The 144179-nt window shown below is 40.6% G+C and overlaps 1 long non-coding RNA gene across 1 annotated transcript; it reads right to left on the bottom strand.

Moving 5' to 3' along the window:
• Positions 1 to 15347: 15347 nt before the first annotated feature.
• LOC128693188 (uncharacterized) lies at positions 15348 to 114027 on the bottom strand. The gene is made up of 3 exons (XR_008407679.2): positions 113914 to 114027; positions 79371 to 79429; positions 15348 to 17996 (listed from the first exon to the last, which is right to left on the bottom strand). It is a non-coding gene; the product is annotated as an uncharacterized lncRNA (long non-coding RNA).
• Positions 114028 to 144179: the final 30152 nt, after the last annotated feature.

Raw genomic sequence — 144179 nt, forward strand, 5'->3', positions numbered from 1 at the left:
TATCGAGAACTCAGTTTGGGTTGCCAGGGAGGTCTATGGTGGAAGGACATGGGTTCCTAAGGGATTTCGTGGAAGCAAAAGGGGGGGAGGGGGGTTTGGTGGCTTTAGACTGGCAGGGCTCATATGACATTATTATTATAATCAAGGGGAAGCGCTAAACCCGTAGGATTATACAGTGCCTAGGGGGAAGTGGAAGGCATTCAGGCTTAATTCTGGGAACTGGAGCACAGATCCAATTCCCTAAATCAAGAGCCCCTCACCAACATCAAGGAACCTTCCCTGAGGGGGCTCATATGAGAGTGGAACGAGAGGCATTGAGAGCCATCCTCAGGGGACAGGGGTTTGGAGAAGAAATAGTGGGATGGGTAGATGCTTTGTATCGCGGTGCAATGGCGAGGGTACAGATTAATGGGAGAGTGGGTGGGAAGATTGTAATGGAAAGGGGACTTCAACAGGGGTGCCCTATGTCACAACTTTTATTTGCATGCATACATGACCCCTTAATAAAGATACCCAAGAGTTGCACATGTGTCTAATTTATCAACTTGTCGGTTCTGTGAACCATTCATCTACAATGCATTTGTAGGTCTCGTGTAATTTGTTGCGAGTTGTATTATGGGTGATTGTCATTAAGCTTGGTACATTATTTTTGTGTTGAGGTTGTAATTTAGGAGTTTTATTTATAGCCATTTTGTGGCCTTAATTATTATACCTTTATTCCTTCTTGAATTGTGATATGTTTTAAAAACTTGTATATAGTATAGTGTCAGGTGTTGCCTGGATTGTTATGTGTTTATATATTGTGTTATTGATGTTGTCCTTGTTCAAGTCATTTTTTAATTTTAAGTAGCAGGGGAATGTAGAATGTATTCATTGGTGAGGGAAGGGGGGAGTGTAAGCAATACTGAGTAAATTCCACTTTATGAACCTTGTGTACTTGTGTAACAACGTACGTAGAAGCAGTCTGTAGGTTGTGTTAAGTTTATTTTAATGTCTTTATGTATGTGCTTATTCAGTAGATTGTGTAGTGAATGTTTATTGCTCATCACCAGTGTCAATGTTAGATATTGATATATATACCTATAAATATTTGTACATGACGTTTTAAATAAAATATAAAAAAAAAATCCAGAGCGTACTGACCAGGCCAGTGTGTAGTGACCATGCCAGAGAGTAGTGACAAGGCTAGTGTGCAGTGATAAGGCCATATTGTAGTGACCAGGCCAAAATGAAATGACCAGGCCAGTATGAACTGACCAGGCAAGAGAGTAATAATCAGGCCAGAGTGTAATAACCAAGAAAGAGTGTAATTACCAAGGAAGAGTCTAGTGACCAGGCCAGTGTGTAGTTACCAGGCCAAAGTGTAGTAACAAGGCCAGAGTGTAGTGACCAGGCGAGAGTGGAGTGACCATGCCAAAGTGGAGTGACCAGGCCAGAGTGTAGTGACCAGGCCAGAGTGTAGTGACAAGTCCAAAGTGCAATGACCAGGCCAGAGTGTAGTGACCTGGCCAGAGTGTAGTGACCAGGCCAGAGTGTAGTGACAAGGCCAAAGTGTAGTAACCAGGCCAGAGTGTAGAGACCAGGCCAGAATGTAGTGACCAGGCCAGAGTGTAGTGGCTAGGCCAGAGTGTAGTGACCAGGCCAGAGTGTAGTGTTCAGGCCAAAGTGTAGTGACCAGGCCAGAGTGTAGTGATCACTATCAAAATGATAATCGAGGTATGAAAACTTAAATATATTTTTTACAATGCTCACACAACAGTGACAGCACTGGTGCTGAGAGAGGCAACAGTGACAACATTGTGCAAGAGAGACAGCAGTGACAGCGTTCTGAGAAAGACACATCAGTGACAGCACCCTGAGTCAGCTCTTCTTGCTTTGCACCACTCTCTCATTTACCCTTACCTCACCTATGGTATTTGTGCATGGGGCTCAGTCACAGCAAATCACCTTAATCCTTTAATAACCCAGCAAAAAGCTGCAGTGCGGTTCATTACTAACTCCTGCATTAGACAACACACACTACCTCTTTTCAAGAGTTTTATCTTGCTAAATATACAAAACACCCACACTTATTATTGTGCCTACTACATACACAGAACACTATACAGTGGACCCTCGTTTTTCGTAATTAATCCGTTCCAGAGAATGTGATTATTATCGAAATTGATGATTTGCAAATCCATTTTCCCTATAAGAAATAATTTAAATCCAATTAATTCCTTCCAGACACCCAAAAGTGTCAAAAATTTTTTTTTTTTACCTGAACGATAGATTTAAATGTACAAAAGAATGAACATTCAACATGACAATTACCTTGATTGAAAGCTGTTGTTGATGAATGGAAGACAGAGGAGAGAGCAAAGAGAGGTTATTGTTTGGAAGGGGAATCCCCCTCCATAAGGACTCTGTCACTTCAGGGGTCACTTTGCTAGCCACTTCCCTACTTTTTAGTTAGTTTAATATGTTTATTATGCACCCCATACCCATCCTGTGGGCAGTAGTCAAAAGATTACAGAGGTACATAATTGGTCCAGGGACTGGACTCCAAAGTTTTGATAGCTGAGCAAGTTACAAAGGTAATGAACTAGATCTGGTCATAATCATGACCAAGTTACAAAGGTAATGAGCTCCAGGTTGAGCTGGTCACACTCATGAATAATTGCAAAGGTAATGAATCATAAACACATTAATCATGAGAATTTACAAAGGCAATGAGCTCCAGGTAGAGCTGGTCACAATCATGACAAATTTCAAAGGTAATGAATGATAAACACGTTATGACATGATTACAATCATAGACAAATTACAGAGTAATGAGCAGTTAACAAACATAGTAGGGAATTCATCCATTGCCCCAACAACAGATGTTGCTAGGTGCCTGTCTCTCCTCGGCAGACAGCCATTGCAAACAGCAGCAAGTTGCCCAGGGATCTGCTGCTTGCACGAGCACCATCAACCCTCCCCAAGAGGTCCAAGAAGCCAGTGACTCCATTAGCAGCCCGATGGAGAGCTGTCCTAGGGACTTGTCAGCATCCTGGTGGACGCCAAGTTGACTGAAGATCCCAGGCCCTCCTGTGCACGGATGTTGAAGCTTGAGGAACTGAGTACACATTGCCTGTGGCACACCTGGCAGCTGCCTCGCGGTCCAACTCCACGATGCTGTCCCTGTAGTGGAAGTTCCTGTGGGCCCGGCACTCCCTGCAGTGCCATCGCTGACATCGTGGGTTAGGGGAGAAGTACCCTCTACAGATGGGGTGGCGCTGGGAGTTGGGTGGGTGAGGCGGGGGAGACGCGCAGGGGTGAGGCATTATGAGAGGGTCACTGTTTACTACACACGCCCTCCCCCTCCCCCCCAGCAGAGAGGGGGGAGGCGCTGACTGGTCCTGATTCAACAACACCAAACCCTCTAAAACTGCACAACACTTCAACTATTTACGCTGAAACGATGCACTGGGATGCCCGTTCGCTGCTCTGGTATCTTCTCAAAGCATTCACACTGAGTTTTGTTAAGTAGGGACCTGGTCATCCTCTTTGACCAGGAGCTATCCTTGAAAATCCCGCAGCTAGCCCGCTACACTACTTTAAATATAGATTTACATGCAGAAGTGAATGCCAAATAAATGTAAAGTGCTAATAAAATGTATAAATGAACATTTAACATCACACTTACCTTTTCTGAAGACTCTTGTTGGTGTATGGCAGATGGGGCAGAGGGAGGAGAGGCGAGTTTATTGTTGGAGAATATGACACTAATATCAACTCTACAGCTTATTTATCTATCATAATAAGCAATATTAATAACATAATAAGCAATATTAATAACATAATAAGCAATATTAATAACATAGAAACATGGAATATACTCTAGAATGAATAAAATAAGTCATTATGTATGTCACAAGAGGTGTTCTGTTGTTGTTGTTGGGTGTATAAGGGCCAGTGAGAGCATAAGCTGTCCATAATGGTGGTGAAGTAGCAGCTGAGGCACCAATGTTTTCTGTAGCCCTATATAACTCCAACAACATTGGAGGAGTAGTAGAATCACTGAAGAATGTACCCTCTACCACCATCACAACCACTACCACCCTCTACCACCATCACTACCACCCTCTACCACTGTCACAACAGCTACCACCATCATAACCACTACCACCCTCTACCACCATCACTACCACCCTCTACCACTATCACAACTGCTACCACCATCTACCACCATCACTACCACCCTCTGTCACTATCACAACTGCTACCACCCTCTACCACTAACACAACTGCAACCACTCTACCACCACCACTTTCATATTTTTCGACAAACTTTTTCTTAAATTATGTTTCTCACATTCTTTACCAAAGGGCTGGCACTTGAAGCTTTCTTTGGAGCTATGGTGACTTATTTAGCAGTTGCAAGCACTAAAACGAATGGAATATTATGAAATGTATGGTATGAACTCGTGGGATCATCCTCACTCACTCATAAACAATGGCACACTGGTTGGGAATGGAGTGTGAGGAGGTTCGGGGCTGTGCGTGCGCGTCCCAGACAAATGACTATTTGGGCGTCAACTGACAATTCGCGAGTCAATGTTTTGATGAAAAAAGTTACGATTTCCGAAAATTCCGACTTTCGAGCCTTATGAAAAACGAGGGTCCACTGTACTCTCCTGTCAAATTCCTCCTTGATAACCATAACAGAACACACAACCATAATATGAAACACAGAGTACTCTTCAACTGCCTCCCAGGATACATAAGGGGCATTACCAAGAGACCCAATACAGTATAGTTTGATGTATGAGACACTGAAACTATAAATAATCAATGAAAATATATGTATGTACAGTGGACCATCCCTTTTCGTCATTAATCCATTCCAGAAAGATCGGCAAAAACTGAAATTGGCAAAAACTGAAACCATTTTCCCCATAAGAAATAATGTAAATCCAATTAATCCATTTCAGACACCCAGAAGTATTAACAAAAAATATTTTTTTGCTTAAATATAGATTTACATGCAAAAAAGAATGAGAAATAAATATAAAGCACTAATAAAATGTATAAATGAACATTTAACATCACACTTACCTTTATTGAAGACTCTTGTTGGTGTATGGCAGATGGGGCAGAGGGGAGAGGGAAGTGAATTTATTGTTGGAGACAGGATGTGACACTAATATCTATCATAATTCATCTAATATGACATAATAAACAACATTAATAACAGAAAAACATGACATATACTCTAGAATGAATAAAATATGTCATTATGTATGTCACAAGTGGTGTTGTGTTGTTATTGTTGGGTGTATAAGGGCCACTGAGAACATAAGCCATACATAGTGGTGGTGAAGGCAGCAGCAGAAGCGGCGGTGTTGACAGAAGCCCTATAAACTCCAACAACATTGAAGGAGTTAGGTTCGTGCTGTCCTTTTTCAATCGATTAATCTCTTAACTTACTTGCTACACTGTTAATGCTACACTATCACTGGCTGGCACTATAGCCTTTATCGACTCGTGCTCATTTAGCATCATACATATTGTAGAATCACTGAAGGCACATTCTCCCCTCTCTCTTCCTCCTCCACTTTGGTACTTTGCTACGATTTCTTTCTTTAATTCTATCTTGGTCCTTACTTTCTTTACCAAATGACTGACACTGGGAGCTTTCCTTGAGTCCATGGTGGTTTACTTAGCAGTCACACGCAATAAACAAGTGCCGAAAACAATGGATTATTATGAAATGTTTCGTATGACCTCACAGGATATGTTCACTCACTGAGAAACAATGCGACACTACCTCAGAATACACATGGGAGGCAGTTTTGTGTGTGCGCTGGGCACTGGACAGGTTCTGTACCATCAATGAAAATGGGACCAATATTTTGATGAAAAAACTCGGCGAAAATGGAAATCGGCAATGACGGAGATTGATGAAAAGGAAGGGTTTACTGTACATCAAACACTGAAAATATATATAAACTACAGAATATATATACAACACTACAAAAAAATACCATCACGAAAATTTGTGCAACCTGCAAACACAGTAACAAGCGAGATCTTGCTTGCAGACCTTTTGCAATCATCCACAGAGGATATTAAATTAGGAAAATGTTTTTGAATCTGCCCGAGCAATAGCCATATGTGGGAAAAAATTACATCTATACTAAAAGGCACAAAAAACAAAATATCCTTCTTAAAAAACTAGAAAGTCTTCTATAACAGTTGGGAAAATAAAAGGAGTGGGTCAGATGGAGCTGTCACTCCTGGTACTGGTGCTGTCCTGGAAGACAACACCAGATGTACTGACTTTCATTTCTGTAAGAATACAGAAATGAAAGTCAGTACACCAGATGAAGACAGGGGTCCTGGTGCTGGGGAAACAGGTATAGACAAAGATATGTGAATTCGAGAGTTACAAAATAGCAATACTACTGGAAATGTCAAAAAGAAGGGTGATGCTTCGGGGAATACTGTTCATACATTACCAGTAAAAACTGGTTTTGACACTGTTAGTACAGATGCTGCAGATAGTGGGGAGTCAGGAAAAAATGCACCAGTAGGGAACATAGCCATGAGAAATCCTGGCAAACAGAATTCAAAACCATGCAAATTCTATGCCTTGGGGATCTGCAGGCATAGAATATCTGGAAACACAGGTGGAACGTGCAATTTGGCCATCCCATAAAATGCCACACCCACATGACAACAGGAGAATGCAGCCCTTCTTCTTGTAAACTATTTCACCCTAAAATGTGTCAGTCATTTGCCCAGGAAAGACAATGCTACAACACATACTGTCAGGCACACATTTTGTCTATTGGATCCAGTGTTTGCCCAGCCAATTTTTTTTTTTGTCAATAGCTTTCAATATCTTGTAACTCAGGTCCATTAAATTAAGTATTTACTGAATCTATTAATACCAGCCTATTCAGATTCCAATCAATATTCATATTCGTGGACTTCTCATCACTGATTTCTACCTTCTAAAATTTTATAGTTCTAATTATTAGGTCACTTGCCCTTCACAATGACAATGATGTTTCAATAAACAGTTTTATACACAAATAACCCACACATAAAAGGGAGAAGCTTACGACGACGTTTCGGTCCGACTTGGACCACTGTCAATGGTCCAAGTCAGACCGAAACGTCGTCGTAAGCTTCTCTCTTTTATGTGCGGGTTATTTGTGTATCGTTCCAGTCACGGTATTGTGCCTTTTTGTTATTTATAAACAGTTTTATTTCTAAGATCACTGCATGTGACAATCTTATCTTCAGATAACTTAGTTATAATAAACTTAGTATTCAAATAATCTAACCTCAGCTATTCAATGTCAAGATTATTATTCTTCTTTTTCTTTCAACACACCGGCTGTATCCCACCGAGGCAGGGTGGCCCAAAAGGAAAAACGAAAGTTTCTCCTTTTACATTCAGTAACATATACAGGAGAAGGGGTTACTAGCCCCTTGCTCCCGGCATTTTAGTCGCCTCTTACAACACCCATGGCTTACGGAGGAAGAATTCTGTTCCACTTCCCCATGGAGACAAGAGGAAATAAACAAGAATAAGAACTAGAGAGAAAATAGAAGAAAACCCAGAGGGGTGTGTATATATATGCTTGTACATGTATGTGTAGTGTTACCTAAGTGTAAGTAGAAGTAGCAAGACATACCTGAAATCTTGCATGTTCTTAACCCCTTGACTGTTGCAACCCTCAATCCTGAGGTGTCTCCGGGTGTCGCAAAATTTAAAAAAAAAAAATTATTTTTTCTTATGAAATGATAGAGAATCTTTTCCCGATTGTAATGACACCAAAAAAAACGAAATTTGATGGAAAACTGACGGAATTACGGTCTCGCAAAGTTAGCGACCTCGGCGATATTTACAAATCGGCGATTTCGCCCACTTTGAGCCCTATTTTCGGCTAATTCCGTTGTTCCAGTCGACCAAACTCATAGCTATTTCTTTAGAACTCCATTTTTTCTATCGATTGAGTACAAGAAACTGCCCATTTACCGATTTCAACTACCCAATAATGTGGTCAGAAATTTGCAATTTGGCCAATTTCACGAAAATTAAAAAATATGACAATTTCAAAATAAGGTCCAGAATGAACAATGCAGACATTCCTGGCTATAAAATAACATTTTCTTTGTTCATCAGTCATGTCTCCAGGCCCCTCTGATATTACTCTTGCTTTCTATTTTGAATTTTTATTCAAACAAAAAATAGAAGACTTACTGTTATGCAGACTACTGCAATACTGTAATAATTATATAAATAACATCAACCCATTCATGCCTGCATATTAGAATGGCTAGTTGGACATTTATCGGACAATGACATCATTTGTTCACTTTTGAACATTGGCAAAAATCAAACATTTCCCCTATTTTGAGCTCCATTTCCAGGTTCTTTTTTATAGTAAAATCAATTAAAATCTCCTCTATTTCTATAATATCTTTTCCATTCTATCAAATGAGACCAAGAAAACGAGAATACAACCATAAATACTATACGAAAATAGACCACAAAGTCGGCATTTTAATTAAAAAAATGGTCAGAGTTTTTTTTTCTCATTATGCACTGCGTGCTCCATGATTTTTTTTATATGGTGCACACTGACCACACAGACCCATTCTCTCACATGTGGGCCTACCAGCTTTCTCCTGCTTGATTTGAAGCCGCTAGAATTTATGAGTATATATACGTCAAACACGGTACCACGTCACTTGTTCTATCTAGGCTGGAATATTGCTGCACACTAACAGCACCTTTCAAGGCAGGTGAAATTGCCGACCTAGAAAATGTACAGAGAACTTTCACGGCGCGCATAACGGAGATAAAACACCTCAATTATTGGGAGCGCTTGAGGTTCCTAAACCTGTATTCCCTGGAACGCAGGAGGGAGAGATACATGATTATATACACCTGGAAAATCCTAGAGGGACTAGTACCGAACTTGCACATGAAAATCACTCACTACGAAAGCAAAAGACTTGGCAGACGATGCACCATCCCCCCAATGAAAAGCAGGGGTGTCACTAGCACGTTAAGAGACCATACAATAAGTGTCAGGGGCCCGAGACTGTTCAACTGCCTCCCAGCACACGTAAGGGGGATTACCAACAGACCCCTGGCAGTCTTCAAGCTGGCACTGGACAAGCACCTAAAGTCAGTTCCGGATCAGCCGGGCTGTGGCTCGTACGTTGGTTTGCGTGCAGCCAGCAGCAACAGCCTGGTTGATCAGGCTCTGATCCACCAGGAGGCCTGGTCACAGACCGGGCCGCGGGGGCATTGACCCCCGGAACTCTCTCCAGGTAAACTCCAGGTATATACGGCCGCGACAGTCAAAGGGTTAAGACAGAAAAAAGACACCAGCAATCCTACCATCATGTAAAACAATTACAGGCTTTCATTTTACACTCACTTGGCAGGACGGTAGTACCTCCCTGGGCGGTTGCTGTCTACCAACCTACTACCTAGGAAGATTATTATAATAAAAGAAAAAAAGCACTAAACCTACTAGGGTCATACAGCTATTCAATGTCGAGGAATTTACATTTTAGTTTTAATCTGACTGAAAGTATTTCCATATATATAATCTAATGTAAACCAATCATTGTAATGCAACTTTATCTTCATAGAAAATAAAGTTCATTTTTTTAAGGGCACCAGGATTGTTAATGATCTGCATTAGTGACCAACAAGACCTTTTTAATCATACAACAATTGAGCATCTGGTCATTTCTCTTCATCACACCACACTCTCAATCACTTACCTCAAGGAGGGACACTAAGAGCTACATGTATGAACTGTCAAGATGATGGTCCAACTTCTTTTGACTGACTATTCCATTTATCAGTGAGTGAGCAACACCTTCATTTTAACATCTAGTATTAATACCCTGACGTAGTTACTCCAACTGCCTTCCTCTCTGAAGGTCCAACATTTTGAGAAGATTCTCTATTTGCTTTATAGATTGACATTGATCTGTAGAGACTGACTCATTATGTCACTGCATACCTCTTATCATTTGATTAATTTCCTCTTAAGTTCTTGTTTCACTCACCCTTGCCATGCAGTGCTCCATGACTTGCATAACCTTACTTCTTCCCATGAACATACTGTGGTCCCTGGAGTTATGATTTACCCTCATACAATGTACAATGGTATGACTGTTGTGGGTAGTATCTTGGGGAACAAGATTAACCAAGGTTGCCAGAAATACTCTGCATAACCAGTGGCTTTCCATATACAGTAGTATGCCAATGATGACAGCTAGGTCTGTAATAGTGTATCATGTACAGTAGGGCCCCGCTTTATGGCGTTTCACCTTATGGTATTCCGCTAATACAGCGATGTCAAATTATGACCAAAATTTGCTATACGGCAAGCGGTCTTTCAAATATGGCGTGCCCCACCCGGTTTGTTTACATTCTCATTGACCACATCTATTATGTCAGGAAACTTTCCAAAATTTCAAGTGTTTTAACCCTTTGACTGTCGCGGCCGTATATATACGTTTGCGAGGTACCGTGTTTGACGTATATATACTCATAAATTCTAGCGGCTTCAAATCAGGCAGGAGAAAGCTAGTAGGCCCACATGTGAGAGAATGGGTCTGTGTGGTCAGTGTGCACCACATAAAAAAAATCCTGGAGCACGCAGTGCATAATGAGAAAAAAAAAACTCCGACCGTTTTTTTTAATTAAAATGCCGACTTTGTGGTCTATTTTCGTATAGTATTTGTGGTTGTATTCTCGTTTTCTTGGTCGCATTTGATAGAATGGAAACTATATTATAGAAATGGAGGTGATTTTGATTAATTTTACTATAAAAAGAACCTGGAAATGGAGCACAAAGTACAGGAAATGTTTGATTTTTGCCGATGTTCAAAAGTGAACAAATGATGTCATTGTCCAATAAATGTCCAAATAGCCATTCTAATACGCAGTCATGAATGGGTTGATGTAATTTTTACAATTATTACAGTATTGCAGTAGTCTGCATAACAGTAAATCTTCTATTTTTTGTTTGAATAAAATTTCAAAATAAAAAGCAAGAGTAATATCACAGGGACCTGGAGACATGACTGATGAACAAAGAAAATGTTATTTTAGAGCCAGGAATGTCTGCATTGTTCATTCTGGACCTTATTTTGAAATTGTCGTATTTTTTAATTTTCGTGAAATTGGCCAAATTGCAAATTTCTGACCATGTTATTGGGTAGTTGGAATCGGTAAATGGGCAGTTTCCTGTACTCAATCGATAGAAAAAATAGAGTTCTGAAGAAATAGTTATGAGTTTGGTTGACTGGAATAACGGAATTAGCCGAAAAAAGGGCTCAAAGTGGGCGAAATTGCCGATTTTTAAATATCGCCGAAGTCGCTAACTTCGCGAGAGCGTAATTCCGTCAGTTTTCCATCAAATTTCGTTTTTTTGGTGTCTTTACAATCGGGAAAAGATTCTCTATCATTTCATAAGAAAAAATAATTTTTTTTTTTTTCGAATATTTTGCGACACCAGAAGCAACTTCAGGATTTGGCCCTTCGACAGTCAAAGGGTTAAAGTTACTGCATATTTTATATGTACTCTGATAATTATATTTATGTGTACCTGTACTTAAATATACTTACACACTGTGCTGGTGTGCAGGTACACATTAAAATCGCTAAGTCTCTCTACTCATGGCGCCAATACTATGTAATAATAATCACTCTTGGGCACATTGTCTTATTTTACATTAATACAGTGGACCCCCGCCTTACGAACGCATCGCGTTACGTTAAATCCGCCATACGAAGCATTTGAACGCAAAATTTTTGCCTCGTCTCACGATAAAAAACTCGCCTTACGTGATTCGTCCAGGATACGTCCCACGTGTGGCCTCAGCCGCCCCGTGGGTGCCAGCGTTTACAAGCCAGCCAGTGCGGTCGCATCCACACATACATTCGGTACATTTCACCTTATCCCAGTGTTTTTTTGTGCTTGTAACTGCAAAATAAGTCACAATGGGCCCCAAGAAAGCTTCTAGTGCCAACCCTGTGGTAAAAAGGGTGAGGATTAGCATGGAAATTAAGAAAGATTTTGAAGGGTTTGGGGCTAACCCTGAGAAGCCTATGCCAGTTGTGGAATCCATTGTGCCTACTTCAAAGATTAAGGAAATGTGTGCAAAGTGGATTGAACTGCAAACCTTTATGGATGAAAATCACCCTAACACAGCTATTGCAAGCCGTGCTGGTGACTATTACAATGACAATGTTGTGGCCCATTTTAGGCAAATCTTAAAGGAATGGGAGGTACAGACCTCTATGGACAGATTCATTGTGTGACGGTGCAGAGGTTTTTTTTCTCATTATGCACTGCGTGCTCCAGGATTTTTTATATGGTGCACACTGACCACAGACCCATTCTCTCACATGTGGGAGTACCAGCTTTCTCCTGCTTGATCTGAAGCTGCTAGAATTTATGAGTATATATACGTCAAACACGGTGGCTCATAAGACGTATATATACGACCGAAACAGTCAAAGGGTTAAGTATGAGATGGGGAGCCAGGGCTACCTACACCTGAGTTCCTACAAATAAGTAATACTCACCTCTCGCCCTACATTAAGATTACAAATACTTTAAGATAAGTAATGATGTACTGTGTATGTACTTTACTTTTTGTGTTTTTAATGCCTAGTTCTATTACTAACTTAATATAATTTAGTGTAAACTTGTTGTCTGGCATTTATATGCATTTATAAATGGAAAAAATGTCGTTCTGCTTTCCGGCGATGTCTGCTTTCCGGCGATAGCCTGGAACCTAACCCGCCGTATAAGTGGGGCCCTACTGTACTTATAGAAATAAAGATTATCAATATTATTATTATTATTATTATTATTATGACCAGCAAAACTGCCAGGTGCATACATTCACATCTCCCTTGTTGGAATTCACAGGTTCGAACCTAAAACATTAACACATACACATTATAATTATTATTATTATTATTGCATTATCACTATTATTATGGTCAGCATGGATGAGTGGCCCTCAGCCAACCAGCAAAGTGGTAGTTACCTCTTGAGCAGCATTTGAGAAAAATAGAATAATAAATTCTTGGGTGGGTGTGCCTTAGCCAAGCAGTGATCAAGTAGCTCACCTCTTCAAAAGTGTCTGAGCCAATAGGAGTGGGGGATCTGTGAAGGTGGCTTAGCATTCAATCAGCAACAGGGTTGACTGTCTCTATGGTAGCATCTCAGCCAAGAGCAGAATTTGTACTACAGTTTATTCGTTATTCTTCAGTTTGAAGCTATTACAATTATCCTTGCACTAATTCTGAATTATTTACCCTTCACACTGCATTTGTGTTATAATTACACCATATTTTATAATCATATTTTATAATTATACCATATATAATAATCAAAACCAAGAGCCAAACCCACCAGGGTCATACAGCACTACAGGGTAGGAAGTATAACGGAGGTAAAGTTTGTGAGGGTGGTGAGGAGTGCTAAAAGAATTACAATCAAAGGTCGTGCGGTAAATCTGTTGCTGTCAAAAAGGGAAAGAAGGCGTCTGTGTCAAAGGTGGGGCCATAAGCAAGGAGAGAAGATAAATTTAGAGTATTAGAGCAGTGACTACGTCAGAGGTAAATTCTGCATGCTCGCTGAAAGACAGGACAGTCCAACAGAATATGGCAAACTGCAATTGGAACTTGACAATTCACACAGAGTAGAATTGGATGCCTCTCCATGAGATACCCATGAGTGAGATATGAATGCCCGATGCGAAGGCAAGCGTAATTTCACAACCACAACACTGATGATAAGAAGGCCAGGACCTTAACCTTGGCTTGATAGAATGTAATTTGTTATGAATCAATTAAGACCAATGATGTTGCCAACAGTTGTGAAGGTGACTAAAAATTACAGCAAAATAGTCTGAGAATGAAATACCTCTATAGGAAACTGGAAAGTCATGTACCACTGACTGCACAGCAGAGTGCACCTACTCGTTGCCCTAAACATCAACATGACCAGGGACCCAGATGAAAACAATTTCTTAGTTCTCTCTTTTTTTTTTTTTTGCTAGAAAAGCGGTACAACCAAAGATGTATACGAAGAACTAGGGGATGAGGCGACTCAAATTTTTTTGATAGCCTGCAAAGCACTAAAGGAGTCTGAGACTAGTACAGATGGATGCAATATGGATAACTGCAATGAGAATTGCATACAGTTCAACTGTAAAAATGCTAGTCAAGTATAATAAATGACCTTGCACAATACTGTCTGATAACACTGCTGCAAACATGACACAGTCAGAGGATTTAGACCAATCTGTGTAAATTGTAAAGGCATGAGAATGAGACCGGAAGTGGTTAAGAAAAAGGGAGCAAGAAGCAACTGCAGGTATTTTGGCTTTTGTGCACAGTAGTGGGGAAGAGCAGACACAGTCATGAGGGTGGACAAAATAATGGAGGCATCACTGAGGTCGTTCAAGGATGGAACATTTGCCTCTGCATATAGGCTCTCAACAGGTGAGGAGCGAAAAATGCCCAAACATAAACATAATCTCTGATGATGGATGTGATCAAGTTTAGAAAAAGATGCAGGAGAGGCCGCAGAATATATCTGGTTGCCATGGTCTAAGTTTCGATAAAATTAGGGCTGAATGCAGTCGAAGGAGAGTTTGACGATCAGCCCCCCATGAAACATAAGCAGCTGTGGCAAATTGCTTTCAGGGATCTTTTATGTTAACAAGTTATCATGGCCCCTAAAGTGCACTGTAAACAGGCCATTTCTCTTAAGATCAAGCAAAAAATTGGTGCACCGGTGCACGAGTACGGCTTTCCGCAAACCATCTCTATTATTATCAAGCAAGTAAGAGATAATAAAGTATGTTAAAGTCCCTGACAAATCTAAGCTAGTGAAAAAAGGCAGAGAAATTATTATAGTGATGGAAAGACTGTTTGTAATTGTTAATGTGGATAAGAGAGAAGCAGATGAAGGGGGATAGTGCCTGCAAGTTACATCTGACAGTGTGCTAGATACAGTAAATGTTGCATTTCTGAGGTCTTGCAACAAACTGCCATAAAACCAGGTATTTTAGGGTTTGAGTTACAATAGATTAGAAGTATAATGTGTCTTCTGGAATGAATAAATATCATAACTCAGGGGACCACTATATTATTAATAGTAAATATACAGCCTGGTGATCAGCGAAGAAAAATAATTTATATTATTTATGCCTCTAAAATATCACACACACTAGGTAGATTTCTGTATAATGAAAAAATATTTACAAAAAAAAAAAAAAAAAGGTAAAGGTATGGTAAATAATAAAAAGTGAAAATTCAAATGTGCAATTATTAGTGTGTAAGCATATAGCACCAAGAACACCTTCCCTCCACATGAGCTACCATCACCACTCTCTCTAATAACATATTTTATAATTTTCTGTAAACTGAGCTGTGAAACAAATATTAACTGGTGGCAATAATCAACAGCTTGATTGATCAGATCAGCCAAGATGTGTGTGTGAGAGAGAGAGAGATTAGGTTACATTAGAGACCAAGCAACTGGGTAGACAAAATAGACACTCAACAGTGATAGGTTTTCTCCACCGTGTGAATCTGCAAGTGTTGTATTAGAGTTAACTTTCGTGAAAAGTATTTTAGACACTTTGAACACTGATATTTCTTTTTTTCTGAATGAGCTTTCAAGTGTTCTGCCAGACGTGTTTTATATATAAATTCCTTCAGACACACAGAACACTGATGTGATTTTTCTTGTGAGTGAGTTTTCTTGTGGTTCATAAGAGTTGCTTTCTGTGAGAACACTTTTAAACACTCTGAACACTGGTATGGTTTCTCTCCTGAGTGAATTCTTGTATGTTGTATTAGTGTGGATTTGTGTGAGAATGATTTTAAACATTCCGAACAACGGTATGGTTTTTCTCCTGAATGAACTCTCATGTGTTGCATTAGAGCTGATTTTTGCGTGAAGTCTTTTAGACATTCTGAACAATTATATGGTTTAACTCCCGAATGAACTCTCATGTGCAACGTCAGAAGGTAGTTTCTCGAGAACTTTTTTGTACAATTTGAACACTTGAAAGGTTTATCCCCTGAATGACCTTTCATGTGTTGTTTCAGACTTCCTTTCTGTGAAAAGTCTTTTGAACACACTGAACAGTGATATGGTTTTTCACCTGTATGAATTCTACTGTGCTGTACTAGTGTAGATCGAAGTTTAAAGTCCCTCAGACACACTGAACACCGATATGGTTTTTCTTGTGAGTGAACTCTAAAATGATTCATTAGAGCAGATTTACTTGAGAATGTTTTTGGACATTCTGAACAGCAATGCAGTTTTTCCTTTTTATGAACTCTCATGTGTTGTAATAAAGTAGAATTATGTTCAAAGTCTTGCAGACACACTGAACACTTACGACTATTTTCACCGGAATCATCACTCATCTTTTACAAAAGACACGATTTTAGAACAAATATTTTTTCTACACTCTGATGAGTGATTACAATATGCCGTCTAAATCAAAATCACCTAACAGGTCTATCAGATACTCAACAGTGATATGGATTTTCACTCGAGTAAGTCCCTCTCCTGCTGTCCATACTTGGAAATTATTACTAAAGATTAGTTTTGAAATGAAATATTTTGACAGACAACAGAAATATTTTCTTTACAACAGGATCAATCAACAATTGTACAACCTTGTCGATTATAATTATTATTCTTATTAAACTTTTGTAGGTTACACAAATTATCTCTTGTGTTACATTACATCAGTTTAGATGAGTTATAACAACACAAGTGAGTTATAACAATACAGAAAATGAATTATAATAACATAGATGAGTTATAACAGTACAGATAAGTCACAACAGCACAGAGTTATGACAGCACAGTTAAGGAGTTATAACAGCACAGATGAGTTATAACAGCATAGATGAGTTATAACAGCACAGATGAGTTATAGCAGCATAGATGAGTTATAACAACATAGATGAGTTACAACAACACAGATGAGTTATAACAGCATAGATGAGTTATAACAACATAGATGAGTTACAACAACACAGATGAGTTATAACAGCATAGATGAGTTATAACAACATAGATGAGTTACAACAACACAGATGAGTTATAACAACATAGATGAGTTATAACAGCACAGATGAGTTATAACAACATAGATGAGTTACAACAACACAGATGAGTTATAACAGCATAGATGAGTTATAACAACATAGATGAGTTACAACAACACAGATGAGTTATAACAGCATAGATGAGTTACAACAACACAGATGAGTTATAACAGCATAGATTAGTTATGACAATATTGATGAGCTATAACAACATAGATGAGTTATAACAACACAGATGAATTATAATAATACAGAAGAGTTATAACAACACAGATGAGTTATAACGGCATAGATTAGTTATGATAACACAGAAGAAGCATTTTAAACTGAGTACTGTACACAGTTTACATGAGTGCAAATTATAATTAAGTCCACCAAGGATACAAGTCTTTAAATTATTCATTACAATAATTGGTTACAAACATTCATTTTCATCAACATTTACATGAATATACTGTTAGTAGTCAAGTCATCAATGTTTTATTTTTTGAATAATATTGGTTCTACTATTATTACATAGGAATGAATGAATACTCTTACATGTAACGGTACATAATTTGTCAAACATGAAGGTGATACTGAAACATATTTAAGTATTACAGATATTGTAATGAGGGAAATTACAGCCAGAGGCAGCTGAAGACTTGGATGTAATAGCTAGAGTATTGAGAACATCTATGACACCATATTGACCTTCACAACACTGACTGCTGACACAACATCTCCAGCATAACTGCAGCTGACACACGGGTTGAAACTTGTAGATGAATGGTAGATGATGAATGGTTGAAACTTGATGTTAAAATTCTTCTGGAGAAAGATTGAACTGGAAAAAAGTAAAATAATATGAGATTAGCAAGACATGAAAATAACAGTAAATATCTTCATTTTATTTTATTTGTGAAGAATGAGAATCAATCAATTATTCAGCACAATAGAATATAAAAAAGTTGAGCATCATCATATAACATGGGTAATGCTCCAGATATAAGAGTTAGACATGATAATATGACAGGATGCACCCATGATAACTCAGGTATGATTATTCCTGACAATATCAGAGACTACATCGTCGCTCTAGAAAGCAAAATCGAAGATATTAAAGCAACACTTGCACGACAAGAATCCAAGATAACCAACCTCGAGAACAAGATCCAAAATCTTGAAGAGAAGATTACATCGGGAAGTGCTGACACAGAAAATACTCTGAAAACAGCTATAGCCAGTCACACTGAGCAAATAACAACCCTAAATATGAAGGATGAAGAAGCAATCAAGGACTGGAATCAGAACATGCAAACTCGACTGAATGAATACCTTGATTTCCAAGACGACAAAACCAAACAAGATAAGTTGTCTGATGCAGTTATAATAAACAGCCCTCACATTCCTAGTGAAATAACTCAAGAACAGTGCAAAGAAACTGCTATCAGGATAATACAGGACCACGTAAAAGTTATCGTGCAAAACAATGAAATCAAAGAAACACGTTTGCTAGGAAAACAAGGTAGTAAACACAGTACAGTATTATGATCAGACTTCATTCATATGATAAAAGAAAGGACTTAATTAAATCAGCAATTACAATGAAAAATGGAGTGTACATCAATGAGTGTCTAACGAGAAAACATAAAAACCTTCTGTTCAGGTTGAGAAAACTTAAACAGGAAAACAAAATATATCAGTGTTTCACTCGAGATGGGAAAATACTAGTTAGGAAAACATCAACAGGACAACAATACACCATCTCAAATGAACATGATTTCTCTACCTTCCTTAGAAAAGCTGACATTTCTGAAACAGATTAGATAAGTGCCCTTAATACATATATACGTGTGGTGCATATAGTGTACGTTACTAATAGTTTTTTTTTATTATCACACTGGCCGATTCCCACCAAGGCAGGGTGGCCCGAAAAAGAAAAACTTTCACCATCATTCACTCCATTACTGTCTTGCCAGAAGGGTGCTTTACACTACAGTTTTTAAACTGCAACATTAAAAACTGTAGTGTAAAGCACCCTTATATTATAATATTATAATATTGTGCATTATTATTTTTTTATTTTATTTTTTTCTTCACTAGCTAATACCAACTACCTCAAATACCTCATACTTCTTTTTAATTGCTATTAATTGCTCATAATTTTGTGTTGCAAGTCAAATCTTACTCCAAATTAATGTTATTCATGGTTCTTACCTGCCCATTTAATTTTGTTTACCACTTCTTGTTTTAGTCTCTTTTACATTGTGTGTGCAATTAGTGTACATTCCAATTACATTATTGTGTGAGTCCCAAAACTATCTTTTGCTAGCTAGTACCAACTACCTCATATTTTTTTACTTTTTATTGTGCAATAAATTGCTCAACTTATTATATATTACAAATCAGATCTTACTTCTAAATCAGAATTATATCATAGTGACTATCTGTCCATTTAACTTTGTTTACCATTACTTAATTAGTCCTTTATATATTTTCTCCTTTATTTTAGCTTTATATAACTACCTTAGTTCATATATTCACAATTGTTAAAATAATAAAGGTGGTATTCTCAGGTGCTAAAGTGTAATAAGTTCACTATTTTGCCATTATATTCCAAAGCTCATTTATTTGATTACCACTTTATTTGTTCACCACAACTTATACAGTGGACCCCCGGTTAACGATATTTTTTCACTCCATAAGTATGTTCAGGTGCCAGTACTGACCGAATTTATTCCCATAAGGAATATTGTGAAGTAGATTAGTCCATTTCAGACCCCCAAACATACACGTACAAACGCACTTACATAAATACACTTACATAATTGGTCGCATTCGGAGGTAATCGTTATGCGGGGGTCCACTGTATTAGTCCCTTTTATATTGTCTCCCTTATTTTAACTTTATAGAACTACCTACTATTATATTCCCAAGCTCCATTATTTGATCATCACTTTATTTGTTCACCATAAATTACTTTAGTCCCTTTTATATTGTCTCCTTTATTTTAGCTTTAAAGAACTATTTTAGCTCATATTTTTTATATTTGTTAAAATAATTCAGGTGCTATTTTTTAGCTTTAGAATATTTACTTTGTCTTATACTTAATTCTTACTATAGATTCACTCTAAATCTTATGATAACAAGCATTGATCCTGATACCAACCTCTTATTGAATGACTTAAATGAATCAAACAGTAACTGTAATTACTACACAGCAGAACAATCAAAGGCACTCCCCAGAGCCAACAACAACATAACTGTCTTTAACTACAATATCAGATCTTTAAGCAAGCATTACGATGACCTCATAGCATTACTAAATTCCCTGCATGCCAGTATGTCCATCATTACTCTCACCGAAACCAGGTTAAAGCCTGATACTACAGATGTATATGCCATTCCTGGTTACACAGCCATACACAACTGTAGGCCAGATCAACAAGGGGGTGGCACACCTATGTACTACTCAGACCAACTAGAATGTATCACTAACACTTGCACAAGGGATGAACATGGGGAATATATAATAGCTAAATCCAAATCCAAATACCTACAAAAACCTCTCACAGTGATAAACATCTACAGAGTACCACAGTCAAACATTAGCCGTTTTAGTGAAAATCTAGGAAGTATGATTACTGACGCACGCATGAATAAAAATCACTTACTACTCTCAGGTGACTTCAGTATAAATCTCCTGCAAGACCAGGACCCACATGTTACTGAATTCACAAACACTATGAGTAACTGCATGTTGCTACCAACAGTAACAAAACCTACAAGAGTTACACAGACTAGTGTTTCCCTATTAGACCACATCTGGACGAACTCCATATCCCCTTTAAAATTAGGCATAATCACAGATAATACCACAGACCACTACCCTACCTTCCTCATAACCAATGTAGGAAAATTACCCCAAGACACTACTAAAGTCACTTTCAGACTTCACAATGAGGCAGCCATTAATAACTTCACAGCAGCAGTGACAAACATTGACTGGCACACTGAGCTAGAAATCTATACAGATACTGATGAATGTTTTAATAATTTTCTAAAAAAGACCCAATACCTCTATAACAAGCACTGCCCTAAAAAAAACTAAACAGATGACAGCTAAGAGACTGAACAGTTCCTGGCTAACACCCAACATCCTCACATAACCAGAGACCAAACAAAACGTTACTCGTCAATCCTAACCAGCCTGATAAGAAGGGCTAAAAAATTGTATTATGAGAACAGATTATCCAACTTAAGAGGTGATATAAAAAAGACCTGGAAAACCCTATCAGAAATTCTAGGAACAAAAAAGATATCACGAAATAGCGAAATTGAATTAACAAAACCAGATGAACCCCAACTCCCACCAACTGAAACAACAAACAAACTCAATGATTTCTTCTCCACTATAGAAAAAAACCTTGCCAATAAAATCCCAAGCTCAGATACCCCACCCAATGACTACCTCGCTGGCAACTACCCGAACACACTGTTCCTAGCTCCGACTAACCCAACTGAAGTCTCCCTTATTATCAACACACTAAAAAACAAGACAGGAGATTTAAATACCTTACCACCCTTCATATACAAAAAAGCGCCACAAGTGCTATCACCAATCATTGCAACACTCTTTAACAAATCCATCGAATCCTCTATCTTCCCTGCAGTTCTCAAAATAGCAAGGGTCACCCAGATCCATAAAGGAGGAGACCAAACAGACTTGAATAACTATATGCCAATATCCAACTTACAACCTCTTTCTACAATCTTCGAAAAATTAATTCATAAGCGAATCTATTCCTACCTCATCTCCCACAACCTACTCAACCCCTGTCAATTTGGGCTCAGGCCTAATAAAAATACTAATGATGCTATTATATACATGCTCGAACATATATACACTGCAATAGAGAAAAAAGAAGTCCCACTGGGGATCTTCATTGACTTACGTAAAGCTTTTGATACAGCTGACCATGACCTGTTCCACATAAAATTGTCGCACTATGGTATAAGAGGGCACTCCCTCAACTACCTAAAGTCATACCTCAGCAACAGAAGCCAATATGTGTACACAAATGGAGCAAACTCTTCTGCACAGCCAATTACAGTTGGTGTCCCACAGGGAAGTGTCCTTGGCCCTCTTCTCTTTCTCATATACATAAATGACCTACCAAATGCATCGCAACTACTCAAACCAACACTATTTGCAGATAACACTACATACATCTTCTCTCACCCGAGCCCAGTCATGCTAGCCAATACTGTGAATACTGAATTACAGAAAATATCTACCTGGATGAGGACTAACAAACTTACGCTAAACATTGACAAAACCTACTTCAGTCAGTTTGGTAACAGAGCTACAGATGTCCCTCTTAACATAATGATAAACGGATCACCTATCACAAAATTCACAGAGGGAAAATTCTTAGGAATCCACCTTGATAATAGACTCAAATTTCAAAGACATATACAACAAATTTCCAAGAAAATTTCCAAGATCGTAGGCATACTATCGAAGATACAGTACAGTGGACCCCCGCATAGCGATATTAATCCATGCAAGAGAGCTCATTGTTATGCAAAATTATCGTTATGCAAATGAATTTTCCCCATAAGAAATAATGGAAATCAAATTAATCCGTGCAAGACACCCCAAAGTATGAAAAAAAAAAATTTTACCACAAGAAATATTAATTTTAATACACACAAACTGAAAAAGGCATGCACAATTACATGACACTTACTTTTATTGAAGATCTGGTGATGATTGATGGGATGGGAGGAGGAGAGAGTCTTAGTGTTTAGAAGGGGAATCCCCTTCCATTAAGACTTGAGGTGTCAAGTCCTTTTCTGGGGTTACTTCCCTTCTTCTTTTAATGCCACTAGGACCAGCTTCAGAGTCACTGGACTTCTGTCGCACAACATATCTGTCCATAGTGGCCTGTACCTCTTGTTCCTTTATGACTTCCCTAAAGTGTTTCACAACATTGTCAGTGTAATAGTCACCAGCACGGCTTGCAATAGCTGTGTGAGGGTGATTTTCATCCATGAAGGTTTGCACTTCAAGCCACTTTGCACAGATTTCCTTAATCTTTGTAGTAGGCAATTTCTTCAATTTCTCTCTCCCCTCCTTCGAACCAATTTCCTCAGGTCTGGCCTCTTGCTGTTGAAGTTGATCTATCAGCTCATCAGTGGTTAGTTCTTCATTGTCCTCCTCCACCAACTCTTCCACATCATCCCCACTAACCTCCAACCCCAAGGACTTTCCCAGTGCCATAATGGATTCCTCAACTGGCATAGGATTCTCAGGGTTAGCCTCAAACCCTTCAAAATCCCTTTGGTCTACACATTCTGGCCACAGTTTCTTCCAAGCAGAGTTCAAGGTCCTCTTAGTCACTCCCTCCCAAGCCTTACCTATAAGGTTTACACAATTGAGGATATTAAAGTGATCTCTCCAAAAGTCTCTTAGAGTCAGTTGAGTTTCTGAGGTCACTACAAAGCACCTTTCAAACAGAGCTTTTGTGTACAGTTTTTTGAAGTTTGCAATAACCTGCTGGTCCATGGGCTGCAGGAGAGGAGTGGTATTAGGAGGCAAAAACTTCACCTTAGTGAATTTCATGTCCCCATAAAGTCGCTCTGCCACGTCTGTAGGATGACCAGGGGCATTGTCTAACACCAGGAGGCACTTAAGTTCTAATTTCTTTTCAGTTAGGTAATCTTTCACATTGGGGGCAAATGCATGGTGTAACCAGTCATAGAAAAAGTCCCTAGTGACCCATGCCTTACTGTTTGCCCTCGACAGCACACACAAATTTTCCTTGAGGGCATTCTTTTGCCTGAACGGTCTGGAAGTTTCAGAGTGATACACTAATAAAGGCTTCACTTTGCAATCACCAGTAACATTGGAACACATCAACAGAGTAAGCCTGTCTTTCATAGGCTTATGTCCTGGGAGTGCCTTTTCCTCCTGAGTAATGTAGGTCCTGCTTGGCATTTTCTTCCAAAACAGGCCTGTTTCATCACAATTAAACACTTGTTCAGGTTTCAGTCCTTCAGTTTCTATGTGCTCCTTGAATTCCTGCACATATTTTTCAGCTGCTTTGTTGTCCGAACTGGCAGCCTCACCATGCCTTATCACACTATGTATGCCACTACGCTTCTTAAATCTCTCAAACCAACCTTTGCTGGCCTTAAATTCACTCACATGATCACTAGTTGCAGGCATTTTTTTAATTAAATCCTCATGCAACTTCCTAGCCTTTTCACTTATGATCACTTGAGAGATGCTATCTCCTGCTATCTGTTTCTCATTTATCCACACCAATAACAGTCTCTCAACATCTTCCATCACTTGCGATCTCTGTTTCGAAAACACAGTTAAACCTTTGGCAAGAACAGCTTCCTTGATTGCCTTTTTGTTGCCCACAATAGTAGCGATGGTTGACTGGGGTTTACTATACAACCTGGCCAGCTCGGAGACACGCACTCCACTTTCATACTTATCAATGATCTCTTTCTTCATCTCTATAGTAATTCTCACCCTTATTGCTGTAGGGTTGGCACTAGAAGCTTTCTTGGGGCCCATGGTCACTTATTTTGCAGATAAAATCACCAAAAACACTGTAATAATACGAAATGTTCCGATTGTATGCTTGGATGTTACCGCGGAGGCTGGCTGGTAAACAATGCCACCGGCGGAACATGTGAGGCTGGCTAAGGGCGCACATTAGACGCGTCTCGGACGAACAGCGTTGAGCGGGTTTTTTAGCGGTATGCGAGGCAAAATCTTAGCGATAAAATGTAGCGGTATGCGGATTTAACGTTATGTGATGCCAACGGTATGCGGGGGTCCACTGTACTATGTTCCACAGTCAGCCCTCCTGGCCCTATATCACTCACTTATTTACCCCTATCTCACCTATGGAATTTGTGCATGGGGCTCAACAACAATAAATCATCTCAGACCACTAATTACCCAACAAAAGGCTGCAGTCAGAATGATAACAAATTCCCACTACAGGCAGCACACTCCACCAATATTCAAAACTCTAAACCTACTCACAATACAAAACATCCATACTTATTACTGCACCTACTACATACATAGAACACTTAACTCGGATATAAACCCTCCCCTCAAACGTCTCCTTACCAACCTCAACAGAACACATGACCATAACACAAGGCACAGATCACTCTTTGATGTTCTTTGTGTCCATCTCACGCTATGCAAAAACTCAATACACCTAAAAGGCCCTAAAATCTGGAATTCATTACCTGTGAATATAAAAGAAACACTGTCTGCATATAAATTCAAGTATCTTCTCAAAAATCACCTACTCGCCCACAACTAAATAAATACTGAATACAATTGTATCTCATAAATTGTATCTCATAAATGTTTCACATAATTGTATCTCATAAATGTTTAACCTGTGACCCAATCAAACTTTGTTATTTTTTTAATTATATTACCTAACAGAATACTCCATTCTACTGAATGCACAGCAACACAATAAATGATCATATGACCTGTCTTTGTAATACTCATTTGTGCTAAATTGTTATCTGTTTACAATAATATTTTACTACTGAATATATCATTGCTTAGTTAATCTTAAGTTAATTTTAAGCCTGCCCATAATGCTCTGCATACAAGGGGCTTTGGCATGTTGCACTTTAACTAATGTATTCCTTTGCACTTCTCTGTATCATGTTCAAATTAATAAATGAATAAATAAATAAATAAATAAAAAGAATATATGGGAAAACTTGGGTTACATTCTTTATACCTCCAAAAAAAAAAAAAATCCTCATTCAAAAAAGTAATTAATTATACAATAGTCATGAAGGCAAGAATGTACACTTGTGCACACACATACACACATGCACACACATGCACAAGCACACACACACACACACACACACACGACATGATGGAAGGAATAGACTCCGAAGTGTCCCTGTTTGCGGATGTGAAATTGATGAAAATTCAATCGGACAAGGACCGGGCAGAACTACAGGGAGATCTAGACAGGCTGCAGGCCTGGTCCAGCAAATGGCTCCTGGAGTTCAATCTCAACAAGTGCAAAGTCATGAAAATTGGAGAAGGGCAAAGTGTAGACAGCCTGTACTGTCTGCATAGACAGCCTAATTATTTATTTATTTACATATTTTATGTCTTTGCAAACAGTACATTGAGTGAGCCTATGCTGTCTGCCAGCTGAGTTCATATTTCATACCATGCTCGTGCTGCCACCTATAGGCCTATGGCACTTCAGTATGCCCAGACCTGCCTCTCTCTCACTCTGGCAGCTTACTTCACTCAGTCAACAAGGCCTACTCCTCTCTCCCTTGCAGGCATGGCCCTCCCAGGCCATGGGCACTTAACACACTGCCTGTGTACCCAGATACCGCAAATAATGTAAGAAGCCTTCCGAAGCCTTATCATTGCTCCCCGCTTTCCAATAACGTTATACAACCAACACATTTTACAAGAAGCATCCGTCTCTCAATAAGTTATCCTAATAATGTGTCTGCATGTTTCAGCATCCAGACACAGGTACATGCAGAATCTAGCTGTAATTTGTCAAATTTCTTCACATGACTTGAGAAACAGCATGGGGCCACAGAGCTCCATGCTGTTTCTCAAGTCATGTGTTCAGCGTCACTTGTATGTTGCAGCTCTTGTTTTTCAGCTCAGTCCAGCTATTTCAGCAAGTCGGAGGTGAGTTTGTCGTGATTTCTGCATCCAGTGTGAGTGTTTCTCCCCAAGTTTGTGGGTGGGAGAGGAGGAAGTGGCCATTCCTCGCTTCACTCACACCTCGCCCTACTGTATACCACCACACTCCACCACTATGTACTCACTCTCTATGCTGTGTTTCTGGGAATTCTCTGTGAATTCATTGCCAGAGCTGTGTATCCGAGTGCCTGAGGCCACTCGAAGCCACGTGGATCACCAAGCCACATGGATCACGAAGCCACATGGGGTGTGGACAATGTCATATGGATCAACAAGCCATGTGGGCTACCTAGCCAGACGTCCCAAGCCACATGCTGCGGTCTGCTGCATCACTCCACTGACGTCACCTCATGACGTTATCCACAATGCTGCCCGACTTCACGATGTCTGCCTCGCAATGTCACCCCATGACATCCCTCATAACGTCACTCCAGGAAGTCACCTCGAGACATCTGTTAATGTAACCTCGCGATGTCTGCTGACATAACCTTGCGATGTCACCCCATGACATCACTTCACGACGTCATGTTGTGTTGTCGAGAAGATTGAGAGAAGATATATGTCCATATGTTAATTAATTCCTCTCAGTCAGTGTTCTCACATGTTCGTGTATAGCTTAGTGTTGATTTTTGCACAGAAAAGCGTCATTTGCTAGTAAGTCATGTAGTACCAGATGGGCAGTGTGGGTGTGTGCAGGTGTCTGTGTGTCCTGTGTGGTCTTGAGCACAGCTGTATGTGGACCACAGGTCTGTGCCCAGATCACTGTGTAGCACCTCGTGTTACTTGTCACCCAGTGTGACCTACACATTTGACAGCTGATATTAGTCAGCCCCGAGCCTCTTGTACAGAAAGCTTTTTATATTCGCCGCTCGTGATGCCCTGCAGAATTGTACCCGCTACGATTCCCATTGAGATTTGTTTCACTTCACCTCCTGACCTTCAGTGCAGTTATATGTAGACAAGTCTGGGGATGCTTAGACTAACCTCTGCTGTAACTCCAACTGTTGAGAGAATGACACTAGTCAAGCCGCAGTTAGCCCTGTCGGCAGGTGATTGTTAGCCTCGTGTCACAAGCTTCAGTGAGCAGCCTGCACAGAGATGATGTCACTTTGACTGCTAGCTCACTCACTCCATTATGGTGTATGCTGTTATGACTCCCAGATGTTTCGCCAAGTTGTCTCTGCCACAACTCACTCCACATTCACCGGCAGTGACAGCCCCAGCGACAGTACCAGTCGAGAAATGTCCAACCGAGTCGCTTGCCAGAAGTCCTGCCCAGTTGCCGAGTACTGATGATGCCTCACTCGAGGGCACCAGCAGGTTGTGCCCCAGGTTGAGTGAACCCTGCAGTGACTCCTACGATGACTGCTTCACCGCTCAAGAGAAGACCGCACCCTGTTACATCACAGCTCAGCTGCAGAGATGTCTCCTGTGTTGCAGTATCTGTCCAGATGCAGGAAGGCGTGCAGAGATGCCCATCAACGCTCACTGCCTATGACCACGATGTTTAGCACACCCCAACTGTTTTTTTCTTCCCACCCTGCAGGAAGTTTTTTTTTTTCATGTTCATGCATGTATATATATATATGTTTTTATTTTGTGTTCTGTGCCCTGATCTGGCAAGAGAGAGACCAATTTTTTTTTTTTTTTTTTTTTTACAGCCAGTCATGGTTATGGTAAGTAAGTAAGTAAGTAAGTTTATTCAGGTATACACAAATACAGTTACATAGATTATCATACACAGCAGCATATGTGTAGAGAACCTAGGATAACCCAAAAAAGTCAGACAGAGTGACTTATTTCCATTGGGGTCCTTTTACCTTATTATTATTATAATATAAAGGTTATAATATTTTCTTATTATTCTAAAATGAAGATAACATCTTATTATTATACTAAAAAAACTACTACACGAGGGTCATTAAGACTATCTACAATATGAGGGTCAAAGGGACGACCATGGTGGTGCGTGGCCAAGTGAATGTAGACAGCCTGTACTCTCTGCATAGACAGCTTATGCTGTCTGCCAGCTGAGTTCATATTTCGCACCATGCTCGTGCGTCCACCTATAGGCCTATGCCACTTCAGTATGCCCAGACCTGCCTCTCTCTCACTCTGGCAGCTCACTTTACTCAGTCAACAAGGCCTACTCCTCTCTCCCTTGCAAAAGAAAGCCACAGACGGAGTACAATCTAGGGGACGAAAGCCTACAAACCTCACTCAAGGAAAAGGATCTTGGGGTGAGGATAACACCAGGCACATCTCCTGAGATGCAGATCAACCAAATAACTGCTGCAGCATATGGGCGCCTAACAAACCTAAGAACTGCATTCCGACATCTAAACAAGGAGTCATACAGGACCCTGTACACTGTGTACGTTAGGCCAATATTGGAGTATGCAGCGCCAGTTTGGAACCCTCACCTACCCAAGCATGTGAGGAAACTATAGTAAGTGAACAAGACTAGTCCCGGAGCTAAAGGGTATGTCCTATGAGGAGAGGCTAAGGGAAATCAATTTGACAATGCTGGAAGGCAGGAGAGATAGAGGGGATATGATAACAACATATAAAATACTGAGAGGAATCTACAAGGTGGACAGAGACAGGATGTTCCAGAGATGGGACACAGCAACAAGGGGTCACAGTTGGAAGTTGAAGACTCAGATGAATCACAGGGACATTAGGAAGCATTTCTTCAGTCACAGAGTTGTCAGGAAGTGGTGATGTGGCGCAGAGGCGTCGTAAGGGGGGGGCGGCGCCGCCCCGGGTGACACCATAGAGCCTCTAAAGAAGATGACACTAATGCACAAAACAGTGCTGCGCCAATATAAGAGAAGAATCCTTCGTTTCTATATAGCCTATTATATATTAACAAAGTACAAATAAGCCTATATAGGAAAAATCATTGATTTTGATAATGTAAGATCAGATTCACTGAGATGTTAACTGTACTCAAGGTCAAATCAGAACTAGTGTTTCTCTGATATTGCAATGTTTCTCTTTATTTTTCAAGTTTTTTTTTTTTCATTGTTGACAATGAATAAATGTAGGATCTGTTGGCTGTACTCAAAGTGGTATTTGAGTTTATGTTTCCTCAATATTACTACGATTATTTTATCATTAATAAAATTGAGAAATATTCTCCTGTTCGGTTTATGGCCCTTAAACATTCTCATTGTTAAACATTAGTCACTGGTCATGCAGTAGTAACGTAAGTGGAGTTTACTCCCCTATCCCCCAGCCCTTGAATTTCATGGGGGTGACACCAAAGATGCTGCCCCGGGTGACACCAGAGATTCCGCCCCGGGTGACACCAATTCTAGCGACGCCTCTGATGTGGTGGAGGCAGGATCCATAAATAACTTTAAGAAGAGGTATGATACAGTGCATAGAGCAGAAAGAGTGACCCAGTAACGACCAGTGAAGAGGCGAGGCTAGGAGCTATGACTCGACCCTTGCAACCACAACTAGGTGAGTACATACACACACACACACACACACACACACACACACACACACACACACACACACACACACACACACACACACACACACACTGCACAAGGTCTAGTGGGAAGAGAACTGGTGGGAAAAATCAGTAAATGAATTGATGGAATACATGACAACAAAATGCAAAGAGGCAAAGGAGAGGTTCATACCCAAGGGCAACAGGAATAATGGGAAGACCAGAACGAGCCCTTGGTTCACCCAAAGATGTAGAAAGTCCAAAACTAATTGCGCTAGAGAATGGAAGAAGTTTAGAAGACAAAGGGCCCAGAAAAATAAGGAGATTAATCAAAGAACTAGAAATGAATATCCACAGATACGGAGGGAGGCCCAGGGGTAATACGAAAATGACACAGCATCGAAAGCCAAGTATGACCATGTGCTGTTGTACAGCCACATCAGTCAAGGCCCAGGTAATCAGGCTGAGAAAAAAAAAGAGGGGAGATCACAAGGAACGAAAGAGAACTATGCCAAGCCTCAACATGAGATTTAACCCTTAAACTGTCCAAATGTAGATCTGCGTTTGCATGAGTAGCGCTCCAAACGTTGATCAACATTTTTTCTTTCCTTCAAATTTGGCACAACACGCTTGAGTTGCCTAGACATGAAAGAATGGGTCTGTGCACTCAGTGTGTGCAGTATTAAAAAAATCTGGGAGCCCTTAGTACAGTGGACCCCCGCATAACGATGGCATCGCATAGCGATTTTTCCGCATAACGATTACTTTTATCGCAAAATTTTTGCCCCGCATACCGATTAAAAACCCGCATACCGATTTTCGTCCGAGACGCGTCCAATGTGCCCTCACATGTGCCGGCCGTCCCATTGTTTACCAGCCAGCCTCCGCGGTAACATCCAAGCATACACTCGGAATATTTCGTATTATTACAGTGTTTTCGGTGGTGTTTCTGGAAAATAAGTGACCATGGGCCCCAAGAAAGCTTCTAGTGCCAACCCTGTGGTAAAAAGTGTGAGAATTAGTATGGAAATTAAGAAAGATTTTGAAGGGTTTGGGGCTAACCCTGAGAAGCCTATGCCAGTTGTGGAATCCATTGTGCCTACTTCAAAGATTAAGGAAATGTGTGCAGAGTGGTTTGAACTGCAAACCTTTATAGATGAAAATCACCCTGACACAGCTGTTGCAAGCCGTGCTTGTGACTATTTCAATGACAATGTTATGGCCCATTTTAGGAAAGTCTTGAAGAAACGGGAGGTACAGAGCTCTATGGACAGATTTGTTGTGCGACAGAGGTCCAGTGACTCTGAAGCTGGTCCTAGTGGCATTAAAAGAAGAAGGGAAGTAACCCCAGAAAAGGACTTGCTACCTCAAGTCCTAATGGAAGGGGATTCCCCTTCTAAACAGTAAGAAGATAATGCTCTCCCCTCCTCCCATCCCATCAATCATCACCAGATCTTCAATAAAAGTAAGTGTCATGTAATTGTGCATGCCTTTTTCAGTTTGTGTGTATTAAAATTAACATTTCATGTGGTAAAAAAAAATTTTTTTCATACTTTTGGGCGTCTTGCACGGATTAATTTTATTTCCATTATTTCTTATGGGGAAAATTAATTCGCATAACGATTATTTCGCATAACGATGAGCCCTCTTGCACGGATTAAAATCGTTAACCGGGGGTCCACTGTACCTTGTGGGAGCACCAGTTCAATTGAGCGCCAGCTAGAGCAAATAACAGAGCAAACACCAGGGATTCATTAATGCCATGTCGCATTAACACTCACAGTTTAAGAGGAAAGTAAAAATAGGTTAGATAAATATATGAGTGAGTGTGGGTGGGTGTGAGTTGGACCTGACTAGCTTGTGCTACTAGGTCTGATGTCATGCTCCTTCCTTCAATGAATGTGACCTGACTAGGTGGATCATTGGTCTAAGCTGGTGGGGGGGGGAGGGTGACATGGACCAGCCTTGCATGGCTGTAGGCCTGCTGCAGTGTTCCTTCTTTATTATGTTCTTATGTATTCAGCAAGCTGGCTGGCTGGCTGGCTGGCTGGCTAGCTGGCTGGCTGGCTAGCTGGCTGGATGGCTGGCTGGCTAGCTTGCTTTGGCTGTCTTTGACTGTCTCTATATCTCTGTCCATCTATATCTCCATCTATCTATATCTCTGTCTATCTATATCTCTATCTACATCTTCATCTATCTATGTCTCCATCTATCTATATCTCTGTTTACCTATATCTCTGCTTGTCTATATCTCTATCTATATCTCTGTCTCATATGCACACATAAGTACAGTTATTATACATAGTGTAAATTACCTAGAATAACTCAAAAATTCCAGGCAAAGACAGACAGATAGATAGATAGATAGACAGACAGACAAATAGAGAGACAAAAAGATAGACAGTTGTCATAACACCATTCTTCAAGGAGTTTGATATTCTATACTCCAGGCAGACAGAAAGACAGATAAGCAGAGACAGACAGGCAGACAGAAAGACAGATAAGCAGAGGCAGACAGATAGACAGACAGACAGACATGTTTGTGTGTAGCAGTGATAACAAATACAGCAAGGGTTAGCTGGAGCAGTGAGCATTTGTCAAATGTCACTGGGCTGTCAACAGTATAGGGATGTCTTTCATAACAACATGCTTCAAGGTACAGTGGAAGCTCAAAAATCGAACTGCTCCCAACACAACCAATTATGTAAGTGTATTTTTGTAAGTGCTTTTATAAGTGTATTTTTGAGGGTCTGAAATGGACTAGTCTAATTTACATTATTCCTGATGGGAATAAATTCATTCGGTAAAGGAACACGAACAGCCTTCTGGACTGAAGAAAGTTCGATATTTGAGGTTCCACTGTATATGCCAGGGTATCTAAAACATTGCTGGGACCTATAAATACTTTGTATATATTTCTAGACAATAGTAAATAACCCTATCAGGTGTAAATGCTCACCTGTCAATGTGATTGTGACTATTTGAGCACTATTTCTGTACCTAATATTAGTGTCAGAACAAAGATTGGCTATGAAATCACAAGAACTAATATAAATTGTAATTATCAAAACATAAAAAATATATAAATTAAAATAAAAATGAGAAAAATGGTATATCGACAACACTTCTGCAAGCAGCAGGAGTCGATGTTGCCGTTAGGTGAGCATCCAGAGCCAACTTCACGATCTTACATCTCAGTAAGTATTGACTCTAAATTTTTTTTTCATCTCATAACATTTAGAAAAATGTGCTCTTCATTTAAAAAAAAAAAAATTATTTTTCAAAATACAGTGGACCCCCAGTTCGCGATGCTATCGGTATCCGATAAATCCGGTAACCGATGCATTATATTGCAGAAAATTTGCCTCGCTTCCCGATACAAAACCCGGTATGCGATGTGGTTCATACAAGACGTGTCCATGTGTGTCCTGAACTGCCCCATGTGTGCCAGTGTTTACAAGCCAGCCAGTGTGCGCGCATTTAAGGATACATTCAGTACATTCCATATTATCCATATTATCACTGTTTTTGGTGCCTGTTTTTGCAAAATAAGTCACCATGGGCCCCAAGAAAGCTCCCAGTGCCAACCCTTCGAGACCAAGGGTGCTAATGACTGTTGAAATGAAGAAAGAGATAATTGCAAAGTACGAAAGTGGAGTGCGTGTGTCGGAGCTGGTCAGGTTGTATAGTAAACCCCAATCAACTATCTCTACTATAGTGAGCAAGAAAACGGCAATCAAGGAAGCTGTTCTTGCAAAAGGTGCAACTGTGATTACGAAACAGCAACCGCAAGTGTTAGAAAATGTTGACAGATAGCAGGAGATAGCATCTGTCAAGCAATCATTTGTGAAAAGGCTAGGCAGTTGCATGACGATTTGGTAAAAAAATTGCCTGCAACTAGTGGTGATGTGAGTGAATTTAAGGCCAGCAAAGGTTGGTTTGAAAGATTTAAGAATCGTAGTGGCATACATAGTGTGATTAGGCATGGTGAGGCTGCCAGTTATGTTGTGTGACAGAGGTCCAGTGGCTCTTAACCTGGTTCTAGTGGCATTAATTAAAAGAAGAAGGGAAGTAACCCCGGAAAAGGACTTGCTACCTCAAGTCCTAATGGAGGGGAATTTCCCTTCTAAATGCTAACACCATCCACACTCTCCCCTCCTCCCATCCCATCAATCATCACCAGATCTTCATTAACCCTTTCAGGGTCCAAGGCCCAAATCTGGAGTCACGCACCAGTGTCCAAGAATTTTCAAAAAAAAAATTTGTTATTTTTTCTTATGAAATCGTAGAGAATCTTTTTGTGAAGGTAATAAAACAAAAAGTACGAAATTTGGTGGAAAATTGACGAAATTATGCTCTCGCGAATTTTGATGTGTCAGCGATATTTACGAATCGGCGATTTTGCCGACTTTGACTCCCATTTTAGGCCAATTACATTATTCCAATCAACCAAATTCTTAGCTATTTCACTAGTATTACTTCTATTCTATCGATTGAGCACAAGAAATCGCCAAGTCAACTGTTTCAACTACAAAATAAAGTGATCGGAAATTGTTAATTTGGCCAATTTAACACAAAGTTCAAAATATTCCAATTTCAAAATAGGGTCCAGAATAAACAATGTAGGCATTCCTGGCACTAAACTAACATTTCCTCTGTTCATTAGTCATGTTTTGAGGCTTTACAAATAAATTCCATTTTGATTTTTTATTCACATAATGAATTTTTATTCACACCAAAAAATAGAAGATTTACTGCTATGCAATACTGTAATAATTGTATAAATATCATCACCATATTTGTGAATGTATATTAGATCCACCAGCTGACGTGTATTAGACGTGTGAGGTCGTTTGTTTACTCTTGAATATCGGCAAAAATTTAACATTTCCGCTACTTTGAGCTCAGTTTCAAGCCATTTCCAGTGCTAAAACCAATCAAAATCATCTCTATTTCTGTAATATGTCTTCCATTCTATCAAATGAGACCAAGAAATCGCAAATACAACTATAAAAAACATACGAAAAAACACTGCAAAGTTGCTGTTTTAATCGAAAAATCATGATTTCAGTATTTTTCTCTCATTATACACAGTGTGCTGCAGGATCTGTTTTATGTGGTGCACACATACCACATAGATGTATTCTCTCATATCTAGGCCCAAATGTACCACTCACAGTTTATCAGAGTGAGCTGAGCTCATGGCGTAGATCTACGGTTTGGACACTCACCATAAAGCCGTAGATCTACGGGACGGACCCTGAAAGGGTTAAAGGTAAGTGTCAATTATTCTTTTGTTATTTATTGTTATTTATTGTTATTGTTGTTATTGTAATTACTATTCTATTGCATTAAACTTAATATTTCATGTGGTAAAAGTTTTTTTTTCACACTTTTGGGTGTCTTGCATGGATTAATTTGATTTCCATTATTTCTTATGGGGAAAATTGATTCGCTTTCCGATATTTTTGGTTTACGATGAGCTCTCAGGAACGGATTAGTATCGCGAACCGGGGGTCCACTGTACAGTGGACCCCTGACATTCGATAAATCCAACATTCAGTGCATTTTAAAGCAAAAAATTTCGCCTCGACATTCGATCGAAAACCCGCTATTCGATGCAATTCGTACGAGACGTGTCCACGTGTGGCCTGAACCGCCCCCTGTGTGCCAGCGTTTACAAGCCAGGCAGTGTGCGCGCATCTAAGGATACATTCGGTACATTCCATATTATCACTGTTTTTGGTGCTTGCTTCTGCAAAATAAGTCACCATGGGCCCCAAGAAAGCTTTTAGTGCCAACCCTTCGAGAAAAAAGGTGCTAATGACTATTGAAATGAAGAAAGAGATAATTGCAAAGATCTGGCCAGGTTGTATAGTAAACCCCAATCAACCATCTCTACTATAGTGAGCAGGAAAACGGCAATCAAGGAAGCTGTTGTTGCAAAAGGTGCAACTTTGTTTTTGAAACAGAGATCGCTAGTGTTAGAAGATGTTGAGAGATTGTTATTGGTGTGGATAAATGAAAAACAGATAGCAGGAGATAGCATCTCTCAAGTGATCATTTGTGAAAAGGGTAGGCAGTTGCATGATGATTTGGTAAAGAAATTGCCTGGAAACCTTTTTTGATGAAAATCACCCTGACACAGCTACTGCAAGCCGTGCTAGTGACTATTACACTGACAATGTTGTGAACCACTTTAGGAAAGTCATAAAGGAACGAGAGGTACAGGCCTCTATGGACAGATATGTTGTGCGACAGAAGTCCAGTGACTCTCAAGCTGGTCCTAGTGGCATTAAAAGAAGAAGGGAAGTAACCCAGGAAAAAGACTTGATACCTCAAGTCCTAATGGAAGGGGATTCCCCTTCTAAACACTAACACCATCCACAGTCTCCCCTCCTCCCATCCCATCAATCATCACTAGATCTTCATTAAAGGTAAGTGTCAATTATTCTATTGTTATTAATCTATTGTTATTGTTGTTATTGTAATTATTCTATTGCATTAAACTTAATATTTCATATGGTAAAAAAATTTTTTTCATACTTTTGGGTGTCTTGCACGGATTAATTTGATTTCCATTATTTCTTATGGGGAAAATTAATTCACCTTTCGATATTTTCGACATTTGATGAGCTCTCAGGAACGGATTAATATCGAATGTCGGGGGTTCACTATATTTAGAGCACCACGCGAGTGAATGTAGATCTACGTTTGGACAGTTTAAGGGTTAAAGATGTATTTTTCAGTGGAGACAGAAACGACTCCAGAAAGTCAGAGTGGTGGGGTACACCATCAAGTGCTGGACACAATACAGTGGACCCTCGGGTAACACCTTTAATCCGTTCCAGAGAGCTAGCCTTTAACTGATTTAGCCTTTAGCCGAATTAATTTTCCCCATAAGGAATAATGGAAATCCAATTAATCCGTTTCAGACAGCCCAAAGTATTAACAAAAAATACTTCTTTAAAGATTAAATATAAATAAACACACAGAAAACAATGCCAAATAAATATAAAGCACTAATAAAATGGATAAATGAACATTTAACATCACACTTACCTTTATTGACTTACCTTTATTGACTTGTTGGTGTATGGTAGACACGTAGGAGGCAAGAGGAAGGCAAATTTATTATGCTTCAATATGATGCTAATATCATCTCTACGGCTTATTTATCTATCATACTTCATCTAATATGACATTATAAACAATATTAATAACACACAAACATGATATATACTCCAGAATGAATAAAATATGCAATAATGTATGAGAGAAGTAAAGTGATGGAAGTGTTGTTGTTGGGATTAAAAGGGTCACTGAGAGAAGCTGTACATGGTGGAGGCACCAGCAGAACCCACCACCACTGTCACACTTAATGTATGTAATTTAAGAATAAGAAATATTTATATTTTAATTTATAAATAAGTAAATTTATTCAAGAATACACAAATACAGTTACATACATAGATTATCATACATGGCAGAATATGTGTAAAATACCTAGTTTATTCAGGTATACACAAATACAGTTACGTACATAGATTATCATACATAGCAGCATATGTGTAAAGTACCTAGGATAACCCAAAAAAGTCAGAGTGACTTATGTATTGCCATTGGGGTCCTTTTATATTTACACTAATATTTGTTAGGTAAGACACACATGCAACAGTTAGACAACTTTATTCCGAAACGTTTCGCCTACACAGTAGGCTTCTTCAGTCGAATACAGAAAGTAGGCAGGAACAGTACAGATGTGAAGACAGTATTTAAGTCTCCACACTGTCGCTTGATCTTCAGATAGTTCCTGACTATGGAACTGAACTGCTCCAGGCTGAGGGATTGACAACCTCAAATTCTACGACTTCAAGGGTGATGGACTGATTACATCGTCTTCACATCTCTACTGTTCCTGCCTACTTTCTGTATTCGACTGAAGAAGCCTACTGTGTAGGCGAAACGTTTCGGAATAAAGTTGTCTAACTGTTGCATGTGTGTCTTACCTAACAACCTGTCGGTATTGTATACCATTTTGATGTTCACACTAATATTTACTTTTATATTTACACTTACCTTGGAGATGTTAGTTTAATTAGTTAGTTTGATGGAGGAGATGCTGGCAGAGGTTTAGGGTGGTGGAAGATAGCAGGCCAGCATATGTTCAGCGGATATATACACATCCAACAACATTGGAGAGTTACTTTCGTGTCGTTTTTCTATTGTTACTCGCTTAACTTACTTGCTACACTGTTAATTCTACACTTTATTGCTGGCTGGCACTATAGCCTTTATCAATATCTGCTGCTTAAGTATCATACATATCGTAGAATCACTGAATCACTGCAGAAGGCACATTCTCCCCTCTCTCTTCCTCCTCCACTTTGGTACTTTGCTACAAGTTTTTTCTTGAATTTTATTGTGTTTCTTTCCTTCTTTATCACAGGGCTGGCACTAGAAGTTTTCTTTGGGCCCATGGTGGCTTATTTATCAGTTACAAGCACTAAAAACAATGGAATAATATTAAATATATCACTTGTATGAGTGGAATTGTCCTCACTGGCTTGTAAACAATGGCACACTGGCTGTACATGGAGTAGCCGGGCCTGCTCAGGCCGCACTGACACGTTCGGGACAAAAGCCCTTAGCTGAGTTATTTGGCATTAGCTGAGCCAATATTTTTACGCCAAAGTGAGCCATTAGCCGATTTTGGCATTAGCCAATGCTGCCGTTACCCAAGGGTCCACTGTACATATAAATGAGTATGAGGTGAAGAGGTTGCTAAGTGAACTATATGTCTCAAAGGCGGTGCGACCAGACATCTCTCCATGAGCCCTGAGGGAGTAGAGGCACTGTGTGTTTCACTAACAACAATCTTCAACATACCTATCGTAACAGGGTGACTAAAGGTGTGGAAGACAACAAATGTAGTCCCAATTTTTAAGAAAGGAGACAGACATGCAGCATTAGACTACAGAGCATTGTCACTGGCATATACAGTATGCAAAGTCATGGAGAAGATTATCAGAAGAGTGGTGGAACACATAGAAAGGAACGAGGTTATACATAACCAGCACTGATTCAGGAAAGAAAACTCCTGTGTCACAAACCTACTGAATTTTCTTGAACTGTAAGAATGCTATCAACACAGTTCCACACAAGAGATCAGTTCAAAAACTACAGGCAGGTATAACAGGAAAGGTAGTGCAATGAATCAGAGAATACCTGACAGGAAGGCAGCAACAAGTTATGGTACGTGACAAGGTGTCAGAGTGGGCGTCTGTGATGAGCGAGGTTTCACAGAGCTCAAAGGACAGGTGCTATTTCTGGTACATGTAAACATGATGGAAAGGATAGATTCAGAAGTGTCCCTGTTTGCAGACGATATGAAGCTAATGAGGAGAATTCAATTAGATGAGGATCAGGCAAGACTACAAAGGGATCTGGATAGGCTGCAAGCTTGATCCAGTAACTGGCTCTTGGTGTTTAACTACACCAGGTGCAAAGTCATGAAGATTGGGGAAGGACATAAAAGACCACAGACAGAATACAGGCTAAGGGACCAAAGACTGCAAACCTTGCTCAAGGAAAAGGATCTTGGGGTGAGTATAACACTAAACACCTCTGCTGAAGGGCACATCAACCAAATACAGCAGGGCCCCGCTTTACGGCGGTTCGCTTTATGGCGTTCCGCTAATACGGACATTTCAAATTATGGCCAAAACTCGCTATACGGCTCCCCCCACCTGTCTTTCTAATACGGTCACAGCTGCCCACCGAGTTTGTTTACATTCTCCCTGAGCACATCTCCTTATTATGTCTGGAAACTTTCCAAAATTTCAAGTGTTTTAAAGTTATTGTATATTTTATATGTATTGTACTTGATAATTAAACTTGTGTACACCTGTACCTAAATAAACTTACACACTGTGCTGGCATGTAGGTACACATTAAAATCACTAAGTCTCTCTACTCTTGATGCAATAATAATAATAATAATAATAATAATAATAATAATAATAATAATAATAATAATAATAGGTAGTAGGTTGGTAGACAGCAACCGCCCAGGGAGGTACTACCGTCCTGCCAAGTGAGTGTAAAACGAAAGCCTGTAATTGTTTTACATGATGGTAGGATTGCTGGTGTCCTTTTTTCTGTCTCATGAACATGCAAGATTTCAGGTACGTCTTGCTACTTCTACTTACACTTAGGTCACACTACACATACATGTACAAGCACATATATACACACCCCTCTGGGTTTTCTTCTATTTTCTTTCTAGTTCTTATTCTTGTTTATTTCCTCTTATCTCCATGGGGAAGTGGAACAGAATTCTTCCTCCGTAAGCCATGCGTGTTGTAAGAGGCAACTAAAATGCCGGGAGCAAGGGGCTAGTAACCTCTTCTCCTGTATATATTACTAAATGTAAAAGGAGAAACTTTCGTTTTTCCTTTTGGGCCACCCCGCCTCGGTGGGATACGGCCGGTGTGTTGAAAGAAAGAATAATAATAATAATCTCTTGGGCGCATTAATGTCGCATATTACGTTAATATAGACATTTCCCTTAATCTATCTATGATATTTTTTTAAAAATTATATAAGAAACACATTATGTAACACACAAACATGATACATGCACCCACAGTATAAAAATTTATACAAATATATATGAGATGTTTACCAAACGGTTTGTAGAAGTGTCGGAAGAATTACGTTTTCTCTAGCCCGTCACCTGTTACTAGGGATAACTGTAGAAAAAATATTCCTTTCGTATGCCTTCACTTTATAGCTATAATTCTGTACTAACTTGTACACAGTGTAAGAGTATTTGTTTCATGATTTAATTATTATAATAATAATAAAAATATTATAAGGTAAAAGTTTCACAAACTCTTACAAATGTACATGAATGAACTAAAACTGGACACGTATTAATACCGTCTATTTCGCCTGACCGAGTGATCATCCACAACTTGTTCAGTTTGTTTGTTTACGCTGTCTGAGCTCGGTGTATCATTAAATGTTGTATATTACGTTAATATACACATTTTCATTAATCCATCCGTGATATTTTTTTCAAAATTATATAATAAACACGATACATAACATAAATACATAACAACATATGTGTAGAGAACCTAGGATAACCCAAAAAAGTCAGAGTGACTTACTTCCATTGCCTTCACTCAGAGCATCATTTCTTCTCAAAATGATGTTACATGAGAATGGGAGTGTTCTTCTTTATTTATTCTACCGTATCAATGTAGAGACAACCTGTACACAATGTAACTTGTACACAAACCAGACGTGTACACTGTATACAAAACTTACCTTCGCCTGGTTTGTTTACATAACTCTGCGCCTGTCCTCTCTCATGCACTCATTCTTTCTCTCTGGTATGGTAGCCTGGCTGACTACCATACATACCACACTTGATTTTTTACAATAAATACTACTCATCTCACCCTATATTTTAACCCTTTGAGGGTTTTCGTCGTACTAGTACGTCTTACGCGTAGGGGTTTTTGACGTACTAGTACTCATAAATTCTAGCGGCCTCAAATCTAGTGGGAGAAAGCTGGTAGGCCTTCATATGAAAGAATGGGTCTATGTGGTCAGTGTGCACAGTCTAAAAAAAATCCTGCAGCACACAGTGCATAATGAGAAAAAAAAAACTTTGACCATTTTTTTTTAATAAATCAGCGACTTTGCAGTGTATTTTCGTATGGTATTTATTGTTGTATTCTAGTTTTCTTGGTCTCATTTTATAGAATGGAAGACATATTACAGAAATTGAGATGATTTTGACTGGTTTTACAAAGAAAGGTGCCTTGAAATTGAGCTCAAAGTAGCAGAAATGTTCGATTTTTACCAAACTTCAAAAGTAAACAAATCGTGCCAAGCGTGCAATACACGTCAACTGGTGAGTCTAATATTCTTTCACAAGTGCACCAATAATATTTATACCATTTTTTACACTAATGCAGTAGTCTGCATAACAGTAAATCTTATATTTTTTGTGAAAATAAAAATTCAAAGTGGAAAGCAAAAGAATATAAGAGGGGCCTTGAGACATGACTAATGACTAGAGGAAATGTCATTTTAGTGCCAGGAATGTCTTTCTTGTATATTCTGGACCCTATTCGGAAATTGGCATCTTTTGAAATTTGTGTGAAATTGGCAAAATTGCTAAATTCTGACCACTGTACTGGATAGTTGAATTTCATAAATGAGTGGTTTCTTGCACTCATTCGATAGAAAAAATGTAGTTCTAGCGAAATATTCATGTTTTTTGTCGACTAGTACAGTGAAATTGGCCGAAAATGGGGCTCAAAGTGGACAAAATCGCCGATGCGTAAACATCGCCGAGACCGCTAACTTTGCGAGAGCATAATTCCGTAAGTTTTCTATCAAATTTCAAACTTTTGGTGTCTTTATGATCGGGAAAAGATTCTCTATCTTTTCATAAGAGAAAATAATTTTTTTTTTTTTTTAAATTTGGCCGACCCTGAGAACGAGTTTCGGAGAGGGCCTGTCGACCCTCAAAGGGTTAAGGTAAGTAATGAGTGAACTGTATATACATTTTATCGCTCTGGGATGCTTAAATATCATAAAATAGTATGTGTGGGTGGGGTGGCCTGGTATGGTAGCCTGGCTGACTACCATACATACCACACTTGATTTCTTACAATAAATACTACTTGTCTCACCCTAGATTAAGACTATAAATATTTTAAGGTAAGTAATGAGTGCACTATGTGTGTATTGTACTTTTTTATTGTTTTTTTGATGCCTGGTTCTATTGCTAACATAATATATGTTAGTGTAAACTTGTTATCTAGTGTTTGTATGCATTTGTAAGTGGAAAAAAAGGGTGTTCCACTTTACGGCGGTTTCCGCTTTACGGCGGTAGCCTGGAACCTAACCCGCCGTATAAGTGGGGCCCTCCTGTAACTACTGCATATATGGGTACCTGGCAAACCTAAGAAAAATGTTTCAGCACCTCAGTAGGGAATCCTTCAAGACTCTGTACACCGTGCATGTCAGGCCCATATTGGAATATGCAACACCAGTATGGAACTCACGCCTGGTCAAACATGTCATGAAATTAGAGAAAGTGCAAAGATATGCAACAAGCTAGTCCCAGAGATAAGGGGTATGTCCTATGAAGAGAGGTTAAGGGAAATCGATCTGACAACATAGGAGGACAGGAGGGATTGGGGGACATGATAATCACATAAAATACCTAGAGAAATTGTCAAGGTGGACAGCAACAGGATGTTTTAGAGATGGGACACAGCACCTTGGGGTCACAACTGGAAGTTGAAGACTCAGATTATTCAGAGGGATGTAAGGAAGTACTTATTCAGTCATAGAGATGTCAGGAAATGGAGCAGTATGAAGAGTGGTGTAGTGGAAGGAAGATTCATACATAGCTTTAAGAAGTATGATAAAGTTGATGGAGCAGTGAGAGTGGACCTAGCAGCGACAAGTAAAGAGGTGGGGCCAGGAGCTATGACTTGACCTTTGGAACTACAATTTGGTGAGCACACACATGTGAATGACATGATGGAAGGGACAGATTCAAGAGGTATCCCTGTTTGCAGACGATGAGAAGCTAATGCGGAGAATTCAAATGGATGAGGATCAGGTGAGACTACAAACGGCCGGCAATGGTGGAGTGTGGATGTGTCTTCTGAAGGTTCCTCAGTTGTTACTTGGTGGTGTAGGCCATGTTTAGGCTCTGCTTCACCGTCTTTCTTTTCTTGTGTGCTTGTGTTGTCATTGTCTTCTCCTTCAGGCAGTGTTGTGTGGCCCATTTATGGGGGGTTCGACTGATATGTCGTTCGACTGATATGTCAGTTGACAACTGTTTCACTACCGTTGGACCAAGATATGGCTAGTGTGCCCCCTACTGGGATAAACAAACGGGCCCTTGAGGTTGACGACGGTGCCAGGCCCCTGTCTAGCCCAAAATGCCAACCCACCACTTGTCCAGACTATGCTCCTACTCCTCATATTACTCCAGATGTGATGGTGGTTCTTGTGCATCCTAGGATGGTGGTACGCCCTTCACCAACCCACGAGACATCACCAATGCCATCAGTGGATCTCCTTTCGGCAAGGCTTGCATAGATGGGGGCGCCCAACAACTCGGTAGGGGTGCAGCCCTAAGGCTCCGGCTCCATTGTAAGTCTTTTCTGGCTAGAAATTTGCCAATAAATGCCATTCATGTTCTGGGTAGGTGGAATGTTGTTTGCTGGGAGGTCCGCTGCTCAATCCTCATCGCTGGCTGTTGTTATGGCAGAATTGGACCAATTTCTACATCCCTCTCAGATGAGGAGATCCACTCTGAATTGGTTCACAGTGGGGGTGACGACTTAGGTTTGCGGGAGGTTTGGAACCTCTTGAATTGTCTTACCCCATCTCGTATGGTTCGTGTATGTTTCTCGGGTGCTCTCCCGAAATTTGTGACTTTTGGCAATCTAAGATTTCCTGTTCTTTCTTATACTTTTCCTTTACTCCGGTGTCGGAAATGTTTCCTTTTTGGGCATGGAGAGTTGTCTTGCCATGGTAAGGTAAGATGTGTGAACTGCAGCGGGTTTCACCCAGTAGTTAAAGACGGCATTACCTGTACCCACCCGGCTTCATGCTACTTCTGTAAAGGGAACCACAAGGTTACTTCCCGGTCTTGCCCGGCATATCGCCAGGCTCTTGATCTGGCAAACTCAGCCAGGGCCCGGTCTTGTACGCTCGATGAATGTAACTCCTGCTTGCGGTCCGTAAAGCCAGTCACAGTCCGTCAGCCCCTGCCTCCTTCGCCTCCAGTGCCCCCCACTAAGGGAGTCTCCCTAACACCAACATGGCCAGGGCATCTGTACTCCACAGCTGTGAGGGCTAATATCCCTGTTACAAATTGGTTTGGGGCTCTTGTGGACCTCTCGTTACCTTTAGAGGATTCCCCACCCCCGGGGCAACATCAACTTAGGGTGTCTTTGGACCCGGCTTCCATTGCGGAAATTATTGCACATGCCCCCCCTCGTCCACAACACACGTCCTCCCGTCGAGGTGGTACAGTTCCCAAATCGACTCGTTGTTCAGAACCCCACCCAGTTCAGATGAACATCATACCCAACCCGGAGTCTCCCATCTCGCAGCCGACTCTCCCCCCAATTCTCCTCAACCCCAGCCTCGGCCTGTTTCCACTCCAGGACCCTTCATGTCTGAAGGTCCCGCTTTCTCACTCTCGCCTGCCTGGGCTTTATTCCTTCATCCTATCCTCCTCCTGGTGGAGGTGCTACATTCTTACCTCCAGGGCACCTCTTTTGTGACTGCATGTCTCTCGGTTCTCCCTCGCCTTATTGGGCTGCTTAGTTCACACACGTGAACCTTTCTTACTCCTCTGTTTTTCTTCTTTGGAATGCACATTCTGTACTGGGGAAGCTTCCTGACCTTCAGAGGTATCTGGCTGAGGTGCAGCCACTGGTGGTGGGTCTCTCTGAGACATGGTTACACCCTTGACATTCTTTTCGGATGCCTGGTTTCACTGTTTACCGTAGGGATCGCCTTGAAGGGAGCGGAGGTGGCCTAGCTCTTCTTGTATGCAACCGGCTCCAGAGTACAACCCTCTCTCTCCAAGCCTATGAGAGTGGAGTGTTGGAAACTCTGGCTGTGAGAGTTGCCTTGGGCACTCAGTGGTGCAACATACTCCTGATCTATAATCCGGGCAGGTCGGTTACACAAAGTGAATTTACCTATTACTTTGGACAACTCTGTGGTTCTACGCTTGTGATGGGAGACTTTAATGCAAGGCACCAGTTCTGGGAGCCATCCATTTCTTTGGGATCGGTGAATCCCACAGGTAGGGCCCTGTTCCAAACCCTCCTCGCATCTCACCTTTCGTTGCTCACACCACCAGGTTTGGAGACTAGAGTGGATCCTTATACCAGGCGAGTTTCTACCCTAGACCTCGTTCTTGGGTGTGGATATTTTACTACAGCTACTGTTACTGTAGGTCCCTTCATGGGGAGTGACCATCTTCCAGTACTTACTTCTACAAATGAAGCCTCAGCAGTGTCGGTGACGGCAGTTCGTTCATGGTGGAAAATCACCCAGGATGGTTGGACAACCTATAATCAGGCACTTGCTGATTACAGCCTGCCTCAGGACTCCTTGCTGAATGAGACTGTCGTGTCTCTGCAAAGGGCCATGTTTGAGGTGGGCTCGCATTCATTCTGTCTCTCCGGGAGCTTCACCCATTCACGGCTCCGGGTTCCATGGTGGAATGATGAATGCCTCCGAGCAGCGAAGATGCGTTGGACAGCATGGGCATGGTGGTGGCGCCAACCCTCTCGGATTCAGCAGTTGGCTTACCGAAGGGCAGACGCTCTTTGTCGGCGAACCCTCCTCCAGGCGAAACGTGCATCCTGGGCTTCATTCTGTTCTTCTCTTTCTTTTCGTACCTCTGCCAGTCAGGCATGGGGTTTCTTCCACTCCATGTTGGGATCACGCTCTGTAAGTACTTTTCCCCTGCTGGGGGAAGAAGCGACTCCACTCTTACCCCAGGACAAGGCTGAGACATTTGCAAATTTCTTCGATCCTATGTTTTCTCCTCCTTCTCCTCTACCCTCTAAGATGATCAAATGGGGCCCTTTGCCACCTGCCATACCCGAGGTTCACTGCCAGGTGCTGGCATCTCCCTTTAGCTCCCATGAACTGCAGCAGGCACTTTCCCAACTTTCTTCCCGCTCTTCTCCGGGGGAGGACAACTTACCCTATTCATTTATACTACATCTACCTCCCTCCTGTACAGAAGCTATGCTGGAGGTTTTCAATACCAGCTGGTATACAGGTGTCTTCCCTGATATGTGGAAACACTCTCTTCTGGTTCCAATTCTAAAGCCGGGCAAGGATGATACCCAACCGAGCTCTTACCAGCCCATTGCTCTACTGCCCTGCTTGGGTAAGGTGCTGGAACGACTGGTGGCTACTCGTCTCTCTTGGTGGATTGAGGAACATGGCCTCCTGCCTGAAAACCAGAGTGGCTTCTGAGAAGGTCGATCCACCCTCGACCCTTTGCTTCAATTTACACAGCTTGTGCACACTTCATATGAATGTCAGGAGTTCCTTTTAGCTGCATTTATGGACCTACGCAGAGCATCTGACTCTGCATCACACAGCGATTGTTTTCAAGTTGGCCCGCATGGGGCTGACAGGAGCTCCTCTCTGCTGGATGCGCAACTTTTTGCAAGGGAGGACCTTTTGTGTAGCAGTGGGTGGCACTTTGTCCTCACCCTGTCCTGCATACTGGGGAGTGCCCCAGGGATCTGTTCTTAGCCCACTCCTTTTCTCTGTCTTATTGTCGGATCTCCCTTCCATCCAGGGAGTGCATACCCTGGTATATGTGGATGATGTGGCCCTTATGTGCAGTGCCCCAGCTTTACTGACAGCACAGGAAACACTTCAGGGTGCCCTGCAATGCATAACATCATGGGCCACCACCTGGGGTTTGGAGGTTAGTGACACTAAATCCAAGCTCTTATGCTTTACTAGACGCCAACTCCCCACTCTTCCTTCAGTCTCACTGAATCAGACGCCAATCCCTTTGGTCTCTTCTCATCGTTGGTTGGGAGTCACCTTAGATGCACCATTCTTGACATGGAAGAAACACATAGCAGCCCTCCACCTCTTGTGTGCACGTCGCATTGCACTTATGCGCCGGATCTCTGGCACCAAGTGGGGGGTGGATCAAGACCTTCTCCATAAGTTCTATATAGCTATGGTTCGCAGCAAGCTCACTTATGCGAGTGAGATGTATGGCTTGGTTTCTTCCTCCTCTCTTAATCTCTTAGACATTCTCCAGAATTCAGCCATCCGTAATATGCTGGGGGCATTCCCCTCCACCCGTATCGCAGCCTTGGAGGCAGAGTCAGGGATAGTCCCTCTCTCGTCGGTGAGGACAGCGAGGAACTGTTTACGATTCCATCATATGGCCTCTCTGCCTTGTACTCACCCTTGTCGCCTCTTTTCACAGATGTGGGAGACAGCCTCTGTCCCCCCACGTTTGGTTCAGCCTTCCTTTGTAGCCAGGGCCCAGCGTTCCCTGACCTGACTTACTCTTCCTGCACTTGTGATGACTCCCTCCCCTCTCCACTCTCCAGCACCCCCCTGGCTGGACCTGACAAGATACATCCACCTGGATTGGCACTACAGGAACAGGGAACCCCCTTAGTTAGTTGCATTTCTGTTTGAAGAGTTTCGCTCTGTTACATATGGCTCTTCATTCTCCGTCTACACGGATGGCTCGGCACAGTCCTTCCCCCCTTCTACAACATCTGCGGCCTTCTTCGCTAATCTCTCCCTGTGTCAAACGTGGCGGCTGGACCGTGCTCATTCTGTTCTGGCAGGGGAGCTCTTCGCCATTCACCAGGCTCTGGCTTTTGTCCTAGATTACATTCCCCAACCACTGGTCCTCTTCTCTGATTCCCAATCTTCCCTGGCACTTTTGTGCTCTGCCCGTCCATGATCACTACGTGTCCTCGTTCGTCAGACACAATCTCTCCTCCTGCTCTTCTTGTGGAGCCCAGGTTGGAGCATCTCCCTTCAGTGCGTTCCCCCCCATGTTGGAATCTGGGGCAATGAAGTGGCAGATCGGGTGCCCTCCCTCACACACACACTTCCTACTGCTGTTACCCCTCTTGCCCTGGGCCACAGTGATTTCACAAGGGCTGTCTGGAAGGGAATCCATTATCAGTGGCAAGAGGGCCTTGCACACTCCCTCTCTTCTTTGGCGTTGGGCTCTGTCCAAACTTTTAATGGCCCCTGCCCTTGGGCTCGCCATCCCAACCGCTCAGTGGATGTTCTACTGACTCGCCTTCGAGTTGGGCACTCGCGACTGGAGGCTCATCTATATCGCCTTCGGATGACGGACTCTCCGTACTGCCAGTGGTGTCCCTCACAGCCTGAGACGGTGGAACACTTCCTGCTGTGGTGCCCACGTTATCACTGCACGGACTACTCTTGCACACCTTCACTCTACCTGTCCTCCTCAACAGGGAGGGGTTTCGCCCTCTTGACCATCAGGAGATATTGGCTTGTACCTGCTCCTTCCTGCTGGCTTCAGGACGCATCAGAGACATATGATATTAGTCAAGACATTCTTCCACTTTGGTCGATATTCCCTCTCCTAGCACTGGACGGCCGGGCTCAATACGGCGTATGCTGTCAGTGGCCCTGAAACCCCAACAGAAGAAGAAGAAGAAGAAGAAGAAGAAGAAGAAGAAGAAGAAGAAGAAGAAGAAGAAGAAGAAGAAGAAGAAGAAGAAGAAGAAGAAGAAGAAGAAGAAGAAGAAGAAGAAGAAGAAGAAGAAGAAGAAGAAGAAGAAGAAGGTGAGACTACAAAAGGATCTGGAGAGGCTGCAAGCCTGGTCCAACAACTGGCTCCTGGAGTTTAACATTTAAAAGTGCAATGTCATGAAGACTGGGGACAGGTCAAAGAAAACTACAGATGAAGTACAGGCTAGGGGGGCCAAAGGCTGCAAACCCCACTAAAGGAAAAAGATCTTGGGGTGAGTATAATACCAAGCACATCTCCTGCTGAAGCATATGGGAGCCTGGCAAACCTAAGAATAGCATTTCGACACCTGAATAAGGAGTCATTCAAGGCACTGTAAACCATGTATGTTAGGCCCATATTGGAGTATGCAGCACCAATATGGTACCCACACCTGGTCAAGCAAGTCAAGAAATTGGAGAAAGTGTAAAGGTTTGCAACACGTCTAGTCCTGGAGCTAAGAGGTATGTCCTATGAGGAGAGGTTAAGGAAAATCAGCCTGACGACACTGGAGGACAGGAGAGAGAGGGACATGATTACTACATATAAAATACTGAGAGGAATTGACAAGGTGGATAGTGACAGAATGTTTCAAAGATGGGACACAGTAACAAGGGGTCACAACTGGAAGTTAAAAACTCACATGAGTCACAGAGATGTAAGGAAGTATTTCTTCAGTCATAGGTTTGTCAGGAAGTTGAAAAATCTGGAGAATGATGTAGAGGCAGGATCTATACACAGCTTTAGGAAGAGATATGATAAAGCTCATGGAGCAGGAAGAGCATGGATCTAGTAGCAACCAGTGAAGAGGCAGGGCCAGGAGCTGTGAATCGACCCATGCAACCACAAATTGGTGAGTACACACACATACACACACAAGGGACACGACGTGCTCGAGTCACAACTTTTAGTACTCCGTGAATATGAGTGTTTTCGAGGGTTACCCAAGGGTATTGCAGAGGTCATTAAGTGTGTCAGGGTAGTGAATAATCCTTGAAGCAATTTACAAGTTGCCCTGAGCCACATAAGTGTGAGGAGAGCCACAATTTTATAAGTGAACCAGAAAGCGATATTTGGTAGCAAGTAGAGTGGGCAGGCCTAGTGTACTCCTGGCAACATTGTCACGTGTCACCCAAGAAAGATAATAAAATAAAACAAATGTGTGACCAGTGAAAGAAATACAGTGAATAGGTTATATTATATATCAACAAGAAACATAAGTGGATATATGCCACATTCTAGCAGCATCAAATTTAGCGCGAGAAGGCTGGTAGACCTACATCTGAGAGGACGAGTCTGCGTGGTGTGTGTGCGCTATAAACAAAAATCTAGGCACCCACATGGTATTGTGGGAATGCTGCCTCAGTAACCTTTGTTCACCATGCCTCGCTGCAAGGCAGCTCTCACTCCGAAGCAAACTGGGACTCTCCTCTTCATAACTGATAGTTCTGAGTCTGATGGAAGTGGAAAAGAAGAAAAATTCTATGGCTTTGATCAATTATTGACCGAAAGCAATGACCAGGTTATCAAAAATAGTGCAGAAAATCCTGACGATTCTCAACCTAGACAGTCTTACCTGGCTAGACAGTCTTACCTGGCTAGAGAGTATTACCTGGCTAGACAGTCTTACCTGGCTAGACAGTCTTACCTGGCTAGACAGTCTTACCTGGCTAGACAGTCTTACCTGGCTAGACAGTCTTACCTGGCTAGACAGTCTTACCTGGCTAGACAGTCTTACCTGGCTAGACAGTCTTACCTGGCTAGATTCTGCCTCTGGTATGGGCACATCTCAGTCATGTTCAGTTGTACCTCGTCGCAAGAGATAACTAATATTTTTGCATGGCAAGGCCTCAGATTTCAGTAATGATGATAGTGATGTGGACTGTGATTTTATTGCTCATGATGATCATTTGAGTAGTGATAGTGATGAATCATATTCACCAGTGAAGCGTCGGTATATACGCATGAGCTTGGGTAGTGTTCCCTATGCAGTGCCCAGGGGACGGAGTACATCCCGTGGCCCTACACCAGGAATAGACAGCAAAAGTGAGGATGATGTGGCTACACTCGACATGGATAGACCACAGGCATCGGAAGGTGGTGGTATTGGTGGTATTGGTGGTGATGGTGGTGGTGGTGGTGGTAGTGCCACGGCCAAGTATGACTCACCAGCTCAGGCTGGGACCCACGCCGCTGACTCCTCAGCTCAAGGTCAAAGCGGAGTATCATCAACCACCACACCACACCTACAACTACAACCACAACCAGCTTATGATGTCTAGTATCCACCAGCAAACCACATCTGGAATTGGCAGCAAAATCCCAATTTTGTTCCCAATCCCCCATCAATTTGATGACTCTCAAAGTGGAACACTACCAGCTTGTTCCCTTGGAAACACTGCAAATGAGCTGCAATTCTTTGAACTATTCTTTGACCAGCCCTTGATGGAAATTATTGTCAGCAAAAGTAATAAGTATTTTGAGTACACCATGGCAAATACAATCATATCACCACAATCAAGACTACACCAGTGGAAAGAGACAACTGTGGCTGAAATGTATTTGCTTTTTGCAACAATAATGCTTATGCCTCATGTCTATAACCTACAAATCGAAAATAATAGAGATCAAAGGAAGACTGCCCACAAACCGAAAGCAACACCCCGCTGCCAGCCGAACAACGTAACCCTAAGCTTTGTATAACTACAACTTCTTCTTAACTACAACAATTCCTGTAGTATTATGAGGCGCAATCTAAGAGGAAACAGCACCAAGGCCAGCAAGAAAACAGCGAAAAATCAATTATTCAACAAGTGTAGCCAGGAGGACGCCGGCTCAGCTACCACCCCACTCACCACCACTCAACACCACACCACAACAATAACAACAAACATGGCTGCCACCAGCCCATCCTCCCCTCTCTTCCCCGGATTCAACCTACCAAGTAGTCTCTCAGGTATGACCAACGATCCAGATACCCTAAAGACATGCATCTCCAACTTAGTCATTGAAAATATGAATCTTCGAGAGACACTAACAAAACAAGACACCAGGATGACACAACTCGAGAACAAAATCCTCAGTCTTGAACAAAAGTTATCAACACCAGGAATGACTAACTGTGACAAGACCATCCAAACAGTCATAGATAGCCATACCCAACAAATAATATCTCTTAATACAAAGGTTGAAGAAGCAGTAAAAGAATGGAAGAACAACTTAGATAACCAGTTCAGTGACTACTTTGCTCTCCAAGAAGATAAAACTGAACAAGATAAACTATCGGACGCAGTAATAGTTAACAGTCCACTTTTTCCCAGTGATATGAACCAAACAAACAGTAAAGAAATTACTCTGCAGATCATAAAGGACCAAACAAGTGTTATTGTACCAGAGTCAGAAATAAAAGAAGCCAGGTTACTAGGATCCCATGGTAGAAAAAGTGTTATGCTTAAATTCCACTCACATGACAGGAAAAAAGACTTAATTATTGCATCTATTAAAGTAAAGAAAGAGGCATACATAAACGAGTGTCTTACCAAAAAACGTCAGAACCTCCTGTATAGAGTCAGAAAACTTAAGCGGGAGAATAACGACACAATACACCAATGCTTCACACGGGATGGGAAAATTCTTGTTAGGAAAACAAATGTAGGTCAACTGTACACAATCACGAACGAGAATGATCTATCACGATTTCTCAGGGATACTAATCTTACAGAGAATAACTAAACAATGTCCAACTTAAAAGCCTACGTAGTGTAGTGTATGTTTTGCTCCATTATTGTTCAAATTTCATTGTACAATCTCTTAGTAATTAAATAATCAACTACCTCATTTTGTGATTTTACTAGTAAGCATAAGTCACCTTATGTAATTTTGTTATTTACTATTGTTTGCTTAAACATTAGCTGAATTGATACTTTCTCTGTCCATATTACTACCTCATATTTTTTTAAATACTATCAATTGATATTACCACTAAAATTAATAATTATCATTTTTACTATAATTTCAATTTACTCTTAACATTTTTGACATTTAATAACCATTACTTGTCTAATTACCTTTACCTGTTTTAATACCACATTTACTATCTTAGAGTACTCTTAATTACCTTGTACTGCCACATAACCTCAAGTATAACTACCAGTGCAATATTGAATGAAATAAACATTACTTTTTCACTTTTTTTGTAATCATTATTACTTACTAAAATTTTATTAAACACCATATTTACTACCAGTCAATTTTACTTTTGTACATTAAACATTATTTTAAACTTCCCATAACATTTTGTTGCCAAATTTTCAAGTTTGTATATTCAACTCCAACCTTTATATTATCCCTTGTACCTGTGTACCTGTGTACTTGTGTGCCTCTGTACCTGTCTACCATCTTACTATCATATTATAACCAAGACATTACCATTGTTATTTTTTACTATTATTCTTTTGGTACTTTAATTGTGAATTTTATTTTGTCAATTTAAATCTAGTTATAATCTTGATCTTGTCAACAACCTATACCAGACTCTAGTGCAATTGCAAGTACCATTTCAATTTGTATTTTTATATTGTAAGTTTATATTATAATTCCTACTCTAAGATTGTTTTCATATCTTAGTGACTATATTGTGTGTGCAATTAGTGTATATTTCAATTATATTATTGTTCAAGGCCCTTAACTATCTTTTGCTAACTAGTACCAACTACCTCATATATCTTTTTTTTTTTTTCTACTTTTTTTATTCTTTTGCTACCTTAACTTGTATATTTTATCTTGTCAATTTAAATCTAGTTATACTCTAATTCTTGTAAACAACTTATATAACACCTTAGTGCAATTACAATTGAGAGTCTTGTGCCTTTTTTATATTATTTATATTATTGCCGCGCGCACTCACCCAAAAATCAAAAAAATTATGGAAATTGAGTTATATATACCAAAAAATAGCTTAACTCTCTGGCAACACAATGGTACCAGAATGAATGTTCTACGACGTTTCTACAAGAAATTATAGTCATTTATATCAGGTATGGTGACGGTGATGTTGGTAGCGAGTCTGCTCATGGCCCCTATATTTTTTGGAGTTGTTTCCTTGTTTTTTATCGCTTTTTCTTGCATTATTCTTTCTAATATAATAACAAACTATTTGGCATCATAAAACAGTAGGTGGGGCTTATCCGTAGACTTAGCGACAACCGGGAACCAGACGAGAATGCTCAGCAGTGTTCCCGCTCCCGAGGTGCCAGCAAGAATCGCCCATTATTACGCTTATATATCAACTCTACGGCTTATTTGTCTATCAGAATTGATCTAATATAATATAATAAACACTATAAATAACATACAAACATGTTATATACTCTAGACTGAATAAAATAGGCCATAATATGACGAGAGATTATCGGGAATATTTCGATAAATAATGAGTGAATCCTCTCCATGTCGTATTCTTTGGTCTTGGAGTAAGAGAAAACGGTGTTTTGAAGAGGATAACTGCACTAGAACATCAGTTTACTAAGAAATACACCCAAACAAATGCGATTTTCGCGATTTTTTTTTTTTTTTTTGAGACGGGGGCCGGCCGGCGTTCCTGGCCAATATCTCGGAAGTAACTTATTCACCTAAAGTACAAAATGCTTCCTTTATTACTTAATTAAATGGAATAATATTCACAGAAATTGTAGAATAATGATTTCTCTAATTTCCATCATTGAATTTTTGGAAATATTCCAAATACTTTGGGAGTTATGTGGGAGTAAAGGGCAGATTTTTTTGCAATATTCCAGGAACTAACAAACTTTATTTTTTTGTGAAATAAGGATAAGTTATTTAGAGGAAATCTCACGATCAAAATTAGTATTAGCATTGTTCTCTCGGCACCAAGTGTCCAAACAACCTTACATAGTCCCATATAAGAATGACTTCGGGCACAAGGGCATTTTCAGTAAATCAGTCTTTTCTCAGATGTTGAGGTATATTTTTGATAAACGTTTTCAAGAAAGAGTGAAAATACTTTGTCTTATGCACCAAAACTGGAGAAAATCGGACGGTAAACAAAAGAGTTATAAATTTTGCCCGACTGCCCCCTCATTTCCCCTACGGCACCCTTAAACTCAGTTGTACTATAGTCAATACCAAATTCATTATATTAGACCATATTGCAATTACTAGTGAGAGACTGGTGCTATTTTTAATTTGTATTTTTATATTATTAGATTAAATCTAGTTGTACTATAGCTCATTCTAGCTCAAAACATAGACTCCACAAAAGTCATTATATTAGACCTTAGTGCAATTACAAGTGAGAGTCTTGTTCTATTTTAAATTTGAATTTTTATATTACTAGTTTATACCTAGTTGTACTTTAGTTCATTCCAGCACAACACATAGACAACATCAACTTCATTATGTGTAGTAGTGACTATACTTTATATGACCAAAATACTCTAGCTATATACTTATCCAAGCTTCCCACCACTACAGATATCAGTACTAGAACTCAACACATAACTCAGGATATAAATAACCATAATTTAAACCTAGAAGATGATTGATCACGTTGACCCTGATCTAAACCTCCATAATCTGACACCCAATCAAAACCTATTGGAAAGCAACTGCCTTTATTACACAGCATCACAAGCCAGCACTATCCTAAACAATGCTAAAAGCCTATCAGTACTTAACTACAACATCAGGTCCTTAAGCAAACACTATGATGACCTCCTGGCACTCCTTGAATCACTAAAGACACCCTTCTCCTGCATTATTCTTACTGAGACCTGGCTTAAGCAGGACACAATAGATATCTACCCTCTACCAGGATACACAGCAGTTCACAACTGCAGACCAAACCAAGTTGGGGGTGGTATTGCAATCTATTACTCTAACCAATTATCTTGTATTAGCACCACTTGCTTTAGTGATGAATATGGGGAATACATTTTTGCTAATTTTACTGTAAAAAACCTTAAGACACCTATAACAATCGGTGCCATTTACCGGATACCTCACACAAACATCCCAAATTTCAGTGAAAAATTAAAGTCACTAATAACAAACAGACAAATGAATAAGCACCACCTTCTCTTAGCTGGAGACTTCAACATCAACCTTGGCTTACTAGATGATCAGCCTGTAACTGATTTCATCAACAATATGAACAACACACTTCTCATACCAACAATAACTAAACCAACCAGGCTCACTGAGACAAGTGCAACCATAATAGACCACATATGGACCAATATACTAGCCCCCCTTAAATCAGGGATAATCACAGATAGCACTACAGACCACTACCCTACCTTCCTCCTGACAAACATTAATAAACCACCACTTGAATACAACAAAGTCTCATTTAGACTCCATGACGAGGCCTCAATAAGGAAGTTCACAACTGACCTAGAGATTGTTGACTGGCCTACAGAATTCTCCAAGGCCAATGGTATTGATGACTGGACAGACATTTTTCTTAACAAATTACTTAGACTATACAACAAACATTGTCCTATAAGAACGAAACAGATCACAAACAAATGGCTTGGTTGCCCATGGCTAACCAGCACCATTCTGAAATCCATTGACAAGAAACACCAATATGAAAAGCAATATAGACAGGGCTTAATACACAAAGATATTCTTAAACACTATTCATCAGTTCTCACCAAAGTAATAAAGAAAGCCAAACAACTATACTACTCCAGTAGATTCACAGACACTAGAGGAGATATAAAAAAGACCTGGAAAACACTCTCTCAGATTCTAGGGACCCACAAACTGAAAAAAACCAAGAATATTGTCCTAACTAAACCTAATGAAACACCACTACATCCCACTGACACAGCTAACAAGATCAACGACTTCTTCTCAACCATAGGATCTAATCTCGCCAATAAAATCCCACATACTAATGCCCATGCCGGGGACTACCTAGATGGGAATTTCCCAAATTCCTTCTATCTTGCACCAACTGAGCCCTCGGAAGTCACCGAGATTATAAATTCACTTAAAAACAACTCGGGGAATCTGTCTAATGTCCCACCATTACTGTACAAGCGAGCGGCCCATATCCTTTCGCATGCTATTTCATTACTTTTTAACAAGTCACTAGAAACTAGCACCTTCCCGAAACTACTCAAGATGGCAAGGGTTACACCAATACATAAAGGTGGTGACCCTACAGACTTAAACAACTATAGGCCAATATCATACTTACCATTGCTATCCAAAATCTTTGAGAAACTCGTGCACAGGAGACTATATTCATTTATAACAGCACAAAACATACTCAACCCCTGCCAATTTGGATTTAGGAAAAATAAAAGCACTAATGATGCAATCATAAAAATGCTAGATCTGCTTTACACAGCATTGGAAAATAAGGAATATCCACTAGGAATTTTTATTGACCTAAGAAAAGCTTTTGACGCAGTAGACCATGACATCATACTCCACAAACTTGACCATTACTCATCACTCGGCAGCGGCAGCAGCGACTTCCAAGCTCCGTACTTTTCTCCAACTACCAGAGCTACCAATGCTCCTATGATGACCTAGTTACAAGCAAAACTGCACTACCCAACGTAGCACCCAGAATGACCAAAGATTACCAACAGTGAAACCTACAAATCGAAAAAATAGAGATCAAAGGAAGACTGCAAACAAACCAAAAGCAACACCCCGCTGCCAGCCGAACAACGTAACCCTAAGCTTTGTATACTACAACTTCTTCTTAACTACAACAATTCCTGTAGTATTATGAGGCACAATCTAAGAGGAAACAGCACCAAGGCCAGCAAGAAAACACCGAAAAATCAACTATTCAACAAGTGTAGTCAGGAGGACGCCAGCCCAGCAACCACCCCACTCTCCACCACTCAAGGCGACACCACAACAATAGCAACAAACATGGCTGCCACCAGTCCATCCTCCCCTCTCTTCCCCGGATTCAACCTACCAAGTAGTCTCTCAGGTATGACCAACGATCCAGATACCCTAAAGTCATGCATCTCCAACTTAGTTATTGAAAATATGAATCTTCGAGAGACACTAACAAAACAAGACACCAGGATGACACAACTCGAAAACAAAATCCTCAGTCTTGAACAAAAGTTATCAGCACCAGGAATGACTAACTGTGACAAGACCATCCAAACAGTCATAGATAGCCATACCCAACAAATAATATCTCTTAATACAAAGGTTGAAGAAGCAGTAAAAGAATGGAAGAACAACTTAGATAACCAGTTCAGTGACTACTTTGCTCTCCAAGAAGATAAAACGGAACAAGATAAACTATCGGACGCAGTAATAGTTAACAGTCCACTTTTTCCCAGTGATATGAACCAAACAAACAGTAAAGAAATTACTCTGCAGATCATAAAGGACCAAACAAGTGTTATTGTACCAGAGTCAGAAATAAAAGAAGCCAGGTTACTAGGATCCCATGGTAGAAAAAGTGTTATGCTTAGATTCCACTCACATGACAGGAAAAAAGACTTAATTATTGCATCTATTAAAGTAAAGAAAGAGGTATACATAAACGAGTGTCTTACCAAAAAACGTCAGAACCTCCTGTATAGAGTCAGAAAACTTAAGCGAGAGAATAATGACACAATACACCAATGCTTCACACGGGATGGGAAAATTCTAGTTAGGAAAACAAATGTAGGTCAACTGTACACAATCACGAACGAGAATGATCTATCACGATTTCTCAGGGATACTAATCTTACAGAGAACAACTAAACAATGTCCAACCTAAAAGCCTACGTAGTGTAGTGTATGTTTTGCTCCATTATTGTTCAAATTTCATTGTACAATCTCTTAGTAATTAAATAATCAACTACCTCATTTTGTGATTTTACTAGTAAGCATAAGTCACCTTATGTGATTTTTTTATTTACTATTGTTCGCTTAAACATTAGCTGAATTGATACTTTCTCTGTCCATATTACTACCTCATATTTTTTTAAATACTATCAATTGATATTACTTACTAAAATTAATAAATATCATTTTTACTAAAATTTCAATTTACTCTTAACATTTTTGACATTTAATAACCATTACTTGTCTAATTACCTTTACCTGTTTTAATACCACATTTACTATCCTAGTTCTCTTAATTACCTTGTACTGCCACATAACCTCAAGTATAACTACCAGTGCAATATTGAATGAAATAAACATTACTTTTTCACTTTTTTGTAATCATTATTACTTACTAAAATTTTATTAAACACCATATTTACTACCAGTCAATTTTCTTTTGTACATTAAACATTATTTTATACTTCCCATAACATTTTGTAGCCAAATTTTCAAGTTTTTATATTCAACCCCAACCTTTATATTATCCCTTGTACCTGTGTACCTGTCTACCCTCTTACTATCATATTATAACCAAGACATTACCATTGTTATTTTTTTACTATTATTCTTTTGGTACTTTAATTGTGAATTTTATTTTGTCAATTTAAATCTAGTTATAATCTTGATCTTGTCAACAACCTATACCAGACTCTAGTGCAATTGCAAGTACCATTTCAAATTGTATTTTTATATTATAAGTTTATATTATAATTCCTACCATCTGTCCATTTAACTTTGCTTACCATTACTTAATTTTAGTCCCTTATATATTTTCTCCTTTATTTTAGCTTTATATAACTATCCTAGTTTATATATTCACAATTGTTAAAATAATCAAGGTGCTATTCTTAGTTGCTAAAGTAGAATAAATTCACAATTTTGCCATTATATTCCAAAGCTCATTTATTTGATTACCACTTTATTGTTCACCACAACCTATATTAGTCCCTGTTATATTATAATTTAATACTATAATTCTAACTTTAAAAAATTACCTTTATAGTACTACCTACTACCATATTCCCAAGCTCCACTATTTGATCATCACTTTATTTGTATTAGTCCCTTAGCTCATTATTTTATATTTGTTAAATAATCCAGGTGCTATTTTTTAGCTTAAGACTATTTACTTTGTTTTATACTTAATTCAAACTATAGATTCACTACAAATCTTATGATTACAAGCATTGATCCTGATACCAACCTCTTATTTAATGACTTAAATGAATCAAACAGTTACTGTAATTACTACACTGCAGAATAATCAAAGGCACTTCTCAGTGCCAACAACAACATAACTATCTTTAACTACAATATCAGATCTTTAAGCAAACATTACGATGACCTCATAGCATTACTAAATTCCTTACATGCCAATATGTCCATCATTACACTAACTGAAACCTGGCTAAAGCCTGATAGTACAGATGTCTATGCCATTCCTGGTTACACAGCCATACACAACTGTAGGCCAGACCAACAAGGGGGTGGCACAGCCATATACTACTCAGACCAACTACAATGTATCACTAATACTTGCACAAGGGATGAACATGGGGAATATATAATAGCTAAATTCAAATCCAAGTACCTACAAAAACCTCTCACATTGATAAACATCTACAGAGTTCCACAGTCAAACATTAGCCAATTTAGTCAAAATCTAGGAAGTATGATAACTGATGCACGCATGAACAAAGATCACTTACTACTCTCAGGTGACTTCAATATAAATCTCCTGCAAGACCAGGACCCACACGTTACTGAATTCACAAACACAATGAGTAACTGTATGTTACTACCAACAGTAACAAAACCTACAAGAGTTACAGAGACTAGTGTTTCCCTACTTGACCACATCTGGACCAACACCATATCCCCTTTAAAATCAGGCATAATTACAGATAATACCACAGACCACTACCCTACTTTCCTCATAACAACTCTTGGTAAACTACCCCAAGACACTACTAAAGTCACCTTCAGACTTCACAATGAGGCAGCCATTAATAACTTCACAACAGCAGTAGCAAACACTGATTGGCACACTGAGCTAGAAACCTATACAGATATTGACGAATGTATTAATAATTTTCTAAAAAAAACCCAATACCTCTATAACAAGCACTGCCCTAAAAAAACTAAACAGATGACAGCAAAGAGACTGAACAGTCCCTGGCTAACACCCAGCATTCTCAAATCCATAAATACAAAACACCAATATGAAAAACAGTACAGAATGGGTCACATAACCAGAGACCAAACAAAACGTTACTCGTCAATCCTAACCAGCCTGATAAGAAGGGCAAAAAAATTGTATTATGAGAACAGATTATCCAACTTACGAGGTGATATAAAAAAGACCTGGAAAACCCTATCAGAAATTCTGGGAACAAAAAAGATATCACGAAATAGCGAAATAAAATTAGCAAAATCAGATGAACCCCAACTCCCACCAACAGAAACAGCAAACAGACTCAATGATTTCTTCTCCACTATAGGACAAAACCTTGCCAATAAAATCCCAAGCTCAGATACCCCACCAAATGACTACCTCACCAGCAACTACCCGAACACACTGTTCCTAGCTCCGACTAACCCATACGAAGTCTCCCTTATTATCAACGCACTAAAAAACAAGGCAGGAGATTTAAATACCTTACCACCCTTTATATACAAAAAAGTGTCACAAGTGCTATCACCAATCATTGCAACACTCTTTAACAAATCCATTGAATCCTCCACCTTCCCTACAGTACTCAAAATAGCAAGGGTCACCCCGATCCACAAAGGAGGAGACCAAACAGAGTTGAATAACTATAGGCCAATATCCAACTTACACTCTCTCTCAAAAATCTTTGAAAAATTAATTCATAAACGAATCTACTCCTACCTTATCTCCCAAAACATACTCAACCCCTGCCAATTTGGATTCAGGCCTAATAAAAATACTAATGATGCTATTATACACATGCTAGAACATATATACACTGCAATAGAGAAAAAAGAAGTCCCACTGGGGATCTTCATTGACTTACGTAAAGCTTTTGATACAGTTGACCATGACTTGCTCCACGTAAAATTGTCACACTATGGTATAAGAGGGCACTCCCTCAACTACCTCAAGTCATACCTCAGCAACAGAAGCCAATATGTGTACGCAAATGGGGCAAACTCTTCTGCGCAACCAATTACAGTTGGTGTCCCACAGGGAAGTGTCCTTGGCCCTCTTCTCTTTCTCCTATACATAAATGACCTTCCAAATGCTTCGCAATTACTCAAACCCACACTATTTGCAGATGACACGACATATGTCTTCTCTCACCCGAGCCCAGTCACGCTAGCCAATACTGTAAATACCGAATTACAGAAAATATCTACCTGGATGAGGACTAACAAACTTACACTAAACATTGACAAAACCTACTTCATTCAGTTTGGTAACAGAGCTACAGATGTCCCTCTTAACATAATGATAAACGGATCACCTATCACAAAACTAACAGAGGGAAAATTCTTAGGAATCCACCTTGATAATAGACTCAAATTTCATACACATATACAACAAATTTCTAAGAAAATTTCCAAGACTGTAGGCATACTATCGAAGATATGGTACTATGTTCCACAGTCAGCCCTCCTGGCCCTATATCACTCTCTTATTTACCCGTATCTCACCTATGGAATTTGTGCATGGGGCTCAACAACAATTAACCATCTCAGACCACTAATTACTCAACAAAAGGCTGCAGTTAGAATAACAAATTCTCACTACAGGCAGCACACTCCACCAATATTCAATACACTAAACCTACTCACCATACAAAACATCCATACTTATTACTGCACCTATTACATACATAGAACACTTAACTCTGATATTAACCCTCCCCTCAAACATCTCCTTGCCAATCTCAACAGAACACATGACCATAACACAAGGCACAGATCACTCTTTGATGTTCCTCGTGTCCATCTCTCACTATGCAAAAACTCAATGCACATAAAAGGCCCTAAAATCTGGAATTCATTACCTGTAAATATAAAAGAAACACTACCTGTTTATAAATTCAAGTCTCTTCTCAAAGATCACTTACTCACCCAAAACCAAATAAATACTGAATAACTGAACCTTATAAATTGTATATCTTAAATGTTTCTCACAATTATATCACATAAATGTTAAACCTAAAACCCAATCTAACTTTATTATTTTTTAAATACACTACCTAACAGAATACTCCATACGACTGAATGTACAACAATGCAAGCAACCATATGACCTGTCTTTGTAATACTCACTTGTGCTTTATAGTAATCTGTTTACATTAATGTTTTATCACTGATTTCACCATTGCTTAGTTAATCTTAAGTTAATTTTAAGCCAGCCCGTAATGCTATGCATAGTATAAGTGGCTTTGGCATACTGCTCTTATCTGTATTTTTTGTACCTCTGTATGTGTGCTCAAACTGGAAATAAATAAATAAATAAATAAATAAATAAGAGGCCATGCGCTTGCTTATTTCAAATCTTACCTTACTAATAGATATCAGTATGTTACCATTAAAGACACAGCATCAACAACACGGCCACTTGATACTGGAGTTCCGCAGGGAAGTGTCCTTGGTCCCCTGCTCTTCCTCATATACATCAATGATCTTCCAAACGTATCCCAACACCTGAAACCCATTCTCTTTGCTGACGACACGACTTATGTCATCTCTCACCCTAATCTTGCCACCCTCAACACCATTGTTAACGAGGAGCTGATCAAAATATCGACTTGGATGACAGCCAATAAACTTACGCTTAACACTGACAAAACCTACTATACATGTATTATGTTTGGTAGCAGAGCAGGAGATGCACAAATTAACATTAAGATCGACAACACTCTAATTACCAGACATAATGAGGGCAAATTCCTAGACCTATACCTTGACAACAACCTGAATTTCAGCACCCATATCCAACACATAACCAAAAAAGTATCCAAAACAGTTGGGATCCTCTCCAAGATACGATACTACGTGCCGCAAAATGCCCTTCCCACACTATACCACTCACTTATTTATCCATACCTCACCTATGCTATTTGTGCTTGGGGATCAAGTGCAGCAACACACCTAAAGCCAATAATAACCCAACAAAAAGCTGTAGTAAGAATAATCACTAAATCCCATCCCTGGCAACACACCCCCCCACTCTTCATAGATCTAAACTTACTCCCTGTTCAGTACATCCACACTTACTACTGTGCAATCTACATCTACAGGACCTTAAACTCCAATATCAACCTTGACCTAAAACGCTTTCTTGATAGTTGTGACAGAACCCACAGGCATAACACCAGACACAAACATCTCTACGACATTCCCCATGTCCGACTAAACCTTTACAAATATTCAATGTATGTCAAAGGCCCTAAAATCTGGAACACCCTACCTGAGAACTCTAGAACTGCAGACACATTCATCACCTTCAAAACTACCATTATAAAACATCTTATCTCCCTGATAAACCCCATCAACTAACTGCACGAATACCACCTGGTGGTTCACACTTACACTCACTCACCCATTTGACCATAAACAGAAATATTAATCTCAATCTTAAAATAATGAATCCTATGATACTCCAATACTGAAACTATGTACTGTGCCAAAACAAAAGCATTCACATTGCTAAACTCACAAACTAGTATTTAGTCACTTAGCCATAATACTAACTTACCTCATAGTTTAATTCATTTTAAAATATTACAAATTAAGTCTGCCCGAAATGCCTAGCCATGCTAGGCGTTCTAGTGGTACACTCTGTAATCATTATTTAACTACATGTAAACCACACAACAACCAAATTCTGTAAATTCAACATTGTAATCTTTATAGAGAATAAACTTTGAATTGTATTGAAATGAATAATATAAAATCATACTGGTCCACAGATCGGCTGAGAATTAGCCTGTCTTTCATAATGAAGGCTTGCATCCTGGGAGTGCCTTTTTCTCCTGAGTAATGTAGGTCCTGTTTGGCATTTTCTTCCAGAACAGGCCTGTTTCATCACAACTGAAAAATTGTTGGGGTTGGAATTTTTCAGCTTCGCCATGCCTTATCACACTGTGTATGCTACTACGATTCTTAACTCTCTCAAACCAACCTTTGCTGGCCTTAAATTCACCAATATGAGCATTAGTTCCAGGCATTTTTTACTGTTCACCTGGGTGTTAGTCGATTGGTGTGGGTTGCATCCTGGGGGACAAGATTAAGGACCCAAATGGAAATAAGTTGGACAGTCCTCGATGACGCACTGACTTTCTTGGGTTATCCTGGGTGGCTAGCCCTCTGGGGTTAATTGTTTCTCGGTAACTGTTTCTTGTTAAGCCACACCAACAACACTCTCTCCACATCTTCAAGTAGTACAGCTGATGGTGGTGCAGCAGCAGCAGCTGACCGTGGTACAGCAGCAGCTGATGGTGGTGCAGCAGCAGCTGACAGTGGTGCAGCAGCAGCAGCAGCTAACCATGGTACAGCAGCAGTTGACCACGGTACAGCACCAGCTGACAGTAGTACAGTAGCAGCTGATGGTGGTACAGCAGCAGCTGATGGTGGTACACCAGTAGCTGATGGTGCTGCAGCAGCAGCTGACAGTGGTGCAGCAGCAGCTGATGGTGGTACAGCAGCAGCTGACGGTGGTGCAGCAACAGCTGACTGTGGTACGATAGTACGTATTTCGATAGTATTTCTCACCCCTTTCACCACAGGGTTGGCACTAGAAGCTTTCTTTGGGCCCATGGTGGCTTATTTAGCAGGTAGAAGCACTAAAAAAATGGAATGATACAAAATATATCACATGTATGCGTGAAACCGTCCGCCCTGGGTTGTAAACAATGGCACACTAGTTGAGGGCAGGGCAGCTGAGGCACTCAGGCTGGACGGTGGAAGGCAGACGCATTTGGGACGAATGTCCTTACCTGAGTTTTTCATAATTGGTCTAGCCAATATTTTTACAGCAGCAATGCATCGTTAGGCGATTTTATCGTTAGATGATGCCATCGTTGGTCGAGTGTCCACTGCATATGATAAAGGCCTTACATAGACCTGGGAGTGTAACGTCCAGTGGTAGTCACGGCAGCAGTGGCATCCTAGCAGCTCTTATTCTTAAAGAAACCATTGCTCATCAAAGCTTGTGATGGCCTAATTGAAGGTACAACTACATGAACCCACGTAGACCACAAAATGACCCAAGAATACAAAGAATGTAACCCAAATCTTGACAAAATAGAAGATCTACTAACCCACTGTCTACGCTGCCAGACAATCACTTAACCCAAGCTCAGGGAAATCAAGCCTTTTCTGCCATAGCTACACAGTATCTACTTTAGTATCTACTTTACAGTATCTACTTTACCCAGCAGGAAACCGGTGTATCATCAACCCCCCTCACCACTACCGCCCAGGGAACAACAACAAACATGGCTGACTCCCCCTCCAACTCCACTCCCTTCAAAGGATTCACCCATGATAACTCAGGTATGATTATTCCTGACAATATCAGGGACTACATCGTCACTCTAGAAAGCAAAATCAAAGATATTAAAGCAACACTTGCGCGATGAGAATCCAAGATAACCAACCTAGAGAACAAGATCCAAAACCTTGAAGAGAAGATTACATCGGGAAGTGCTGACACAGAAAATACTCTGAAAACAGCTATAGCCAGTCACACTGAGCAAATAACAACCATAAGTATGAAGGTTGAAGAAGCAATCAAGGACTAGAATCAGAACATGTAAACTCGACTGAATGAATACGTACCTTGATTTCCAAGACGACAAAACCAAACAAGATAAGTTGTCTGATGCAGTTATAATAAACAGCCCTCACATTCCTAGTGAAATAACTCAAGAACAGTGCAAAGAAACTGCTATCAGGATAATACAGCACCACGTAAAAGTTATCGTGCAAAACAATGAAATCAAAGAAACACGTTTGCTAGGAAAATCAGGTAGTAAACACAGTATTATGATCAGACTTCATTCATATGATAAAAGAAAGGACCTAATTAAATCAGCAATTACAATGAAAAATGGAGTGTACATCAACGAGTGTCTAACGAGAAAACAAAAACCTTCTGTTCAGGTTGAGAAAACTTAAACAGGAAAACAAAATATATCAGTGTTTCACTCGAGATAGGAAAATACTATTTAGAAAAACATCAACAAGACAACAACACATCATCTCAAATGAACATGATTTCTCTACCTTCCTTAGAAAAGATGACATTTCTGAAACAGATTAGATAAGTGACCTTAACACATATATACGTGTGGTGCATATAGTGTACGTTACTATTACATTATTGTGCATTATTACTTTTTTTCCTTTTACTAGCTAATACCAGCTACCTCAAATACTTTTTACTTTTTAATTGCTTTTAATTGCTCATAATTTTGTGTTGCAAGTCAAATCTTACTCCAAATTAATGTTATTCATCGTTGCTACCTGTCCATTTAATTCTGTTTACCACTACTTTTTTTAGCCCCTTTTATATTATGTGTGCAATTAGTGTATATTCCAATTACAGTGGACCCTCGGCCAACGATATTAATCCATTCCTGAGAGCTCATCGTCAGTCGAAATTATCGCTAGTCAAGTTAATTTTCCCCATAAGAAATAATGGAAATCAAATTAATCCGTGCAAGACACCCCAAAATAAGAAAAAAAAAATTTTACCACATGAAATATTAATTTTAATACACACAAACAGAAGAAGACATGTACAATTACATGACACTTACCTTTATTGAAGTTCTGGTGATGATTGATGGGATGGGAGGAGGGGAGAGTGAAGTTTGCAATGACCTGCTGGTCCATGGGCTGCAGGAGAGGAGTATTGATGAGTGATGGGACATTGTTTTTCTTGAACACTCTGGGATTTTCAGAGTGCTACATGAGTAAAGGCTTCACTTTGCAATCCCCACTAGCATTACAACAAAACATGAGAGTTAGCCTGTCTTTCACAGGCTTGTGTCCTGGGAGTGCCTTTTCCTTCTGAGTAATGTAGGTCCTGTTTGGCATCTTCCAGAACAGGCCTGTTTCGTCACAATTAAACACTTGTTGGGGTTGGAATTTTTCAGCTTCACATTGTGTATGCCACTACAATTCTTAAATCTCTCAAACCAACCTTTGCTGGCCTTAAGTTCACCAATATGAGCACTAGTTCCAGGCATTTTTTCCTGTTCACCTGGGTGTTAGTCAACTGTTGTGGGTCGCATCCTGGGGGACAAGATTAAGGACCCCAATGGAAATAAGTTAGACAGTCCTCGATGATGCACTGACTTTCTTGGGTTATCCTGGGTGGCTAACCCTCTGGGGTTAATCGTTTCTCGGTAATTGTTTCACGTTAAGCCATACCAACAACACACTCTCCACATCTTCGAGTAATACAGCTTATGGTGGTGCAGCAACAGCTGACTGTGGTGCAGCAACAGCTGACCATGGTGCAGCAGTAGCTGTGGTGCAGCAGCAGCTGACTGTAGTGCAGCAACAGCTGACCGAGGTGCTGCAGCAACTGACTGTGGTGCAGCAGCAGCTGTACTGCAGCAACAGCTGACCGTGGTGCAGCAACAGCTGACTGATCCAGCAACAGCTGACTGGTCCAGCAACAGCTGACCGTGGTGCAGCAACAGCTGACCGTGGTGCAGCAAAGGTTGACGGTGGTGCAGCAGCAACTGACTGTGGTACGATAGTATTTCTCACCCTTTTTACCACAGGGTTGGCACTAGAAGCTTTCTTGGGGCCCAGGGTGACTTATTTTGCAGGTACAATCACATAGAACGCTGTGATAATATGAAATGTTTCGATTGTATGTTTGGATGGGACCGCGGTGGATGGCTGGCTTATAAACATTGGCACACACGGGACAAGTGAGGCACGCTCAGGCCACAAGTGGATGCATCTTGAACGGAATGAATCGCGTTGGTCACGTTTTTTAGTGCAAGTCGAGGCAAAATTTTTGCGTTAAAATGTATCGCTAGTCGGATTTAACGTTATACGAGGCCATCGTTGGTCGAGGGTCCACTGTACATTATTGTGTGAGTCCCAAAACTATCTTTTGCTAGCTAGTACCAGCTACCTCATATTTCTCTACTTTTTATAGTGCAATTAATTGCTCAACTTATTATACATTACAAATCAGATCTTACTCCCAAATCAATATTATATCATAGTGACTATCTGTCCATTGAACTTTGTTTACCATTACTTAATTTAGCCCCTTATATATTTTCTCCTTTATTTTAGCTTTATATAACTACCTTAGTTCATTTTTTTATTTTTATTATCACACTGGCCGATTCCCACCAAGGCAGGGTGGCCCGAAAAAGAAAAACTTTCACCATCATTCGCTCCATCACTGTCTTGCCAGAAGGGTGCTTTACACTACAGTTTTTAAACTGCAACATTTTTAAACTGCAACACATATGCTGCTATGTATGATAATTCTATGTAACTGTATTTGTGTATACCTGAATAAACTTACTTACTTACTTACTTACTAACACCCCTCCTTCAGAGTGCAGGCACCTTAGTTCATATATTCACAATTGTTAAAATAATCAAAGTGCTATTCTCAGGGGCTAAAGTGTAATAAGTTCAGTATTTTGCTATTAAAATATTTTAGCTGCTATTGACTACCTCAGGTGCTACTGATTTTGCTTTTAATACATTCTTTTATTATATTCATTAGCTCCTTTATTTTAGCTGTAAATATCTACTGTAGTTCATAAATTCACTTGTTAAAATAATTAAGGTGCTATTAGATGCTTAAGTGTAAAACTGAATTATCTATTCTGTAATAATCCCTTTTTCTTTCAAATTTTTACAAGTTTTAGATCAATCACGGAGTCTTAATCATAAGTCTAGTTGTAGATTCAATATAACTCTTATATCATTTTACTCAGAAAATCTAGTTTGTAAAATTACTCTCATCCTATGATTACGGGCATAGATCCTGATGTAAACTTTTTACAAAATGAATTACAGTGGAACCTCTACTTGCGAGTTTAATCCGTTCCATGACCTTGCTCGCAACTGGATTTGCTCATTTGCAGAGTCAATTTTCCTCATTTAAATTAATTGAAATGCAATTAATCCGTTCCAGTGGAATTCTGTACTTCAATAATTTCACTAATATCAACTCTATGGCTTATTTATCTATCTCACTTCATCTAATATGACACAATAAACAATATAAATAACATACAAACCCTATATATACTCTAAAGTGAATAAAATATATCATTCATGTGGTGGTATGGGCGGTGGACGAGTTTGTCTGGAGACCGGGCAAAATACTTCATGAATAATTTAGCTAATATCACCTATACAGCTTATTTATCTATCACAGTTTATCTAATATGACACAATAAACAATAAAAATAACATAGAAACATGATATATACTCTAGAATGAATAAAATATGTCATTATGTAACAGGTGGAGGCGGCCACAACCGCTCCCTCTTTGTTGTGGTAAACACTGCCATCTAGTGACGGCCCTTTGAAGCCGTCTATTATAATTGTTATATGTAGTACATTATTATTATATATGTATTATTATTATACATATTATATTATTATTATTATTATTATTAATGTATTATATTATTATTATTGTATTACATTATTATTATTATTATTGTATTATATTATTATATAATTATTATTATATGTATTATTATTATACATATTATTATAATTATTATTATTATTATATAAATAATTTGTAATTTTTATTCACACAAAAAATATAAGATTTACTGTTATTCCTTATTGCAATAATTATATAAATAATGTCAACCCATTCACGACTGCATATTGGAATGGACAGTGACGTCATTTGTTTACTCTGAAACAGCCAAGCAATGGACCATTTCTCCTAGGTACTTTTCGTCGTGAAAGCAATTAAAATCATATCTATTTCTGTAATATATCTTCCATTCTATCAAATGAGACCAAACAAACGAGAATACAACCATAAAAACCATTTGAAATTACTGCTAAGGGGTGGCTATTTGCTGAAAAGTGAACTCCATTATTTATGCTTAGATTTCTTTCATTTTTGGTGTACGTTAAGAAGCATCTTTCCATCATACATTGCCCAAGTTTCAATATGATAGTCCAACAAACAAATGAGATACACTTCCTGAGATCAAGAGCAAGAGCCCCTCACCAGTGTCAAGGAACCTGCCTTGAGGTCTGCTCGCTTGTGGAAATTTTGCTCAGGTATGGAAGCAAAAAATCGACCCATCGACTGCTCGTATTTGGAAAAACTAGCACGTGGAGACGCTCGCAAGTAGAGGTTCCACTGTACACGAATCAACCAGTAACTGTAATTACTACACAGCAGACCAAGCAAAGACATTACTCAGTGCAAACAATAACATAACCATCTTTAACTACAATGTCAGATCCTTGAGCAAACATTATGATGACCTCACAGCATTACTAAATTCCCTTCATTCCAATATATCAATCATCACACTCACAGAAACCTGGCTTAAGCCTGATATTACAGATGTCTATACTATTCCTGGCTACATGGCCATACACAACTGTAGAACAGACCAGCAAGGGAGAGGAACAGCTATATACTACTCTAATCAACACGAATGCATCAACAAATCTTGCACAAGGGACAAACATGGAGAATATATCATAGCCAAATTTAAATCAAAAGACCTGCAAAAACCCCTCACAGTTATAAACATCTACAAAGTACCACAGTCAAACATTTATCACTTTAGTGAAAAACTAGGAAACATGATTACTGATGCACACATGAATAAAGATCACCTACTACTAACAGGAGATTTCAACATAAACATACTACACGACCAGGACCCACAAGTAACCGAATTCACAAACACAATGAGTAACTGCCTGTTGCTACCAGCAATATCTTAACCTACAAGAATCTCCAAGACAAGCATCTCCTTAATAGACCACATCTGGACAAACACCATATCCCCTTTAAAATCAGGCATAATCACAGACAACACAACAGACCACTACCCAACCTTTCTCATAACTAATCTGGGCAAACTACCACAAGACATTACTAAAGTAACCTTCAGACTACATAACGAGACAGCAGTTAACAACTTTATAGCAGCTATGAATAACATCGATTGGCAAAATGAGCTCGAAACATATACAGATATGAATGTATAAATAATTTTCTAAAAAAAAGCCCAATGCCCCAGAAAAACTAAACAGCATCCTCAAATCCATTAACACAAAGCACAAATATGAAAAATAGCATAGAATGGGTCAAATAACCAGAGAACAGTTGAAAAGTTACTCGTCAGCACTTACCAGCCTGATAAGAAGGTCAAAAAAATTGTATTATGAAAACAGATTACATAACATCAAAGGTGATATGAAAAAACCTGGAAAACTCTATCTGAAATTCTTGGAACTAAAAAATTATTCAAAAACAAAACAATCAAACTAACAAAATCAGATGAACCCCTACTCACTCCAACCGAAACAGCAAACAGACTTAATGTTTTCTTCTCCACCATAGGAAAAAATCTAGCAAACAAAATGCCAAGCACAAACACCCGTCCATCAGACAACCTCATAGGTACCTACCCAAATATGCTATTCCTAGCTCCAACCAACCCCAATGAAGTTATGCTCATCATAAACACCCTTAAAAACAAGGCAGGAGACATAAACAACTTGCCTGCTTTTACGTACAAAAAAGCATCTCAAGTATTGTCACAAATTATTGCAACACTCTTTAACAAATCCATTGAATCATCTACCTTCCCAACAATCCTCAAAATAGCGAGGGTCACTCCGATCCATTAAGGAGGTGACCAAGCTGACTTGAATAACTATAGACCAATATCTAACTAATCACTGCTCTCTAAAATCTTTGAAAAATTAATTCACAGACGGATTTATTCCTACCTCATTTCACACAACATATTAAACCCTTGTCAGTTTGGATTCAGGAATAATAAAAGCGCAAATGATGCTATCATACACATGCTAGAACTAATATATACTGCACTTGAAAAGAAAGAAGTCCCGCTGGGCATTTTCATTGATTTACGTAAAGCTTTCGATACAGATGACCATGAACTGCTGTACTCCAAATTAATGCACTATGGTATCAGAAGCCACTTCCTCAACTACCTAAAGTCATACCTTAGTAACAGAACTCAATATGTGTATGCAAATGATGCAAACTTTTCCACCCAACCAATCACAGTAGGAGTCCCACAAGGAAGCATCCTTAGACCACTCCTCTTTCTCATCTACATCAATGATCTACCGAATGCATCACAGCTACTCAAACCCATATTATTTGCAGATGACACTACATATGTCTTTCCCCACCCAAACACAGTCATACTAGCAAACACAGTCAATGCTGAATTACAGAAAATATCTGCCTGGATGATGACTAACAAGCTTACCCTGAACACTGATAAAACCTATTTCATTCAGTTTGGAAACAAAGCTGCAAATGATCCAATTAACATTACACTAAATGGATCATCAGTCACAAGACTCACAGAGGGAAAATTCCTAGGTATCCACCTTGACAGCAGCTTTAAGTTCTGGACACACATACAACAAATCACCAAGAAAATCTCCAAGACTGTAGGCATACTATCAAAGATAAGGTACTACGTTCCACAATCAGCTCTCCTGGCACTGTACCATTCACTCATATACCCTTATCTTACATATGGAATTTGTGCATGGGGATCAACAACATCCAATCACCTAAAACCCCTAATAACCCAGCAAAAGGCAGCAGTAAGAATGATAACAAATTCCCACTCCTGCCAGAATACTCCACCAATTTTCAAAAGTCTGAATCTGCTCACCATTAAGAACATCCATACTTATTCATGTGCCTACTACATACACAGAACAATACACACAAATATAAACCCTCCACTCAAACTTCTCCTCACCAACCTAAACAGGACACATGACCACAACACAAGACACAGATCTCTTTTCTATATACCTCGTGTCCATATCACACTGTGTAAAACCTCTATGCACTTAAAGGGCCCCAAAATATGGAATTCATTACCAGAAGATATTAAAGTAACCCAGTATGAAAATCAATTTAAAACTCTTCTCAAAAGCCACTTAATTACCATAGACTAAATGCTAAATACTCAGTACACACTTACTCACCTATGTACTCCCACATCATAACAGAAACAATCACTTTGAACCTTTTATCCATTGTGGACAGGAATATAATTGAATCATTGTTTTCACAAAAAGCATTTTTGAATAAAAATATATCTTTGCATTATACAAATTTTGATTCATTTATAATTAATATTCTACTGTACAACTATGAAATAATTACTATCCTACTGTACAACTATGATATACTCCTTAGTGTTAAGTAGACTGTAAGCCAATAATGTTAAGTTGGCCCATAATGCCTAGGCATAATAGAGGCTCTCTTTGCATTGCAACACACTATTGTAAATACAAAATCTCAATGTACTGTTTGCAAAGACATAAAATAAATAAATAAATAACATTATTATTTTATTATTATCACACTGGCCGATTCCCACCAAGGCAGGGTGGCCCGAAAAAGAAAAACTTTCACCATCATTCACTCCGTCACTGTCTTGCCAGAAGGGTGCTTTACACTACAGTTTTTAAACTGCAACATTAACACCCCTACTTCAGAGTGCAGGCACTGTACTTCCCATCTCCAGGACTCAAGTCCGGCCTGCCGGTTTCCCTGAACCCCTTCATAAATGTTACTTTGTTCACACTCCAACAGCACGTCAAGTATTAAAAACCATTTGTCTCCATTCACTCCTATCAAACACGCTCACGCATGCCTCCTGGAAGTCCAAGCCCCTCGCACACAAAACCTCCTTTACCCCCTCCCTCCAACCTTTCCTAGGCCGACCCCTATCCCGCCTTCCTTCCACTACAGACTGATACACTCTTGAAGTCACTCTGTTTCGCTCCATTCTCTCTACCTGTCCGAACCACCTCAACAACCCTTCCTCAGCCCTCTGGACAACAGTTTTGGTAATCGTGTACCTCCTCCTAACTTCCAAACTACGAATTCTCTGCATTATATTCACACCACACATTGCCCTCAGACATGACATCTCCACTGCCTCCAGCCTTCTCCTCGCTGCAACATTCATCACCCACACTTCACACCCATATAAGAGCGTTGGTAAAACTATACTCTCATACATTCCCCTCTTTGCCTCCAAGGACAAAGTTCTTTGTCTCCACAGACTCCTAAGTGCACCACTCACCCTTTTCCCCTCATCAATTCTATGATTCACCTCATCTTTCGTAGACCCATCCGCTGACACGTCCACTCCCAAATATCTGAATACATTCACCTCCTCCATACTCTCTCCCTCCAATCTGATATCCAATCTTTCATCACCTAATCTTTTTGTTATCCTCATATTTCCTATATTTACTTTTAATTTTCTTCTTTTGCACACCCTACCAAATTCATCCACCAATCTCTGCAACTTCTCTTCAGAATCTCCCAAGAGCACAGTGTCATCAGCAAAGAGCAACTGTGACAACTCCCACTTTGTGTGTGATTCTTTATCTTTTAACTCCACGCCTCTTGCCAAGACCCTCACATTTACTTCTCTTACAACCCCATCTATAAATATATTAAACAACCACGGTGACATCACACATCCTTGTCTAAGGCCTACCTTTACTGGGAAGTAATTTCCCTCTTACATCTTTATCTATATCAATATAAAGATGAGAACCAGTATGAGAGCAAGTACTGTACCTTAAGGGACAGAGCTTTTCACTGTAGCCTCCTCTGACTTTACTCTGTTTACTTTTACTCTGTGTTCTGTTTGTTAGGAAATTATAGATCAATCTAACAACTTTTCCAGTTATTTCATTATCACTCATTTCTTTGGTGTCACCTGTGTAAGTCCTGTTGGGAGCTGCTTGTATCTCAAGGTACCACTGTACATATATTTTTTTTTTAAATTTTCGACCTTGGGAACATTGTCGGTCAACAACCAATAGCATGTACAAAAACCAGGTCATTTTCTTCTCAAATACTTTGTTCAAAAACCGATTTGTTCAAGAAGTAGTGCATTCGACAATCAAGGTTCCACTGAATATTAACCCTTTCAGGGTCCGTCCCGTAGATCTACGGCTTTACGTTCAGGGTCCAAACCGTAGATCTACGCCATGAGCTCTGCTCACTCTGATAAACTGTGAGTGGTACATTTGGGCCTAGATATGAGAGAATACATCTATGTGGTATGTGTGCACCACATAAAACAGATCCTGCAGCACACTGTGTATAATGAGAGAAAAAAAATGAAATCATGATTTTTCGATTAAAACAGCAACTTTGCAGTGTTTTTTCGTATGTTTTTTATAGTTGTATTTGCGATTTCTTGGTCTCATTTGATAGAATGGAAGACATATTACAGAAATAGAGATGATTTTGATTGGTTTTAGCACTGGAAATGGCTTGAAACTGAGCTCAAAGTAGCAGAAATGTTAAATTTTTGCCGATATTCAAGAGTAAACAAACGACCTCACACATCTAATACACATCAGCTGGTGGGTCTAATATACATTCACAAATATGGTGATGATATTTATACAATTATTACAGTATTGCATAACAGTAAATCTTCTATTTTTTGGTGTGAATAAAAATTCATTATGTGAATAAAAAATCAAAATGGAATTTATTTGTAAAGCCTCAAAACATAACTAATGAACAGAGGAAATGTTAGTTTAGTGCCAGGAATGCCTACATTGTTCATTCTGGACCCTATTTTGAAATTGGAATATTCTGAACTTTGTGTTAAATTGGCCAAATTAACAATTTCCGATCACTTTATTTTGTAGTTGAAACAGTTGACTTGGCGATTTCTTGTGCTCAATCGATAGAATAGAAGTAATACTAGTGAAATAGCTAAGAATTTGGTTGACTGGAATAATGTAATTGGCCTAAAATGGGAGTCAAAGTCGGCAAAATCGCCGATTCGTAAATATCGCTGACACATCAAAATTCACGAGAGCATAATTTCGTAAATTTTCCACCAAATTTCGTACTTTTTGTTTTATTACTTTCACAAAAAGATTCTCTACGATTTTATAACAAAAAATAACAAATTTTTTTTTTGAAAATTCTTGGACACTGGTGCGTGACTCCAGATTTGGGCCTTGGACCCTGAAAGGGTTAAAATCACCATTAGGCATCATTCCAGACAAGAGAGAGCCGAGCAGTCTTAAAACTCTCAGCAGTTCCTAAGACACCATGACAAAGAAGCACGTTGCTCTGGAGTGCTATAGTTTTATATTTATGTTATTATTGATAACTTTATTATTTTAGGTACTGCAAATTTTCAGAATTATATAAGAAACACACTGCATATCATAAAAACCTAATACAAACAGCCATAAGGGAGGAAACTGACATGGTGGGATTTGGGTGATTGGCAGAGGCTACACAGCTAGGCTCAGCTTTGTTCATTCATACATGTCTAGTACCATCATACTTTATGCTGCTATGTTGATATACATTCAGTGTCATACCTTAGCCATACACCTCCACCCACACCAACTGCTCATTCCACCTCCCCCCCCCCCATGGCCACACTCTCGCTGTACAACCAGCAATAACCCCCACCCATACCACCTACTCCTATAAATCCCCCATGCCTCTAACTCATTCCTGCCTCTCCCATCCATACTTCCTGCCCATATAATTCCCCAAGGGTCACACACCTTCACACACACCATTCCAACCAGCAACATCCACCCACAGAACTCCCCTAAAGACACATACCAGCACTGACACCATCCCAACCAACACCCTACCCCCCACACAATCCTCCCATACAATTCCCCCAATGGCCACATACTCACACCTATACCATTCCCCCACAACCACCATTTCCTCATGGTTACATTCCCCCTACAACTTCACCCACACACTTTACCTGACCTTTCACCCTAACATGCCATCCACATACCTAATCACTTAATTGCCCACTATGCTCATTACCACCAGCTGCACAATCACCTGCCTAGTCACCCATCACCCAATCACCACTCACACCAGGCTACTAAAACACACCTTTCACCCACACCATTCCCCCACAGCTTCTAACCCTCACTGCCCCACTCCCACAGCCCCACACCCCACACCTTACCATTTTTTCGCAGTTCATACGCCCTAACATGCCATGTACACTCCTAGTCATGTAACCAACAACCACCCTAATTACTACCCACAACAACTGCACACCTGCTCAGTCACCCATCATCCACACTACCACCCACACTGAGGAACAACACTGCCACCCACATGGTCACCATCACACCACCTCACTGTTTCCAGCCACTGTCCCCACACCCCTCCAACACACAACATCATACGTTTGTAAAAAAAAAAATGACGTATATGGTTTGCTACTATCCACAGTTTTGAATATCCACAGAAGGTCTTGGAAAGTATCTCCCCTCCCCCCCAGCACTGTAGTGCAAATTTGAACAATATGACCATTTCACAGAATTCATTATTCACGCTATTCGAGACCCTGCTGTATTTATGTTTAAGTAAGTTTTAGAAACTAAGTACAGTATTCACATTCAGCTTGTATGCATTTACGAAACTATAATGTGCTTCATGACATGCAAGAATGTATATGTATATAGAGTAGAGCAGATGTAATACTTACTTAAGGTTTCTGCTTCTCCAGGCTGTCACACAGTATGGCTCTTCTGGGAAGAGAATGAGCTGCAAAAGAAAATATGATGTTAATGAAGATTTAAATATATTTAATTTTGAGGCATTAGGTGATCAAGAGTGACATTCCTAGTCTTTTTAAGAGAGTGACATCCCCAGTCTTTTTAAGAGAGTGACATCCCTAGTCTTCTTAAAAAAGCAACATCCCTAGTCTTCTTAAAAAAGCAACATCCCTAGTCTTCTTAAGAGAGTGACATCCCTCTTGCACTGCGTCCGACGTACTAATATCCAGGTGCTGGCACTGCATCCGACATAGTATGCAGGTACTAGTACTGTATATGATGTACTAGTACACAGGTGCTGGTACTCTGTCCAACATACTAGTACACAGGTCTTGGTACTGCATCCGATGTACTAGTACGCAGGTGGTGGTACTGTGTCAGATGTACTGGTACACAGATGCTGGTACTGAATCTGACATATCAGTAAGCACCATCTTTCACGTCCACTGTTACAAAAAGCATCCTCAACAAAGGTCTCCAGAGCATGCTAGAGGATTTAACCCCATCTAACAGCTGGCCTGTTTCTGGTTTTGTAACACGAAGTTGTAATATAAGAATTTGGGATCACAAAACAAACAGATCAAATTTAAGATTTTTACTAGTAAAGTTGTCTAGCAGTATATACAGTGGACACCCAGATTACATTGTAATTGGAATACGTAATATTCAGAATAAGTAACATTTTTTTCGTCAAAATATTGGCTCAGTGATCGTCAATGAACTCGGTATAAGTCATTCGTCCAGAACATGTCCGCATGGCCTGAGCGGCCCCGACACTCCATGTACAGCCCGTGTGCCATTGTTCATTAGCCGGTGATGACAATCCCATGCATTCATATCGTATACAGTGGACCCCCGAGTTTCGTCGGCATCGAATTTCGTGAAATCCGACTTTCGGCAAGTTTTTTCACGTGATTGAACTCGTGATTCGGCGACTGTCCGGTACCTATCCGTCCATCACCGCGCACACAAAGCCAGTCTCCCGCACCATTCACACTCAGTGTGCCATTGTTTACCAGCACGTGACCATCACCCCGTGGGTTCATACAATACATTTCGAAATAATCCACTGTTTTTTGTGATTGCAACTGCTAAATAAGTCACCATGGGCCCAAGGAAAGCTAGTGCAAGCCCTCTGGTAAAGAAAGTGAGGAACACGATCGAATTCAAGAAGGAAATCATTAAAAAATATGAGAGCGGAGTGCGTGTTACAGAACTTGCCAGGATGTATGGCAAACCCCATTCAACCACCACTTCGATCGTGGCGAAGGGAAAGGATATAAAGTGTGCTGTTGTTGCATAAGGGGTAGATATGCTGACAAAAAGGAGATCGCAAATCCTCGAAGAAATGGAAAGGTTATTGTTGGTGTGGATTATCAAAAAACAGTTAGAAGGAGATAGTGTTATGCAATCGATAATATGTGAAAAGGCAAGGCAGTTGCATGATGATCTCATAAAGAAAATGCCTGCAACAAGTGGTGATGCTTGTGATTTTAAGGCCAGCAAAGGTTGGTTTGAGAGATTTAAGAAGCATAGTGGCATTCACAGTGTGATAAGGCATGGTGAGGCTGCCAGTTCTGACAAAAAAGCAGCTGAGAAGTTTGTACAGGAGTTTAAGGAGTGTGTAGACACTGGAGAATTCAAACCCAAACAAGTGTTTAATTGTGACAAAACAAGCCTCTTTTGGAAGAAAATGCCAGAGAGGACCTACATCACGCAGGAGGAAACGGCACTCCCAGGACACATGCCTATGAAGGATAGGCTTAATCTCATGTTTTGTAGTAATGCTAGTGGGGATTGCAAAGTGAAGCCTTTACTGGTGTATCACTCTGAAAATCCCAGTGTGTTCCAGAAAAACAGTGTCGCCAAGAGTAATTTGTGTGTGATGTGGAAGGCTAACAATAAGGCATGGGTCACAAGGGGAATTTTCTTAGACTGGTTTAATGAAGTGTTTGGCCCCAGTGTGAAGAAATACCTCTTGGAAAATATATTGCCACTCAAGTGCCTCCTGGTAATGGACAATGCTCCTGCTCATCCTCCAGACTTGGAAAAGCAAATAGTGGAGGAGTTTAGTTTCATCACGGTGAAGTTCTTGCCCCCTAATACAACTCCTCTCATCCAGTCCATGGACCAGCAGGTCATTTCAAACTTCAAAAAACTGTACACTAAAGCAAGTGTTTCAAAAGTGCTTTGAAGTGATCTCAGACACTGAATTGACCCTAAAAGAGTTCTGGAAAGATCACTTTAATATCCTCCATTGCATAAACCTTATAGGTAAGGCTTGGGAGGGAGTGACTTCCAAGACTTTGAATTCTGCTTGGAGAAAATTGTGGCCAGAATGTGTACAAGAGAGGGATTTTGAAGGGTTTGGGGCTGACCCTCAGGAGCCTATGCCAGCTGTGGAATCTATTGTGGCATTGGGGATATCCCTGGGGTGAGTGGTGAGGATGTGGAAGAGTTGGTGGAGGACCACAGGGAAGAGCTAACCACTGCAGAGCTGCAAGAGCTTCATCTGCAACAGCAAGAGATCACAGCTCAGGAAACTGCTGCAGAGGAGGAAGAGAGATTGAGGAAGGTGCCTTCTGCAAAGATTAAGGACATTTGAGCAAAGTGGACTGAAGTGCAAACATTTATGGATGAACTTCACCCTAACAAAGCTGTTGCAGGCCGTATTGGCAACATGTACAACGACAGTGGCGTGTCCCACTTCAGACAAATCTTAAAGAAACGCCAGAAACAGAGCTCTCTGGACAGATATTTTGTGCAACAGGGGTCCAGTGACTCTCAAGTTGTTCCCAGTGTCTTCAAAAAACAAAGAAGGGAAGTAACCCCAGATAAGGACTTCATACCTGAAATCCTAATGGAAGGAGATTCTCCTTCCAAACAATAGTGTACACCTTCCTCCTATCCCCATTTCCCATCTTCCATCCACCCAGAGGTCTTCAGTAAAGGTAAGTGTAATGTTATTATTATTTATATATGTATGTACTTGATTTCTCATTGTTTTCAGTATGTAAATCTTTATTTAGTTTGAAAAAAATATTTTATTTTAATATTTTTGGGTGTCTGGAATGGATTAATTTTATTTCCAATATTTCTTATGGGGAAAATGGTTTCACCATTCGGCAATTTCGACATTCGGCAGACTCTCTGGAATGGATTAATCATGAAACTTGGGGGTCCACTGCATATACAGTGGACCCCCGGTTAACGATATTTTTTCACTCCAGAAGTATGTTCAGGTGCCAGTACTGACCGAATTTGTTCTCATAAGAAATATTGTGAAGTAGATTAGTCCATTTCAGACCCCCAAACATACACGTACAAACGCACTTACATAAATACACTTACATAATTGGTCGCATTCGGGGGTAATTGTTATGCGGGGGTCCACTGTGTGTGTATATATATATATATATATATATATATACATATATATATATATATATATATACATACATACATATACATACATACATATATATACATATACATATATACATATATACATATACAGTGGACCCCCGCATAACGATGGCATCACATAGCGATTTTTCCGCATACCGATTACTTTTATCGCAAAATTTTTGCCGCGCATACCGATTAAAAACCCGCTTACCGATTTTCGTCCGAGACGCGTCCAATGTGCCCTCAGCCAGCCTCACATGTGCCGGCCGTCCCATTGTTTACCAGCCAGCCTCCGCGGTAACATCCAAGCATACACTCGGAATATTTCGTATTATTACAGTGTTTTCGGTGCTGTTTCTGGAAAATAAGTGACCATGGGCCCCAAGAAAGCTTCTAGTGCCAACCCTGTGGTAAAAAGGGTGAGAATTAGTATGGAAATTAAGAAAGATTTTGAAGGGTTTGCGGCTAACCCTGAGAAGCCTATGCCAGTTGTGGAATCCATTGTGCCTACTTCAAAGATTAAGGAAATGTGTGCACAGTGGGTTGAACTGCAAACCTTTATAGATGAAAATCACCCTGACACAGCCGTTGCAAGCCGTGCTGGTGACTATTTCAATGACAATGTTGTGGCCCATTTTAGACAAATCGTAAAGGAACGGGAGGTACAGAGCTCTATGGACAGATTTGTTGTGCGACAGAGGTCCAGTGACTCTCAAGCTGGTCCTAGTGGCATTAAAAGAAGAAGGGAAGTAACCCCGGAAAAGGACTTGCTACCTCAAGTCGTAATGGAAGGGGATTCCCCTTCTAAACAGTAAGAAGATAATGCTCTCCCCTCCTCCCATCCCATCAATCATCACCAGATCTTCAATAAAAGTAAGTGTCATTTAATTGTGCATGCCTTTTTCAGTTTGTGTGTATTAAAATTAACATTTCATGTGGTAAAAAAAAATTTTTTTCATACTTTTGGGCGTCTTGCACGGATTAATTTGATTTCCATTATTTCTTATGGGGAAAATTCATTCGCATAACGATTATTTCGCATAACGATGAGCCCTCTTGCACGGATTAAAATCGTTAACCGGGGGTCCACTGTATATATATATATATATATAGGTAGTAGGTTGGTAGACAGCAACCACCCAGGGAAGTACTACCGTCCTGCCAGATGACTGTGAAACAAAAACCTGTAACTGTTTTGCATGATGGTAGGATTGCTGGTTTCTTTTTCTGTCTCATAAACACGCTAGATAACAGGGATATCTTGTTACTCCTACTTACACTTTGGTCACACTTCACAGACACGCACATGCATATATATATATACATACATCTAGGTTTTTCTCCTTTTTCTAAATAGCTCTTGTTCTTTTTTATTTCTTCTATTGTCCATGGGGAAGTGGAAAAGAATCTTTCCTCCGTAAGCCATGCGTGTCGTATGAGGCGACTAAAATGCCGGGAGCAATGGGCTAGTAACCCCTTCTCCTGTATACATTTACTAAAAAAGAGAAGAAGAAAAACTTTATAAAACTGGGATGCTTAAATGTGCGTGGATGTAGTGCGGATGACAAGAAACAGATGATTGCTGATGTTATGAATGAAAAGAAGTTGGATGTCCTGGCTCTAAGCGAAACAAAGCTGAAGGGGGTAGGAGAGTTTCAGTGGGGGGAAATAAATGGGATTAAATCTGGAGTATCTGAGAGAGTTAGAGCAAAGGAAGGGGTAGCAGTAATGTTAAATGATCAGTTATGGAAGGAGAAAAGAGAATATGAATGTGTAAATTCAAGAATTATGTGGATTAAAGTAAAGGTTGGATGCGAGAAGTGGGTCATAATAAGCGTGTATGCACCTGGAGAAGAGAGGAATGCAGAGGAGAGAGAGAGATTTTGGGAGATGTTAAGTGAATGTATAGGAGCCTTTGAACCAAGTGAGAGAGTAATTGTGGTAGGGGACCTGAATGCTAAAGTAGGAGAAACTTTTAGAGAGGGTGTGGTAGGTAAGTTTGGGGTGCCAGGTGTAAATGATAATGGGAGCCCTTTGATTGAACTTTGTATAGAAAGGGGTTTAGTTATAGGTAATACATATTTTAAGAAAAAGAGGATAAATAAGTATACACGATATGATGTAGGGCGAAATGACAGTAGTTTGTTGGATTATGTATTGGTAGATAAAAGACTGTTGAGTAGACTTCAGGATGTACATGTTTATAGAGGGGCCACAGATATATCAGATCACTTTCTAGTTGTAGCTATACTGAGAGTAAAAGGTAGATGGGATACAAGGAGAATAGAAGCATCAGGGAAGAGAGAGGTGAAGGTTTATAAACTAAAAGAGGAGGCAGTTAGGGTAAGATATAAACAGCTATTGGAGGATAGATGGGCTAATGAGAGCATAGGCAATGGGGTCGAAGAGGTATGGGGTAGGTTTAAAAATGTAGTGTTAGAGTGTTCAGCAGAAGTTTGTGGTTACAGGAAAGTGGGTGCAGGAGGGAAGAGGAGCGATTGGTGGAATGATGATGTAAAGAGAGTAGTAAGGGAGAAAAAGTTAGCATATGAGAAGTTTTTACAAAGTAGAAGTGATGCAAGGAGGGAAGAGTATATGGAGAAAAAGAGAGAGGTTAAGAGAGTGGTGAAGCAATGTAAAAAGAGAGCAAATGAGAGAGTGGGTGAGATGTTATCAACAAATTTTGTTGAAAATAAGAAAAAGTTTTAAACTGCAACATTAACTGCAATCAGTTTAATGTTGCAGTTTAAAAACTGTAGTGTAAAGCACCCTTCTGGCAAGACAGTGATGGAGTGAATGATGGTGAAAGTTTTTCTTTTTCGGGCCACCCTGCCTTGGTGGGAATCGGCCGGTGTGATAATAAAAAAAAAAAATAAAAAAGAAAAAGTTTTGGAGTGAGATTAACAAGTTAAGAAAGCCTAGAGAACAAATGGATTTGTCAGTTAAAAATAGGAGAGGAGAGTTATTAAATGGAGAGTTAGAGGTATTGGGAAGATGGAGGGAATATTTTGAGGAATTGTTAAATGTTGATGAAGATAGGGAAGCTGTGATTTCGTGTATAGGGCAAGGAGGAATAACATCTTGTAGGAGTGAGGAAGAGCCAGTTGTGAGTGTGGGGGAAGTTCGTGAGGCAGTAGGTAAAATGAAAGGGGGTAAGGCAGCCGGGATTGATGGGATAAAGATAGAAATGTTAAAAGCAGGTGGGGATATAGTTTTGGAGTGGTTGGTGCAATTATTTAATAAATGTATGGAAGAGGGTAAGGTACCTAGGGATTGGCAGAGAGCATGCATAGTTCCTTTGTATAAAGGCAAAGGGGATAAAAGAGAGTGCAAAAATTATAGGGGGATAAGTCTGTTGAGTGTACCTGGTAAAGTGTATGGTAGAGTTATAATTGAAAGAAATAAGAGTAAGACGGAGAATAGGATAGCAGATGAACAAGGAGGCTTTAGGAAAGGTAGGGGGTGTGTGGACCAGGTGTTTACAGTGAAACATATAAGTGAACAGTATTTAGATAAGGCTAAAGAGGTCTTTGTGGCATTTATGGATTTGGAAAAGGCGTATGACAGGGTGGATAGGGGGGCAATGTGGCAGATGTTGCAAGTGTATGGTGTAGGAGGTAGGTTACTGAAAGCAGTGAAGAGTTTTTACGAGGATAGTGAGGCTCAAGTTAGAGTATGTAGGAAAGAGGGAAATTTTTTCCCAGTAAAAGTAGGCCTTAGACAAGGATGTGTGATGTCACCGTGGTTGTTTAATATATTTATAGATGGGGTTGTAAGAGAAGTAAATGCGAGGGTCTTGGCAAGAGGCGTGGAGTTAAAAGATAAAGAATCACACACAAAGTGGGAGTTGTCACAGCTGCTCTTTGCTGATGACACTGTGCTCTTGGGAGATTCTGAAGAGAAGCTGCAGAGATTGGTGGATGAATTTGGTAGGGTGTGCAAAAGAAGAAAATTAAAGGTGAATACAGGAAAGAGTAAGGTTATGAGGATAACAAAAAGATTAGGTGATGAAAGATTGAATATCAGATTGGAGGGAGAGAGTATGGAGGAGGTGAACGTATTCAGATATTTGGGAGTGGACGTGTCAGCGGATGGGTCTATGAAAGATGAGGTGAATCATAGAATTGATGAGGGAAAAAGAGTGAGTGGTGCACTTAGGAGTCTGTGGAGACAAAGAACTTTGTCCTTGGAGGCAAAGAGGGGAATGCATGAGAGTATAGTTTTACCAACGCTCTTATATGGGTGTGAAGCGTGGGTGATGAATGTTGCAGCGAGGAGAAGGCTGGAGGCAGTGGAGATGTCATGTCTGAGGGCAATGTGTGGTGTGAATATAATGCAGAGAATTCGTAGTTTGGAAGTTAGGAGGAGGTGCGGGATTACCAAAACTGTTGTCCAGAGGGCTGAGGAAGGGTTGTTGAGGTGGTTCGGACATGTAGAGAGAATGGAGCGAAACAGAATGACTTCAAGAGTGTATCAGTCTGTAGTGGGAGGAAGGCGGGGTAGGGGTCGGCCTAGGAAGGGTTGGAGGGAGGGGGTAAAGGAGGTTTTGTGTGCGAGGGGCTTGGACTTCCAGCAGGCATGCGTGAGCGTGTTTGATAGGAGTGAATGGAGACAAATGGTTTTTAATACTTGACGTGCTGTTGGAGTGTGAGCAAAGTAACATTTATGAAGGGATTCAGGGAAACCGGCAGGCCGGACTTGAGTCCTGGAGATGGGAAGTAGTGCCTGCACTCTGAAGGAGGGGTGTTAATGTTGCAGTTTAAAAACTGTAGTGTAAAGCACCCTTCTGGCAAGACAGTGATGGAGTGAATGATGGTGAAAGTTTTTCTTTTTCGGGCCACCCTGCCTTGGTGGGAATCGGCCAGTGTGATAATAAAAAAAATAATAAAAATATAGTGGTCCCTCAATAATCGTCCGGCCTGAAAGTCGTCCATTTCAGAAATACAGTAGGGCCCCACTTATACGGCAGATTAGGTTCCAGGCTACCGCCGTAAAGCGGAAATTGCTGTAAAGTGGAACACCCTTTTTTTCCACTTATAAATGCATACAAATACTAGATAACAAGTTTACACTAACATATATTAAGTTAGCATTAGAACTAGGCATCAAAAAACAATAAAAAAAGTGCAATACACACATAGTGCACTCATTACTTACCTTAAAATATTTATAGTCTTAATCTAGGGTGAGACAAGTAGTATTTATTGTAAGAAATCAAGTGTGGTATGTATGGTAGTCAGCCGGGCTAACATACCAGGCCACCCCACCTACACATAATATTCTATTACATTTAACCCTTTGACTGTCGAAGGGCCAAATCCTGAAGTTGCTTCTGGTGTCGCAAAATATTCGAAAAAAAACAAAATTATTTTTTCTTATGAAATGATAGAGAATCTTTTCCCGATTGTAAAGACACCAAAAAAACGAAATTTGATGGAAAACTGACGGAATTACGCTCTCGCGAAGTTAGCGACTTCGGCGATATTTAAAAATCGGCAATTTCGCCCACTTTGAGCCCTATTTTCGGCTAATTCCGTTATTCCAGTCAACCAAACTCATAACTATTTCTTCAGAACTCTATTTTTTCTATCGATTGAGTACAAGAAACTGCCCATTTACCGATTTCAACTACCCAATAACATGGTCAGAAATTTGCAATTTGGCCAATTTCACGAAAATTAAAAAATACGACAATTTCAAAATAAGGTCCAGAATGAACAATGCAGACATTCCTGGCTCTAAAATAACATTTTCTTTGTTCATCAGTCATGTCTCCAGGTCCCTGTGATATTATTCTTGCTTTTTATTTTGAAATTTTATTCAAACAAAAAATAGAAGATTTACTGTTATGCAGACTACTGCAATACTGTAATAATTGTAAAAATTACATCAACCCATTCATGACTGCGTATTAGAATGGCTATTTGGACATTTATTGGACAATGACATCATTTGTTCACTTTTGAACATCGGCAAAAATCAAACATTTCCTGTACTTTGTGCTCCATTTCCAGGTTCTTTTTATAGTAAAATTAATCAAAATCACCTCCATTTCTATAATATAGTTTCCATTCTATCAAATGAGACCAAGAAAACGAGAATACAACCACAAATACTATACGAAAATAGACCACAAAGTCGGCATTTTAATTAAAAAAAACGGTCGGAGTTTTTTTTTTCTCATTATGCACTGCGTGCTCCAGGATTTTTTTTATGTGGTGCACACTGACCACACAGACCCATTCTCTCACATGTGGGCCTACTAGCTTTCTCCTGCCTGATTTGAAGCCGCTAGAATTTATGAGTATATATACGTCAAACACGGTACCTCGCAAACGTATATATAAGGCCGCGACAGTCAAAGGGTTAAGCATCCCAGAGTGATAAAATGCATATACAGTTTACTCATTACTTATCTTAAAATATTTGTAGTCTTAATCTAGGGTGAGATGAGTAGCATTTATTGTAAAAAATCAAGTGTGGTATGCATGGTAGTCAGCCGGGCTACCATACCAAACCAACCCACTCACACATATTCTATGATATTTAAGCATCCCAGAGCAATAAAATGTATATACAGTTCACTCATTACTTACCTTAAAATATTTGTAGTCTTAATGTAGGGTCAGGAGTAAGTAAATGAGATAAAACGAATAAATGAGAGAGAAAAAGAATGAGTGCATGAGACAGGACAGGTGCAGAGTATGTAAACAAACCAGGCGAAGGTAAGTTTTGTAAACAAACAAAGTGTACAGGCGAAGGTAAGTTTTGTAAACAAACAAAGTGTACACGTCTGGTTTGTGTACAAGTTACATTGTGTACAGGTTGTCTCTACATTGATACGGTAGAATAAATAAAGAAGAACACTCCCATTCTCATGTAACATCATTTTGAGAAGAAATGATGCTCTGAGTGAAGGCAATGGAAATAAGTCACTCTGTTTGACTTTTTTGGGTTATCCTAGGTTCTCTACACATATGCTGTTATGTATGATAATCTATGTAACTGTATTTGTGTATACCTGAATAAACTTACATACATACGAAAGGAATAATTTTCTACAGTTACCCCCAGGAACACATTTTCTCTTATGTTAGATTAGAAAAAATGTTACACAAATAACCCGCACATAAAAGAGAGAAGCTTACGACGACGTTTTGGTCCGACTTGGATCATTTACAAAGTCACACTAACCAGAAGTGGAGCAGGACGGCCATATATAGGCAGGAATAGGTGGTGGTGGTGGTGGTAGTAGTAGTAGTAGTACAAGAATGGTATATAATACCGACAAGATGAAATTAAGACACATGCGCAACACCCGGGCATCCCTATCGTAGACGTTTTGCCATCCAGCCAGCCACTGGATGGCGAAACGTCCACAACAAAGACAACCAGATGCCGCACATGTGTCTTAATTTCATCAGTAGTAGTAATAGTAGTAGTAGTAGAAGAGGTAGTAGTAGTGGTAGTTTATCGTTCCAGTCACGGTATTGTGCCTTTTTTTGTTAGAGAAAATGTTATTCTTGGCGTCACTTGTACAAGTTATCTGGTTACCACATCTCATATTTATGTTTATTTATTCTATTGTGGGGTGTATTTATCATCTTTCTATGTTATGTATCATGTATTATATAATTTAAAAAAAAATATCATGGATGGATTAATGAAAATGTGTATATTAACATAATATACGACATTTAATGAGACTCGGTGATTATTATTATTACAGTGGACCCCCGCATAGCGAACGCCTTGCATAGCGAACAATCCGCATAGCGAACGCTTTGTTCGCCAAAATTTTGCACCGCATAGTAGACAAAAACCCGCTCAGCGAACTTCGTCCGAGACGCGTCCAATGTGGGCCCTCAGCCAGCCTCACATGTGCCGCCCGTCCCATTGTTTACCAGCTAGCCTCCGCGGTAACATTCAAGCATACACTCGGAATATTTCGTATTATTACAGTGTTTTCGGTGCTGTTTGTGGAAAATAAGTGACCATGGGCCCCAAGAAAGCTTCTAGTGCCAACCCTACACCTCAAAGGGTAAGAATACCCATTGAAATTAAGAAAGAAATCATTGATAAGTATGAAAGTGGAGTACGTATCACCGACCTGGTCAGGTTGTACAAGAAACCAAAATCAACCATCGCTTCTATTGTGGGCAAGAAAACGGCAATCAAGGAAGCTGTTGTTGCCAAAGGTTTAACTGTGTTTTCGAAACAAAGATCGCAAGTGATGGAAGATGTTGAGAGACTCTTATTGGTGTGGATAAATGAAAAACAGCTAGCAGGAGATAGCGTCTCTCAAGCGATCATATGTGAAAAGGCTAGGAAGTTGCATGACGATTTAATTAAAAAAATGCCTGCAACTAGTGATGATGTGAGTGAATTTAAGGCCAGCAAAGGTTGGTTTGAGAGATTTAAGAAGCGTAGTGGCATCCATAGTGTGATAAGGCATGGTGACTCTGAAGCTGGTCCTAGTGGCATTAAAAGAAGAAGGGAAGTAACCCCAGAAAAGGACTTGCTACCTCAAGTCCTAATGGAAGGGGATTCCCCTTCTAAACACTAACACTCTCTCTCCCCTCCTCCCATCCCATCAATCATCACCAGATCTTCAATAAAAGTAAGTGTCATGTAATTGTGCATGCCTTTTTCAGTTTGTGTGTACTAAAATTAACATTTTTTTGTGGTAAAAAAATTTTTTTTTCATACTTTTGGGTGTCTTGCACGGATTAATTTTATTTCCATTATTTCTTATGGGGAAAATTAATTCGCATAGCGAACATTTCGCATAACGACCAGCCCTCTTGCATGGATTAAGTTCGCTATGCGGGGGTCCACTGTATTATTATTTCTAATATGGCGTCACTTGTGCAAGTCATCTGCTACCACATCTCATATTTATGTTTATTTATTCTACTGTGGGGTGTATTTATCATCTTTATATGTTATGCATCGTGTTTATTATATAATTTTGAAAAAATATCATAGATGGATTAATGAAAATATGTATATAACGTAATATATGACATTTAATGAGACTCGATGATTATTATTATCATTACTAATATGACGTCTCGAGACATAAGACACTCTTACTGATTTTAATGTGTACCTGCATGCCAGCACAGTATGTAAGTTTACTTAAGTACAGGTATACATAAGTATAATTATCAGAGTACAGTGGACTCCCGGTTTATGATATTATTTCATTCCAGAAGTATGTTCAGGTGCCAGTACTGACTGAATTTGTTCCCATAAGGAATATTGTGAATTAGATTAGTCCATTTCAGACCCCCAAATATACACATACAAAAGCACTTACATAAATACACTTACATAATTGGTCGCATTGGGAGCTGATTGTAAACCGGGGGTCCACTGTATATATCAAATATGAAATAACTTTTAAAAACACTTAAAATTTTGGAGTTTCCAGACATAATGGAGAGACTTAGTGCTTACGGATCTCACAGAGAATGTAAACAAACCGGGTGGGGCGCGGTGACCATATTAGAAAGTCAGGTGGGGGGAGCCACATAGCGAGTTTTGGTCATAATCTGAAATGACCGTATTAGTGGAACACCGTAAAGCGAAACACCATAAAGCAGGGCCCTCCTGTAGTCCCGTTATTTCGTCTAAACATTGGCTTGCAAATGGTCCGTTAACTCGCTAATCGTCCTTCGTCCGGGACACGTACTCATGCTCTGAACGGCCTGGGCCTGCCTTCCCAGCCAGTGTGCCATTGTTTACCAGTGAGCGACGGTCCCCTCACATGCTCCTACGAAATATTTCATAATATTCCATTGATTTTAGTGCTTGCAAGTGCTAAATAAGCTACCATGGCTACTAGTAAAGCTTCTAGTGCCAGCCCTTTGGTAAGGAATGTGAGAAACACATATAATTTATGAAAAAGTTTGTAGAAAAATACAAAGGTGGTGGTGGTAGAGTGGAAGCAGTTGTGATAGTGGTTGATGGTGGTAGAAGGTAGTAGTGATGGTGGTAATAGTTGTAATCATGGTAGAAGGTCGTAGTGATAGTGGTAGAAGGTCGTAGTGATGGTGGTAGAGGGTTCCTTCTTTAGTGATTCAGCAATTCTACCAACTCCTCCAATGTTGTTGGAGTTATATAGAGCTACAGAAAACACCGCCGCCTCAGCTGCTGCTTCACCACCATTATGGACGGCTTACTCTCAGTGGCCCTTATATACCCAACAACACAACACCTCTCGTGACATATGTAATGACTTATTTTATTCATTCTAGAGTATATTCCATGTTTCTATGTTATTAATATTGTTTATTATATCATATTAGTTGAATTGTGATAGATAAATAAGCCAAAGAGTTGATATTAGTGTCAAATTCTCCAACAATAAGCTTGCCATCCCTCCCTCACACAAACAAGTCTCCAATAAGAACATAAGAAAGGAGGAACACTGCAGTAGGCCTGTTGGCCCATACTAGGCAGATCCTTTACAATCCTTCCCACTAAGAACATAAGAATGGAAGAACACTGCAGGTCTACTGGCCCATACAAGGCAGGTCCTTATCAAAATAACCTCTACCCAAAGCTACAAAAGAATTTACTCCCGTATCCAATGACACAAATCAAACTCAGCCCCTCCCACTCATATATTTGTCCAATCTCTTCTTAAAGCTACCCAAGGTCCTAGCCTCGATCACCCTACTGGTAAGTGCAATGTTAAATAAGAACATAAGAACTTAAGAAAGTAGGAACACTGCAACAGGCCTGCTGGCCCATACTAGGCCGGTCCTTCACAAATCCAACCCACTAACAGAACAAATGCTACACAAGCAATAAGCTCAGGTGCGAGTCCGACTCAAATCCAACCCTTCTCACTCGTGTATTTATCCAACCTAAATTTGAAACTACCCAATGTTTTAGCTTCGATCACCCTACTAGGCAGACTGTTCCACTCATCAACTACCCCTATTGCCAATGTTCATTTATACATTTTATTAGTGCTTTACATTTATTTGGCATTTTTGTCTGCATGTAAATCTATATTTATGCTAGGGAAGTGACCCCTGAAGTGACCATTCATCAACAACAGCCTTCAATAAAGGTAACTGTAATGTTGAATGTTCATTCTTTTGTGCATGTAAATCTATCTTTTAGGTAAAAAAAAAAATTGTTGTTGATACTTCTGGGTGTCTGGAACGAATTAATTGGATTTACATTATTTCTTATGGGGAGAATTGATTTGAAATCGTCTATTTCGATAATAGTCCCACTTCCAGGAATGGATTAAGGACGATAATTGAGGGACCACTGTATATATATATATATATATATATATATATATATATATATATATATATATATATATATATATATATATATATATATATATATATATATATATATAGCAGACACCTACTTGCCATACTCCGTAGTGGAAGGGGGTGGAGCTGCCAGCCACAGGGAGACTCAGAAGATCCGCAAATATGAAGACCTTCCCCCTTGCTATAACTTCATCCCAATAGGGTCGGAGACCCTTGGAGCATGGGGCAAGTGTGCTCTAAAGTTCCTAATAGAGCTGGGTGAAAAGCTCATCATAGAAACAAAGGACCACAGGGTGACCAGCTTCCTCTTTCAGAGACTCAGTGTTGCGATCCAGAGAGGAAATGCCTGCAGCATTCTGGGCACGCGGCCCACCGCCGGGGAGCTGGACGAAGTATTCGAGATGTAGCGCTGAGTTACCTATGTTGTTTTACTTTGTATCGTATTTTTGTGAATGTTTTGTCAATGTATTTTGTCTTTAACCCTTTCAGGGTCCAAGGCCAAAATCTGAAGTGGTGCCCCAGTGTCCAAGAATTTTCAAAAAAAAATTTTTTATTTTTTCTTATGAAATGGTAGAGAATCTTTTTGTGAATGTAATAAAACAAAAAGTACGAAATTTGATGGAAAATTGACGAAATTATGCTCTCGTGAATTTTGATGTGTCAGCGATATTTACGAATTGGCGATTTTGCCGACTCTGACTCCCATTTTAGGCCAATTACATTGTTCCAGTCGACCAAATTCTTAGCTATTTCACTAGCATTACTTCAATTCTATCGATTGAGCACAAGAAATCGCCAAGTCAACTGTTTCAACTACAAAATAAAGTAACCAGAAATTGGTAATTTGGCCAATTTAACACAAAGTTCAAAATATTCCAATTTCAAAATGGGGTCCAGAATAAACAATGTAGGTATTCCTGGCACTAAACTAACATTTCCTCTGTTCATTAATTATGTTTTGAGGCTTTACAAATAAATTCCATTTTGATTTTTTATTCACATAATGAATTTTTATTCACACAAAAAAATAGAAGATTAACTGTTATGCAATATTGTAATAATTGTATAAATATCATCACCACATTTGTGAATGCATATTAGACCCACCAGCTGGCGTGTATTAGACGTGTGAGGTAGTTTGTTTACTCTTGAACATCGGCAAAAATTTAACATTTCCGCCACTTTGAGCTCAGTTTCAAGCCATTTCCAGTGCTAAAACCAATCAAAATTATCTCTATTTCTGTAATATGTCTTCCATTCTATCAAATGAGACCAAGAAATCACAAATACAACTATAAAAAACATACGAAAAAACACTGCAAAGTCGCTGTTTTAATCGAAAATCATGGTCTCAGTTTTTTTTCTCTCATTATACACAGTGTGCTGCAGGATTTGTTTTATGTGGTGCACACATACCACATAGATGTATTCTCTCATATCTAGGCCCAAATTTACCACTCACAGTTTATCAGAGTGAGCTGAGCTCATGACGTAGATCTACGGCTTGGACCCTGAACGTAAAGCCGTAGATCTGCGGGACGGACCCTGAAAGGGTTAAATAAAATATATATATATATATATATATAATACAGGGGGTAGTTGCCTTACCCCCTTTCATTTTACCTACTGCCTCACGAACTTCCCCCACACTCACAACTGGCTCTTCCTCACTCCTACAGGAATAACATCTTGTAGGAGTGAGGAAGAGCCAGTTGTGAGTGTGGGGGAAGTTCGTGAGGCAGTAGGTAAAATGAAAGGGGGTAAGGCAACCGGGATTGATGGGATAAAGATAGAAATGTTAAAAGCAGGTGGGGATATAGTTTTGGAGTGGTTGGTGCAATTATTTAATAAATGTATGGAAGAGGGCAAGGTACCTAGGGATTGGCAGAGAGCATGCATAGTTCCTTTGTATAAAGGCAAAGGGGATAAAAGAGAGTGCAAAAATTATAGGGGGATAAGTCTGTTGAGTATACCTGGTAAAGTGTATGGTAGAGTTATTATTGAAAGAATTAAAAGTAAGACTGAGAATAGGATAGCAGATGAACAAGGAAGCTTTAGGAAAGGTAGGGGGTGTGTGGACCAGGTGTTTACAGTGAAACATATAAGTGAACAGTATTTAGATAAGGCTAAAGAGGTCTTTGTGGCATTTATGGATTTGGAAAAGGCGTATGACAGGGTGGATAGGGGGGCAATGTGGCAGATGTTGCAGGTGTATGGTGTAGGAGGTAGGTTACTGAAAGCAGTGAAGAGTTTTTACGAGGATAGTGAGGCTCAAGTTAGAGTACATAGGAAAGAGGGAAATTATTTCCCAGTAAAAGTAGGCCTTAGACAGGGATGTGTGATGTCACCGTGGTTGCTTAATATATTTATAGATGGGGTTGTAAGAGAAGTAAATGCGAGGGTCTTGGCAAGAGGCGTGGAGTTAAAAGATAAGGAATCACACATAAAGTGGGAGTTGTCACAGTTGCTCTTTGCTGATGACACTGTGCTCTTGGGAGATTCTGAAGAGAAGTTGCAGAGATTGGTGGATGAATTTGGTAGGGTGTTCAAAAGAAGAAAATTAAAAATGAATACAGGAAAGAGTAAGGTTATGAGGATAACAAAAATATTAGGTGATGAAAGATTGGATATCAGATAGGAGGGAGAGAGTATGGAGGAGGTGTATGGGAGTGGATGTGTCAGCGGATGGGTCTATGAAGGATGAGGTGAATCATAGAATTGATGAGGGGAAAAGGGTGAGTGGTGCACTTAGGAGTCTGTGGAGACAAAGAACTTTGTCCTTGGAGGCAAAGAGGGGAATGTATGAGAGTATAGTTTTACCAACACTCTTATATGGGTGTGAAGCATGGGTGATGAATGTTGCAGCGAGGAGAAGGCTGGAGGCAGTGTTAGTTTAGTTTAATATGTTTATTATGGACCCCATACCCATCCAGTGGGCGGTAGTCAAAAGATTACAGAGGTACATAATGGGTCCAGGGACTGGGCCTCAAAGTTTTGATAGCTGAGCAAGTTACAGAGGTAATGAATTCACAATTTACAAATGTAATGAACTCACAATTTACAAAGGTAATGAACTCCAGGTAGGTCTAGTCACAATCATGACAAGTTACAAAGATATTTACAGATTACAGAGGTACACAATGGGTCCAGGGACCGGGCTCCAAAGTTTTGATGGCTGAACTAGGTACAAGGTAATGAACTCACAAGTTACAAAGCAGTGGAGATGTCATGTCTGAGGGCAATGTGTGGTGTGAATATAATGCAGAGAATTCGTAGTTTGGAAGTTAGGAGGAGGTGCGGGATTACCAAAACTGTTGTCCAGAGGGCTGAGGAAGGGTTGTTGAGGTGGTTCGGACATGTAGAGAGAATGGAGCGAAACAGAATGACTTCAAGAGTGTATCAGTCTGTAGTGGAAGGAAGGCGGGGTAGGGGTCGGCCTAGGAAAGGTTGGAGAGAGGGGGTAAAGGAGGTTTTGTGTGCGAGGGGCTTGGAATTTCAGCAGGTATGCGTGAGCGTGTTTGATAGGAGTGAATGGAGACAAATGGTTTTTAATACTTGACGTGCTGTTGGAGTGTGAGCAAAGTAACATTTATGAAGAGGTTCAGGGAAACCGGCAGGCCGGACTTGAGTCCTGGAGATGGGAAGTACAGTGCCTGCACTCAGAAGGAGGGGTGTTAATGTTGCAGTTTAAAAACTATAGTGTAAAGCACCCTTCTGGCAAGACAGTGATGGAGTGAATGATGGTGAAAGTTTTTCTTTTTCGGGCCACCCTGCCTTGGTGGGAATCGGCCAGTGTGATAAAATATATATATATATATATATATATATATATATATATATATATATATATACATATACAGTGGACCCCCGGTTAACGAACTTTTTTCATTCCAGTAGTATGTTCAGGTGCCAGTACTGACCGAATTTTTTCCCATAAGGAATATTGTGAAGTAGATTAGTCCATTTCAGACCCCCAAACATACACGTACAAACGCACTTACATAAATACACTTGCATAATTGATCGCATTTGGAGGTGATCGTTAAGTGGGGGTCCACTGTATATATATATAAAGATATATATATATATATATATATATATATATATATATATATATATATATATATATATATATATATATATAGATATAAAGATAGAAATGTTAAAAGCCGGTGGGGATATAGTTTTGGAGTGGTTGGTGCAATTATTTAATAAATGTATGGAAGAGGGTAAGGTACCTAGGGATTGGCAGAGAGCATGCATAGTTCCTTTGTATAAAGGCAAAGGGGATAAAAGAGAGTGCAAAAATTATAGGGAGATAAGTCTGTTGAGTATACCTGGCAAAGTGTATGGTAGAGTTATTATTGAAAGAATTAAGAGTAAGACGGAGAATAGGATAGCAGATGAACAAGGAGGCTTTAGGAAAGGTAGGGGGTGTGTGGACCAGGTGTTTACAGTGAAACATATAAGTGAACAGTATTTAGATAAGGCTAAAGAGGTCTTTGTGGCATTTATGGATTTGGAAAAGGCGTATGACAGGGTGGATAGGGGGGCAATGTGGCAGATGTTGCAGGTGTATGGTGTAGGAGGTAGGTTACTGAAAGCAGTGAAGAGTTTTTACGAGGATAGTGAGGCTCAAGTTAGAGTATGTAGGAAAGAGGGAAATTATTTCCCAGTAAAAGTAGGCCTTAGACAAGGATGTGTGATGTCACCGTGGTTGTTTAATATATTTATAGATGGGGTTGTAAGAGAAGTAAATGCGAGGGTCTTGGCAAGAGGAGTGGAGTTAAAAGATAAAGAATCACACATAAAGTGGGAGTTGTCACAGTTGCTCTTTGCTGATGACACTGTGCTCTTGGGAGATTCTGAAGAGAAGTTGCAGAGATTGGTGGATGAATTTGGTAGGGTGTGCAAAAGAAGAAAATTGAAAGTGAATACAGGAAAGAGTAAGGTTATGAGGATAACAAAAAGATTAGGTGATGAAAGATTGGATATCAGATTGGAGGGAGAGAGTATGGAGGAGGTGAATGTATTCAGGTATTTGGGAGTGGACGTGTCAGCGGATGGGTCTATGAAAGATGAGGTGAATCATAGAATTGATGAGGGGAAAAGGGTGAGTGGTGCACTTAGGAGTCTGTGGAGACAAAGAACTTTGTCCTTGGAGGCAAAGAGGGGAATGTATGAGAGTATAGTTTTACCAACGCTCTTATATGGGTGTTAAGCATGGGTGATGAATGTTGCAGCGAGGAGAAGGCTGGAGGCAGTGGAGATGTCATGTCTGAGAGCAATGTGTGGTGTGAATATAATGCAGAGAATTCGTAGTTTGGAAGTTAGGAGGAGGTGCGGGATTACCAAAACTGTTGTCCATAGGGCTGAGGAAGGGTTGTTGAGGTGGTTCGGACATGTGGAGAGAATGGAGCGAAACAGAATAACTTCAAGAGTGTATCAGTCTGTAGTGGAAGGAAGGCGGGGTAGGGGTCAGCCTAGGAAAGGTTGGAGGGAGGGGGTTTAGTTAGTTTAATATGTTTATTATGCACCCCATACCCATCCTGTGGGCGGTAGTCAAAAGATTACAGAGGTACATAATTGGTCCAGGGACTGGACTCCAAAGTTTTGATAGCTGGGAGGGGGTAAAGGAGGTTTTGTGTGCGAGGGGCTTGGACTTCCAGCAGGCATGCGTGAGCGTGTTTGATAGGAGTGAATGGAGACAAATGGTTTTTAATACTTGATGTGCTGTTGGAGTGTGAGCAAAGTAACATTTATGAAGGGGTTCAGGGAAACCGGCAGGCCGGACTTGAGTCCTGGATATGGGAAGTACAGTGCCTGCACTCTGAAGGAGGGGTGTTAATGTTGCAGTTTAAAAACTGTAGTGTAAAGCACCCTTCTGGCAAGACAGTGATGGAGTGAATGATGGTGAAAGTTTTTCTTTTTCGGGCCACCCTGCCTTGGTGGGAATCGGCCAGTGTGATAATAAAAAAACATATATTTTTTTTTTTTATCACACTGGCCGATTCCCACCAAGGCAGGGTGGCCCGAAAAAGAAAAACTTTCACCATCATTCACTCCATCACTGTCTTGCCAGAAGGGTGCTTTACACTACAGTTTTTAAATTGCAACATTAACACCCCTCCTTCTGAGTGCAGGCACTGTGAAGGATATATATATATATATATATATATTATATATATATATATATATAGTTTTTTTATATATATTATATATATATATATATATATAGTGTGTGTTTATATATATATATATATATATATATATATATATATATATATATATATATATATATATATATATATACAGTAAGGCCCCACTTTACGGCATTTCGCCTTACGACGTTCCGCTAATACGGCGATGTCAAATTATGACCAAAGTTTGCTATACGGCAAGCGGTCTTTCAAATACGGCACCCCCCCCCCCACCCGGTTTGTTTACATTTTCCATGACCACATCTATTAAGTCAGGAAACTTTCCAAAATTTCAAGTGTTTTAAAGTTACTGCATATTTTGTATGTACTCTGATAATTATACTTATGTGTACCTGTACCTAAATATACTTACACACTGTGCTGAGATGCAGGTACACATTAAAATCACTAAGAGTCTCTCTACTCATGACGCCAATACTACGTAATAATAATCACTCTTAGGCACACTAAATGTCTTATTTTACATCAATGTATAGGCATTTTCATTAATCCATTTATGATATTTTCCTCAAAACTATATATGAAACCCATTACATAGCTTATAAACATGATACATACACTCATGGAAAAAAATTAATGTAAATATGAGATTTGTTTACAAAGCAGCTGTGTAGGGAGTTTACCTGGAGTTTACCTGGAGAGAGTTTCGGGGGTCAACGCCCCCGCGGCCCGGTCTGTGACCAGGCCTCCTGGTGGATCAGCGTCTGATCAACCAGGCTGTTGCTGCTGGCTGCACGCAAACCAACGTACAAGCCACAGCCCGGCTGATCAGGAACTGACTTTAGGTGCTTGTCCAGTGCCAGCTTGAAGACTGCCAGGGGTCTGTTGGTAATCCCCCTTATGTGTGCTGGGAGGCAGTTGAACAGTCTCGGGCCCCTGACACTTATTGTATGGTCTCTTAACGTGCTAGTGACACCCCTGCTTTTCATTGGGGGGATGGTGCATCGTCTGCCAAGTCTTTTGCTTTCGTAGTGAGTGATTTTCGTGTGCAAGTTCAGTACTAGTCCCTCTAGGATTTTCCAGGTGTATATGATCATGTATCTCTCCCTCCTGCGTTCCAGGGAATACAGGTTTAGAAATACGTTTTCTCTAGTCAAACACTGGGGGATAACTGTAGAAAAATATTCTTTTCGTATGCCTTTACTCTATATATAGCAATTCACGACCCTTGTGGGTTTAGTGCTTTTTATAATAATAATAATAATAATAATAATATTATTATTATTATTATTATTACTAATAATAATAATAATAATAATAATAATAATAATAATAATAATATTATTATTATTATTATTATTATTATTATTATTATTATTATTATTATCTTCATTCACTCTAAAAATGGTGTGGTGCTGTTTGTTTATTCTGAACTAACTTGTACAACTTGTACACAATGTAAGAGTATTTGTATTGTGAGGTAATTATTATTATGATAAAAAAATATTGAGGTAAATGTTTTACAAACTCTTACAAACGTACGTGAATGAACTAAAAGTAGACACATATTAATACACATTTATTTCGCCTGACTAAGTGATCGTCCACTACCTGTTCAGTTTGTGTTCTTACATTGTCTCAACTCTGTATCTCGTTCTCTCTCTCATTTACTCTTTCGTTAACTAGTTGGCTCTCATTGATGATGGCATCTAAGCTTAGCTGTGATAAAAAGAGAAGTCGTAAGCCTCTTCCTTTAAGTGCCAAGTTAGAGGATGATGGTGTGCCATTCTGATTTTATTCAATAAACACCCTGCCACTCACCTCTCATACATTAATATTAATATTTTAAGGTAAGTAATAAGTGTACTCTGTGTGTATCTTACCTTTTATTGTGTTTTTAATGCCTATTTCTATTGCTAACGTAATATAAGTTAGTGTAAACTTGTTGTCTGGCATTTATTGCATAGTTTATATGTGCTCTGATAATAATACTTGTGGTCCTGTGTGGTAGCCGGGTGGAGGGACAACATTACATTTTCTCTGCTCAGCCATCAAAGAAAACGTGCATGAATCTGCATTTGGCCCAGCCACTCCCTCACTCCGCTTTTGTTTACAATTTTCGGCATGAATTATTCATTACTTCTACCTTCGTTTATGATGGCATCTAAAGGTAGTTGTTAGAAATTATTAAATTCAGTGAACAAGGCATGTCGATGTTAATAATATGGCTCTGGCCCACAGTGTAGGTAGCCGGTAGGCATAGCCCAGGCGGGTACACCTACCGGCTACCTACACTGACTTCCTACAAATAAATACTACTCATCTCTATTCCTATATTAAGACTACACATATTTTAAGGTAAATAATGAGTGTACTGTATGTGTATTTTACCTCTCTGGGATGTTTTAAATATCGTATATTAAGTATGAGACGGGGAGCCAGTGCTACCTACACCTGGGCTACCTGCACCTGACTTCCTACAAATAAGTACTACTCACCTCTCTCTCAACATTAAAATTACAAATACTTTAAGATAAGTAATGAATTTACTGTGAATGTATTTTACTTTGTGTGTTTTTAATGCCTAGTTCTATTACTAACTTAATATAATTTAGTGTAAACTTGTTGTCTGGCATTTATATGCATTTATAAATGGAAAAATGGGTTTCTGCCTTCTGGCGATGTCTGCTTTCCGGCGACAGCCTGGAACCTAACCCGCCGTATAAGTGGGGCCCTACTGTACAGTGGAACCTCCACTTGCGAGCGCATCCATGTGCGGGTTTTTCCAAACATGAGCAGTCGATTGGTCAATTTTTTGCTTCCATACGCGAGCGAAATTTCCATAAGTGAGCGGGCCTCAAAGGAGGTTCCTTGACGTTGGTGAGGGGCTCTTGCTCTTGATCTAGGGAATTGAATCTCATTTGTTTGTTGGACTATCTTATTGAAACTTGAAACTTGGGCAATGTATGAGGGAAAGATGCTTCTTAACGTATGCCAAAAATGAAAGAAATCAGACCATAAATAATGGAGTTCACTTCTCAGCAATTGCCTGTCCCTTAGCGGTATTTTTGCGTGGTTTTTTATGGTTATATTTTCGTTTATTTGGTCTCATTTGATAGAATGGAAGATATATTACAGAAATAGATATGATTTTGAATGGTTTCATAACGAGAAATACCTTGAAAATAAGCACAAAATAGAAGAAATGTTCGATTTTTGCCGATGTTCAAGAGTAAACAAATGACGTCACCTTCATTACAATGTGCAGCCATGAATAGATTGACATTATTACAATAATGCAGTAGTTTGCATAACAGTAAATCTTCTATTTTTTGTGTGAATAAAAATTCCAAATTATTTATATTGGAAGAAGAAGAAGAAGAAGAAGAAGAAGAAGAAGAAGAAGAAGAAGAAGAAGAAGAAGAAGAAGAAGAAGAAGAAGAAGAAATAATAATAATAATAAAAATAATAATAAAAATAATAATAAAAATAATAATAATAATAATAATAATAATAATAATAATAATAATAATAATAATAATAGTATAATAATAATAATAATGCACATACTATATAATAATAATTATAATAATAGATGGCTTCAAAAGGCTGTCACTAGATGGCAGTGTTTACCACAACAACATTGCTGGAGCGGTTATGGCCGCCTCCACTTGTCACATAATGACATATTTTATTCCTTCTCTTGGTACCAAGAGAACAATGCTAATACGTAATTTACATGGTTTACTTACCTATAAATATCTTATCTTTATTCCACAAAAAAATAAAGTTGGTAAGTTTTTTGACTGTTGCAAATATCTGCCCTGTCCTCCCACACAAATCCCAAAATATTTGGAATATAAAGTGGACCCACAGTTTATGAAGGCATCGGTATACACTAAATCCGGTATACAATACATTTTAACGCAAAAATTTTGCCTCAGTTAGCGTTAAAAAACCCGGTATACGCGATTCGTCCGAGACGCGTCCACATGTGGTCTGAACTGTCCCGTGCGTGCCAGTGTTTACAAGCGAGCCAGCCAGTGTGCTAGCATCTAAGCATACATTCGGTACATTCCATATTATCAGTGTTTTTGGTGCTTATTTATGCAAAATAAGTCACCATGGGCCCCAAGAAAGCTTCTAGTGGCAACCCTTCGAGAAAAAGGGTGCTAATAACTATTGAAATGAAGAAAGAGATAATTGAAAAGTACAAGAGTGGAGTGCGTGTGTCGGAGCTGGCCAGGTTGTATAAGAAACCTTAACCAACCATCGCTACTATAGTGGCCAGGAAAACGGCAATCAAGGAAGCTGTTGTTGCAAAAGGTGCAACTGTGATTATGAAACAGCAACCACAAGTGTTAGAAGATGTTGAGAGACTGTTATTGGTGTGGATAAATGAAAAACAGATAGCAGGAGATAGCATCTCTCATGCGATCATATGTGAAAAGGCTAGGAAGTTGCATGAGGATTTAATTAGAAAAAATGCCTGCAACTAGTGGTGATGTGAGTGAATTTAAGGCCAGCAAAGGTTGGTTTGAAAGATTTAAGATTCGTAGTGGCATACATAGTGTGATTAGGCATGGTGAGGCTGCCAGTTCAGACCAAAAAGCAGCTGAAACATATGTGAAGGAATTCAAGGATTACATAGACAGTGAAGAATTTAAACCTGAACAAGTGTTTAATTGTGATGAAACAGGCCAGTTTTGGAAGAAATTGCCAAGCAGGACCTACATTACTCAGGAGGAAAAGGCACTCCCAGGACATAAGCCTATGAAAGACAGGCTTACTCTTTTATTCCGTGCTAATGCTAGTGGTGACTGCAAAGTGAAGCCTTTATTGGTGTATCACTCAGAAACTCCCAGAGTGTTCAGGCAAAAGAATGTCCTCAAGGCTAATTTGTGTGCGCTGTGGAGGGCAAACAGTAAGGCATGGGTCACTAGGGACTTTTTCTATGACTGGTTACACCATGCATTTGCCCCCACTGTGAAAAATTACCTAATTGAAAAGAAATTAGACCTTAAGTGCCTCCTGGTATTAGACAATGCCCCTGGTCATCCTTCAGACTTGGCAGAGCAACTTTCTATGGACATGAGCTTCATTAAGGTAAAGTTTTTGCCTCCTAATACCACTCCTCTCCTACAGCCCATGGACCAGCAGGTCATTTCCAACTTCAAGAAACTGTACACAAAAGCTATGTTTCAAAAGTGCTTTGAAGTGACCACAGACACTCGAATGACTCTAAAAGAGTTTTGGAAGGATCACTTTAATATCTTCAACTGTGTAAATATTATAGGTAAGGCTTGGGAGGAAGTGACTAAGAGGACCTTGAACTCTGCTTGGAAAAAACTGTGGCCAGAACGTGTAGACAAAAGGGATTTTGAAGGATTTGAGGCTAACCCTGAGAAGTGTATGCCAGTTGAGGAATCCATTGTGGCATTGGGGAAGCCCTTGGGGTTGGAGGTTAGTGGGGAGGATGTGGAAGAGTTGGTGGAGGAGGACAATGACAAACTAACCACTGATGAGCTGCTAGATCATCTTCAACAGCAAGAGGCCAGACCTGAGGAATCTGCTTCAGAGGAGGGGATAGAGAAACTAAGGAAGTTGCCTACTTCAAAGATTAAGGAAATGTGCGAAAAATGGCTTGATGTGCAAACCTTTTTTGATGAAAATCACCCTGACACAGCTACTGCAAGCCGTGTTGGCAACCTGTACAATGACAATGTTGTGAACCACTTTAGGAAAGTCATAAAGGAACGAGAGATACAGGCCTCTATGGACAGATATGTTGTGCGACAGAAGTCCAGTGACTCTCAAGCTGGTCCTAGTGGCATTAAAAGAAGGGAAGTAACCCCGGAAAAGAACTTGACACCTCAAGTCCTAATGGAAGGAGATTCCCCTTCTAAACACTAACACCAGCAACACTCTCCCCTCCACCCATCCCATCAATCATCACCAGATCTTCAATAAAGGTAAGTGTCAGTTTGTGTATAATAAAATTAATATTTCATGTGGTAAAAAAAAATGTTTTTTTTTCATACTTTTGGGTGTCTTGCACAGATTAATTTGATTTCCATTATTTCTTATGGAGAAAATTGATTCGGTTTGCAACAGTTTTGGTTTACGATGAGCTCTCAGGAACGGATTAATATCGCAAACCAGGGGTCCACTGTATTTCCAAAAGTAAATATTCAAAATTAAGAACAATCATTCTTTTATGATTCCTGTGAATATTATTTCATTTAATTCAATAGTAAAGTCTCAACGTAGTGAAGTAAGTCAATAACTTACTTTCGAGATATTCGCCTGGAACGTGGGCCGGCCTCCCGTCTTGGGTAAAAAAAAAATTTCCTTAAGAAACTAGTGATTTAGTGCAATTAGCCTCTGCAAAACTCCATTTCCTCTTACTAAAGGCCAAAGAACATGTTATAGGAAGGAAGGAAGGGAAATTATATTATGTGCGATATGGTTGGCAGACACTCACCATATTATGGCCTATTTTATTCATTCTAGAGTATATAGCATGTTTCTACATTATGTATATTGTTTATTATATCATAACAGATCAAGTGTCATAGATAAATCAGCCACAGAGTTGATATTAGCATTACAGTGGACCCCCGCATACCGATGGCATCACATAGCGATTAATCCGCATACCGCTTGCTTTAATCGCCAAAATTTTGCCTCACATACCGCTTAAAAACCCGCTCACCGATTTTCGTCCGAGACGCGTCCAATGTGCGGCCTGAGCCACGCTCACATATTCCGCCGGTGGCATTGTTTACCAGCCAGCCTCCGCGGTAACATCCAAGCATACAATCGGAATATTTCGTATTATTACAGTGTTTTCGGTGCTTTTTCTGGAAAATAAGTGACCATGGGCCCCAAGAAAGCTTCTAGTGCCAACCCTACAGCAATAAGGGTGAGAATTACAATAGAGATGAAGAAAAAGATCATTGATAAGTATGAAAGTGGACTGCGTGTCTCCGAGCTGGCCAGGTTGTATAATAAACCCCAATCAACCATCGCTACTATTGGTGGTACAGCTGCTGCTGCTGCTGCACTGTCAGCTGCTGCTGCTGCTGTAGCATCGTCTGCTGCTGCTGTAACATCGTCTGTTGCTGCTTTAGCGTCGTCTGTTGCTGCTGTACCACCGTCAGCTGCTGCTGCTGCTGCTGTAGCATCGTCTGCTGCTGCTGTAACATCGTCTGTTGCTGCTGTAGCATCGTCTGCTGCTGCTGTAGCATCGTCTGTTGCTGCTGTACCACCATCAGCTGCTGCTGCTGCTGCTGTAGCACCGTTGTTGGTGTGGCTTATTGAGAATACCAAGAAACAATTAACCCCAGAGGATTTGCCACCCAGGATAACCCAAAAAAGTCAGTGTCATCGAAGACTGTCTAACTTATTTCCATTGGGGTCCTTAATCTTGTCTCCCAGGATGCAACCCACACAAGTCGACTAACACCCAGGTGAACAGGGAAAAATGCCTGGAACTAGTGCTCATATTGGTGAATTTAAAGCCAGCAAAGGTTGGTTTGAGAGATTTAAGAATCGTAGTGGCATACACAGTGTGATAAGGCCTGTTCTGGAAGAAAATGCCAAACAGGACCTACAGTACTCAGGAGGAAAAGGCACTCCCAGGACACAGTGTCTCATCAGTCATTGCTGCATCTTCAATAAAGGTAAGTGTCATTTATTCTTCATTTAGTAGACTAGTACATGCACAATATATACTGTGCATGTACTACTCTACTATTGTGCATGTATCCTTCTCTTTGTGTGTGGGAAAATGTATATTTCATGTGGTAAAATTTTTTTTTTTTCATACTTTTGGGTGTCTTGCACGGATTAATTTTATTTCCATTATTTCTTATGGGGAAAATTCATTCACATACCGATTATTTCGCATAACAATTACCCCTCTTGCACGGATTAAAATCGTTATGCGGGGGTCCACTGTATATTGAAAGTATTTTCCAGCCTCCAAAGCAGGAATTCTGCTGATATAATTTAAATGTTCCCAGACTGTTTCTGATTGGCTGCAAGTCTATGTATTAGCTCTGCCCACTCTCATATGATGCTAAATCGTCAATTATTATATTAGAAAGAATAATACAAGAAAATTCTTAAAAATTCTTAAAAATATACGGGCTGAGATCAGGAGTTCTATGTACGTCACTGCCACCATACGTGATATGAATGACTATAATTCCTTGTAGGAACGTCCTATAACAATGATTCTTGTACCAATGTGTTGCCAATGAGTTAAGGTATTTTTCTATAAGATTAACTCAATTTCCATAATTTTTCCTTTTTTTTTTTTTTTTTGCTCACGCGTGGAGACGATCATACCGCCACTAAACCTCCCTACCCTTGGTTATACTTTGTGGCTAACTCTCCCTACCCTGGGTTATTCTAGGTGGCTAACCCTTCCTACCTTGGGTTAACCTGGGTGGCTAACTCTCTCTACCCTGGGTTATCCTGAATGGCTAATTCTCCTTACCATGAGTTATCCTGGGTGGCTAGCCCTACCCCGGGTTATCATGGGTGGCTAAATCTCCCTACTCTGGGTTATCTTAAGTGGCTGACTCACTCTACCCTGGGTTAACATTGGTGGATAACCTTCCCTACCCTGGGTTATCCTGGGAGCCTAACTCTCTCCACCCTAGGTTATCCTGGGAGGCTAACTTTCCCTACCCTGGCTTATCCTGGATGGATAACCCACCCTACCCTGGCTTATCCTGGGTGGCTGACTGTCCCTACCCTGGGTAACCCTGAGTGGATAATCCTCCTTACCCTGGGCTACCCTGAGTGGATAACCCTCCCTACCCTGGGTTATCTTGGGTGGCTAACCCTTCCTACCCTGGATTATCCTTGGGGGGTAACTCTCCCTACCCAGAGTTTTCCTGAGTGGCTAACCCTCCCTACCCTGGGTTATCTTGATGAGTAACCCTCCCTACCCTGGGTGGCTAACTCTCCCTATCCTGGGTGCCTAACCTTCCTTATCATGGGTTACCATGGGTGGCTAACTCTCCCTACCCTGGGTTATTCTGGGTGGCTGACTCTCCCTACCCTGGGTTATCCTGGGTGGCTAACCCTCCCTACCCTGGGTTATCCTGGGTGGATAACCCTCCTTGCCCTGGGTTATCCTGGGTGGCTAACCTTTCCTATCCCAGGTTACCTGGCTGGTTTATCTTACACCAAGTTACAAACCTAAACAAAATCTCATTATCTTACATAATTAAAATCAAAATTTATTGTCTTTATTACTAATAAGATGTTACCATCATATTTGTTCAAAATAATAATAATAATAATAATAATAATAATAATAATAATAATAATAATAATAATAGTTTTATTGCTTCATGTTAATAAAAATACTTGTTTTTATTTCTTGGTGTTAATAATAATAATAATAATAATAATGATACTGTAGTTGTATTGTTTTGTTTTATTTAAATAAAAATAATAGATGTCTTTTATTAATATTAATAATAATACGTAATATTATTACTTGGTGTTAATTAAGTCACAGTTGACCTTATTGTTCAACATTACTATTTTCACTAACAGCATTTTTTTGTCTTAGTGGCGACTCGTAGCTATAATTAGTGGAGGTGCTGCTTCAGAAAATTTTTAGCCATTGTTTACATTTCTAAAACCATCTTTTGTGCACATTACAGCACCTCCAAACAGCAAACACAGGAAGCAAAACAACACAGGAAGCAAAACAACACAGGAAGCAAAACATGGGAAGCAAAACAACATGGGAAGCAAAACAACACAGGAAGCAAAACAACACAGGAAGCAAAACAACACAGGAAGCAAAACAACACAGGAAGCAAAACAACACAGGAAGCAAAACAACACGGGAAGCAAAACAACACAGGAAGCAAAACAACATGGGAAGCAAAACAACACAGGAAGCAAAACAACACAGGAAGCAAAAAACACAGGAAGCAAAAAACACAGGAAGCAAAAAACACAGGAAGCAAAACAACACAGGAAGCAAAACAACATGGGAAGCAAAACAACATGGGAAGCAAAACAACACGGGAAGCAAAACAACACGGGAAGCAAAACAACACAGGAAGCAAAACAACACGGGAAGCAAAACAACACGGGAAGCAAAACAACACGGGAAGCAAAACAACACGGGAAGCAAAACAACACGGGAAGCAAAACAACACGGGAAGCAAAACAACACAGGAAGCAAAACAACACAGGAAGCAAAACAACACAGGAAGCAAAAAACACAGGAAGCAAAACAACACAGGAAGCAAAAAACACAGGAAGCAAAACAACACAGGAAGCAAAACAACACAGGAAGCAAAACAACACAGGAAGCAAAAAACACAGGAAGCAAAACAACACAGGAAGCAAAACAACATGGGAAGCAAAACAACATGGGAAGCAAAACAACATGGGAAGCAAAACAACATGGGAAGCAAAACAACACGGGAAGCAAAACAACACAGGAAGCAAAACAACACAGGAAGCAAAACAACACAGGAAGCAAAAAACACAGGAAGCAAAACAACACAGGAAGCAAAACAACATGGGAAGCAAAACAACATAGGAAGCAAAACAACATGGGAAGCAAAACAACATGGGAAGCAAAACAACATGGGAAGCAAAACAACACAGGAAGCAAAACAACATGGGAAGCAAAACAATACGTGAAACAAAACAACACGGGAAGCAAAACAACACAGGAAGCAAAACAACATGGGAAGCAAAACAATACGTGAAGCAAAACAACACAGGAAGCAAAACAACACGGGAAGCAAAACAACACGGGAAGCAAAACAACACGGGAAGCAAAACAACACGGGAAGCAAAACAACACAGGAAGCAAAACAACACGGGAAGCAAAACAACACGGGAAGCAAAACAACACAGGAAGCAAAACAATACGTGAAACAAAACAACACGGGAAGCAAAACAACACAGGAAGCAAAACAACACAGGAAGCAAAACAACATGGGAAGCAAAACAACATGGGAAGCAAAACAACACAGGAAGCAAAACAACATGGGAAGCAAAACAACACGGGAAGCAAAACAATACGTGAAACAAAACAACACAGGAAGCAAAACAACATGGGAAGCAAAACAACACGGGAAGCAAAACAACACAGGAAGCAAAACAACATGGGAAGCAAAACAATACGTGAAGCAAAACAACACAGGAAGCAAAACAACATGGGAAGCAAAACAACATGGGAAGCAAAACAACACGGGAAGCAAAACAACACGGGAAGCAAAACAATACGTGAAGCAAAACAACACAGGAAGCAAAACAACACGGGAAGCAAAACAACACGGGAAGCAAAACAACATGGGAAGCAAAACAACACGGGAAGCAAAACAACACAGGAAGCAAAACAACACAGGAAGCAAAACAACATGGGAAGCAAAACAATACGTAAAACAAAACAACACGGGAAGCAAAACAACACAGGAAGCAAAACAACATGGGAAGCAAAACAATACGTAAAACAAAACAACACGGAAAGCAAAACAACATGGGAAGCAAAACAACACAGGAAGCAAAACAACACGGGAAGCAAAACAACACGGGAAGCAAAACAACACAGGAAGCAAAACAACACAGGAAGCAAAACAACACAGGAAGCAAAACAACATGGGAAGCAAAACAACACAGGAAGCAAAACAACACAGGAAGCAAAACAACACGGGAAGCAAAACAACACAGGAAGCAAAACAACACAGGAAGCAAAACAACACGGGAAGCAAAACAACACGGGAAGCAAAACAACACAGGAAGCAAAACAACACAGGAAGCAAAACAACACAGGAAGCAAAACAACACGGGAAGCAAAACAACACAGGAAGCAAAACAACACGGGAAGCAAAACAACACGGGAAGCAAAACAACACAGGAAGCAAAACAACACAGGAAGCAAAACAACACAGGAAGCAAAACAACATGGGAAGCAAAACAACATGGGAAGCAAAACAACATGGGAAGCAAAACAACACAGGAAGCAAAACAACATGGGAAGCAAAACAACACAGGAAGCAAAACAACACAGGAAGCAAAACAACACAGGAAGCAAAACAACACGGGAAGCAAAACAACACGGGAAGCAAAACAACACAGGAAGCAAAACAACACGGGAAGCAAAACAACATGGGAAGCAAAACAACACGGGAAGCAAAACAACACAGGAAGCAAAACAACACAGGAAGCAAAACAACACAGGAAGCAAAACAACACAGGAAGCAAAACAACACGGGAAGCAAAACAACACGGGAAGCAAAACAACATGGGAAGCAAAACAACATGGGAAGCAAAACAACATGGGAAGCAAAACAACATGGGAAGCAAAACAACATGGGAAGCAAAACAACACAGGAAGCAAAACAACATGGGAAGCAAAACAACACAGGAAGCAAAACAACACAGGAAGCAAAACAACACGGGAAGCAAAACAACACGGGAAGCAAAACAACACAGGAAGCAAAACAACACGGGAAGCAAAACAACATGGGAAGCAAAACAACACGGGAAGCAAAACAACACAGGAAGCAAAACAACACAGGAAGCAAAACAACACAGGAAGCAAAACAACACAGGAAGCAAAACAACACGGGAAGCAAAACAACACAGGAAGCAAAACAACACGGGAAGCAAAACAACATGGGAAGCAAAACAACATGGGAAGCAAAACAACATGGGAAGCAAAACAACATGGGAAGCAAAACAACACGGGAAGCAAAACAACATGGGAAGCAAAACAACATGGGAAGCAAAACAACATGGGAAGCAAAACAACATGGGAAGCAAAACAATGCATTTTTTACTTCAGAGCCACAAAGGTAACTTTTCCATTGGTACCATTCATAATTAAAGCTACGAATATGCTTCTTGTTGCTGCTTATTCCTAGCTGAGATATTTGAATATCAGGCGTTGAACGGGCTTTTTTCTTAACTGTAATTTTCTCATGGAGAGACAACTGCGAAAACTTTAGCTGTTGAATTTCACTTACAGTAACAGAAATTATTTCTTGGAGAAGCAAGGAGGCCATGATTAAATTATTCAAATTTTCTGTGAAATAAAAGAACCCAAAAAAAACTATGAATTAAATAAAATAGCTGGAAGCTTGATAATCATCTAATTCTACATTTTATCACATTCAAGAACATGGTACATAGTTTTTAAGCACAACACACATCACTGAGTCAAAAAGAAACACTTTTAGCTATTTTTAGGAAATATTCTGCTTCACTTTCACTGGGTAATAAAGGGAGACACATGGGTTCGATCCCAGAAAAAGAAGCCCCAGGTCCACATGATCAGGAACATTTCATAGGTATAAGGGGGAGAAGAAGTCTCCATTAAATATTTAATAAGGAGAAAAAGGTCTTGAAAATTTTTGTATTATAATTTTAAGATGGAAGAAAATCGATGATTTTTTCCTTCTAGTTTATTTCTACTTTTCTAGGTTCAATAAGAACTTTCCTTCATTAAAACTTACGCTCAAGCACGGCCACACAGCTCAAGCTTCAAGTTTTACAAAAGCAATTAAGAGAATACATTAAATAGAAACGTTAATAGTTCATACTATAGATGAGCTCAGCAGTGTTGTTGTTGTTGTTGTTGGGGTTTATAGGACCACTAACAACTTACACCGTACCGAACCCAGCCTTCCAGGCTCCCGGAACTAACCTCAACTAAAGTTGTGTACGAATGGTATATAATACCGACAAGATGAGATTAAGACACATGTGCAACATCTGGGTATCTTTATTGTAGACGTTCGCCATCCTAGAATTTGTATTGATAAAGCCACTGGATGGCGAAACGTCTACAATAAAGATACCCAGATGTTGCACATGTGTCTTAATCTCATCTTCAACTAAAGTGTAAGGAAGTTAAGATAAGAGAGATAGGATTTCGTTCGGATTTTTAACCCCGGAGGGTTAGCCACCCAGGATAACCCAAGAAAGTCAGTGCGTCATCGAGGACTGTCTAACTTATTTCCATTGGGGTCCTTAATCTTGTCCCCCAGGATGCGACCCACACCAGTCGACTAACACCCAGGTACCTATTTGCTGCTAGGTGAACAGGACAACAGGTGTAAGGAAACGTGTCGAATGTTTCCACCCGCCGGGAATCGAACCCGGGCCCTCCGTGTGTGAAGCGAGAGCTTTAGCCACCAGGCCACCAGACTAATAAAGATACATTTAATGTCCTCATTGTGCCCTGTGGCCAGCAAGAAGGCTCAGGTACAAGCCAAAATATCCTGACGGCTTGGAGGGTCAAATCCCTCCACAATGAGTAGGACAGATAAGACAAGATAAGATTTAATTCTGATTTTTAACCCCGGAGGGTTAGCCACCCAGGATAACCCAAGAAAGTCAGTGCGTCATCGAGGACTGTCTAACTTATTTCCATTGGGGTCCTTAATCTTGTCCCTCAGGATGCCACCCACACTAGTCGACTAACACCCAGGTACCTATTTGCTGCTAGGTGAACAGGACAACGGGTGTAAGGAAACGCGTCGAAATATTTCCACCCGCCGGGAATCGAACCCGGGCCCTCCGTGTGTGAGGCGAGAGCTTTAGCCACCGAGCCACCCTGAAGTGCTCCACCGTCTCAGGCTGAGAGAGATACCATGGGGAGGACGTGATGTCTGTCACCCGAAGGTGGTGCAGATGAGCCTCCAGCCATGAATGCCCTACTAGGAGGCAGATCAGTGCAACATCCACTTAGCGGTTTGGATAACGAACCCAAGGACAGGGACAGTTGAAAGACCGGACTGAGCTCGATCCTGAAAAGGAAGAGAGTGTGCCAGATATCCCTGCCAGAAACAGTGGATTTTCCTCTAAACACCCTTCGTGAAATCACTGAGGCCCAGTACAAGGGAGTAATGGCAACTAATCTAATATCTTTATTATGCACCCCAAAAAAATTTCAAGGTATATAATGGGTCCAGGGACTGGGCCGCAAAGTTTTGATAGCTGAACGAGTTACAAAGGCAATGAAAAATTCAAAGGGCAACACCTGATCACAATTGCAGTAAGTTATTAATGCAAATATTAGCTTAACTTACAATGAGCGAAGACAGGGTATTTTTCCAGAAGGGTTTGTAATATACCACAGTGGATAAAATACTGTGACGTATTTTTAACATTTCTGAGTGAGTTGTCTCTGAATTCTTTAATTTTATCGCACTCCAGTATATATGACGCAAGGTGTGACAATAGTCCATTTAGCAAAGATCACATTGTATTTGGTCTACATCTGGTGGTGGTGATTTAACCTGCCATAGATACTTGTAACCCAGCCGGAGCCGGGCGGTAGTGACATCCAAGAGTCTGATTATTTTGTTGGATGCACCATAGACATGTGGCTCTTCCTGCATTATAGAAAGATGATAGAAGGATTGACTGGTGTCAGTCACTCCCTATGAAAGCAAAAGACTCGGCAGACGCTGCAACATCCCCCCCCCCCCAATGAAAAGCAGAGGCGCCACTAGCACTATAAGAGACAACACAATAAGTGTCAGGGGCCCAAGACCCTTGGCTGTCTTCAAGATGGCAATGGACAGGTACCTAAAGTCAGTATTTGACCAGCCAGGCTGTGGTTTGTATGTCGGGTTGCGTGTAGCCAACAGTAACAACCTGGTTGATTAGGTTCTGATCCACCATGAGGCCTGGTCACAGACCGGCCCGCAGGGCGTTTACCCCCGAAACCCACTCCAGGTAAAATCTTCCTGAGTCTTCAGCCAATAAACAATAAATATAAAACAGGAACGTACACCGGTAAGCTGTCCTAATATACAAGTACAGTTAGAAATAGAAATACAAATAGCCAGATCTTCACTTTAAGGAGGTTATTAGTAGAATATTCAAGGTGTTACTAGTAGAACTATAGTAAATCAACCATTCAAATAACATTATGAAGCTCTGTGTAGTCTGCAGTCAAACAAACAAACGGGCTTCCACATGACATGGATAACTTGCCATTTTTGTGAAAATTGGTGTCACGCCCCTTGTGCAGATATCCAAGAACTATCTACAAGCAGTATTAAAACAGGGAAGTGTTTTTGGGTATGCCCAAATGAGATAAATCTGTGGACTAAAATCACATTGGTATTAAAAGAGGATAACATCAAAGTAGCCTTCATAGAAAACCTGGAAGCATTCTATAACAGATAGGAAAATAAAAAGTCTGGGCTGGATGGTATCGCCCTTGGTTCTGGCCATGTAGTCAGAAACTGTAAGGCTGGAGGTGCTGTCCTGGGTGACAGTAATGGTGAAGCTGGAGGTGCTGTTCTGGGTGACAGTAATGGTGAAGCTGGAGGTGCTGTTCTGGGAGACAGTAATGGTGAGGATGGAGGTGCTGTCCTGGGAGACAGTAATGGTGAGGATGGAGATGCTGACCTCGAGGGAGACAGGAGCTGTAGTGAGGAAACAAGTGTAGTCAAAGACAAGATAAAACCAATATTACAAACTAGTAATGCCACAGGAGATAGCAAACAAGGGGACTCCACTAGCAATAGTAAGGATACATTACCAGAAACAACTGGTAAGAGCTCCATTGTTAGTACTAGTGAAGATAGGAATGAGACATGTAAACATGCACTAACAGGGAATACAGTCACAGAAACGCAAGGCAAACGGAAACCAAGCCTGTGCACATACTATGCACTTGGTATCTGCAGGCATGGGAAATCTGGAAAAACAGATGGGACGTGCAACTATGACCACCCTAGAAAATGCCGTGCCTATATGACAACAGGAAAATGCAAACTCCCTTCCTTTTCATTGGGGGGATGTTGCATCGTCTGCCAAGTCTTTCGCTTTCGTAGTGAGTGATTTTCGTGTGCAAATTCGGTGCTAGTCCCTCTAGGATTTTCCAGGTGTATATAATCATGTATCCCTCCCGCCTGTGCTCCAGGGAATACAGGTTCAGGAACCTCAAGCGCTCCCAGTAACTGAGGTGTTTTATCTCCGTGAAGGTTCTCTGTACATTTTCAAGGTCAGCAATTTCACCTGCCTTGAAAGGTGCTGTTAGTGTGCAGCAATATTCCAGCCTAGATAAAACAAGTGACCTGAAGAGTGTCATCATGGGCTTGGCATCCCTAGTTTTGAAGGTTCTCATTATCCATCCTGTCATTTTTCTAGCAGATGCGATTGATACAATGTTATGGTCCTTGAGCGCTTGAGGTTCCTGAACCTGTATTCCATGGAACGCAGGCGGGAGAGATACATGATTATATACACCTGGAAAATCCTAGAGGGACTAGTACCGAACTTGCACACGAAAATCACTCACTACGAAAGCGAAAGACTTGGCAGACAATGCAACATCCCCTCAATGAAAAGCAGGGGTGTCACTAGCACGTTAAGAGACCATACAATAAGTGTCAGGGGCCCAAGACTGTTCAACTGCCTCCCAGCATACATAAGGGGGATTACCAACAGACCCCTGGTAGTCTTCAAGCTGGCACTGGACAAGCACCTAAAGTCGGTTCCTGATCAGCCGGGCTGTGGCTCGTACGTTGGTTTGCGTGCAGCCAGCAGTAACAGCCTGGTTGATCAGGCTCTGATCCACCAGGAGGCCTGGTCACAGACCGGGCCGCGGGGGCGTTGACCCCCGGAACTCTCTCCAGGTAAACTCCAGGTTTCCCGGTATGTAATGATAGTTTGTTGTCTACTAACCATTTGCTGCCGGACTCCGGTTCCAGTGTTAAAACATTAGCTATATCTTGTGGGTCTTTACCTGACACTAACAGGGCACTGTCATCTGCATACAGTAGGAGTTTGCACTTGACACTGATAGGCATGTCATTGACATAACATAAGAATAATAAGAGACCCAGAATACTACCTTGGGGAACTCCACATGCTATCGGCAAGGGTTCTGATTCCGTTTTGTTGATTTTGACAATTTGTCTCCTGTTGCTAAGGTAGGACTTAAACCAGTCTACAGAACCTATACCGATAGCTTGAAGTTTCTTACATAATATATTGTGGTTGACAGTATCGAAGGCCTTTTGCAGGTCTAAGGTTACCATACCTATGAGGTTCCCCTTTGACATTTCAGTTCTCAAGTAATCCATCAGGTTAATTAGGGAGGTGTCGGTTGAGTAAGATCTTCTAAAGCTCGATTGATATCTATGGAGAATGTTGTTGTTATTGAGGTACTTAACTACTTGAGAGTACACCGCCCTCTCTAGTGTGTACTCACCTATTTGTACTCACCTATTTGTGGTTGCAGGGGTCGAGTCCTAGCTCCTGGCCCCGCCTCTTCACCGGTTGCGTGTGTGTGCGTGTGTGTGTGTGTGTGTGTGTGTGTGTGTGTGTGTGTGTGTGTGTGTGTGTGTGTGTGTGTGTGTGTGTGTGTGTGTGACTCAACAATCAATATTTGCACCAATAACTCACTACAGTTGTGACTGGGTGTGGAAGTGTGAATTGCTCATTACTCTAAAATTTGTTCATGATTGTAGCCATGTATAAACGCAAGTAACCATTCTTACAGTATTCATTACCTTTGTAACTTGTGAGTTCATTACCTTGTACCTAGTTCAGTCATCAAAACTTTGGGGCCCAGTCCCTGGACCCATTGTGTACCTCTATAATCTGTTAATACCTTTGTAACTTGTCATGATTGTGACTAGACCTACCTGGCGTTCATTACCTTTGTAAATTGTGAGTTCATTACCTTTGTAAATTGTGAATTCATTACCTCTGTAACTTGCTCAGCCATCAAAACTTTGAGGCCCAGTCCCTGGACCCATTATGTACCTCTGTAATCTTTTGACTACCGCCCACAGGATGGGTATGGGGTGCATAATAAACATATTTAACTAACTAAAACTCTAGAATTTTGGATATTATACTGAGTATACTAACATGCCTATAGTTGCTGACATCAGGCCTACTATTTTTCTTGAAAATAGGAGTAACTCTGGCCTCCTTGAACCCCTCCGGTACGGTATTAGTGGTGATTGATAGATTTATTATGTGAGCAATAGGGATTGACAATTCAGAAGCACCATCTTTTAGGAACTTAGACGGGATGTTATCAGGGCCTGTGCTCTTAGTTGGGTTTAACCTGCTTAGTTCTTTTTGAATAAAGTCATGAGATACACTTACTAGTCGACAACTGTTTGGGGTTACCCCTTTATTGGTATAGTATGTTTGAAACTTATCAGAGTCTGTGTTAAAGGTATTTGATGCAGCTGGTAGTTTACTTACTAGTGTTGATGCAACAGATGTGTAGTAGGAATTAAAGCAATTTGCCACCTTAGATGTTTCGTGGCATACCTCATTATCGATAGTGAGTACTATGTTAGACCTATCTACTGGCTTATGGCTATACCCCAACTGTTTTAGTTGTTGCCAGAGCTTTCTGGGGTTATGCTTATACTCTTTAATTTTTGAGCAATAGTGCTTTGCCTTTGCTCCTTTTATAAGTCTCTGTACTCTGTTCCTCACCCTTTGGAATTCATTTAGTGCTGCAATATCCTGTCTGTTTGCTTTAAATCTTTTTAGCAGCTGGTCTCTGAATTTCATATTATCTAATATCTCAGTAGTCATCCAGGGTTCAGTTCTTCGTTTAATCCTAACCTCTTTAACTGGTGCAATATTATCAAGGATGGTAGTGAACATTGTTTTGATTTTTTCCCAGGCATCGTTTACGTCCGTGCAACTTGTTATCTCTGTCCAGTCACAATTGTGTAGCCTATTTACCAGTCCTTCTTTACTGTAGTTTCTAGTTGATCTCATTTTTATTGTCCTGTGTAGGCCTATCCTATCCCTAGTGATTTTCCTAGTGCAGTAAATGATGAAATGATCACTAAGGCCTGTGGTAATGACGCCTGACTGACTAATGTTCTCAGAGCGGTTACAAAGTATGTGGTCAGTTAGGGTGGCTGAGAACTGTGTGATCTGGGTTGGTGTATTAATTAGTTGAGAGTAACTATTTAAACCTAGAATTTGCTTATACCTTTTGCATAGCCCGTTATTTTGCTGCTGAAAACAGATATTGAAGTCGCCCAGTTGTTTTCAAGTCGCAATTGTTTTCAAGTCCGGGCCATGGGAAAACCTGGGTAGCCACAGCCACTCAAGAGGGAGAGGTTTTTTAGTGCAAGGAAGGAAAAAAACTGGCAGGAAATGGCAGAAATCGTACACCAAATCCAGTCATTCCTGGAGTGGAACCACAGTCGATGGCCTCCACTCCAAACCAACAGATACAGATACTAATGCCGGAAAAAAAAATCCCCCCCCCCAGTACCAACAATACCACCAGTCCGATGACATTCTTCTTTGCAAATATACAGGGTCTAAAGCCAGCAACAAACAACAAAATACCTTTCATCCGTGGACTGCTTGCAGAGGCAAAGGCAATGTTCGCGGCTTTCACTGAGACCCACATAAAGGACCACTTGGACAATGAAATATGGATCCCAGGTTACAACCTATACAGATGTGACAGAGTGAACAGGCAAAAGGGGGGGTTGGCCTGTACATTGCAGAGTCACTTGTTTGCACAGAACTGCTAAATGCCTCAAATGATGTTTACCTGGAGTTTACCTGGAGAGAGTTCCGGGGGTCAACGCCCCCGCGGCCCGGTCTGTGACCAGGCCTCCTGGTGGATCAGAGCCTGATCAACCAGGCTGTTGCTGCTGGCTGCACACAAACCAACGTACGAGCCACAGCCCGGCTGATCAGGAACTGACTTTAGGTGCTTGTCCAGTGCCAGCTTGAAGACTGCCAGGGGTCTGTTGGTAATCCCCCTTATGTGTGCTGGGAGGCAGTTGAACAGTCTCGGGCCCCTGACACTTATTGTATGGTCTCTTAACGTGCTAGTGACACCCCTGCTTTTCATTGGGGGGATGGTGCATCGTCTGCCAAGTCTTTTGCTTTCGTAGTGAGTGATTTTCGTGTGCAAGTTCGGTACTAGTCCCTCTAGGATTCTCCAGGTGTATATAATCATGTATCTTTCCCTCCTGCATTCCAGGGAATACAGGTTTAGGAACCTCAAGCGCTCCCAATAATTGAGGTGTTTTATCTCCGTTATGCGCGCCGTGAAAGTTCTCTGTACATTTTCTAGGTGGAAGTTTTAGCAGTAAAGGTCGAGAACCAAAACCTAGTCATTGTGGTAGTCTACAAGCCTCCAGATGCAACATCCCAGCAATTCCAGGAACAGCTGTTAAAAATTGACCACTGCCTGGAAAAACTTCCAGCTCCTGCACCCAACATCTTGCTCCTGGGGGATTTCAACTGAAGGCACCTAAAATGGAGGAATATAGCAAATAATACTGTTGCAGTAACAACACCAGGAGGCAGCTCTGATGAAAACTCACACTCACACGAGCTTTTAAATCTCTGCACAAAATTCAATTTAAACCAGCAAATAATAGAGCCTACTAGACTGGAGAATACACTAGACCTCATCTTCACTAACAATGATGATCTGATAAGAAATGTCACCATATCAAAAACAATATACTCAGATCACAACATAATTGAGGTTCAGACATGTATGCGTGGAGCCCCAGACCGACATAATGAGACTAGTCACGAGGGAGCATTCACCAAATTCAACTTCAATAACAAAAACATAAAGTGGGACCAAGTAAACCAAGTCCTAACCGATATAAGCTGGGAAGATATACTAAGCAACACAGACCCCAACGTATGCCTAGAAGAGATTAACTTGGTGGCACTCGATATATGCACAAGGCTTATTCCTCTAAGAAAATGGAGTAGATGTAAAATAGAAAGAGACAGGCGCTCCCTTTACAGGCGACGGAAAAGAATAACAGAGCGGCTAAAAGAGGTCAATATATCTGAAATGCGAAGGGAGACACTGGTCGGAGAAATAGCAAGCATCGAACTAAAGCTAAAGGAATCTTATAGGAGTCAGGAATCGCGGGAAGAACTAAAAGCCATAAATGAAATCGAAAGAAACCCAAAGTATTTCTTCTCCTATGCCAAATCAAAGTCGAGAACAACATCCAGTATTGGGCCCCTACTTAAACAAGATGGGTCCTACACAGATGACAGCAAGGAAATGAGTGAGCTACTCAAGTCCCAATATGACTCAGTTTTTAGCAAGCCGCTAACCAGACTGAGAGTCGAAGATCAAAATGAATTTTTTTTGAGAGAGCCACAAAATTTGGTTAACACAAGCCTATCCGATGTTATCCTGACGCCAAATAACTTCGAACAAGCGATAAATGACATGCCCATGCACTCTGCCCCAGGGCCAGACTCATGGAACTCCGTGTTCATCAAGAACTGCAAGAAGCCCCTATCACGAGCCTTTTCCATCCTATGGAGAGGGAGCATGGACAAGGGGGTAGTCCCACAGTTACTAAAAACAACAGACATAGCCCCACTCCACAAAGGGGGCAGTAAAGCAACAGCAAAGAACTACAGACCGATAGCACTAACATCCCATATCATAAAAATCTTTGAAAGGGTCCTAAGAAGCAAGATCACCACCCATCTAGAAACCCATCAGTTACACAACCCAGGGCAACATGGGTTTAGAACAGGTCGCTCCTGTCTGTCTCAACTATTGGATCACTACGACAAGGTCCTAAATGCACTAGAAGATAAAAAGAATGCAGATGTAATATATACAGACTATGCAAAAGCCTTCGACAAGTGTGACCATGGCGTAATAGCGCACAAAATGCGTGCTAAAGGAATAACAGGAAAAGTCGGTCGATGGATCTATAATTTCCTCACTACAGAACACAGAGAGTAGTCGTCAACAGAGTAAAGTCCGAGGCAGCTACGGTGAAAAGCTCTGTTCCACAAGGCACAATACTCGCTCCCATCTTGTTCCTCATCCTCATATCCGACATAGACAAGGATGTCAGCCACAGCACCGTGTCTTCCTTTGCAGATGACACCCGAATCTGCATGACAGTGTCTTCCATTGCAGACACTGCAAGGCTCCAGGCGGACATCAACCGAATCTTTCAGTGGGCTGCAGAAAACAATATGAAGTTCACCGATGAGAAATTTCAATTACTCAGATATGGTAAACACGAGGAAATTAAATCTTCATCAGAGTACAAAACAAATTCTGGCCACAAAATAGAGCGAAACACCAACGTCAAAGACCTGGGAGTGATCATGTCGGAGGATCTCACCTTCAAGGACCAAAACATTGTATCAATCGCATCTGCTAGAAAAATGACAGGATGGATAATGAGAACCTTCAAATTCAAATTCAAATTCAAAGTTTATTCTCTATAAGGATTACAATGCTGAGTTTACAGAAATTTGGTTATTGTGTGGTTTACATGTAGTAAAATTGTGATTACAGAGTGTACCACTAGGACGCTTAGCATGGCTAGGCATTTCGGACATGGGCCAAGCCCATGATGACACTCTTCAGGTCACTTGTTCTATCTAGGCTGGAATATTGCTGCACACTAACAGCACCTTTCAAGGCAGGTGAAATTGTTGACCTAGAAAATGTACAGATGACCTTCACGGCGCGCATAACGGAGATAAAACACCTCAATTACTGGGAGCGCTTGAGGTTCCTGAACCTGTATTCCCTGGAACGCAGGCGGGAGAGATACATGATTATATACACCTGGAAAATCCTAGAGGGACTAGTACCGAACTTGCACACGAAAATCACTCACTACGAAAGCAAAAGACTTGGCAGACGATGCAACATCCCCCCAATGAAAAGCAGGGGTGTCACTAGCACGTTAAGAGACCATACAATAAGTGTCAGGGGCCCGAGACTGTTCAACTGCCTCCCAGCATACATAAGGGGGATTACCAACAGACCCCTGGCAGTCTTCAAGCTGGCACTGGACAAGCACCTAAAGTCGGTTCCTGACCAGCCGGGCTGTGGCTCGTACGTTGGTTTGCGTGCAGCCAGCAGTAACAGCCTGGTTGATCAGGCTCTGATCCACCAGGAGGCCTGGTCACAGACCGGGCCGCGGGGGCGTTGAAACCCGGAACTCTCTCCAGGTAAACTCCAGGTAAACAATACTCTGGAAAAGTCTTCTAAGAACTGGTCCTGGGTAGGAGGGCGGTAACTAGTTCCTACTAAGATGGGTTTGGTCTTGGAAAGCAGCACTTCAAACCATAGAATCTCCAGTTTATTGTTATTTAAATCAGGTCTTGGGTTGTTAACTAAGTCATTTCTAGTGTAGGTACATACTCCACCACCCTTTCTGTTCCTATCTATGCGTTTTATATTGTAACCTTCTATTTTGACCTCGTCGTCAGTCACCGTATCATCCAACCAGGATTCAGAGATGGATATAACTGCCGCCCTAATTTTGTTAGCTAGAATCTTAATCTCTGCCAATTTAGAAAGAAGTGATCTTGCGTTGACATGAATAAAGTGAAGGCCTGATTTCATAAAACAATTATAATCATCAATATATGGCAATGGGTCATTTGTATTAAAATTAGGTAAATCAATGTCATCATTGGTAAAGGGTAACTGTGCCAAAGTGCATTTGTTACACACAAAATGAATTCTGGCACTGTTACTATAATTGTACATACATCCATCATGCACCCACCCCTTACACATTTTACATAAGGTGCCTTTTCTGTTTTTCATGCGTACTTTAGTACAGTGTATGCACCTGTATGGTCGTGTTTGAGATAATAATGGCTGTATTGTCTCACATTGACCTATGTATGCATTACATATGGAGTTAAGGTTATCATTCTCTATCTACTAGACCGTCATTATCACCGTCATTTATCTGTCTGTTTTGCCTCTGCACAATAGTTTGAGGTCCTGGATTAATTTGGATATCACCATTTAAGAGTGCTGCAATAAGAGCTGTGTGCCACTGTTTTTGTTTGGGTATGCGGTGTTGCCAGACCTTGCGGCGATAGTGACATTTACTTTTCTGGTAGGATGGCAGCTGTTGGGCTTTTACTGTCCAGGGCGCTGTTACTCCATTCACCTTTTCCAGCCCCCATGACTGATTTCTTTCTTCATAGAATTGAAGAAGAAAGATAAATATAATTATGGCAGCCTGTATCCCCCTAATGCCTACCATTTTTCACTCTTCGCTCTTTTACTCATATACAATAATATTTATTTATTTTTTTCCAGTCACCTAGTACACTTAGTATCTGCTTTAGCAATCACCACTGAATTACTAGTAAATTTTCTTCAAAACCCTCTTCACTGCTCACTTTTCCCTTAACTTCACAAGCTCCTTATAGTTAACCCCTTATTACACACTCCCCTTCCCACCTCACTTCACAGTCGGGCTCCACCTATTAACTTCTAACTCCTTTCTATTCTGGTTGACCAGAAAGGTTTAATCAGTGATTTTGTGAAAATTTGTGTGGACTGCCTCCAAGTGAGTCGCCTACCCTGGCAAACTCTGTTGACACCGAGCTCTGAGGTGGGTACCTCAGCCTCACAAGTGGCTTATAGGACAGATTTTCACAAATGATTGATGTTGCAAGAAACTCGCCTGCATGCATGTATAAAGGGCTAACTTACTTGGTGTTGCAGCATATATCCTGATCTTCAACTTCCCTAAGCTTAGCCTTAGCCCCTTTGGACTTCCCCTCAGAAACCACGTGCAACCGGGAGCCTTAATTCCTGCAATATTCAATCATTATTAGTGACCTGCCTGCACCTCAGAAATTCCTATATCCAAGAGGGTGTGTATCCCCTAGTACAACTATGCAGACACAGACACTAGCTTCCAGACTGACAAGAGACACTGGTACTTACTGGGCATACACTGCCAGCTGCAACACAGGCCCACAGATCAAACTCAGTCACAATTCTCCCCAGACACTGGCCAGAAATCTACGAGATAAAGTGGAGGTCTTGTCTAACTGTATGGGCCTGATGGAGGTCATCTACGGTACATGGAGGTGCCTCTACCAGATTTCCCTAGGTCTCAAATGAGAAGACACGTGGGGGGTGCCGTCTGCTGATCACGGCACGTCTTGTCCAGTTGGTGTCTGTCTTAATTAAGAAGAACGAGCTTGTCTCTCTTCCAGACCCTCGTCTCTTCGTTCAAACTAGGGCTGCCAGTTCTCCCTAGCTAACTTATCCTAGTGTTTGCCTACATTATCGGCCTATTACTACCTATGTTAAGGTCTTAGGTCTACATTATTATTATCTACAGTTGCCTCAATGATCCTAATATTAGTGTACTACCAGTAAAACTACCTACTCCTTCCCTGAAGGGTAAATCTATAAATTAAATAAGCTTACTGTTGTGATAGAAACACAGGCCTTATCTCTAGGCTTTATTGAACATAGAATCTTCATAGTACTTCTGCAACAACAAAATATAATGACTAGTACATCTAATAATGGCTTCTACAGGGATGGTGATGTTTTGCATATGTCAAGAGAAAAGTTATAACTACAGGCCACATATTTAAACTCACCATGTAATATGCATCACTAATATATAGATAGAGGAGGAGAGAATCACACACCATGTGTTGGCGCCCATGACACACACCAAACTGTTGTTGTTGTTAAGGGCCCCAAGAGGTGGTGCAGTATTATCCTGCTGCTGCTCCCCACAGGACTAGTATCACTACAATCTCCCCCTTCTACAATACCAGAGACAGTAATCTCCCAAACTATTAGGTGGGCGACGTACACATCCCGACCTCCGTAGCCCTTGAGCCTCTTCACCAGGTTCAATATTTTCCAGCGGGGTTGGATTAACTGCTGGAGCAGAATCCTCTATTCCGTAGGGGTAGTCTCAAGGGGCTTTCCAGGAGAAAACGAAGCATCTTTCACATCTATTGGTGTATCTTGAGATTCCACACTAATGGGGATTTCAACTGGGGCTAAATGTCTTGTAGATACTGTAGTCTCTTCACCATTTTGGTAGCGAATGTGGGCGTAATGTGGATTAGCTTGCAGGAGCTCTACCTCTTCCACTAAAGGATCCGTCTTGTTCATCCTACGGTGACTCTTCAGGAGAACGGGTCCAGGATGACATAACCAAGTGGGCACGGAGGCTCCCATAGAGGAACGACGTGAATAGTTGAGGAGTCTTTCATGAGGGGTTGCATTAGTAGCTGTGCACAGCAATGATCTAATAGAGTGAAGAGCATCAGGTAGGACAGTTTGCCAGTGTTGAACAGGTAGATTGCGCGACTTCAATGTCATTGTAACTGCCTTCCATATAGTACCATTGAACCGCTCCACTTGACCATTGCCTTGAGGGTTGTAGCTTGTTGTTCTGCTGCAGGCAATACCTTTGCTAGCCAAAAACTCCTGAAGTTCGTTACTCATGAACGAGGATCCCCCGTCTGAATGGATATAAGCTGGCATACCAAAAATAGAGAACAACTGTGAAAGACAACTAATAACAGTTGAAGCAGCCATATTTGCACAGGGGAATACAAAGGGAAACCTTGAATATTGATCTACTATGTTAAGGAAATACCTATTCTGATTTGTGCTTGGTAGAGGTCCTTTGAAATCTATATTCAATCTTTCGAAAGGCTGGGTGGATTTTATGAGATGAGTCTTCTCTGGCTGAAGAAAGTTTGGCTTGCACTCTGCACATACTCTGCATGCTCTGATCACTTGTCGCACATCTTCCACTGAGTAGGGCATGTTCTTTGATTTGACAAAATGGTACAGGCGTGTAACTCCTGGGTGACACAAAGCCTTGTGGAGCGCTGAGAGTGATTGCAAATCATGACATGCTGCTCCACAGTGGGACCTAGAGAATGCATCAGGTGAGATGTTCTCTTGACCCGGTCGGTACAGAATATCAAAGTCATAACACGATAGTTCCATCCTCCAGCATAATATCTTGTCATTCGTTATCCTACTTTTGTGCTTCTTGTCGAACATATACATCACGGACCGTTGGTCAGTCCTTATGGTGAAATGTCTACCAGTTAAATAATGCCTCCAGTGGCGAACTGCTTCTGTGATGGCCTGGGCTTCCTTTTCTACAGCAGCGTAACATTTCTCTGATCCTTGAAAAGTTCTCGAAAAGAAGGCTACTGGTCGTCCTGCCTGAGATAAGACTGCAGCAATGGCAATGTCAGATGCATCCGTTTCCACTTCGAATGGTAGGGACTCATCAATGGCTTGAACTACTGAGTTTTCAATGTCCTGTTTGAGAGTATGGAAAACGGCTTCTGCTTCCTTTGTCACAGGAAATGTGGTAGCACTCAATGGGCGGACTTTACTTGAATAGTTGTAGATCCATTGTGAGTAATAAGCAAAGAGACCATGAGTTCTTCGAAGTGACTTTTTGTCTTGAGGCATTGGAAGTTCCCGTAGAGGTCGTAGTCGTTCAGGGTCTGGGAATATTGAACCTCCTTCCACTACATAACCAAGGATGCTAAGCCTTTTAGTTGAAAAAGTGCACTTTTCCTCATTGTAACTGATATTTTTCTTCTTGGCGGCTTCCAAAAACTTATCAAGGTTTGCATCATGTGCCTCCTGGGTCTTGCCACAAATGGTAACATTATCTAAATACGCGTAAGTTCCCACGAGTTGCTCTTCCTGAATGAGTGAATCCATAATTCGTTGGAAGCAGGCTACCCCATTGGTGACTCCAAAAGGGACTCTGGTAAACTGATACAGGCCATCACTAGCCTGAAACGCTGTGTATGGTTTATCTTCATTCCTTATAGGGACTTGATGATAGGCACTCTGTAGATCAATTGTGCTAAACACATAGTACTGAGCAATTTTGTTCACTGTATCATCAATTCGAGGTAGAGGGTACTGTAGTGATACTGGTCCTGTGGGGAGCAGCAGCAGGATAATACTGCACCACCTCTTGGGGCCCTAAACAACAACAACAGTTTGGTGTGTGTCATGGGTGCCAACACATGGTGTGTGATTCTCTCCTCCTCTATCTATATATATATATTAGTGATGCAGATTACATGGTGAGTTTAAATATGTAGCCTGTAGTTATAACTTTTCTCTTGACATATGCAAGACATTACCATCCCTGTAGAAGCCATTATTAGATGTACTAGTCATTATATTTTGTTGTTGCAGAAGTACTATGAAGATTCTATGTTCAATAAAGCCTAGAGATAAGGCTTGTGTTTCTATCACAACAGGTACCCATCAAGAAGTGTAAATTTGTTGATTGTCTCAGAGTAATCGATAGCCAGTCTCCGTTTCCTATAACCATCTTTAACAACAACAACCTGTGCACGCCAAGGGGAATCACTCGGTTCTATAATACCCTCCTTCAGCAGCCTCTGAGTTTCTTTCTCAATGAACATCCGATCCTCATAAGAATAGCGGCGTGACTTAGCTGATATAGGATGGCAATCCGCGGTAAGATTTGCAAACAGCTTTGGTGGGTCTACCCTTAAAGTGCTAAGTCCACAGACAACAAGAGGAGGCAGTTCACCTCCATATGTTAAGGTGACACTACCATGCAGCTTCTGAAAGTCCTGACCAAGGATAACATCAGAGCACAGTTGTGGCAGAATAGCTAAATGTACATCTTGATACTCCTTTCCATTAACTCTGAGATTTACCTTACAAAACCCTAAGGTCTGAATAGAGAGAGATGTTGATGCCATGGAAACGGTACCTGATGAGTGATGTACAGTCAAGGAGTGGCGTTTAACTAAGTCAAGGTTGATGAAACTCTCTGAGCTGCCACTATCAATAAGACCATCTACTTCTGTTCCTTTGATGAATACTTTCACAACTGCCTTTGACAGTGAATTTGGAGTAGCCGCAGAAGTCACTGTTGCTAGAGTCGCATGATCACTGGAATGTGTGGAGGCACTAGCTCTTGTTGATACATTAGCACGACATACTTTAGCAAAGTGACCTTTCTTGTGACATTTATGGCACATTGCTTCACGAGCAGGACACTTTGGACGTGAATGTCTTGAAAAACCACAAAAGAAACACACCGTACCTGCTGCTGCTGTCATTGAGGCAGGTTCCACAGTAACTTCATTGCAAGAGTCTTGGTCAGGAATTGCAGCACTTACCATTCGAGAAGGCTGAGTGGTACTGCATACTTCAGAATTCTTCTGGGCTGAATCTAGAGCTCTTGCCTGGTCAAAGGCAGCGGCTAAGTCGAGAGTTTTATTCTCCAATAAACGCTGCCTTATTATTGGTGATTGCAGGCCACTGATAAAAGCATCCCTGATGGACTTTTCACAATACTGAGCAGCTATCACTGCTTGGAAGTGGCAGTCCTTACCTAAAATTTTCAGTGCTTGAAAGTATTCCTCTAAGGATTCATCAATCTGCTGGCGGCGAGTTGCAAGGCGATAGCGTGCAAAGATTTCATTTGTAGGTTTAATATACTGAGACTTGAGGGTTTTGATAGCATCTTCGTAGGTATTACACTCAGAAATAGCCTCATATATCTTAGGTGACACAAAATTGATGAGCAGACTTAGTTTATCTAGATTTTCTTTAGGAAGGGCTCCCAAGAAGTTTTTGAAAGTCTTAAACCAGTGCTTCCATTCCTGAGCAGCCGTTGATAAGCTGGGGTCACAGTCTAGCCTCTCAGGTTTCAGTAAACGCTCCATGTTGTGATGTAGTCTAGCGCAGGATCACCACAAGGTAGCCCAGGATTCTATGTTCAATAAATTGTTGTGATAGAAACACAGGCCTTATCTCTAGACTTTATTGAACATAGAATCTTCATAGTACTTCTGCAACAACAAAATATAATGACTAGTACATCTAATAATGGCTTCTACAGGGATGGTGATGTCTTGTATATGTCAAGAGAAAAGTTATAACTACAGGCCACATATTTAAACTCACCATGTAATCTGCATCACTAATATATAGATAGAGGAGGAGAGAATCACACACCATGTGTTGGTGCCCATGACACACACCAAACTGTTGTTGTTGTTAAGGGCCCCAAGAGGTGGTGCAGTATTATCCTGCTGCTGCTCCCCACTGGACCAGTATCACTACACTTACCAATAATCCACACCAACTAGAGAGAATGCTTTGTTTTGGGTGGGGTATAAGGGCCACCCAGCTCAGCAGTTCCATTACGGCCATGTTGGATCTGTCCTGTGGAACTTTAGGGACCAAATAAATTTCCACATCCTCCCGCCGGCGAAGGTAGGTGCTATGTCTAGATCAAGTTCACCTTCCGCGAGCTCCCACGGTGGACCCTGGACACGAGTGCCGTCCGGCCACTCTCATCGAGCAGACTCCGGTCTAACTTCAACCATCCAGTTTTCCCTGCGTGGACCTCTAGGGGTGTAAACTTGTTGGTTCTGGTGGTCTTAGCACCCTTTCCCTTAACTTTAACATCTTTTGTATGTCTAGCCTTGACTGAGCGGCTCCGTACTTTCCCAACCAGTGGCCCACATGATCTGGTAGCCTTTCATCCCACTGATACGAGGTTCCCTAGATTTAATGGCAATCTATCTCCCTCTTTATGTACCCTGTAAAAGTGTTTTCCCAAGGTGACCGAGTGTTCATCACTACCTACCTGGTTCAGCTTCCCTGGCGGTTCGTAGTGTATACTGGTATTCATTATCACTACTCCCCCAGCTATCATGGGGACAGCTTCTCCTCTATCTGGCGTGGCAGGGAATTCAGGTGGAATCCTGCTGCCTGTGATGTATCCTACTGGGGATCTGTATAAACCAATTCCTTCCTTAAACGTCCGTCGTGTAGACAGGAAGTCATCTATATGATTGGCACCCACCAGGATACCTACATTTCTGACTGTGTCAGTGGTAATTCCCTGGTCTGCAAGCTTCACGTCAAGGTCTTTCAATCGCTTAGCTGCTGCAGCAAGACCTCTCGCTGTAATTGCCCTGGGTAATGTCTCTACCACCAAGGCTGTAATGTCTCTGCGATGTCCACCTAATTTGACTGCGACATCCACCACATCATAAGATTTGGGTGGGGCCTGACTTATAGCCCCTCCCAACATCATACTAACTTTCTTTGTGGCCTTCAACTTTAATTTAGCCACCAACTTCTTTGTTATCAAGGAAACTTGTGCTCCTGGGTCAAAGAATAATCGGGTTGTTTCGGACCTGTGCCCATTCACAACCTTTGCCATGACTGTAAGTAGGGCAGCACCTCCGTGATTCTCACTCGGATTAGAGACTTCACTCCCACTAATCACGCTGGCTACCATTTCAGGCTCGGACTCACTTTCTATCTCTACCTGAGAGATATCCCTAATAGCCTGGGGTTCCCTTAAATTATTGGGACATAGTGCAGTATGGTGCTTACCTTTGCAACAGACTCGACACTCACTGAGCTGGGTGCCACAGTCTCTTGCAAAGTGCTCCCCACAACACTTGAAGCAGAGTCTCAACTCCCTTAGTCTCTGTTGCCTACTGCTCAGTGTTATATACTCCGAGCAACTCGTGCTAGCGTGTTCGCCTTTGCAGAACACTCATATTCTGGCATGAGTGCCTCCGAGGTTCTGCTTAGAGGTTCTTACCTTAGACACCTCTTTACCATAGTACACTCCAACGTTAGTCGTACGAGTTTTAGACTGATCTCTAGAGATCTTTGAGCAACTTTCTGGGTTTTTATGTGGCAATGGTGGTGACTCTTCTCTCACACCTATACTCAAATGAGAAACGAGATCTCCCAACCCCTCAACAATTTGTTTTATCGTGAACCTATTCGTCCGATATTTTAAGTGTAACTCATGCACTGTAGTGCTAGCCAGTTTCCTCTGAATCACCTGGCTAAGGACCCATTCTGAATCATCCTCATCATGCAAATCTCTGAAACTGTTTGTCAAGCTCATAATTTCAATACGGAACTTCTCTAGGCTTTGACGGTCATGTCGGCAAGCCTCTAGATCCAACAACCGATAAAGTATGGCCACTTTTATCTCTTCAGTGTTGCCAAACATGTCTTCTAATTGGTCTTTGGCATGTTGGTAATTAGTGTCAGTAATCTGGTAGTGCCGGACCAGGTCAAGGCTTTACCCTTGAGCTGCGACCGCAAATACTGCAATTTGACGGCATCTGACAAATCGTTCCTGTCATCTATCTGGGCTTTAAACTGATCCAGAAAGCAATGTACTCAGTTAAGGTTCCGTCAAATGTCGGTAAATTCAACTGGGGCAACCTGGGCAACATATTGACAGGCTGTTTGGGGTACCTGTGGTGTTCTTTAATGTACTTAACTTATGCATTCATCTCCTGGACAATATACATCATCCTTAAATTCGTCCAGAGCCTGCTGACTACCCTGGGATTCATTATCCTCAATAAGCTCCTGAGAATGCTTGCAACATATTGACAGTCTACGTTACTGCATTGGCAAGTAGCCTTGCACCTTGTTGTGATAGAAACACAGGCCTTATCTCTAGGCTTTATTGAACATAGAATCTTCATAGTACTTCTGCAACAACAAAATATAATGACTAGTACATCTAATAATGGCTTCTACAGGGATGGTGATGTCTTGCATATGTCAAGAGAAAAGTTATAACTACAGGCCACATATTTAAACTCACCATGTAATCTGCATCGCTGATAAATGGATAAAGTAGGAGAGAATCACACACCATGTGTTGGTGCCCATGACACACACCAAACTGTTGTTGTTGTTAAGGGCCCCTAGAGGTGGTGCAGTATTATCCTGCTGCTGCTCCCCACAGGACCAGTATCACTACAATCTCCCCCTTCTAAAATATCAGAGACAGTAATCTCCCAAACTGTTAGGTGGGCGACGTACACGTCCCGACCTTCGTAGCCCTTGAGCCTCTTCACCAGGTTCGATATTTTCCAGCGGGGTTTGATTAACTGCTGGAGCAGAATCCTCTATTTCCATAGGGGTAGTCTCAAGGGGCTTTCCAGGAGAAAACGAAGCATCTTTCACATCTATTGGTGTATCTTGAGATTCCACACTAATAGGGATTTCAACTGGGGCTAAATGTCTTGTAGATACTGTAGTCTCTTCACCATTTTGGTAGCGAATGTGGGCGTAATGTGGATTAGCTTGCAGGAGCTCTACCTCTTCCACTAAAGGATCCGTCTTGTTCATCCTACGGTGACTCTTCAGGAGAACGGGTCCAGGATGACATAACCAAGTGGGCACGGAGGCTCCCGTAGAGGAACGACGTGAATAGTTGAGGAGTCTTTCATGAGGGGTTGCATTAGTAGCTGTGCACAGCAGTGATCTAATAGAGTGAAGAGCATCAGGTAGGACAGTTTGCCAGTGTTGAACAGGTAGATTGCGCGACTTTAATGTCATTGTAACTGCCTTCCATATAGTACCATTGAACCGCTCCACTTGACCATTGCCTTGAGGGTTGTAGCTTGTTGTTCTGCTGCAGGCAATACCTTTGCTAGCCAAAAACTCCTGAAGTTCGTTACTCATGAACGAGGATCCCCTGTCTGAATGGATATAAGCTGGCATACCAAAAATAGAGAACAACTGTGAAAGACAACTAATAACAGTTGAAGCAGCCATATTTGCACAGGGGAATACAAAGGGAAACCTTGAATATTCATCTACTATGTTAAGGAAATACCTATTCTGATTTGTGCTTGGTAGAGGTCCTTTGAAATCTATATTCAATCTTTCGAAAGGCTGGGTGGATTTTATGAGATGAGTCTTCTCTGGCTGATGAAAGTTTGGCTTGCACTCTGCACATACTCTGCATGCTCTGATCACTTGTCGCACATCTTCCACTGAGTAGGGCATGTTCTTTGATTTGACAAAATGGTACAGGCGTGTAACTCCTGGGTGACACAAAGCCTTGTGGAGAGCTGAGAGTGATTGCAAATCATGACATGCTGCTCCACAGTGGGACCTAGAGAATGCATCAGGTGAGATGTTCTCTTGACCCGGTCGGTACAGAATATCAAAGTCATAACACGATAGTTCCATCCTCCAGCGTAATATCTTGTCATTCTTTATCCTACTTTTGTGCCTCTTGTCGAACATATACATCACGGACCGTTGGTCAGTCCTTATGGTGAAATGTCTACCAGTTAAATAATGCCTCCAGTGGCGAACTGCTTCTATGATGGCCTGGGCTTCCTTTTCTACAGCAGCATAACATTTCTCTGATCCTTGAAAAGTTCTCGAAAAGAAGGCTACTGGTCGTCCTGCCTGAGATAAGACTGCAGCAATGGCAATGTCAGATGCATCCGTTTCCACTTCGAATGGTAGGGACTCATCAATGGCTTGAACTACTGAGTTTTCAATGTCCTGTTTGAGAGTATGGAAAGCGGCTTCTGCTTCCATTGTCACAGGAAATGTGGTAGCACTCAATGGGCGGACTTTACTTGAATAGTTGTAGATCCATTGTGAGTAATAAGCAAAGAGACCAAGAGTTCTTCGGAGTGACTTTTTGTCTTGAGGCATTGGAAGTTCCCGTAGAGGTCGTAGTCGTTCAGGGTCTGGGAATATTGAACCTCCTTCCACTACATAACCAAGGATGCTAAGCCTTTTAGTTGAAAAAGTGCACTTTTCCTCATTGTAACTGATATTTTTCTTCTTGGCGGCTTCCAAAAACTTATCAAGGTTTGCATCATGTTCCTCCTGGGTCTTGCCACAAATGGTAACATTATCTAAATACGCGTAGGTTCCCATGAGTTGCTCTTCCTGAATGAGTGAATCCATAATTCGTTGGAAGCAGGCTACCCCATTGGTGACTCCAAAAGGGACTCTGGTAAACTGATACAGGCCATCACTAGCCTGAAACGCTGTGTATGGTTTATCTTCATTCCTTATAGGGACTTGATGATAGGCACTCTGCAGATCAATTGTGCTAAACACGTAGTACTGAGCAATTTTGTTCACTGTATCGTCAATTCGAGGTAGAGGGTACCCATCAAGAAGTGTAAATTTGTTGATTGTCTCAGAGTAATCGATAGCCAGTCTCCGTTTCCTATAACCATCTTTAACAACAACAACCTGTGCACGCCAAGGGGAATCACTCGGTTCTATAATACCCTCCTTCAGCAGCCTCTGAGTTTCTTTCTCAATGAACATCCGATCCTCATAAGAATAGCGGCGTGACTTAGCTGATATAGGATGGCAATCCGCGGTAAGATTTGCAAACAGCTTTGGTGGGTCTACCCTTAAAGTGCTAAGTCCACAGACAACAAGAGGAGGCAGTTCACCTCCATATGTTAAGGTGACACTACCATGCAGCTTCTGAAAGTCCTGACCAAGGATAACATCAGAGCACAGTTGTGGCAGAATAGCTAAATGTACATCTTGATAATCCTTTCCATTAACTCTGAGATTTACCTTACAAAACCCTAAGGTCTGAATAGAGAGAGATGTTGATGCCATGGAAACGGTACCTGATGAGTGATGTAGAGTCAAGGAGAGCCGTTTAACTAAGTCAAGGTTGATGAAACTCTCTGAGCTGCCACTATCAATAAGACCATCTACTTCTGTTCCTTTGATGAATACTTTCACAACTGCCTTTGACAGTGAATTTGGAGTAGCCGCAGAAGTCACTGTTGCTAGAGTCGCATGATCACTGGAATGTGTGGAGGCACTAGCTCTTGTTGATGCATTAGCACGACATACTTTAGCAAAGTGACCTTTCTTGTGGCATTTATGGCACATTGCTTCACGAGCAGGACACTTTGGACGTGGATGTCTTGAAAAACCACAAAAGAAACACACCGTACCTGCTGCTGCTGTCACTGAGGCAGGTTCCCCAGTAACTTCATTGCAAGAGTCTTGGTCAGGAATTGCAGCACTTACCACTCGAGAAGGCTGAGTGGTACTGTATACTTCAGAATTCTTCTGGGCTGAATCTAGAGCTCTTGCCTGGTCAAAGGCAGCGGCTAAGTCGAGAGTTTTATTCTCCAATAAACGCTGCCTTATTATTGGTGATTGCAGGCCACTGATAAAAGCATCCCTGATGGACTCTTCACAATACTGAGCAGCTGTCACTGCTTGGAAGTGACAGTCCTTACCTAAAATTTTCAGTGCTTGAAAGTATTCCTCTAAGGACTCATCAATCTGCTGGCGGCGAGTTGCAAGGCGATAGCGTGCAAAGATTTCATTTGTAGGTTTAATATACTGAGACTTGAGGGTTTTGATAGCATCTTCGTAGGTATTACACTCAGAAATAGCCTCATATATCTTAGGTGACACAAAATTGATGAGCAGACTTAGTTTATCTAGATCTTCTTTAGGAAGGGCTCCCAAGAAGTTTTCGAAAGTCTTAAACCAGTGCTTCCATTCCTGAGCAGCCGTTGATAAGCTGGGGTCACAGTCTAGCCTCTCAGGTTTCAGTAAACGCTCCATGTTGTGATGTAGTCTAGCGCAGGATCACCACCAGGTAGCCCAGGATTCTATGTTCAATAAATTGTTGTGATAGAAACACAGGCCTTATCTCTAGGCTTTATTGAACATAGAATCTTCATAGTACTTCTGCAACAACAAAATATAATGACTAGTACATCTAATAATGGCTTCTACAGGGATGGTGATGTCTTGCATATGTCAAGAGAAAAGTTATAACTACAGGCCACATATTTAAACTCACCATGTAATCTGCATCGCTGATAAATGGATAAAGTAGGAGAGAATCACACACCATGTGTTGGTGCCCATGACACACACCAAACTGTTGTTGTTGTTAAGGGCCCCTAGAGGTGGTGCAGTATTATCCTGCTGCTGCTCCCCACAGGACCAGTATCACTACACACCTGTTACGCGTTCTGTTCAGATGCCCTTTGTATGCCGCTACTGATCGTTTTAATTTTGTTAACACTGAACCAGATTCTCCTGAATTCTCATCTGCCATTGTTGAGGTTTAATGAGGAGTGTGACACTAATTGTACTTTACCCAGTCCACCCCACAGCACGTCAGGGTGTTAGGTAAGAATGAAAGAGTCTCAAGGCTTCTCAACAAGCTTAACAATTCCCTTTGTTATATTGACTCTACTCTGACTTAAAATGTACACTGTTAGCTCTCAAATCCCATTCAAAACGTGTATCGATGTGAAAGCTTAACCTAGCAATTTCCTGTACAATGCCAGCAAATAATTACAGGACTTAACCTAGTCTCAGGTACAATTCACAAATCCCATATTAAAATGAATCAAAGACAATGAAAATCACACAATAAAAGGTGCAGTATACAAATTAAAATCCCTTGGTTAACACAAATAAATTCAACAATTCAACTTGTGAAACAGTAAATAAATAATGTGTGTAAACAGCTTGACCTAGCTTACTCAGTCTAGTGTGGATGGTTGGATAAGGTAAATCCTACCTAACTAGTGTGCTAGCTTAATTATCCCAGCTTCAGAAATCCCTGCAAATAATAACTAGGTAAAATCTGTCCTAGCTACTATAACTGTTGTAAATATTGCACAAGCCTAGCCTAACTGTGGCTACCTTGCAAATCCACTGTAAATAATTAAATTCACAAGCTTCTCTAGCCTACCTGGCCTGCCTGTAAATTACTGCAAATAATAACTTCTGTGTATAGTCAGCTTGGCCTAGCCTCTGTGTAACTCTGGGCCTACGTGTGCTAACTTAACCTAACTCGGTTAAACTGGTTCCTAACTGTGGCCTAGCTATGATAGCTTAACCTAGCTATTCCACATATGGTTCGAAGGACCACTTTTGTGAAAATTTGTGTGGACTGCCTCCAAGTGAGTCGCCTACCCTGGCAAACTCTGTTGACACCGAGCTCTGAGGTGGGTACCTCAGCCTCACAAGTGGCTTATAGGACAGATTTTCACAAATGATTGATGTTGCAAGAAACTCGCCTGCATGCATGTATAAAGGGCTAACTTACTTGGTGTTGCAGCATATATCCTGATCTTCAACTTCCCTAAGCTTAGCCTTAGCCCCTTTGGACTTCCCCTCAGAAACCATGTGCAACCGGGAGCCTTAATTCCTGCAATATTCAATCGTTATTAGTGACCTGCCTGCACCTCAGAAATTCCTATATCCAAGAGGGTGTGTATCCCCTAGTACAACTATGCAAACACGGACACTAGCTTCTAGACTGACAAGAGACACTGGTACTTACTGGGCATTCACTGCCAGCTGCAACACAGGCCCACAGATCAAACTCAGTCACAATTCTCCCCAGACACTGGCCAGAAATCTACGAGATAAAGTGGAGGTCTTGTCTTACTGTATGGGCCTGATGGAGGTCATCTATGGTTCATCAAGGTGCCTCTACCAGATTTCCCTAGGTCTCAAATGTGAAGACACGTGGGGGGCGCCGTCTGCTGATCATGGCATGTCTTGTCCAGTTGGTGTCTGTCTTAAGAAGAACGAGCTGGTCTCTCTTCCAGACCCTCATCTCTTCATTCAAACTAGGGCTGCCAGTTCTCCCTAGCTAACTTATCCTAGTGTTTGCCTACATTATCGGTCTATTACTACCTATGTTAAGGTCTTAGGTCTACATTATTATTATCTACAGTTGCCTCAATGATCCTAATATTAGTGTACTACAAGTAAAACTACCTACTCCTTCCCTGAAGGGTAAATCTATAAATTAAATAAGCTTACCAACAATCCACGCCAACTAGAGAGAATGCTTTGTTTTGGGTGGGGTATAAGGGCCACCCAGCTCAGCAGTTCCATTACGGCCATGCCAGATCTGTCCTGTGGAACTTTAGGGACCAAATAAATTTCCACAGGTTTTATCCTTCCAAATCACCCTCAATTCCATTTATCGGGGGTTGTGTCGTGTTGTTGTCTCCTGACCTGGTCTGCTGACTTAGCCATTTTTAAAACACTGAGGGAAGTACGCCACCTACAACCTGACTTTCCTTGAGTTTATAGATATATTTGGCGTTTTCCCTATGATTCTCTCACTGTACACTGGTCAGCTGAATATAGGTCAGCTACGAAAACATTAACCTTTACTGTTTACCTATTCACTTCTTTCCCACGACTGGCACTGAGGGATAACCGTCCTATAACCTTGGAGTTTTGTACTGTTGATTTGATGATGTCTCCTGTGTTTCCCTCTCATTAGCACTGGTACAGGTGATATGATGATGGTACATGTTGCAAACCCTGAATGGGTTGCAATGATTAATATGTATATATATAATTATTACCTTTTCATATAATTTTATATTGTTTATATTTGCGATAATAGCTAAATCGTAAATGTATTGTTTTATATTATTACTTGACTTAGTTATGTTGTTAGATAGGATGTAACATATTATGTGCTCAGTTCAAGTCTTGATTGTCTAACTACTGTAATTATCGCTCTTTGCTCGTTTCCCTGCCGACTTCTTGCTGGGCAGCGACCCACGGAGCTATCACGTGATCGAGGGGGGTGTCCTCACCTCGCCTGAAGTATTCAGTCTGGTCTAGACTCGCTTAGTGGTTGGATGTATTCTATACAAGTGCCTAAATCTCCCTTATTGGCACTTGTTAGAAGATTGTCTCGTCTTACTATAGTTATTAGTTCTGGAGACTCTGTCCACAGAACATTGTATAGACTAAGTGATTTTCGACGTTGTACTGAGGTTTTGTCACTTAGCCATAATACCAACTTACCTCATAATTTGTAATATTTTACAATTAAGAATAAAACTAAGTATGCCCGAAATGCCTAGCCATGCTAAGCGTTCTAGTGGTACACTCTGTAATCACAATTTTACTACATGTAAACCAAACAATAACCAAATTTCTGTAAACTCAGCATTGTAATCCTTATAGAGAATAAACTTTGAATTGAATTGAATTGAATTGAATTGAATAGACACTCTAAGCAACTCAGGTCCTGAGCTGTAGCTTCTGACCTAACTTGTACTGGTATCTGTGTATTATCACAGTCGGGGATTTTCTTATGCTGAACTTAGTTTCAGTAGTATGGGAGTTTTGTGACTTTTGTGGAGGATCTGCAGATGGTCCCTACTTAGTGTCGTTATATTATCTCCTTGTTCCTGATTCTGTGTCGCAGTTACTTGTTATATTGCTATTGGGCTTAGCATTCTTTTTATTGTTCAAGCAGACTGTTCTGACTGCCAGTTGGTCAAGAAGTTAGTTTATTTGAGGACTTTGTCAGTCACTTGTTTACGTCTAGTCGAGTCTTGAGACATAGTGAACTACTTAGATCACTTACACACATACACACAAACTTGTACATATTTGTAATATCTTATTAAATGTTAATGTACCAGACGGTACTTAAGAATTATAAATGTGATATGTGCTTTCAGCACAATACTATTGTATATGAGAGAAGTGATTATTATTAATTTGTTTGAATTGATTAATTTAATTTAATTTGATGATATACCCCCGAAACTCTCTCCAGGTAAACTCCAGGTAGACGATATTTAATAAATTTATTAAATTTTAATTTCTCTAGTTAGTAGCCTACCAGTTGTGATCCTGAAGCACTATTGAATCATACTGAATTCTAATGGATAACTGGAAAAAGGATACTGACTAATTGTTACGAAAACCCAGTAACAGGCTGGATGCTAGATGGGCAGTCCTTTCTAGTATTCAGTGGAGATCTCTAAGCTTTTAGAATGAATGTCAGTAAAGATGAGAAGTTCACTTCGCTAGTTGTACGTCTGGCAGTAGCTGCTATTTGGATGCCGGTCAGCCATGTTTAAATGCTCAATTCTTTCTCTCGTTTGGCACTGAGGTAAAAAGCCCTACAGACCTGTCATTTCCTTGGAGTTTTGTTGATCAGGTTTTCTGCCATGTTGTCTTCCCGTTAAACACTGGTGCCGTTGATATGGAGGTCAGTTATTTCATTGTAGTGGAAAACGTCTCATGTCCGGTTCACGTCTGGCAGCAGGTCTGGTACTTGAATGCCGGTCCCTCTTTTGTCATATTTAGTCCATTTCGTTGTCGTCACCGTCAATTTTTATGTCACTATAGGTTCCTTGCATGTTGTTGCAGCAGTACATGCAATTTGGCCATCACTGGAGTTCGGATAGGCCCAGGGGATGGCAAGATATACTGCGGCTGCGGCTCCAGCCCTCCAGGTGCTCCCTTTACAGGCGACGGAAAAGAATAACAGAGCGGCTAAAAGAGGCCAATATATCTGAAACGCATAGGGAGTCACTGGTCAGAGAAATAGCAAACATCGAACTTAAGCTAAAGAAATCTTATAAGAGTCAGAAATCGCGGAAAGAACTAAAAGCCATAAATAAAATCATAAGAAACCCAAAGTATTTCTTTTCTTATGCTAAATCAAAGTCGAGAGCAACATCCAGTATTGGGCCCCTACTTAAACAAGATGGGTCCTACATAGATGACAGCAAGCAAGAAAATGAGTGAGCTACTCAAGTCCCAATATGACTCAGTTTTCATAAGCCGCTAACCAGACTGAAAGTCGAAGATCAAAATGAATTTTTTATGAGAGAGCCTCAGAATTTGGTTAACACAAGCCTATCTGATGTTGTCCTGACGCCAAATGACTTCGAACAGGCGATAAATAACATGCCCATGCACTCTGCCCCAGGACCAGACTCATGGAACTCCGTGTTCTCAAAGAGCTGCAAGAAGCCCCTATCTCGAGCTTTTACCATCCTATGGAGAGGGAGCATGAACACATGGGTCGTTACACAGTTACTAAAAACAACAGACATAGCCCCACTCCACAAAGGGGGCAGTACGGCAATAGCAAAGAACTACAGACCGATAGCACTAGCATCCCATATCATAAAAATCTTTGAGAGGGTTCTAAGAAGCAAGATAGCCAACCACCTAGATACCCATCAATTACACAACCCAGGCTAACACGGTTTTAGAACAGGTCGCTCCTGCCTGTCCCAGCTACTGGACCACTATCACAAGGTCCTGGATGCTGTAGACGATAAACAAAATACAGATGTAGTTTACACAGACTTTGCTCGATCCATTTGGACGAGTGTTCACCAGTGCTGAGGAAAGTTTGGAGGGCTTCTGTGCAAGGGTTTGAATGGACTTGCCTGAGTATATTGAACCTAATGAGGACATTTCATTCAGTAACGCGATCTTTGATGCTTGGAATAACAAGTTCTTTCCTTACCTGGAGTTTACCTGGAGAGAGTTCCGGGGGTCAACGCCCCCGCGGCCCGGTCTATGACCAGGCCTCCTGGTGGATCAGAGCCTGATCAACCAGGCTGTTGCTGCTGGCTGCACGCAAACCAACGTACGAGCCACAGCCCGGCTGATCAGGAACTGACTTTAGGTGCTTGTCCAGTGCCAGCTTGAAGACTGCCAGGGGTCTGTTGGTAATCCCCCTTATGTGTGCTGGGAGGCAGTTGAACAGTCTCGGGCCCCTGACACTTATTGTATGGTCTCTTAACGTGCTAGTGACACCCCTGCTTTTCATTGGGGGGATGGTGCATCGTCTGCCAAGTCTTTTGCTTTCGTAGTGAGTGATTTTCGTGTGCAAGTTCGGTACTAGTCCCTCTAGGATTTTCCAGGTGTATATAATCATGTATCTCTCCCTCCTGCGTTCCAGGGAATACAGGTTTAGGAACCTCAAGCGCTCCCAGTAATTGAGGTGTTTTATCTCCGTTATGCGCGCCGTGAAAGTTATCTGTACATTTTCTAGGTCGGCAATTTCACCTGCCTTGAAAGGTGCTGTTAGTGTGCAGCAATATTCCAGCCTAGATAGAACAAGTGACCTGAAGAGTGTCATCATGGGCTTGGCCTCCCTAGTTTTGAAGGTTCTCATTATCCATCCTGTCATTTTTCTAGCAGACGCGATTGATACAATGTTATGGTCCTTGAAGGTGAGGTTCTCCGACATGATCATTCCCAGGTCTTTGACGTTGGTGTTTCGCTCTATTTTGTGGCCAGAATTTGTTTTGTACTCTGATGAAGATTTAATTTCCTCATGTTTACCATATCTGAGTAATTGAAATTTCTCATCGTTGAACTTCATATTGTTTTCTGCAGCCCACTGAAAGATTTGGATGATGTCCGCCTGGAGCTTTGCAG

The sequence above is a fragment of the Cherax quadricarinatus genome, chromosome 28 (genome assembly GCF_038502225.1).
Source record: "Cherax quadricarinatus isolate ZL_2023a chromosome 28, ASM3850222v1, whole genome shotgun sequence".
Classification (NCBI taxonomy): Eukaryota; Metazoa; Arthropoda; class Malacostraca; order Decapoda; family Parastacidae; genus Cherax; species Cherax quadricarinatus.